Source organism: Silurus meridionalis, chromosome 6 (genome assembly GCF_014805685.1).
Source record: "Silurus meridionalis isolate SWU-2019-XX chromosome 6, ASM1480568v1, whole genome shotgun sequence".
Lineage (NCBI taxonomy): Eukaryota > Metazoa > Chordata > Actinopteri > Siluriformes > Siluridae > Silurus > Silurus meridionalis.
In genome coordinates this window covers 22,395,365-22,520,746 of record NC_060889.1, presented here as the reverse complement: position 1 = coordinate 22,520,746, position 125,382 = coordinate 22,395,365, and the positions used below count along the sequence as shown (strand labels likewise).

At 37.4% G+C, this 125,382-nt stretch overlaps 4 protein-coding genes and 1 long non-coding RNA gene across 7 annotated transcripts in view; 3 read left to right on the top strand and 2 right to left on the bottom strand.

The window, feature by feature from the left end:
* The first annotated feature begins 4,675 nt into the window (after positions 1 to 4,675).
* Positions 4,676 to 8,360, top strand: LOC124387032 (prostaglandin reductase 1-like). Of its 2 annotated transcripts, XM_046851131.1 has the most exons (8): positions 4,683 to 4,858; positions 4,945 to 4,990; positions 5,629 to 5,688; positions 5,808 to 5,990; positions 6,103 to 6,376; positions 7,087 to 7,192; positions 7,451 to 7,569; positions 8,196 to 8,360. In XM_046851131.1, exons 1-8 carry the CDS (start codon positions 4,753 to 4,755, stop codon positions 8,307 to 8,309), a joined length of 1,008 nt encoding a protein of 335 aa, XP_046707087.1. In that variant the 5' UTR covers positions 4,683 to 4,752; the 3' UTR covers positions 8,310 to 8,360. The 2 variants fall into 2 exon arrangements, with proteins under 2 accessions (XP_046707088.1, XP_046707087.1); XM_046851132.1 differs by lacking the exon at positions 7,087 to 7,192 and having other exon boundaries at positions 4,676 to 4,858.
* Positions 8,361 to 9,386: 1,026 nt separating this feature from the next.
* Positions 9,387 to 12,596, top strand: txn (thioredoxin). Its single transcript, XM_046851143.1, has 5 exons — positions 9,387 to 9,542; positions 10,051 to 10,155; positions 10,477 to 10,542; positions 12,173 to 12,238; positions 12,358 to 12,596. The coding sequence occupies exons 1-5, from the start codon at positions 9,402 to 9,404 to the stop codon at positions 12,418 to 12,420; spliced, it is 441 nt and encodes a 146-aa protein (XP_046707099.1). The 5' UTR covers positions 9,387 to 9,401; the 3' UTR covers positions 12,421 to 12,596.
* Positions 12,597 to 12,604: 8 nt separating this feature from the next.
* Positions 12,605 to 93,975, bottom strand: svep1 (sushi, von Willebrand factor type A, EGF and pentraxin domain containing 1). The gene is given in 50 exon segments (XM_046851094.1): positions 12,605 to 12,916; positions 14,358 to 14,451; positions 18,555 to 18,650; positions 19,388 to 19,483; positions 20,028 to 20,198; positions 25,336 to 25,524; positions 27,038 to 27,214; positions 27,302 to 27,431; positions 27,434 to 27,474; positions 27,887 to 27,950; positions 29,591 to 29,746; positions 29,889 to 30,117; positions 30,220 to 32,942; positions 33,088 to 33,760; positions 33,883 to 34,050; positions 34,146 to 34,337; positions 34,487 to 34,571; positions 35,632 to 35,751; positions 35,849 to 36,022; positions 36,248 to 36,418; positions 36,839 to 36,962; positions 38,335 to 38,459; positions 38,605 to 38,780; positions 38,987 to 39,188; positions 39,672 to 39,829; positions 40,680 to 40,881; positions 41,289 to 41,402; positions 41,691 to 41,804; positions 42,507 to 42,603; positions 42,987 to 43,075; positions 43,729 to 43,890; positions 44,099 to 44,260; positions 44,460 to 44,621; positions 45,330 to 45,563; positions 45,696 to 45,887; positions 46,258 to 46,363; positions 46,861 to 46,982; positions 47,122 to 47,313; positions 47,882 to 48,013; positions 51,771 to 51,878; positions 52,100 to 52,229; positions 53,460 to 53,578; positions 55,118 to 55,312; positions 57,128 to 57,307; positions 59,968 to 60,147; positions 60,580 to 60,738; positions 75,982 to 76,158; positions 77,753 to 77,776; positions 77,779 to 78,007; positions 92,854 to 93,975. Coding segments are annotated over 50 exon segments (10,623 nt in total). The 5' UTR covers positions 93,331 to 93,975; the 3' UTR covers positions 12,605 to 12,885.
* A 9,784-nt stretch (positions 93,976 to 103,759) lies between these two features.
* LOC124387052 lies at positions 103,760 to 106,728 on the bottom strand. Of its 2 annotated transcripts, XR_006926074.1 has the most exons (3): positions 105,704 to 106,728; positions 104,758 to 105,596; positions 103,760 to 104,141 (listed from the first exon to the last, which is right to left on the bottom strand). It is a non-coding gene; the product is annotated as an uncharacterized LOC124387052 (long non-coding RNA). The 2 variants fall into 2 exon arrangements; XR_006926073.1 differs by having other exon boundaries at positions 104,758 to 106,728.
* Positions 106,729 to 120,824: 14,096 nt separating this feature from the next.
* The window catches only part of slc7a8a (solute carrier family 7 member 8a), an 18,727-nt gene continuing 14,169 nt past the window's right edge, over positions 120,825 to 125,382 (top strand). Inside the window, exon 1 of the mRNA XM_046851112.1 lies at positions 120,825 to 121,654. Coding sequence (XP_046707068.1) covers positions 121,513 to 121,654 — 142 coding nt within the window. The 5' untranslated portion in view covers positions 120,825 to 121,512. The remainder of the gene's footprint in view (positions 121,655 to 125,382) is intronic.

The window sequence follows — 125,382 nt, the reverse complement described above, 5'->3', positions numbered from 1 at the left end:
TAATGAAAGCTGCTTTACTAAACACTTTCTCTTAATGTAAAACCTTTGTTTTGCATTACACACTGTACACTATGCACATTAACACTCCGGTTTGCACATAACTCTCTAAAAGCTTTCAGTCGCACAGGATTCGATAGTCTAGACACTAAACTTTTTTAATCTATTTTATTTTACCCTCTAACGTACCTTTTAAATTTTTAGTATTTTGCATGCCTTATTGCCTATGTTTGTGGAAACTGCTGGAAGCTGTACATTCCCATTGGGATGAATGAAGTATCTCTCTTTATCTCTCTCCCTGATACCTCTGAGAAAAATCATGTCCATGTGAATTAAAATTTACAGTTTCAGGTGTTTAAGATCCAGACTTTTAAGAGATGTGACCACATTAGTCACTGGGTATGAGTCAAACTCTGCTGAATCACTGTTACAATGGCTTTAAATGTTAATACTGTTGTGTAAGTGGAAAAAACGAATCTGTCGTACTGATAAATGAGCAATCGTAGATGTCAACAATGTTAACAATGTCAAAAACTGTCCACTTGGCACAATAGGGGTGTAACGGTACACAAAATTCATGGTACGTGCCTCGGCTTTTAAGCCGTGTTTTAAGTTTGGTTAAATTTTTGTACATTTTAAAGGGAAGAAATGCAAAACATGCAATTGCTTGTAATTTTTTTTTTATAAACAGTTTATTATTATTATTAATATTGATGATCAACATTTGAACAGTTTGCATTTTTAAAACAATTTTAAATGAAATGTCTGCTTAGTTAAATAATATATTTGTATAAAAATATAGAATAAATCAAATACTTTTTGAAAATGTATTTATATTGATTAAATTGAGGAATCAATTAAATAAGCACGAATTAGATTGATTAAATAAAATGAATCAAAGTGCGGTGCGGATAATAAACAAACTTGCGGTCCGCCACTTTATACGTTTTTAAGGAAACTCAGATTTTAACTGTTCTGCACGTAAAAATTATTGCAATACCGAACCGAAAGCCCTGTACCCAAAAATGTTGGTACGAAAACGTGTACCGTTAGACCCCTATAGTGCAATATATATAATTTAAGACGAGAAGGCCCCACATCAGGTGGTAATGATAGGGGAGTTATTATTACCGCTCACAATGGTTGACACCCACTATATGGTGCTATGATAAAATATTCTAAAATGGCTTAATGTTTTTCAACAGGTTTCTTGAAATATTGATTTAAATTATTGATGAATGCTTTTGTGTTGATTTCTGTGTTTTCATGCTTTTCTCTACATGACCTTGAGCATTTAGAGTACTGCCACCTCATGCTCAGTGTGTGATACATTTCTTTACATATTGAGCAGCATAAATTGATTAATGAATGAATGAAATGAACTTTTATGTGTCTAAAACTGTATATATTTTGGGGGTTTTTCTCATTAGTTTATTAAACATTTGCACATTATGTAAGGATTTAAGTGAGTATAAAAAGCTACAAAGCAAAAGTCTACAAAGTGATCAAATTGTTTGTGATCTTAGAAAATGCAAACAAGATAAATCATGTCAAATGTTTTTCCACATTTAATGACTCATTACACCAGTCTCAATCTGTCCTTAAAGCATTGTTGTGAATTAAAACATTTAAAATATTAGCCCTTTAATGATTTTTATATATTGTTGAGAGTTGAGGTGCTGGGTGGCATTTTAGCTTTCACATGGCTCACATGATTAGTTGGTATAGCTGTTAAAAAATGCATTGCTCATATAACATTTCGTAAGTTATTCATCTCAGTTTGGAAGATAAGAAAAAGACAACTGATATAGCAGGGGTCCTGTTAATAGCCCAAAGCTCATTATTTTTTACAACAGAATATCCAGTGAGGAAATATCAGAATTTTTGTACCACATTAGTGATTTAAATAGTTTTTTTTAATAATTCATAATCATTGAGTGACAAACTTTTTATCTAATAGTGCATGTTATCACTTGCAAGTTCTTCTGAAGTCTTTTCCATGTTCTTCAAGAAAACTGTAAACCATCATCTCAGTTCAAGTTTATTTCTGTAGCGCTTTTCACAATGGACATTGTCTCAAAGCAGCTTTACAGAACTTCAGAATTAAAGTGAATGATGTGTATTTATCCCTGATGAGCAGCCTGGTGCGACTGTGACAGGGAAAAAAAATCTCTAGATGAACGAAGAAGAAACCTTGAGAGAAACCAGACTCAAAAGGGGAACCCATCCTCATTTTGGGTCACATCAAGGGTGTGTCTCAATTACAAATTGCTTTGTACATTAGTCAGCCAGATTAGGCAATTGTTATTTTATCTGCTATTCAATGACATATTGTAAAACAATAGTTTGCCATGCTTATTATTTAACTGCTTTACTTCAGTAGGAATTGGCAGTACTGTCCACATGAGAGGTTACAAAAACATGCCATCAACTGCCTGTGCCGCATTAAAGCAAATGAGTCTGGTCTGCATAAATCTCCAGGGTGTTTAAATGGAATATCTTGTTGAATGCACTGGGAGTAGTGAGCCCGAATAAAAGGATTACATTAATGATCAATATCTGCTAATGCAGTGGTAAATGGGCATATTTATTTATGGCTAACTTCTCCCACTGTGTCTTTACTATGATGCTGTCCTCTACTGCATTATCATTATGCCATTTTTTTACTTTCACTGGAACAAGGGGTGTGGTGGATCTTCAAACTATCCTTGGAGCACTGGATGTGAAGAAGGAATACACCCTGGATAGGGCACTGGTCCATTGCATGATGTGCTACACACATACAGTACACATGGACAAACCTTTTGGACACCTGACTATAAGATTCATATGTGCTTTGTGAACATCCCATTTCTATTTGCTGTTATAGTAACCTTCACTCCTCTGGAAAAATGTTCCAGATTTTAGAACATGCTTGTAAAGATTTGTGCTGATTCATCCACAAGAATGTAAGTAAAGTCAGGATCTGATGTAGGGTGGGGAGGCCTGGGGTCCAGCCAGCATTCCAATTCATCCCAAAGGTGTTCAGTAGGGTTGAAGTCAGAGCTCTGCAACAGGCCATTTAAGACCTCTACTCCAATCCATGTAAACCATATCTTCATAGAGCTGACATTGTGCACAGGAGCAAGGTCATGCAGGTTTGGGTCTCCTGGTTCAAGTGAAGTGAAAATGTAATGTTACCATATACCACAGGCATCCTGTTGTGTGCCTTCAGTGTTGTTGTACAATTAACACAATGAAGCATCCATCAAGTATAATAATTTAACACAACTAAAATGCATGTTTTTAAACTTATACACAACACATTAGACCTACAATAATGTCTAAAAGTCTAAAATCCAAACAATATTCTCAGCATTAATTTGTGTGATCATAGAATCTTTCACATAAGTTTCCCCTGTTTACTCATTCCTCTGTTTGTTTTAATGTGTCTATTCAATATGACATTCCACAAATTTGCATAAAACTTGATGATTTATATCATATAGAGCATAAAAAAAAAATTATATATATACTATATATATATATATATATATATATATATATATATATATATATATATATATATATATTATAGCTCTTGAAAGTGTCATCAGAGCATGTAGTAATAGGCTGTAGTAAGCTGTAGTAAACCGGATCATCATATGTAGAAACCTAACACATTCCTAAATTTCCAAACTAAAAAATAACTTTGTCCTAAAAGCAAAAAATGCAAACAAGTTTACTCGAAATGTGGGGGTTGCAAAAATGATTAACAATGTAGCTTAATTACTTGTTGTGATTACACTGTAGCAAAGCAGGGACTCGCGAACCCCACTGAACGCCTGTGGGAATTAATTAGAAGAGCAGTTACACATCAGGCTTCACTAATGCTTTTGCTTCAATGAGCACTAATTTCCACAGTTAACTTTCAAAATCTATTAGAAAGTCATTCCACAGAAGTGGAGATAATCATGCCAGCAAATGGGGACTCTATCTGGAAAATGATGTTCAATAAGCAAATGGTTGTGATGGTCAGGTTTTCATTCATGACTGATTTTAAACAATAATAATGCTAGCTTCTCTACAAAGAGCTTAAATCTTCAGATGCTGTGAAACCATGACACTAAAGACTCAGCAGAAGCAGGATCAACAAAAACCTCTGACAATTACAAATAGACAAATAAACAAATGAATGTATGCATAGTTGAGGGAAAGTAGTCTGTTCTTTGTATGTTTTGAGGCTATTTTGTGTGCTTAGGTGTGATGGAGCATTAGAGTTTGTATATAAAGGTAAAAATTAGACGTTTGGAATTATAAAGAGTTGAAAATACAAATCATTTAAGGACATGTGAACTCTATCATCACTGGTTAAACCTGAATCACTGTGAACAATGATTTAAACGTTTACACCATTGTGTAAGTTTGGTGGGAAAGAAAAATCTGTTAGATTGAGAACTGAGCTGAAATCCTGACTTACAACAATACAATAGCATTTACTTATGCACTGACTTGCATGTTGCAGTCATGCAGCTCAACCCGAAACTGATCTTTTTAGTAAATCAATGGTATAAGTCGAGCCAACAGGCATGAGCATGCATTCTCTTTCTTCATTTAGACACTGTTTACCTATACAGCATACCTAACTTTATCCTACATCCAGTGATTGGACGTAGAAATCTGCTGATGGGTGGAGTGCTCTAAATGAAAGCAGGGTGTTCCAGTGTTTATACAGTTGAGCGTGTTAGAAGGAAAGTTTTTCACTGCGAAAGAAACATGGTGAAAGCTAAGGTCTGGACACTTCGGAAGCATTTTGTTGGTTTTCCAAAGGAAAGTGATTTTGAGCTTAAAGAGGAGACACTACCTGAGCTGCAAAATGGAGGTAACTGTGGTGCCTGTTTGCTGGCAGAGTGCATGGCATATACAGGACATATTGCTGACATATAATATGTGATTGAACTGTTACAGAGGTTCTCTTGGAGGCCGTCTTTCTCAGCCTTGATCCATATATGAGGTACATTAGTTGCATGATTTGTATTCACAGTGATGTGAAAGCTTTGCAGTGATAATGTAATAAAGGGATTGTGCTATTGCAAACGGTTTTATCTAGAAATTTATTTTTAATCCTGGCTAGAAAGAAAGCAGCAGAATGGATTGTAACACATTTCATGGTGATATTGCAAGCAAACAGCTTGACTGATAGAGAAAACATCACAATGTTTACACGCCATTTAAAAAAAAAATGTGTTTAAAAGTTACTAATTTATTAAACATGCTTAAGCATTTTGCCCTGTAATTCTGCACAGAGACATCATACCATTAGTGTATTTTATATGTACCTCACGTTACATGTGCCTTAAAACATTTTCATAGAGTCTTCATGGGGACCGTGTTCAGATCATACTTAGGTGTGAAGTATTTTAGTAAATTATTTCAGCTGAAATCATAAGGGAGGACAATAACAACTACAACATCACCTATTGCTTACCTCAGCCTGAAATTGATGTCCTGGATACAGCGAAATACAGTGTAATACTGCAATATGTCATTTTAACCCTTATTGCATGATTATGTTACAAGATGGACTTTTGGGTAATCAAATGATTTATTGTTTGGCCTGCGAAATGTTAGTATGTTTATCTGTTACTGCAGAGGTGTGAGTTCAACCTTAATGAAAGAAGGTGATGTTCAGATCGGAGCTCAAGTTGCAAAGTAAGACAAACAAACACACCACTGATCAGACAGTTCTGCTGTAATTTGTGGTTTTATAAAATAAAACAAATCTTACATCAATGCATGTTATTTTTTTTCTGTAATTCTCTATGTGCTAGGGTATTGCAAAGCAAAAACCCAGAATATCCTGTGGGCTGTTATGTGGTTGCCCCATGTGGATGGAGGACACACAGCGTGACCAATGGAAAAGCAATCTTTAGCCTTCACATGAGGCGAATTCCTCATGATTGGCCCAAAAATGTCCCACTTTCCTTAAATCTTGGGGCACTAGGGATGCCTGGGTAATCATGTTTTATCATTAAGAAAAAGCTGTTAATTCCAACCTTCTCTAAAGTAAACAAAACAGATACACAACATGAATGTTGCCTTATGCGCTAATTCTTTATGCGTCAGGTTGACTGCCCTGTATGGATTAGAGGATATTCTGCAGGTGAAGCCAGGTGAGATTGTGCTGGTGAGTGCAGCAGCTGGTGCCGTGGGAACCATGGTGGGTCAGATTTGTAAGATTAAAGGCTGTAAAGTGGTGGGTTCTGCTGGGAGTGAGGAAAAAGTGGCCTACCTGAAGGAGTTGGGCTTTGACTGTGTTTTCAACTATAAGACCGTTAAATCTCTGGATGAGGCACTGATGCAAGCTTCACCTGAAGGTTATGACTGCTACTTTGAGAATGTAAGTAAGATGCTCAGATGATTAATATAATTTAGTAAACAATTATTTACTCCCAATTTTACTAACATGCTAGTGACATTGTACACTAAGAAAATGAAGAAAAATACCAACAACAACAATAATAATAATAATAATAATAATAATAATAATAATAAAATGTTTTCATTAAAATTGTCAAGGCAATTGTACAGAAATCTTGATTGAAAAGTAGATGCTTGAAGGAGCCTTGAATGGAACCAGACTCAAAGGAAAACTTATCCTCTTCTTGATGTTGGATTGTGGGATTATAAATAATGAAAATCTGTATACTAGAATGTTAAACAGTACAAAGTGTGTTGAAGGATTGTTCTTTTTAAAATGTTTTTTTATGTTTAACAAATGTGCTTTGGGAGTACCACAGGTCAGTTTTTATGGTTAAAAAACAAACAAACAAACAAACAAACAAAAAAAACCCCAAAGTTGGCAGGGTTGCATTATCAGAAAAAAACCCCAGAATGGAAGTGCTTCATTACCATTTTGATTTGAGAAAGAGAAAGCAAATCTGCATTTATGCTGAACTGAACTGTAATTTTCTGCCCACTAGCCATTTGTTTGAGTCAGAATTTGTTTGATTTGGTAAACTATCTAAAATGGCCACCACACTAGATAAGCATTAAGGATAATAAAATAATTTATGTTTTTGGTCCAATAAGTGTGTCCTTCATGTGCAGGTTGGAGGTGCTTTCTTTAATGCAGCACTTAATCAAATGAGGCCTCGAGGACGCATAGCTGTGTGTGGTGCAATATCGCTTTACAATGCCACCACACCTCAGATGTGTAAGTGCTGGGTAATGTGATAGTCTCTTTGCCAACCAATATAACACATGCCGAGGCACGGATTAATGATTTGTAGGTTTTTACTTGAGGTTTTCCTCCTATTATTACAGCTCATATGGTGTATATAACCACAAGATGGTGCTATGGCTCAATATTGTCAAGTAAACTAAAGTTTCCACTGAACTGAAATTTGAGGTTTAAAGATATTGATGAACTCGTGCAGCCATGCTTTTTATGCTTTCTCCAAATGCACTCTAGGTCCATTTCCTCACATGGCCATGCTGGTCAAGAGCATTAGGATGGAAGGATTCCAAGTCACTCAGTGGCCAGAGAAAGACGAGGCATCTGTCAGAAGACTGCTTACATGGCTCAAGGAGGCAAGTTTCAAATAAGTGGGCCGAATTAATTGCAATGCATTATCTTAAAAGCTATGAGGTGAAAGCTGTAGTCATGTCAGGTTTAGCTGATCTAGATGAAATGCACTTGCCTTCTGTTCTAAGGTTTTGGGTTTTTTGCTGCTTCAGCATGTCTACTGTAAATTATCATTGGAGTAGCAGGGTAATAATCAGAAAAGTTTAAATTAGTGTGTTCATTTTGGGGCAGAAGTGGGGATGTCAAGACCTGTAGACCTCTGATTTATTGACAAACTGACTGAGTATTTTAGGGGCAGTGAAATGCTTACAAAAGATACCTTTGCCTTTTTTTTAAATTTATTAAAGAACATAATTTTACAAGTTCTTCTGTAGAAACCACTACTGTGTTACACTCACAAAACAAATTACTTACATTGGAGCACATGTGACCAGTCATTCATTTGACCAACAAAGCAGCTTGTTACTAAGAAACCACCTCAGTCCTGAACACTGCCCCGTGATGGAGAACATAATGTTATGCTTAGGCTTAAAATGTCAACTTTATTTCAACCTGAATTGATAATTGAATGTATCTATCCAGAAAACAAGACCACATCACAACAACAAATACATTTTTTTGTGTGTTGTAGGGGAAAATTAAGGCCAAGGAACATGTCACAGTGGGCTTTGAGAAGATGCCTGCTGCCTTCATCCAGATGCTGAAAGGGACAGAACTGGGAAAAGCTGTTGTGAAAGTGGAATGACTTCGCTTTTTGTAATGCCACATATGTAAAAAAAAAAATAAATAAATAGAATTCCACATTTCAAATATTTAGTGCATGCTTGCTCTAAAAAAATTTGGAACACAAATAAACAATACAAGTTTCATGAAATTTGATTTTCTGGTGTTTTACTTCCAAGGGATATGTATATTATGTATATATGCATGTGTATAATAGTAATGTACTGTATGTGTAAATGCGCATACAAATATTTACTACATAGTACAGCAGGTAGCTCTGTTTCCAGCTGGTTTCGTTCTGAGCTCAGGTTACTGTTTGTAGAGTTTCTATGTGGGAGTGCTGGTTGTTTTTCTGTGGTCCCATATAAAATCACACTAATAGGTTTGGAATTGGCTCATCCAAAATTTCCATACAAGTTCAATCTCAGGCATGTTTTATCTTGCATGCATTTATGGCATTCTAGACTTACTCACTACAGATAAACCTGTATGATATATTTCGTCAAGATGTAGTTTATTCTGAAGTTGAAGCTGAAGTTGGTTTCTAATATCATTATTATACTAAAAAAAAAATTACTCTTCTTGTACCATGTTTAGTTTTCAGCACAGTTACTACTGTATATACAATTTTATTTTTATTTTTATAGAAAATTATATGTAGAACTTTTTTGGTCTTTCATTTGATAGCTTTCCAGATAATAACATTAAAAAAGCTTATTATTTTAGATTGGAAAAAAAAAAAAAGGTTAAACATATACAAAGATTGAGTGGGAAAAAAAGCAGCCAATCAGGGAAGACCTCGTTATGCGTCACTACCTATCCCCATTCAGGAATTTCAGAGAACTGCCAAGTCATGGTGACTGGAAACACTGGACAGTCTCAACGTCACTTTTACTCGCCTGCTACCTCCATCACGTCTCACTATGCACTGTCATTCTCTCTGGCGTGTTTATAAACTGCCTATAGCTTATTCTATACTTTAAATCAGCCATTCATACTCCTAACAAACACAATGGGCTGCGTCCACATTTTCCCATATCAAGGAAAAGGAGGGACCACTTCACTTCTTCATTTCATTCCCGGAAAATAGTCCTTGAATGAAGTGGGCGGGGTTATGTCGCCATTGCAGCTCCTGATTGGTTCGCTGTGGACAGGAGGGCGGAGCAAAAGGCACGTTTATAACACGAATGACGCGACATTCTCCCGTAAGAGACCCAGAAAAACATTCACCATGGTTATTGTAATCGAAGATTTGGTAAGCTGTATTTATTTATTTATTTAGTATATTCAGTTATAATTGTTATATATTATATATATATAATTCAGCATCAGGCATGCTTTATTGGAATTCTAGTTTTATTTGTTTATTATGAATAGATTCTGCTGATAATACATGACATTTGACAACAGTATATATATATATATATATATATATATATATATATATATATATATATATATATATAGTATTAGGACACAACCTCAGTATCCTTGTATAACAGCACTACTATTCAGATAAATCTGTAGGCAGACTTTGGATCTATTCCACTGTTGCATAATTGAAATGACTGCATTACACATCGCAATTACCCGATAACTCTGAAAATGTTTATTAAAGAGGACCACTCTTAGTGCACTTACCACGTCATGTTGAACAAAATGATTTATGTGCTAAATATGTTGTTTGTGTCTGTCTATAGTGATGTCTCATTTTTGTACTTGCTTTACCCATTACTGACAAGCACGCTTTTGTTTCTCCTCAGGTTGCTTTCAAAGCAGCCCTGAAAAATGCAGGGGGTAAATTAGTTGTAGTGGACTTCACAGCCACATGGTGCGGCCCATGCCAAATGATTGGCCCCGTCTTTAAAGTAAGAACTTCTGTTTATCTGCAGTTGTCAGAGTGTATGCTCAGTGACTTTCTGAATCATTAGGAAAGTCAGTGTGTTTGTGTTTTTTTGTTGTGGCAACTGGAGGAAAGGTTGAGTGGGTCTTGAGAGAGAAAGAGCAAAAGAGAGAGAGAGACCTTTAATCTATAAACAAAAAGTAAACTACGATGTTCTGTAGTGTATACAATTTTTTCTAATCTTCTAGAGTGGTGTAATTTTAAGCTGAATCCATCCTTTCATTCCTAAAGCAACAGACAGACTTTAATGTATTTATCTTCTGCTGTGTCCTCTTTCATTCCACAGGCTCTGTCTGAAAACCCAGAGAATGCAAATGTGGTTTTTCTGAAGGTGGATGTGGACGATGCAAATGTAAGTTTCCAAATGTGTAAACCAAATTACATAGACGGTGCATGCACCAGACCAAACCCCTGTTGTCTTCAGAGAATGAATGTGTCAGAAATATTGTGAGAGTACAACCAACTGTTAGTCAGCATGGACACATTCTTTATGTCAAACTGCTTTGTAAATGTGTAATTTGTAGTACAAAACTTTTTCCTATCGCTTTCAATCTTTGATTTCTCTATCAATTTGTAAGTAGGTCTTTGTCTGTGATATAGAACGACAATGCTTATGGCTTGTACAATGTACATTGTAAGATATACTGTATATATTAGGAAAAAAACTTCGGTCCTTGCTGCTAGGAAAAATATACATATATATATATATATATATATATATATATATGAATAAGCAGGTTGAAGCAATCCATATTTCAGAGCCATATGGTTTACAGCTCAGGGGTTACTGTCTAGCAGTCATCTCTGATAATTGCAGCTCCTGGCTATTTGTCAATCTCAGCTTTAGTTTACTACTTTATAAATACATTTCTTCATCTTGGGCTTTCTTATGGCTGCAGCAGCCCAGACATTAATCACATGACCTCTCTTGCGTAAGCATTTGCATGTAGTATAGTTAAGCTTTTGTCTGCTTGTGTAAAGCTAGACACTAGCACATTTATCTTTCCTTCTTCCAGCCATTGTATACAGAGTGGGCATTATTTGATACAGTGATAGTGCTGAGAGGATATTCGAGTGTATATAATTGTATAATGTGTTTTGCCATTTCTGCAGTAAGAATGGTGTAATGGTGCATTCCAGTATATACTACACCTAGAAAAAACATGCGTGCATACGAACATTTTTTTGTGCTTGAAGAGTTTCTCATTCTTACCACTGTAAGTAAGTAAAAGGGATTTAGCTTCTAAATGTTTCTACATCACTGTAAGGGTTTCACAGTATTTTGTAAATCAGTAAGCTTTCCAGCGCAATAACATCCTCAAGGCTAAAGGCGTTTTTTCTCCTGCTCCTTAGTAACATAACAGAAGCTTCTAGTCCTGTTCATTTTATGAGAAAGAAAACGAGAAGCTAGTGAGGGAAAGCCTGTTTATCGGTATTACAGTGTAAATGAGAACAGGCACGAGTTTGTCATGGATATCCCACATGATTAAATGTAACTATAAATGGATAAACAGGGATGTGCTGTGTATATTATTCACAAATAAAAGAAGAATTCTTGGCCATTTTTGCAAAAAGGGGTGTGCAAAAGGAGAGTACATGAACACTCCAGGTAGTTCTGGTAAGTGAGAAGAATCAGCTCCAGAGTGGTAACACCATTGTATTAGCAGGCTTCGAAACTTCTAATGTTTACTTGTTACCAATAGGGTTGGTGGAAATAGAAACCCAAGTCCATAAATATGCCCTATTACTCATTTCGTTTCTCTCTATATAATATTCAGCCTTGCTTTGTAGTCCATTTGCTGAAAAAAAAGAATTTAGCAGCAGGGTTATGTGACATTTTTCAAACATGTTAAGCAACATTGAGTGTGACATATGTGCTATTTTGTCTTAAAGAATGCATTGGAAACTAAATGTCCAAATGAAACAAAAGGAGTGCAGTGTGTTATCGTAGTGAATAAACTGAGCTTTAATATCTCCTCTAGGATGTATCAAGCCACTGTGATATCAAATGCATGCCAACATTCCAATTCTACAAGAATGGGAAAAAGGTGAGTTATTATTTTGTTTGGACTTCTGTAATAATGAGTTCTGTATTTTAAATTAGTATACCATTATTCTGATGTATTACATATGATGGACTCACAGTGATATCATATCATATTTACAGATTGATGAGTTTTCTGGAGCCAACAAAGCCGAACTGGAGCAGAAGATCAAGGCACATAAATGAACATACTGTACATGAAGACACACATACATGCATAGGTTTTAACTTTCCCTTGTAGGAAGCACTTCTGCAATCTTATAATTCTGTATATTTTATACAAAATTATGGACATTTTTTATTGGTTGGCACAAGGGGCTAATTTCTTTTTCAATAAAATATAAAGAAATGATTAAGTAACACATCTGCGTCCTATGTAGTATTTTCTGCTTTAATAAAAACGTGAAAAGAATAGTTTATACACATATACACTGAACAATCACATTAAAGTTTTTACACACCGTACAGGTTCACGTATATAGCAGCAAAATTATGCTTAATACTGTTTTTATTTTCTATATGAAAAAATACAGCTTTATTTTACAAAACATGTTGTATTTGGAGTTTTGGCTGTTTACAGGTCAGAACTGATGACTTCTACTTCCAGCACAGTGTGCTGATGCTTCAGCTTTGTCTTTGTTGACTGGTATATTAAAAATTAAAATATCCTGGCTTTCTTTTCCTAAAAATAAAATAGAGAAAAAAAAATACAGTTTATAAAAGGTCAATTCAGTACATTTTAATAGAGATTACATATAATTTACATTTCTAAACCCCCTATTCAGATTCCAGGATCTGTACTGAAACTATTCTGGATTTAAATGGTAATGTAGATCAATCAATCGATTTTTCTCAATGAGATTTGGAGTCCTACTCCTGTAAAATTAATACATGAAATTTCTTGCTTGCAACTTCAGTTGAGCAGTTGTCATAAATGTCAGTAATTGGTCACAGAATCTACTACTGAAGCTGCAAGTATTGATGTTAAAAAGTCTGATTATTCTGCTGCAGTACTCTGCAGAGTCCAGATTCAGACAGCAGGTTGTCGGTTTATAAATGCTGGATTACCGTAATTTCTGGACTATAAATTCAGATAAGACGCACCCACTGAATTTGACAAAGATTTTTATTTTAAACATAAATAAGCCGCACCTGTCTATAATGTCTACATTGAAACTAATTAACTTTACACAGGCTTTACCGACAGTGTCTGTTACACGGTTGAAATATGTTGTGGCTCCTTTAAGAGCAGAGCGGCATTTTGGGAATAGCCTGCCGCCACATTTTTCTGCTATTACTGCATGTATGCAAGACCGAGGAATATGTCCTTATTATTTTCTGATGCTCATTTATAAGTTTCTTTGACTAACCCGTAACGCTGTTGCCAAGAAAAATAAAAAAAGCACGAGTTTTGGAAACCTGTCTGTGCTTATATGATTTCTGTTGCAACTGGAGTTAGCGAGCTCTCCCTTAACCCAGACTCAACGCGCTACAACGGCTTGTATCTAAACAGTAGCCGACCAAGAAATCATTGTTCACTGTCCTCCTTCCTTTCACACCTATTTCTCTCGAGAGTTTTTCTTTTGGCATCGTCGTGCGTTTAAAAAAAAAAACGTTCATTCTCCCGATGCCGTGCAGCTCAGAACACAGGTGAAGTGCGTTTTTTCGTTTCCGTTTGGAAATTTCATTGGTCTAATGCTATGGGGCTCAGTTTTTTGGCTTGAAAAAAGTAGCGGCTTATAGTCCGGAAAATATGGTAGTTCTAGTAAAACCACATCACTGTGTGTCCATTCCTGTTTATCTACATTCCAGTGGTAGAGTTTTCTAGCACACCCAAACTTGATATTTCAGCATATGATGAGAAAAGTCATTGAGTATTTAAGGAGCAGGTTTGGTAACTTTAGTTCTCATAACTATTAACCAGTAGCTTCATTTACTGAAGGAGTTGCTGTGACCTTCAATGTAATCTACTGTCAGTGATGAGTATGAAACTGCCAAATATATCGATATACACAAGTGCAACATTATAGGCATTGTATTAAAACAGTTGAATAGATATTTGTACAAAACAAACCAGTTCTTTACTAATTTGTGTTAATATGTAACTGTGTGTATACATTTACCTGGAGCAATCGGGGCCACCCCAGCCCTGACTGCAGCGGCACCTGTTGGGCCTGATACACCTGCCTCCGTTCTGACAGGGGGATGAACACACCGCTGAGGACACATCACAAACATGCTCGTTAACCAGGATGTGCTAACATTTAACACTAGTAAATACTGAAAGATTTTTGCTTAACACGTACATGATTCACATATTTTACAGAGAATGTAGTCAGTATATTTATTCGCTGCTTATTTAATAAAGGCAAGGTTTGTAGTTTTAAGCTTTTTCAGCTTGAAACAAAGAAACTTAAATAACTTTAGAACTATATCACAACGTATAATGGCATATGAAGAGACAGAGTTCCTGTAAACATGCATCAAATAACCCACTAATAATAATAATAAAATGAATGATAAGCAAAGTACTAGACTAAGATGTTTCGAGATCTAAGGAGCATCACATTATTTGTGAGGACCTGACATGTTCCCTATTTCCTCTCTGCTCCAATGTCCTTTGTCCTCACAGGGAGATATGCAAACACACCTGCCATTAGTCAACAAAAAGTGTGCGTGTGACAAAACACAAAACGATTTCTTTTGCCAGGAGTTAATAACTATTACTGTGTCCATAGAAACGTGTGTTTGCATGTATACAGTATGTGTGTATGTGCGAAAAAACATTGTTAATTTTATATGTGATCTCTGATGCAAAATATTTAACATGATAATATATTTTACATGATCACACATTTTACACTTTCTTTCTAGCACAATGGTGTATTGGTATATGTTGTAGCACCAGTGGCAGGCAATGCATTTCACATCTAGCACTAGTGTCCTACTGGAACCAAACCACCTCTAAATTCTCTGATTATGACACTATGGCTATAGAAACTATCAATATTATATAGAAACACAATATAACAGAACGCTGAATCACAGAAAGGTATCTCATACAGTGAGATTGAATGCCATTAATTAAGTAAGAAAACCAACAACACAATTCAACAAGTCTAATTTCACTGCAGCCACAGCTGCAGAATTCAACATTAACCTCATAAAATTACTTTTTTTTTTCTTTTCAGCTTTTTTCTTTTGCAAGTTTTACATTTTTTTACAAGTTTCTCTCTGCTCTCTGACCATCCAATCAGAAGACATGAAAATGCAGACGTTATTGGACATTGTATTTCCTCACGGCCACCTCTGTGTAGAAGAGTAATTTTGGTCCACAATAAACATGAACGAGAGGACAATAAACTTAGGAAATACCATGAGAATAACAGATTCGAGGACACTTTAGCCAACATTTATCTGTTGTAAACAGTCAACTGCAAAGTAACAAATTTTGGGCTCATCGTCATTATTCTGATAAATTCAAAACCTCCAGCACATTCAGGGTTTGGGTAAAGAGCACTTCAGTTAACTTCCAGATTTAAAAAGAAAGTCAGTAACTACAAATAAATATTAATTCTTAGAAATAAAAGGTTTTACCTCCTTTTAAATAACCACCATTCATTATTCTGTACAATTCAGTTATACATTTTTATAAAATATTATGATATATATAAAATAAAAAATATACTAATACATAAACTAATTATAGATCAGGCTGGAACAAATAATTGGAATAACCGGTCAACCAATGTAAATGCTAGTCAAACTTGGAAAAATTGATTTAATAATTTTTCTAATGTACATTTTTTTAAATGTAATATAGTCTCAGTTGGGTAAAAGCATTAAATGGTAACTGGCATACCTAAGGCACCTGCAGTTTAAATTATTTATTTTCCTAAATAATAATAAAAATAAATATTTATAACTATAAACCTTCAGTTAACTGACCACCACCCTGACACTGACATTAATTTATACAATTTTTAATGAAATCTTTTCTTAAATGATTGCTATTTATACAGTCAGCAATCTGGTGGACACGTGACAAAAGACCCTATTTTCATTTCTGAAATCTTTAGGAGACCACTTATAGTGAGAGAATACTGAATTTAGACAATTTGTCTCATGGTGCATTGAACACTCAGGTCTTTATAAATGCTTTTGTTGCCTTCTTTCAGCTATTTTCCAAATGATGTGTTCACAACACAATAACAGATCATTCTAGAAAAGCTCAAACACTCTCAGTAACCAGGCTATGAGTGTGTTTTATAGGGAACCACCAATGTCATTTCCCAAATTGAAACACCTGGCTCTAATTACATGTTGGACAAAAGAGGTTTAACCAACCAAAAATTCCTGCCAAAGGCTCTACAGAAAAATGATTGTGAATGAGTGGTGTATTCACTAATGACACAAACAGGTACACAAATATAAACATTAAGAGGAAATAATTTGTCACATCAGTGTAATTAAACCCAGGCTTGTGTGATATGCTAAAAAAATAAATACACAGATACACAATATTTTCACAAAATGTAAACTAAGATTTAGAATGGCTGACGCACTCCATGAAAAAAGAAACACCACATGGTTTTAATTATATTTTTAAATGTTTGATTTGGAATCGAGGGTTTGTTTAATCAGTGGGCATGTGTTTTTACAGTGCTTGGTGCCATAGTAACTGCTGGTAATCTGCTCCAGCAGATTGTGTTACCTCACATCTCACGCTCTCTTTCTAGCAGATCAGTCCTTTAAATTAACCCCTCAATTTACTGCTTTCATTTCTGCTGTGTACTCATGAGGTTGAACAGGTTGGTGCGTTGGCAACAGACCGGGAGTTCATATAAATAAATAAATATATATATATATATATATATATATATATATATATATATATATATATATATATATATATATATATATATATATGTATGAAGGATTAGGACATTAAATATTCAGTACTTTATTAAGAAATGTTCACATATCGAATGTCTAATCTTTAATTTATTTAACTCGAAGAAAGTTAACTGGAGAAGAAAGTAATTTAATTGCAGGTAAACAACAAAAAATAACCTTGGTTTACTCATTGAACAAAAGATATCAATAGAAATGCGTTTTTAAACCCCACAGAATCTCAATGGTATTAATATCTGGGCTTTGACTTTGCCATTCCAGGACTCTCATTTTCTTAGTTTTCTGCCAGTCCTTGGTTGATTATCTGGTATGTTTTGGGACATTGTCACATTGCAGTCCAGTTCCACTTCAGCTTTCTTTTTTTTTCTTTTTTTTTTTCCAAATGTTCCTCAAGCACCCTCTGATACACGCTAGAATTCATTGTGGATTCTACAATGGTGAGCAGGCCAGGTCCTGCTGCAGCAAAGCTTTCTCCAACCAGGACACCCAACTCCATGTTTCACAGTTTGTTTGAGGTTCTTTTCCTGGAATGCTGTATTTGGTTAATGCCAAACATGTCCTCTGCTCTGGTGTCCAAATAATTTCAATTTAGCCTCATTTGTTGAATAAACATTATTCCAAAATTCCTGGTCTTTGTCTACATTCTCTCTGGAAAAATTTAGTCTGGTCATCCTGTTGTTCTTAGAGAGCAAAGGTTTCGTCCTTGCACACCTCCCATGAAAGTAAGTGTATCTCTTTCTGATTGTAGAGGCATGCACTTTTAGATCAACAGTAGCAAGAGCCTGCTGTAGGTCCTGTGATGGTGACATTTTAGGGTATTTGGTGACTACTTTTTGCATCTTTCGGTCTGCTTTGAGGGAGAACTTGCTTAGACGGTCAGAAGTGGGCACATTGGTAGTTGTTTTGAATGTCCTCCACTTGTAGATGGACAGTGGAATGGCTGATTTCAAATTCTTTTGAGATCTTTTTAAATCCCTTACAAGACTCATAAACTGCTACAATCTTCTTTCTGAAGGCCTGAGACAGCTCTTTCAATCTCCCCATGGTGTTTTGTCCCACATCAACAGTCAGGAGGAAAAAATAAAGTAAATATCTAAGGTTTAAATAAGGCAAGCCTCCTTCAAAAACCTGATGTGATTCACCTGTGTGTGAGTTTTGCCATTTTAAGTGTGTCCTAATTTATTCATCAGAAATCTTGTTTTTTTTTTTTTTTTTTACAGAAGGTTTTAAAAAGTCTTTTCTTCTCTCATTATTATTAAAATGGATAAATGGATTAAGTGTCCTAATTTTTTCACGACTGTATATATATATATATATATATATATATATATATATATATATATATATATATATATATATATATATATATAAATAAATATAAATAAACACACGCACAAATCCCTTACCAGAGTGGCATCGTGTACCAGTCCATCCTCTTGGACACTCACACTGGTATGGAGCAACACAGCGTCCACCATTTAGACATGGCAGGATGCAGATTGCTGCAACATATGTGTACAAACACACACAAACAAATTTCAAATGCAATGTACATAGAGTTTAAAACTCCGTGCATGTTTAACTGTGCAATTATTCTGAAACCTAACAGTGCAATTCAGAAAGTGTGGAAATGGCAAATAAAGTGACTAAATATTTTGTGAAACATTTTCAGTAAAACAACATTTTGAAAACCACTCCAACGCATATCCATAAAATTAGTCAACTAGAATTAGTATTTAGTTTAAACAGGAAATGGAAACTTCCCTTATTAGGGAAGTGTGCGTTTATGCATATCTTAAATGTGATTATATCATTTGGGTGTTTTTGAAATGACTATGGGAAATAAAAAGAATACAATTTGAATAAATAAAATTTTTCAAATGGTATTCATTTTGAAAAATATGGAGAGCCGAAACCATGTAACAGAGTAACAGAGTAACCTGAGATAGAGGAAGTGTGAGAAGTGTGAGATAGAGGAAGAGTGAGCACTGTGTTTAATTGTGGTTAATTGTTGCAAAACTTTCTTATATGATGCAGAGATTGGACACAGTTTACATATAGAATTCTGTGAAAAATGCTGTTAAACTTGTTGGTCTTTTGTTGAATGGAAATAGCATTAGCTGCATTAGAAACGTTTTCAGAATAGGCTGCTTGTTTGTTTCCTGCAATCTGCTTAAATGCATTTAACTTTAACTAGCTCTCTTTTCAGCAACTAGTCAGCTTTGTGTGTTAAACGTACGTTCCTCACAGAGGCGACCCATCCATCCCTCTGGACAGGAGCATATATTAGGCCTCTGACACACACCTCCATTCTGACACTGTAGAAAACACAGAGCTGAAGAAAACACACACACACACACACACACACACACACACACACACACACACACACACACACACACACACAATTAAAATAGTTTCATTAAATAATTTGGTTATACTGCTACAGAGATACCTAAAAATCAGAGCACCTAAAAACATGAGAGAGGCAGAAGCGTTGTTTACTAGTGGCTCCAGAGCATTGTGTGAAAAAATGTTATTTTGTCACTATAATATCATGTTCAGATTGGATTAATTAGCTGCAGAGTCTCAGTGATGGAAGATTATGCTCACTGCACTGCCACACAGAAGATCACAAACAGTTAATTTTACCTGAAAATACTGGTGCATTAAACAAACAGGTTGGGTAAACATGCATGTTACATGAGTAAACTGCAGATAATTAGCAGAAAGGGTGAGGTAGCGTAATGCAGAAAAAGATGTGTAGTAAACCATTAGTTAAACCATCCATTATTTCCTGGAGGCATTGAGGAACACCTCCTAAAGGAGCTCAGGACACAAATGTATAAATGACTGACATGGGCAAGTCCTTGTGCTACCTCTACAGGAAGGGGGTGGAGTCCATGTGCCATTCTCCAAGCACACACTCCTGCCAGTGCCTTCCATGACGTAGCCAGCGAAGCATGAGTACACCACCACATCACCAAACTGGAACGCTGCCCCACGGACCACCCCATTAGCCATGCGGAGAGGAGGGCCGCAGGACACCCCTGTGTAGGGTCAAGATGGATTGGGCCAGCCAGTTAGAGAGGGTGGTTCCGAGAAAAGGATCAGAGTGGGTGACAGCTGGCCTTAGACTGCCAGGTTTGTAGAACTGTGTCAGACCACAGCACTGCAGGTTAACATTTATGCTCCAGCCTCAGTGAATTAGCTCACTCTAAAGATCTCTGTGAACTGCATTGCATGGTAATGAAACAAAGCAAACAATAAACCTCAGAAATGCGGTACACCCTGATGCCCTGCTGTTTTAAAATTGGGTCATTCTTTGTAAGCTCTGCTTTTATTTTTCTGAACAGATCTCACTCACTCACACACACACACACACACACACACACACACACACACACACACACACACACACACACACACAAAGACAATGGCCATTGCAATGTTCTGTTCAAATATCACATTGCTATAAGTGAAGCAGGGGAAGTGAAGAAAAAGCTATTGTAACACCGTAAGGCAGTGTTAGTTAAGGCAGAAAACTAACCATTGGTAGTTAACTTTCAACTTTCTTTTCTTTCTTCCTTTTTTTTCTTAGTAAACACAGGCAGAGCTGGTACAAATGGCAGACCATCTTTACAGCCAGCAACTAGGGTTGGATTTTATACTTGCTTTACATTTGTGTTTTGCCTTAAAAGCAACTTGTCTGTGATTAATAGCAGTGGGTCAGAAACTGTACTCTAGCAGTACTTGCCTGCTAGAAACCCCTCTGGTAAAGATAGTCTACCAGTTTGCCCATACTGGTTAGAATAAGATTCTGAAATTGTTGGTCGCATTGTTGGTTTCTGAAAAAATATTATGTGGACTGTGATGATTGATTTGAGAAACATATTTTCCATTTTTTCATACTGTATATATATATATATAAACAATGTAAATGTGTGCTGTACAACCTTACGTTTCATGCTATATAAATATAATTCAATAGTATTCAATAGTGTTTTTTAAATAAACCTATCTGCTACAACTCCCATTCCATTATTTTTTCATAAATAGACAACACAGAATATATTTGCTGCACTGGTTTAGTTACAGTTTTGATGTTTCATCTAATAATCTCCCAGTGCCACTTATACACAAGGCACACCGCTATGCACAATCACACAGCAAACCCCCTTATCTAAAAACATGTGTTATAGCTACTGTTCCAGGTCAAGCACACAGACTCATTTATCTGATACGATGGTCAATCTAGGTTAAGAACTTCTCGCAATATGGTGGTATTTTACATGTATTTCCTTGCAAGCCAGAAGCCACAACATACAAAGAATAACCCAAATTCTAATTGTAAGCATAACAATGCTTAAGAAGAAAGGCTGAGAAAAAGAAAGCATAAAAGAACTGATAGATTTCTGACTCGTGTGGTAGCAGATTGATTGTGATTTTTGTGATTATAACAGAATTAAAGAAAAGTGGCACAAGACCGTAGTGTTGGTTTGAGTGTGTCGCATACAGTAGTGTTTTTGTGAAGGTCAGTGCGGTGAAGTGTAGCTCTAAATAGTGGTGGAGTTAAATTGAACACAATAGCAGAAACTGTGATATGGTCAAGGAAGTGTGTAATTTCTTGCTAAGTAATTAGATAAAAGCTTTAATTTTGATAAAACAAAAAGACTTGATTTCTTCATTTTATCTGCTCTGCTTATGAATTTAGTGTGGTGTTTAATTTGTTTTTAAGTTTTTTTTTATTCCATAAATCAAGAACTTGGTACCATAATACTATACTTACATAATGTAGAATGTCATTGATATTGCTTTTATTGGTCAGATTAAATAAATATGTTCTTATTGGTTTATGGTGTTTTACAATATTCTTCTATTTGTTTCTAAAAAACATACACACACACCCACACACACACACACACACACACACACACACACACACACACTTAAATACAATACAGAGTTGAACTCAAAGCTCTAAGACTTTTTCTATGTACACAAAAGGCCTATTGCTCTCAAATATTGTTCACAAATCTATCTAAATCTGTGTTAGTGAGCACTTCTCCTTTGCTGAGGGAATCCATCCACCTCACAGGTGTGACATGACATAAGAAGCTGATTAGACGGCATGATTATTGCACAGGTCTTCTTTCGCCTGGCCACAATAAAAGGCCACTCTCAAATGTGCAGTTATAATAGGCCTTTTGTGTGCACAGAAAAAGTCTTAGATCTTTGAGTTCAGCTCATGTAAAATGGGAGCAAAAACAAAAGTGTTGCGGTTATAATTTTGTTCAGTATATTTAGCATTTTTGCTAATGAAATTATTTCAAAGTTCCTCCACAGATGCCTCCAATATGTATTACGTTTATTTACTTGCATTTTTGTATTATTCCTTTAAAACTAATTGTATAAACAAATATTCTTTGTAGCAAGTTTTGTAACAAAATTATGGAGATGAAACAGGCATGCAAAATATTCGACCACTTTCGCATCATTCATGCTATGCAAATCAAATCTCTTACATGACACATCACAGCATCTTTGAGAAAAGCACACTTGCAAGCTTTATTTACTAGATGAAAGAACAGAAAGTCTGTCTGAACATGTCATGCAAAGGACGGGAAAGATGAAGAGATTACATCTGAAGCAACAGCCACATTTCCCCTTGTTGAAGAAGAAAAACAAAAAAAACTGAACTCATACTATTAGCACATACTATTACATCACACTCCTACTTTTAATCTTAGATTCCAGTGTTTTACTACACCATGATTTATAAGAGATATCATTTAATTTATTTTGGATGAACATATAATATGCCTGTTACTAGATTTCATATCAAAACAAGGCTTAAAAACCTATACAATGCTTAATTAATACCAAGTTCATAAAATTAAAAAGAATAAATAACATTGTGAAATGTGGCCTCTACACAGCAATATGTAAAGCCGTGTTTGCTTTTCTAAATACTGCTCTCTTTACCTGCTCAGTTACAGTTATTGAACAGACTCTTTTAGACATTGTTTTTATAAACACCTTGAGATTTTCCTTGAGATGTAACATTGTTCCTTGAGATGTTATCTGTCTGACCGTTGTTAGATATAGTTCATGGGTAGGCTAAATGCTGTGTTGTAATGCTGTGATACAAATATCAATATAACTGCTGCTAGGAACCTGTAATCAGTAGAGATTGTGTAAGTATATCTAATAAATAAGAGTAAAGAAATTGATAAAAATGGAAGGTGAGATGGCACATTAGGATTTAGCAAGACAAAAACTTTGATTTGTAAGCCAAAATCTGTTTTACACACATATGTCAAAGGCATCACAACTGTGCCCTATACAAAGCTACACCAGGACATGCTGAATCAAATGCTGCTCCACATCAGCTCTATTGCTTATACACTAGCAAATAACTTTATAGCCCTTGTTATGTATTTTTCTCTTCTGTATTATTGTTCTATGCTGTGCATTTATTGTCCAATATTTGTCTTTTGCGTATTTACACTTTATGCTGAACTGCATAAAGTGCAGGAACCACATGAAGTTCTAAAGCTGTGTAACAGAATAACAATTAAAAGCCAGTTGGTTAAAAATAGACACTTGATATCCTTCACTGCTAATCCAGACAGGGCTTTTATTCAACCCCAATTCCTAAGAAGTGTAAAATGTAAATAAAAGCAGAATGCAATGATTTGCAAATGTCACAAATCCATATTCTATTCACAATAAAACTAACAAAAATACATCAAATGTTTAAACTGAAAATATATACCGTTTCAGGGGGGCAAAAAAAGGTCTGAATTTGATGGCTGCTCAACAGTTCTCGATGTCCTTTGTTGTATGTTTCATTTTACAATGAGTGAAATGTTTTCAAATAGTGCAAGGTCTAGACTGCAGGCAGGCAACTGGACTCTTCTACGAAGTTCTGCTATTGTCTTCCTCAAATATTCAAGGCCTTCAATTAAAAAGACAAATTTACTGAATGGAAGCATTTTGTGCACTAAAATCTGTATATACTGTTCAGCATTGATAAAGCCTTTCTAAATGTGATCTAAAAGTTGCCTATTTAACTGAACGCTGATAACAAGCCAGATGGTCCCTCTGCTCTTTAGTCCAGAGAAAATGATGTCCATGGTTTCCAAAAACAATTACAATTTTGATTTGCTGAAGGCAGAACAGTTTTACACTCTGCCTATACATTTTAAATGAGATTTGGCTGAAAGAGGACAGGCGGCATTTCTGGATCATGTTCACTCATTCCTCTTTTTTTGCATTATAGAGATTTAACCTGCAATTTTGGATGACATGGCAAAGGTGCTAATAAGCCCATGCAGTGATATCATTACAGAATCATGACTGTTTTAAATAGATTCTTTACAATTGTGGAACAATTTGTAGACCCAGTTTTCCACAGATTAGTGAACCTCTGGTCATCTTTTTCTTCTGAGAGACTCTGCCTTTCTATACACTATGTAGACCCTACATCTTATTTACCTGCTGTCAATTAACCTCATTAGTGGCATAATGTTTCTGCAACTGTTTTATTTTAATTACTTACTTTTTACAGACTATTGTGCCCTGTTGCAGCCATCAAGTTGATAATTACCATGGTTTTTCATTACAAATGGTACATTTCCTTAGTTTAAACTTTGATATGTTTTCTATGTTCTGTTGTGAATATAATATGGGTTTTATTCATTCCATTTTGTTTACATTTCACACAGTGTCCCAACTATTTTGCAATCAGGGTTGTACAGTACATGAACGTACTTAGTGGTGTTGGGTAAGTGGTGTCAAACAAGTTATGTGAATCATTTTGAAACTGATTAACTTCTGTTTAAAAAAAAAAAAAAAAGAATGGGAATTATTTGGGGAAATCCTCTATGAAATAATTGGAAATACATGAAAAAAAAAAAAGAATTGAAATGAAACTATCTTAAGGTTTGTTTGTGTCAGTCATGCTTTATTTACAATTTAAAAGTAAGTACAAAATGATAACAAAAGACAAACTATAGAGATTTCTATGTAAAGAGACACCAGCAATGCTGATACTCATTCATCTTAATAACCTTAGAGATCAGGAGAAGAGACTTGTGACTATTTTGGAATAAATCTTCCGGTTTGTAAATACAACAGTCAGTTCAGGGTAGTAATAGTGCTGAGAGATGATGATTTACTTACTCTCACAAATTGCCCTGATTGGAGTCCAGGTCTGGTCACTCCTGCAGGTTATGATGGCAGTGCTATGGCCAGGACGCCCTTTGACCTGCTGACCTTTAGGACAGTTAACTGGCACTGTCTGACCCACCATGAACAATGTGGTGTTGATCATGTTTCCTGTTAATCCAGGAGGTGGAGGGCATGACTGAGCTGGAGAGGAAGAAAATAAGTCACAGCTATATATAAGCAATGACAGGACAGAACATATACTGATAATCACACTGTCAAAACATTTAGTGAACTGATGTGTCATACCTCACACTGATATATAAACAAGAAGCAATTGTACATTTAACATGTTTTTATAATTGTATTAGTATTTAAAAAAAAGCAAATAAACAATGATAGGTCTGAATTACAGTGATTTTATCACATATATTTGTGTTCTTCGCCACAACATGAGGCCTAAAAGTCACTTTAGCCCACATCCTTCAGTGATTAATTGCTTTTCCATTAAAAATTGAAATAAAAGTACCGTATTTTTCGGACTATAAGCCTTTTTTCCCGAGTTTTGAACCCTGTGGCTTAAACATCGAAGTGGCTTATTTATGGATTTTTCCTGGGTTTTTCCCGGATTCACAAACTTCAAGCCAAAGAAACTGAGCGACATAACATTAGACCAATGAAATTTCCAAACGGAAACGAAAAAAATGCACCTCACCTGTGTTCTGAGCTGCACGGCATCGGGAGAAAAAACGCTTTTTTTTTAACGCACGACGATGCCAAAAGATAAACTCTCCAGAGAAATACAGTGGTACCTTGACCTACGAGTTTAATTCGTTCCGTGGACGAGCTCGTATCTCAATTTGCTCGCACATCAAATCAGTTTTCATATTAAAAATACTTAAAATGGCATTAATCCGTTCCAACCCTCAAAATTTACGTTCAAAATAAAAATATTTGTAAAATTTAGTGGGTGCTTATATAAGGGTGCGCTTTATAGTCCGGAAATTACGGTAACCTTTAAAACTTAAAATAAAATGTAATCGGATTAATGATAAATCATCGTCACAAGAAATGATTTAGTCATTCGGTACAGTCTGTTAACAGTAAGATGTGTCTGGCAAGAGACAGTTTTTCTTCTTTAAAACTAAATGCATTTAAAACAAAATAAAATTATTGTGCTGCGGTCATGAGCGTACATTTATCAAGGATTTAACAATGGCTCCAATTATGACCGATCAGATTTTAGGCTAATTTTTTTTATAGAAAAACATTTTTTTCCTGTTTTGTCATCAGTGAATACAAATGCAAATATACAAATAAAAATTCAGTCGATGCTGTATACTGTTATGAAAATTACAATCTTTTCTGCTTTGAAATATTCTTCCTTAATCGTCTAACATTTTAAAATCTGTTTACCCCCAAAATGAAAAAGGAGGAAATCTATTTAGTGCTTCATCCGTGACATTTTGATCTGATTGCAAAGTAAATTGATTTGGCTTATGTCCATATCACTGCAACACAAAACTATTTATCATCGTGTATTATGTGTACTGTGGTGTTTTTTTTTCTCTAAATTGCCCCTCCACTCTGTATCCACTTTGATAATGACCAGGCTCTTACTGGTGAATTCACTTAATGGTGAATTTATTATTATTTTTTTTTAACTATGCAGGTGATGAGATGTAGCGTGTGGAATGATTGTGACTGGAAGCCTTACGTGTACATATAGGAAACGGTGAACTCCAAGAACCATTTCCCATGCAGACAATAAGAGACTCTCCCTGTAGAGTGTAGCCCTTATTGCAGAAAAACTCTAGAGCTTTCCAGCTGACTAGACTCTGCTCTTGAACCTTCCCATTTAATAATCCTTCAGGCTTTTCACAACCTTTAGGGGCTGAGACAGAGATATTCAATAAGAACAATTTGTTTCAGTCATTTGCTTAACACAAAGCACAAGCATTTTAAGCCTTTTATTTGTTACCTTCACATGTTGGTGCAGGTGAACTCCATGTTCCATCAGCCTGACATGTGACATTCTGTGGGCCAATCAGGTTCATCCCAGTGTTACAAATGTAGGTCACATTACTCTGGTATGACTCACCGGTTGGCAAAAAGCCGCATTTTCCACAACTGGTGGAGGACCACATGAAGTTGCTAAAAAAAAAAAAAGTTATTTCTAAATGACTAAAGCAAAATACATTATTGTTATTTGTTACAGTGAAGTGTGGCCAGTCGTGGACGAACTACACAAACCATGTAGTTGAGTAAAAGTAGAGATACAGTGGGTAAAATATGATTTCAGTAAAAGTATAAGTGATCCTTTTAAACTATTACTTAAGTAAAAGTACAAAAGTATTTGCCCCTTAAATGTACTTAAGTATCCAAAGTACTATGATTTATTATGGCTATAATGTCAGTATATGATCAGTAAAAGGCACACCTGAAATACGTTTTTGGCTTAACTTTTCAATCATTATCTTAAGAAAAGTAAAAAGGTGAGAAAAATGTTTAATACATGTGGAGAGATATTGTATGTCTATTAAGAAGAAACACAACACAGGCTCACCAACACACTCAGGTGGACTGCCACTCCAAGTTCGGTCTCCTTGACAGATCTGAACATCATGACCCTAAGATGAATTAATGAAACACAAAGATATGTAAACAGGAGGAAGAACAGCTCTGCTTGTTTCGAATAATCAGCCTTGAGTGTAACACATGCATTTTTACAGTATCACAATTTGCTCTGTCGGGAAATCTGACATTCTGTAACTAAAAGAAGAGAATAAAAAAAACGTAAATAACAGTTTGGCCTATGCCGGTTTTCACACTGCACTATTGCTTCCACTATGATAATCCACAGTAAAGAGGACAGTTTTAACTAAAAGCAACAAGATCATGCCATCTCTAATGTAACCATAACAAAAATCATATAAGAAGACAAAATTGATAAGTGGCCTGAGAGCCATGACAGTCAGGTAAAATAGTGTTTTTGGATTATTTGCGGTACAATCGTGAGTAAGTAAATATATATTGTATACTTAGGTTCATCATTTAAATCCAACTATATATGTATGGTATAAGCAAGTTAAGGGCCACTAGAGTTTATATTGTACGTTAGGGACTTCTCTTATTTAGCCAGGCAGTGTGTAACGCTGAATTATTATTGTCCAGATCCTATCGGTTAGAAGGGAATGGACAGTGATAAAACCACCACAATTCATTTGAACTATTTTAGCCTCCACCGTGTGTCACCAAAAAGGATGTATATTTATGGAATTTATGGTATATTTATTGATGCTTTGATGTCTCTCTGACGTGATTTAGCGACACCCTGTGGATATGCAGAACATTACAGTTAAATGTTCCAATCGCAGCGCTCACATTATGATTATTAATAATATTATTACACAATAAATGCATGCAGACTACTTAGACCTGGAATCGTTAAAGCATATAACCATTTTATTTATTTGGTGTTTTGTTGGTCTGTCTGTCTATCTTCTACTTTTGTAAGTCGCTCGGGTTAAGGCCATCAATCAATCAATCAATCAATCTATCTATCTATCTATCTATCTATCTATCTATCTATCTATCTATCTATCTATCTATCTATCTATCTATCTATCAAATAATGTATTATTATTATTATTGTTATTAATAATAATTATAATAACAATAATAATAATAATAATAGTAATAATAATAATAATAATAATAATAATGTGAGCGCTGTGATTTGGGGCATTCAGTTGTAATTTTATGCATGTCCACATGATGTCGCTCACGTCACATAGACAGAGAAAACTAGACACAGTGGAGACAAAAAAATCCTTAATAATGCATTGTGGTGGTTTTCACCATCGTCCTTTACTTTCTAACATCTATATCTGATATAGATATTGGAGTATAGTAGAGTCTTTATGTAATGATATGTATTACTTTTGTTTAATCCCCTATCCAAACAAAATAAGTTGTTATGCATTGTTATTAGTTGTGGGTAATTACAGGCTGGTAATTAAAGTATATTCCAACTGAACAGTGTAAAAACACACCAAGGCCATTTTTTGGCGATATGGGGTAAGTTGGTCTACTTTTAGATCTGAACAAACCTTGGATGGGTCGGAGGTAATTAAGCTCCATCATATCAGCTGTATTAGTTTAAATAATTAAATTGATAAATCACTCATTTTCCAGTATCACACAATCACATGGTATCTAAAATGCTAGAGAATACAAATCAAGAATCTTAACAATAATTATTTCTTACATGTAATTCAAACCCTGGTAAACAGGTGTAGATGATCATGTCCCCATAATTGTAGTTCTCCCCTCTAATATTACCATGGAGAATGGGAAGAGGCTTTTCACAGGTAACAGGCACACATGAGTTGGAGGAGAATGGTGGAGACCATCTGCCAAAAAGCTAGATAAAATAAAAATTAATGAGCATCTATGATCTGGCATTGATTCTATAATGGAATTTCTAAAACTGTTCTACTGCTTTAAACATTTGTTTTAAGTTAAGCACAATTTAGTTAAAATTAAATGCAAATATCAAGGCATACCTCACATTCTGATACAGATCCACCCTCAAGATAAAATCCTGACATGCAGGATATTATAACAATGCCTCCTACGGGTGTGAGCTGACCACCTGTGACCACAACATGGGTTAAGTTGGTGGGAAGGCTGCATGGTATTGGATGACACCTAACACTATGTTTGGACCAAGTGCCATCACTCAGACAGTTCACTGTGTTTGTTTGAGTAACCAGCTTGTACCCCTCTTTACACCTTAAAGAAAGACAATCATTAGAAACACAATTTGTAAAGCACATAATATTAACCAAAAGATTATCATCATGTTTTACATGTGCAATGCTTCAGTTAAATTACCTGTATTGAGCTGTGTTGCCATAAGTAAAAACCGATTCCACAGTCTCTGCATTTGGAACAGGAGGGGGCTTTCCACAAGACACAGGATCACATTGTAGACTGGGCACTTCCCACCTACCCAACCTTCCAAAAAAGAGATATGGGTTGCCACGTAAACGGTATCCTTGTCTACACCCATAGATGATTCCATCAGGTACAGCTGTACCACCAAGCACAACCGCATTGGGTACTGCAGGAGGAGGTGAAGGATATCTGCCCTTGCTACAAATAGGTACCCCTGAACTCCATAATCCACCCATGTCACACACAGACTCACTGGGCCCAAGAATTGTATAACCTTCATCACACCGGAACCAAACACTGGACCCACAGGTGTGATCTCGGCCAAGAACGACACCAAACTTAAGTACTGGTGGGTTGCATATACAGGGCCGACATTCTGGCACTTTCCCAATCCAAGTGCCATCTGCTGCACAACGCAGAATTGGGCTGCCAACTGTTTCATAACCAGAAAAACAAACATATTCCACCACATCCTCAAAATTAAAACTTGAGCCATTCAGAAAGCCATGGCTAATGTCCTCGGGTGGATCACATGTGACTATATCACATCTTGGTGGAGGGTCATCCCACAGTCCATCACCTCTACAAACAAGTGTGGGGTTTCCGGCCAATGTATAACCCACATTACACTCATATTTCACTTTGCCATTATAACCATAATTTGTTCCTGTGACACGGCCATTCTGAATGATCGGAGGTTGACCACAGTTAACTGGGAAGCACTTCGGGGCATTTTCACTCCATGTACCATTAGCAAGGCAAACACTAGTATGTGTTCCATGCAGGATAAACCCACTGTGGCAGCTAAAGAGTAGGCGCTTGCCGAATGTATAATCGTCTCCTTTTATTAACACATCATGTGAGACCACAGGGCGTCCACAAGACACAGCCTTACACCATGGAGCTTTGCCATCCCATTTACCATCCATTTGGCAAGTCCTATTTTCTAAACCTTGTAAAACAAATCCAGCATGGCACTCATATTGTACCACTCCTGTAAAGTGAAAATAACTTCCTATCACTTCGCCATTAGCAATACCTCCTGGGTCACCACAGTTGACCGGGACACATTGGGGTGCTTCATTACTCCACTGATGTCCAGAGATACACTGCTGTACTGTTGGGCCATCCAGCTCATATCCTTCATCACAGCTGTACTCCACCAATCTTCCCAGTACAGTATCTGTTACTGTAGCTGATCCATGTTCAGGATTAGGGGGTGTATCACACTTAGCTGGTACACACTTGGGAGCTGTACCATTCCATGTGCCATCCTCTTGGCACAGCAAAGTAACTCCACCATTCATTTCATAGCCAGCATGGCAGCGATACTCTACTGTGGTTCCATGCAAGAAGCTAGTGTCTGCTGGTGAAGGCGTGTCTGCTGGCTTGTCACCAGTCAGCTCTGCAGATGGATCTTGAACTTTAAAATAATCACCAAAGTCAATGTGTGGAGGGAGGCCACAGTCTGCAGGAATGCAAGTGGGTACTGAACTTGACCAGCCATGTTCCTCACAGGTAAGGTGGCTCTGCCCTATGAGCAAGAAACCTGGGAAACAGCTGTAAAAGATGGTCATACCAAACTTATGATCTCTGCCTTCAACAAATCCATTGTCAATTGGTTTCGGGGGCAAGCAGTAGATCTGTTTGCAAGATGGAACCTCTTTGTCCCATTTACCATTTTCCAGACAGGTAAGAGTTTCTGGACCTTCTAGGCTATATCCTCGCTGACAGGTGTAAGTAACAGATCTGCTAAAACGAAGATGTGAGAACTTAGCAAATCCCTTTGGGATCTCTTTGGGTGGAGGACATTCAATTGGATGACAAGCAGGTACTCCTCCAATCCAAAGGCCACTTTGACCACATATCACAGTTGAGTTACCCACTAGGTCATATCCAGGCTTGCAGCTGTACAGAGCTGTGCTAAGATACATAAGTCCCTGAACATCCACTATACCATGTGATATTTCTTCAGGATGTGGGCACTCCACAGGAATGCATTCTGGATGTGGGGTGCTCCAGTGTCCATCGGCTTGACAGCTAACAGAAGCCTCTTTTCGAAGGGTAAAACCAGCCATGCAGGTATAGGCAACCACACTGCCAAAATAGGTAGATGCAGATGATGGATCACCAAAGGAAACTTCTGGTGGTGGGCCACAAGATACCTTTTTGCAAACTGGGAAAGAATCATTCCATTCTTGTGATGGGGTACATCTGAGAATTTTTGCTCCATGAAGAACATAACCTTCCTCACAGGAAAGCTCCACAGTTCCCGAGTTTGAATCCAAGCTTCGTAATACTAGATGGTTCTCCTCTAAAGGTGGCTCCACACACTGAACTGGAGAGCAGTAAGGAGTTTTGGTTTTGTCCCACTTTCCATATTTTAAACAGGTCCATACTGCATCTCCATTGAGTTCATAACCCTCATCACAGACATATTCCACTTTACTTCCCACTTCAAATATGGAGCCACGGTACTCCCCGTGCAAGATTTCAGGAGGTTGTGGGCAGATTAAAAGCTTACAAAAGGGAGGATCAGAGTTGGACCATTGTTTGTTGGGCATGCATTCACGGTCAGCGGTCCCTATGAGATGATAACCTGCATTGCAAGTATATGTCACTGTACTTTTGTACACATAGTTGTCTCTCTTTGTGGAGTCCTGGAAAGAATAAAAATTAAACCAATCAGCAACCATTTATGGAATGGCAATGAAACAGGTAATAAACACAAATTATAGACTACTATTAATATGTATTTTAATGTAAATAAAAGTGAATGAATAAGGATGCACTTCTATCAATTACCTGGATGTAGCCGTTTATCAGATTAGGAGGACTAGAGCAACTAATAGGTTGACAAGTTGGTAGAACTCCACCCCACTCTCCATTAGCCATACATGTCCTTCTTTTCTCCCCTTGGATGTAGTAGCCCTTATCACAGGTATATGCAATCACAGCTCCAAAACTGTAGTTGTTCCCAATGAAATTACCCCTCTCAATATTCTCTGGCTTTGAGCATCTAATGGGCACACAGCCAATATCCATTGGTGAAGGTGACCACTCTCCTCCCATTAAGCATTTTAGAGTCCCTGTGGTACTGAGCATAAAACCTTCCTCACATTTGTAGCTGATCTCTGTGTTACTGGCATATTTGGGTTTATAAATAGAGTCTAAAATAGCATGAGGTAGAACAGGTGGGCGCTGGCAGAAGGTGGCAATGCAGTATGGTATACTGTGTCCCTCAGGCGGTGCCCAAATGCCCTCTGCATTGCAGAACAATTTGGTGTTGTTGCCAGCAGTGTAGCCATCATCACAAAAGTAGATTGCCGTGTCACCAAATAGTTTGTGTCCGGTGTCTGGATGTGCATGGTCAACGGGTGGTGGTGGTCCACATGAGCGAGGTACACACTGGGAAAATTCACGGCTCCATTCACCACTTGGTAGGCATTCCTGAGTTTCGGAACCAAGTAGTGTGTATCTGTATGTGAATAAATAATAGTCATATTTTCTACAGAGGTGGTAAGATATTATATAAGATTAGGAACAAATATATATCATTCCTATATTTCTAATTATGTGTACAAATTGAATTGTAGTTACCCTTCTTTGCAGATAAAGTGCACCTGACTACCCAGAGTAAAGTTGTTTCCTTTAATAACTGCATCCTTTAAGAGAGGAGGTTCTCCACAGTTCACTTTGGCACAAACAGGAGCAGGGAATGTCCATTTTCCAGAAGCTTCACATTTCAGTTGCTCTTGGCCCTGTAATCTTTACAGCAAATAGACAAACCTATTATTGCCACAAAACTGCTTACTATTCCTTTCTTATTCTTAATAGTGTAAGGTGCAGTTTCCTAATATTACCTGTATCCTTTAATGCAGGTGTATGTCAAAGTTGACAAGTAAACATTTCCGTTAAAACTGATATCTGCATAGTCCACAGCAGGGGGATTGCTGCAGGTCACAGGTTCACAGCTAGGGGGAACTCTATTCCATGTCAGGTCTGATTGACACTGTATTTCTGTTGGCCCTTGAAGAATATAACCTTTCTCACAGCTGTGAAAAATAATTTAATAAACATTTAAATTAGCATTTATTTTGTTCTAAAGACAATTTTTGATTAGAGAAAATGGAGAACATAGTTTCCTGAGAATAACTAAAATGCTTCTCATAATGAACTCTTATTCTAGCACTAAAAGTGATACCTGAAAGTCACCTTGCTTCTGTATGTGAAGTTTGTTCCCTCCAAAATTCCATGATTTGGGATTGTAGGTGGGCTACATGATAGGGCTAAAAGAATAATAAAAAATAATCATATGAAAACAAAAAAATGAAAAAGGTCGTTCTTATATTGCTCATATCAGCTGTTTTGTCTATTTTCGTGTGCATAGACAAGGGCAGATGCAAAAACATATGGGTTATTTGCATTTTCCTTGTATGGGCCAGTCTCTCAGTGTGCTGATACTGCAAAGAAGTCTATCCGAACTGTTCCAGCAACATGTAAAACATAAAAAAGGAAAGAAATATAGGCAAAAATAGACACTCTAATTTATTTTGTTTTTTAGCTGTCTTTCTACGAACAGAGGAAACTGGAAAAAGAGAAAATGAGATTGTGTAGATAAAATTATTTGCTGGTTCATTAATTTCAAACTTACTTATATCATACCAGTATGATGGTGAATAATAATAATACAATATATAAAAAATACTAGAATTAGTACAGAAGATTTCAGTGTAGTGACTCTACACTATACCCAGCAGCAAAAAAATTATAATTCCAAGCATTGTAGTACCTTTTGAGAGTGTTGTGGATAGATAAATGGGTGATCTACTAAGAACATGAATGCAGATTTATGCAAATACACTTTACCTAATTAACATGAGACTAGGACAATATAAAACATTGTGTGAACATACATCTCACTGTATGTGAGAATAAATAATAACGGCCTTCTACTTACTGTTACATTTAAAAAAAAAAATTGGGTGCATAACTTTTATTTGGGGCTTCTAATTGTTTTGTATTCCTCCCATTAAATTATAAACATTTTATTGGACTTAAATATTCTTAGTTTCAAACACCAAGTACACTATTTTACTGTAGGGTTCTATCTGCCTCATAATAGATTACAATAAATAACATACTATTTATAAGTGCCTTTCTGATGCGACAATCCCATTAGCCATTTTGGAAAACAGGAATAAACCTTTTCATTATTTGCTTTGAAAACTAAAAAACATGACCAATGCTTTGGCTGAAAAAACTGTACATTTGACTTCTGAATAAACTATGCCTTTAACAAAATAGAAAATGTATTTGCATTAGGTTATATTAAGTCCTGCTGCTTACCTGTACAGCTCTTCCCATCCCCAGTAAAAGGATAAATGCAGGTACAGGTGTATGAGCCGTCTGTATTGTGGCAGCTGGCATTCTCATCACAGTCAGAACCCAAGGCACACTCATCCATATCTACAACAAAAATGTATGATATTCTGCATGTAATTGGGATTAAAACTGAAAGTGCTGATAAACATTTCCAGTGTCGGGTTGGTTTACTCTCTTTTACCCAGACATGCCGGCAGGTTTCCGGACCACATGCCGTTGTTGCTACACTGCATTTTGCTCTCGCCAAGGAGGTAGAAGCCAGGCTTGCACTGATACAGCACTGAACTCCCAGCATCGAAATCCTCCCCATGATACTGACCATGCACCAGAGCAGGAGGCTCATCACAGTTCACACCTGCACAGAAACATTAGACTGTATGTATGGGGTATGAATAAAGCTAAATAAATTATTTTGCCAAATTCACTCAATGATTCTGTGTGTTAGTCTGAAAAATGTCATATTGAATATGTGAATTGTATCTACAGAACTTAACAATAATAAATAAATCACTACACATTATTTTGTACTTTGTCTATTTTGCCTATTGTCAATAACTCAACTTTATGCTTACACACTCACGTTCACAGCGAGGCTGGGCATGGCTCCAAGCCCCTCTGTTTAGACACCTCTGCACTGGGTCCCCCACAAGGTAATATCCAGGATTGCAGGAAAATTTTACCTGAGAGCCAGGCCTCACTGCCAAACTGGAAGAGCGCAAGTTCGGTATAGTACCTTGCAGCAGGGGGCAATCTAACACAGAAAAACATGACTTTTTACTGTTAGTAGTAGTGCTGGTTACTACATTGCACAAAATGTTTTTATATAAACCATTTTTTGATGTGACAGCTCCACAAATACTGAAATTCCCTACAATATACGCAAATCTAAAAACTAGCGTAGCCATGTCTACAAGCATTTCTTTTCATGGCCTGCATTTGAAATATGCAACATCATAGAATTTTAACACAGTACCACTTGTCTACTACACAAATTTTCAGCTCCACCTAGTTTTTAAATAAATGCAACAAAACTGCTGATCAGTTTGTTCATTTTGATCGCTTAAACAGCCCCACACATTAAAATAAGTAATAAATTTTTATGAAATATTCACAATTATTTCATGAATTAATGCACATTCATAGTAAAATCACGTTAAACGGTGTTTCTCACCAGCACAGAACATGCTCTTAGGGCTGGTTTTGACTCGACCTGTGATACCATGTAGGAAGTCAGGCCAGGCAAACACATTCCCTCTCTGTAGGCCACTAGGGCATGCACTGGCCACAGACCTGATCTGAGGAAGACAAATATGTGAACTTTAAGCTTGGAGCACATTCGCCCAGTTAAACACTTTAAAATACAAATCCAGGATTTGTATTTTATGCCATGCACCTGAAACTAACTCAACTAATGCTGCTGCAACTTTGAGTAGTGACTAGTATGCCATGATCACCATGATTACTATTCACATTATTACATATATTATCATTTAATAACTATCAATTACTTTTTACATTTATTCACAACTATTCTATTAGAAGCAAACCTATTGAAGGCACACCTATATTGCCCTCATTAGCTGTTCTGAGGTCATTTGGGAACATGGAATGAAATTCTTTCTGTATAAAGACTTTGACAACTGGAGATGCTATGCAGAAGCTATAACCTGAAACTACCAACATCCAGACCTGTCTTCATAGCTAATCACTGTTTCCGAATATATTCATATGAACAGATGCTTTCTTTTGAGAATATAAAAAAAAATCAAGATATGGAATTTTTCAAGACACTAGCATTTTTCAGTCATTTAGGGCTACAAAGGAAAGTGAGAAGCTGATGAAAGAGGATGGTGCTCAGCCACAGCTGATTTAGAACCATTTTAGAAGAGAAGTAGAGCACTGATCTCATTCATTAATCACATGAGATCATACATTCCTATTTTGGGATCTCATCTAGGAACAAAGAGCAGAGAACAAAAACCCTTGTGAATTATTCAGTGCAATCACCAGTACCACTAGGTATTTTTATGACTTATTTGTGATTAAGTGAAGCCTTTATTTAAAGCTCCACTGAGACTAAAGAAATGTGTATTGAAGTCTCCTTATTTAATTCACTATATGATTTGGATTTGTATTGTATAGATTGGTATTGTATGTTTTTTTAACAAACCATTCCACATTTAATCCCCATTCTTTATTATAGTAATCTCCACTCTCCTGGGAAGATGTTCCACTAGGTTTTGGAGTGTGCTTGTGGAGATTTGTGATCATTCAGCCAAAAGGATTTTAGTAAAGTAAGCTACTGATGTAAAGTGAGAAGGCCTGGTTTATTGCAGTCAATGATCTAATTTATCCCAAAGGTGTTCAGAAGGCTTAGTGTCAGAGTTCTATAATAGGCCACTCAAGATCTTCCACTCCAAACCATGAAAACCATCTTCTTCATGGAGCTGGCTTTGAGTATAAGGGCATTGTCATGCTGGAACAAGTTTGGTTCTAGTTAAAGTGAATGGAAGTTTAAATGCAGTTTGGGGAAAAACTACATAGGGCTGAAAAAGTCAATGTGTCCCAATTCTACTGTCCAAATAGTCTAAGTTTTATATATATATTGCAGATAAAAGACAAATTGAGTCTAAAATGTAAGAAATAACAAATCTAGCAGAGATGTACCTGTTGTGGTGAGAGGACATAATCCCAGATATTAAGCTGGCTGAGAGAACCAACAAAAGACTCAACTGGGTTGAAGCCCTCGCCTCTCTGATCCTGATCCTGTCCCAGCACCAGAGCACCACCTCCTACACAGATTACAGAGCCCAAAAAGTTTCCTTATAATGTTACTATCATCCATTCTGAACTGTAAAGTTGTTGTATAAGTGTACAAATAAAACTTTTTTTTTCTCATTTACATGAGTGGTACTATACTGGGTGGAACTACTGTACCTGGTATGGTGCTACCCATGGACAGACCCTTTCCACCATCAGAAAGGCTTCCATCAATATAAATTCTCCAGTCACCGTCTGTACTCCTCCAGGTCACACCAATGTGATGCCACCGGCCATCGTTCACCGCCGGACAGTCAGTGATCCGTTCTTTCCCGTTCACATACACCACCCAGCTAAATGATACCAGGAGAGAGCTTACATACCTATCACTTATTTACATTTTACATATACATATCTCAGAACTCAGTGCTGAGTTATCTGTCAAATAATATTAATGTTATGTTTGTGATAATGATAAATACCAAGATAATAAAAATAAATACGTGTAGACATTCTTATTATTTTTAAAAAGCTTGACTAAGGGCCAAAGACTACTCACCCATTGTAATCTATGAGAAGAAAAGCATTGTCACTGCCCCCTTCCACGGCATATGAGACCGGGGTTCCGTAGTTGACCGTGTCTGTTGACCTCATCCAGAATGTGCAGGTGATCTGAGTGAGTGCTGGCATCATTCCATCCATCATCACATAACCATGAATACCAGACACCTCAAACTCCAAGTTGAAAGAGGAAGACATTTCTGAAATAAATACAATAATATTATAGTACAGCACACAACAGAGAAACAGTCAAACTTTGTGTGAAGAAGTTTGTATAAGTAATCAGACCCCTGAAGAACAATCACAAATCCCGACAGCAACATTCCACAATATATAGCAGTTTTTACAAAATAGTGATGCAAAATACTTGTTTATTAAGAGATTGCCCACAAAAATGTTTTGTACCACATATTATCTAATACATAATGCTAAATAATATAAATAATTAATGCATGAATTCTTTCCTGTAAATGGAAAATTCTTTGAGCAATCCACAAAACATGCACTATCCCATAATAATTATAATTACTCCCTGTTTCTACTAAATATACCTGGTATTTCCTTGCTTGCTGCTTCCTACAGTTATGGAAAAAAAACAAACGCTGATCTAGTCTTTAAGATGTCTTACGATCTTACAACCTTCCTATCTCTCTGCATCTGTTTCCCAGCCATGGTGTTTATACCTGTCTCACACCTGGTTCCGTTGAACCCAGGAGGGCATCGGCACATGTAGCTCCCCACTTCATCTTTGCAAGTGGCACCGTTCAAACACGGGTTAGACTCGCACTCGTCCTCATCAACCTGGCAGAGCTTCCCACTGAACCCGCTCACACAATCACACCTGAGGAAGGATAGATAGATGACATGGACATCATTAAGAAGTACAGATAAATGTTTTAAGGCTATGGCATTGAAGAGGAAATGTGTAAGCTGAATATATATATATATACACACACACACATACATACATACATACATACATACATACACACGCATGCACATGCACACATTATATATACATATACATGAATGTAAAATGTTGGGCAGAATGTACAGTAAGGCTATAAAGATATAAAGATACATAGGTGGGTAAATTAGATATAAAGGTGGGAGAAATTGTTTTCGTGCCTGATATAAACATAGTAGTACATTTAAGACTGAAATGAATGCAAATTCAAATCATTTTTGTTACTTTGTTCACACCTATATTTGTTACCTGGGCAGGTCTCTGCTGAATGACACAAGTTTCCATGCTCTCTGTTCCACAACAATTTCAGAAAAGATGCCGTTTCATCCATGCTAGTCCATTTTTAAAGGGCTTTAAAATGTCTTTAAATAGTGTAACATGCATCGTAGGTTTTTTATTTTGGTTTATTGTAAGTTTAATTAGTTTATTGTATTATTAGTTTATTGTCAGGTTTATTAATTTTCTTGCGCTGATTAATTGCAGGTCTCAACAATGTTGCCTGGAGAAGCACGCAAGCTGAAAATGTATGTTTATGTAGGGCCATTTATCAGCAGCAGATCAGTATATTTTCAGCTTTAATTTTGAACTACTACTGGTAAGCTATTATAAAAAAAATAGTCATTAAACACAGCAACTATATAAATAGTAAAACAACCAAAAATCTAAAGTCCGTTATATATTCTGATATATTACATATTGTCAGCATCTCAATGTGGTTACTTACTTGAAGTCATTGACAGCATCCACACATGTTCCTCCATTCAGACAAGGGCTGGTGTAGCACTCATCAATATTCACTTCACAACTCTCCCCAGTGAAACCATTACTACATAAGCAGGAATACCCCGCTTCCAGGTCCTTGCACACTCCTCCATTTTGGCAAGGCCTGGACTCACACTCGTCTATCTCCATTTCACAACGAAGTCCTACAAGTAGAACATTAGGCTGCTCATTATCATCTGAACGAGGTATTGAAAAGACTATGACAGAGATAAAGTGGCATGAATTTCCACCCTAAAAAGGTCTGTAATTCAGTGGTAGGACAAATATATCAGGATAACTTTAGGAAATCCTTTAGGAAAAGTCAGAAAAGATAAAAAAAAAACAATAAAGAAAATAACATCCAAGCTTGCTCTGTCAACTGAGCCAAAATAAGTAAAAAAAAAAATCTATTCAGCACATTGAGCAAGATTTGTATTTTTTAGAATACATTCCACTGAGTATGTTTTGGAGGTGTAGATGTTGTAAATAATTGCAGATCAGATATTTTAATCTTCTATGGCTTCCTGTCATCTCACTTTATTATGTTGAATTTTAGTTGTTTAGTTGTCACCTGTGAATCCATCTGCGCAGCTGCAGCTGAACCGATTCACCTCGTCCACACAAACCCCGTCATTCAAACACGGAGAAGAGCTGCACTCGTTTATGTCAACTTCACACAATGAACCTACACACACATACACACACACACAAACAAAAACACTCTTACTGGCCAGCTATGTGCTTAATCATGCCTAGGTCTCAACAAAGAGGTCAGTGGCTAAATGGAAAAGAGCTGTAAGCCAAAGCATGTGCCCTACCTAGCCAACAAATCCGCACTCACAAGTCACTATTCCTTTGAGACTTCTCAGACAGCTGTGCCAGCTCAGAGTTTCTAAGCAAATGTAATTGGCCAAGCAGCAACACTCTGTGGCTATTTGCTCCTGTAAATCTGTGTTGGCAGTGAGATTCTTACCCACAAAGCCAGACTTGCACTGGCACTGAAAGCCTCCCACTCCGTCTCTGCACAGGCCGCCGTTCTGACACGGAGCCGAGTCGCACTCGTTAATGTCACTCTCACATTTTGCTCCTGAGTAAGTAAAAAGGATACACACAGTAAACCAACCAACCAACAAACAAACGTCTACATGGTTTAAACTTTATAGTCAATTTACATTTCATAAAATCCAACTGATTAACATAGCAACCGTGAACTCAATACAATAATCATTCTTCTGCAAACACACTTTCAAGAAAATAGTGCATTTTATATACTATTGAACAAACAATTGTTGCAATTGTACCATCAAAATGTATGTCAGTGTTTTTTACATTATAATGATATTATATCCTTTCATAATCCATATGAGACCAGATAGATAAAAAATGAAAGGAAATCGAGCTGAGAATGTCAAAGCTACTCTGGCAGAATCAGTCAACTTTTGAAACACTCTCTGAAATTCAGCTTCTGTAACAGATCCTTCATTGCAGTCATTCATATGCATTTATGCACTTTATTTAACAGCTAATCCAAAAACAAAAACTCAAAAATAACAACAAACAACATGTTATTTATTGCCATAAACCTGATCATTAAGTACAATCTTTAAAAGGTAACAGTGATCAGCCATTGCAATCAGTCATTGCTCAACATGCTCTAGACTGTAATAAATGTACAAACACTCAATTGGTGACACACTGAAAGCTATAAATACATTCATTCTCAAGAAATGTATCTTCTATTTTAATAAGCATAGCAAAATATGTTTTTGTAGTATATGTTGTATATTACCTGTGAACCCTGTGAGACATGTGCACACATAACCCACTCCGACCTCCTCACAGGTGCCGTGGTTCTGACACGGGTTGAGGAAGCACTCATGGAACATCTGAAACATAAAGTAGAGCAGGTCAGATTGTTCATATTTCTATTTAGGTTGACTGAGTACAGAAGTCATTCTTCAGCAAAAAAAAGATGTTCATTAAGTAAAGATACTGTACGTTTTATAAAACTACGGCATTTACAAAATGACTTTTAACCTTTTTATAGTAACAGATACATTATACAGTATTTTGTGGATGTCAGTAAAACAAGATTGTTTCCAAGTTAACTGAAGAAAAACTGCAAAACAAACCAAGCTTATAACACTGTTGATTATTTTCCTATAACAGCACTGTACAAATGTTTTATTTCTTATATACAGCCTGTAGCAGATTGTGATGCTTTTAAAAACATAAAATAGCTATAAATCTGATGAACAGATTGACTTGCCTGACTGCTGGCCTGGTAGTCTCTTTTCGGAGGACTTTTTGTAGCGGTTGTTACACTTTCCTCCTTAGGCAAGAAACTGGAGCCAAAGGCTGTGATGCAGAGTTATACAGACAAAAAAAGAGAAAGAAGCAGATGAAAGGCAAAAGAAAATAGGACACAGCCAGCAATTGAAAGACATGTCTGCTATCAGAACTGGAATACATTATCCCGAGGCATTTATCAACTTCATCATCTTTTCCAGCCTGCAGCTAATTATCCTTTTCTGTAAGAAGAATCTTCCACATGAGCCTATCTGTGTTATCATGCAAGTAGACGTCCTTCCTTCCGGACAAAAATGCTGACATTAACAGTCAATTTATTTAATAATGAAAAAGCTTGTAAATGGATACTGTATAATATTTAAGTTGACTAAGGTAGACTGCGATTTAGAATATAATTTAGTATAGTATAGTATAGTATAGTATAGTATAGTATAGTATAGTATATAGACATACTGTATAGTATATGTCTGATCTGGAAATTAGCTCCGCCTACAGTTGCAAACCAAAAAGTCAGATCAGAATTTATGGAGAAGGAAGCCTTGACATTGCTTTTAATAAAGGATGAAGGTTGAAAATTGAGGTCATTCTAAGTAAATATCTTTTATTCAGATTGACATCACTGTGTGTCACTCAATAAGCTGCTCATAAACACATCATTATAACCGTATTTACTACGAATATAAATAATAAAGCTGGAATACTGGAGCACTGTTGAATGTTTCTGGCTCCTGAGATGGTTGTGGTGCCATAGAAAGGGCAGGAGAGGCAGTAAGATCGTCCCTCTTCAGGTTGGTAGTAGTCACGTGGACAGGGGTAACACGGGACCAGTCCGGTTCGAGAGAAATGACCTGCAGAGCATGGGACTAGAGAAGACATGGAGAAGGAAAGAGAGAAAATGAGAAGATAAGATCAGGAAAAAAGGAGAGATAGAATTAGGAGGTGAGGTGAAGACATTGAGTGATGAGGTGAGATTAAAGAACAGGAATGTGCCTTTTGCTGCTCTGTTCTATTACTGCAGATAAGGAATACTGCTGAGCTGGATAATGATTGTGCAGCAGAGATGAAGCTCACCTCCACATTCGCTCTGGTCCATGGCTCCTCTGTTGACGGTGGAGGTTTTCGGAGGGCAAGGTACACATGAGCGTGAGCCAAAACCAGGCTGATACTGGCCCAGTGGGCATGACTCACACGTCTCCAGTCCACTGAGTGATGAGCTGCCAGGCTTACACTGTGCTGGAGACAGATACACACACAAAAAACAAACCCATGCACAGATAATAACCATTAATATGGAACATTTCTTAAACACTGACACTGCAATACATAAACAAGCGCTTTAAATCAGAGGTTAAAATGAAGAAAGGGGTTCATAATTTTAATAATTAATTGAATTGCTTGCTGGCATAATTCTGTTTTTTTCTCAAGCGCATACCTTTGCACTCGGACAGGCTGCGCGAGTGAAGGTATGGGGTGGAGAATCCGTCTGGACACATTTTGCACTGTGTCTGGCCTTCCTCGTCCTGATACGATCCCCTCCTGCAGCTCTCACACTCAGCAGAGTCCACTGAGAAATAAGTCCCCACTGGACACTGCACTACAGGACACAGAGGACAGAGGCTTCAGTTCACTTTCTCACCAATACTGTTATTGGCTTTCAGTCTGCTTAGACCAGAGAGCAATCTCTAGCGATCTATCAATATATTTTACATTGTCGTATGCACAATTGTATCCTGTATTAATAATTTTTTAAGGGATATTTGCATAATATGTATGTAAGTTACATTTAATGTGCCCTATACAATAAGAGCATGTACTTTAAAATGCTAATTTAAATAAACTATTTATAAAAATCCTTTTAAAGCACTGTGACATTTTTATTTTGCATGTATTTTTTTTCTAAGAAATGACATTTTTATCCATTTATCATTATATGTATTTATTAGTTACATAAAAGCTATAAACAATCACTGATCATCCTCTCTCTCATCCTTCTGACCAATTAGATTCACAAAAACATCAGTGCTTTAAGCAGAAAAATAAGATTGTAAAAAAAAAAATCTTCTTCTGCACACCTTTGCCTAGATATACTATTAAAAACTAATCCAATACATTAAAGCATGTGTATGCATGTGTACAGTCTGCTGCTATAGGAGCTGTTATCATTTGTCATACGAAGATGGAGCACATGGTGTGATCAACACAAATTTGAACGTTTAGTTCATTTCAATTTTAACAATATCACTAAAAAGTCCGAATTGTTGTATGTGATGATTTATCGTGCAGTATGAGCTCAGTAACTCACCGCACATGCGGCCCTTCAGCACAGATCCTGGGCGACAGTACAGATAAGCCTTCTTACTGTCCAGAGATTTAGGGTCGGCAACAATCATCTCAGATGATACATGAAAGGTGCTCAGTGGCTGTTTACTCAGTGTCCTCTTCAACCTATTGGTCAATAACTCCAGCGTTCGCAACAGTCGCTTTTGATTGGCTGCTTCCATCGAGTCATTTCTCGAAAGTGGCAGTGGGATGCTTGCTGGGAGAAAGGAGAGATGGCAGAACAGCACAGTGACTTTGCATTAAAATGTTTAGACATTAATCATTGTTCTGCAAAAAATAAGTGTTTTGTTATTCTACAGATCAATTTGAAAAGATTTGTATATTTTACCTGAGATATTAAAGTATATCTGGATCTTTTGGTCACGTGTGGGACCAGTGATCTCACGATGCCGTTTACCCCTCAAAAGGGAAGTGTGGTGGAATGCACCATCCTGCTGGAGAGGAGCACGCTGATGATCTGGAGAAAAACCACTATCAAAGTAAGCATAGTCCTGACCGTTACTGCTCCATCCTCCTGGACCTGAGAAGAGAGAGTGTACATTAGAATACATTACATTTGTACTATTATTTAATTTAATGCTAGACAGTATAAGCATTTGTGATTACATCTTAACATTTATAAGGCAATATGAACAGAGCTCTGTCAGACATTTGATGCTTTTTCAAACTTGTGGCAATGTAGTGTTTTAGCATGTTAGATCTCAATGGATAAGTTTCATGGTATCACTAAAAGAACTGTGGTGTTAAACACCTGCTATGGCATCATAACATAATTTGCATTAGGATCCTGACAGCTACATCCTTCACTATTCTGCTATAAAGTAAATATTAAAAACCCCAACAGAATTTAGAATTACAAATTGGAGCATGTGCAGGCAGTGAATCCTCACCAATGGCAAATCCATTTGGATAATCATAGTTGTACTCCAGACATTGTCCCTGCGTCATCACTTCCAGTTTACAGTTGATCTCATCTCCACCGCAGATTTTGGGAACCTGTAAGATTGTGGATGTTTTAGAAAACAACAGATGAGGGAGGCCAGAGCAAACTATATAAACAACAATTTGTGGATGCCTGACCCTAAGATTCATATCTGCTTTTGTACATCCCATTTCACATTAAATCCCCAATTGCTGTAAAATAAGCTCCACTTTTCTGGGGTGCAGTCAGTGTTCCAATTCATTCCAAAGGTGTTCAGTACAGTTAAGACCAGAATTTTTATAGCAAGTCACTCAAGATCTTTCACTCCAATCAATGTAAACCATATGTTCATGATGCTGGCTTTGTGCAATCAAATAGTTGAAGTGAAGGGAAGATGTAAAGCTGCTGCATCCAAAGACGTCCTATATATTGTAACTTAGTGCCTCCAACTTTGTGGAAACAGATTTGAAAAGAACCACATATTGCTGGAAAAGTCAGGTGTCCACATACTTGTGTCCAAATAGTTTATCAGTGTTGTTCATGCTTTATGTTTATGTGTGAGAAATCTTACTAGATCTCCTAGAATATTAGTGAAATCTCCAGTGAAGGACTTCAGCAGTTCTGGGTCGTCACAGCGTGATGCTTTAAACAGCATCTCAAAGGGTTTGAAGCCATTATTGGCTATTCTGTTCTCTAAAAAAAGAAAACTTTGATCCAAGCAATCTTTAAAGTATGAAATGTGACATGAATGAAATATGAATTTTCACAGCCCAGTGGAGACAGCAACAAGAGGCAAAGAAATGAAGTGAGATATCAGAGAGAGGATACTCACGGGAGCAGTCTGGTCTGTCCGGAGTTCGTGATGGTTCCCATCGACCATTATTTGGGCAGAAATAGCTGTGCACTGCATTCTGGGTAAGACTGTAACCCTCTATGCAGACCAGAGTGCAATTCACCCCCTTCTCCTCTTTTGTGCAGGAGAAATTTGCATTGACCGGCACATACGGTTGCTCACATGTGGAACCTGTTGATAGATTTATAAGGAGCATAAGAAATCTTTATACAGCAAAGTAGTTTTACAATGTCAAAGAAAAAAAAAAGGAAATTATAACAAAAAAACTGAAAAACTCAACATGTAAGTCTGGAAAACTCATCAGATGATCCTGCAAGTGATGTCTGGCAAACAGCCAAAACAGATTAAAATGAAAAGAAAAAAAATGTTTAAAAAAAAAAAAAAAAGGGATTTCTATTTATAACATCTTTTTTTAAAATCTTTTTATATTTGATTGTTTATTTGCTTTTATTATATTAGGGTTAGACAAAGATTGTATTTTGTGAAGAGCCATTTTAACAAATGCAGTGATAAAAACAACCATTTTGTATCAATTTGTCTAAACTTTTATACAGAATGAACCTCATTCTGTCAATGGACAGGAACCATTCAAAATAGTGGCATGCCACTGGCATATTAGTGGTCCAGTATGTGTATATACAGTATGTATATATGTATATATATATATATATATATATATATATATATATATATATATATATATATATATATATATACTCTATGTCATTGCTACTTGTACCTTGCACTGTGATGATGAGCTCACAGGTGCGGTTGTTGCCAGATGGATCTGTGGCGGTGTAATACACTGCTGTCTCTCCAACAGGAAATGGATCAGCAGGAGAATGAGTGCTGGAAATGTTCAGTTGAGCACCTACAATTCGGAAGACACCACTTCAATAATGCATAACTATAAAGTAACTATAATATATATATATATATATATATATATATATATATATATATATATATATATATATATATATATATAGGAAAATAAGTATTTGAACACCCTGCTATTTTGCAAGTTCTCGCACTTAGAAATCATGGAGGGGTCTGAAATTGTCATCGTAGGTGCATGTCCACTGTGAGAGACATAATCTAAAAAAAAAATTCAGTAATCACAATATATGAATTTTAAACTATTTATTTGTATGATACAGCTGCAAATAAGTATTTGAACACCTGTCTATCAGCTAGAATTCTGACCCTCAAAGACCTGTTAGTCTAGTCTAGTCCCCTAGATGTCCGTACAGCAGAGTCCCTGATTATCTTTAAGAGACGACTGAAGACCTAACTCTTCCTGAAATACCTAAATTAGCACTTTCCAAGTTTGTAGAATTCGAGTTATATTTATATTGAGTTTGTAATCTTGCGTATCAGTGTAGATTTATTCATTACTAGAGATTTAAAGCACTTTTGTACGTCGCTCTGGATAAGGGCGTCTGCTAAATGCCGCAAATGTAAATGTAAATGTAGTCTGCCTTTGAAATGTCCACCTCCACTACATTTCTTATCCTAAATTAGATGCACATGTTTGAGGTCATTAGCTGCATAAAGACACCTGTCCACCCCATACAATCAGTAAGAATCCAACTACTAACATGGCCAAGACCAAAGAGCTGTCCAAAGACAATAGAGACAAAATTGTACACCTCCACAAGGCTGGAAAGGGCTACGGGGAAATTGCCAAGCAGCTTGGTGAAAAAAGGTCCACTGTTGGAGCAATCATTAGAAAATGGAAGAAGCTAAACATGACTGTCAATCTCCCTCGGACTGGGGCTCCATGCAAGATCTCACCTCGTGGGGTCTCAATGATCCTAAGGAAGGTGAGAAATCAGCCCAGAACTACACGGGAGGAGCTTGTCAATGACCTGAAAAGAGCTGGGACCACCGTTTCCAAGGTTACTGTTGGTAATACACTAAGACGTCATGTCCAGCACATGTCCAGGCACATCTTAAGTTTGCCAATGTCCATTTGGATGATCCAGAGGAGTCAATTACCATCAATTACCTCTGTAATTGCAAACAAAGGCTAGTGTACCACATATTAACATTGACTTTCTCAGGTGTTCAAATACTTATTTGCAGCTGTATTATACAAATAAATAGTTTAAAAATCATATATTGTGATTTCTGGATTTTTTTTTTAGATTATGTCTCTCACAGTGGACATGCACCTACGATGACAATTTCAGACCCCTCCATGATTTGTAAGTGGGAGAACTTGCAAAATAGCAGTGTTCAAATACTTATTTTCCTTACTGTGTATATATATATATATATATATATATATATATATATATATATATATATATATATATATATATATATATACACACACACACACAGAGAGAGAGAGAGAGAGAGAGAGAGAGAGAGAGAGAGAGAGAGAGAGAAATAGAGTTATATAGAGTTATTCACTTGGCATGGAACAATTTCATTATTTCTGCCATTTTCCAGATTTACTAGCCAGCCAACATTTTTGTCACAATGGCTCCATCTGTATAAACACAAGCTCCATTTTCCAGGATCAGCAACCAAAAAGCACTCTATGGCTAATCACTTGATCTGTCATGTGATCACTTATTACAGTCTCAAACCTCCAATCAGTTATACACACTTGGTCCTAATCAGAAGTTCAATATCTACATCACAGATCTCAGTTTATTGTTTCAGTTCAAAGTGTCATCAAAACCCTGAATTCACTCTATTTCTATTAAGTTTATTGAATTTTCCAATGTTGATTGTCTTAACCATTGTTGGATTATAACTTTGACCCTGTCTTTGCCCACTAGATTTTATCTGAACTATTGGCAATTATTGCTCAAATCATAACCACAGCAAATGTAACTGTACATGTTTAAAGTGAGTAAAAAATACCAGTCTGTTGTTTGGAAAATAACAATTTATAATTTGGTATTGTAATAAACCAGCATTCATTACTAAAATAATTTGTTGCTTTTTCTCATGTCTTCTTTTGATTCCTCCTCAATTCACCCTTTCTTTTCACCAAATGTTTGGAAGAAGAAAACATTTTGAACTCAATGAGAAAAGTATAAAATCTGTCCTCCTGTGGTGGACTGAATTTGACCAACTACTGAAACGTACTAAAATTAACTGGATTTTGATTGTACTGAAAATGATGACACTGGTGGTTCCATTAAATAAAATTAAATAAAAAGCTCTCTAGGGAACACTTCTATTTTATGTTTTTATTTTTATTTTATTATAGTTAAGTAACATTGTGTAAATAGTTTGGTGTATAGATTAGGGGAAAGGGATAGCTTATTGGTTAAGATGTTGGACTTCTGATCAGGAGGTTGTAAATTTAATTCACAGCACCATTAAGCAACACTGCTGGGCCCCTGAGCAAGGCCCTTAACCCTAAAATGCTCCGATTTATAAATGAGATAATTGTCACTCTGGATTTACAGCATTTGGATTTGTCAAATGTAGATAGATACTGTAGATACAGTAATATTGCATTGTGACTGGCATTGCTGTTGCTTCTATAAACAATTAAAGAACAGATCTGTGGAACACTAATATAAAAAAAAAAAGTTGTGTTTTAAACACAGTTAAAGATAAAACAGAGTAAACCTTCTGTAAACCTTCATCAGGTACCTCATACACCCAACCAGCCACTATGCTCCATGAGGATCAACAAACTCCTGTGTTAGAGGAGAATCACTGCTAGAGCTGTAGGTGATAATACATCTCCTAATTTAGTACAGCTACCAAGTTATTTCATAGTGATTCAAACAAAACACAAACACACGATCAGCCATGCATGTGCATGACTCTCTCTTACACCCACACCCACACACACCGTTTTCCACAGTGCAGTACACAGAGCCATTCCAAACTGTCTGACAAACGTCTGGGAGCAGCGTCTGCTGGATGGTGCCGCTCGCCGCCACTCTTTCCTAAATATAGCCAAGCATCAGGGTGTGGACTCGGAAAACCATAGCATGCTATCGTCAGTCTAACGTTGATGTGACGTCGACAGAGGGCCTCGGAGTAGCCACAGTGGTCCAGTTACACATAGATGTGTGTGTGTGTGTGTATGTGTGTGTGCTGGCATGATTAAGGTTTTTTTACCATGTTTCATTTAATTTAATTAAATTTCATTTCATTTCAACTTTGCAAATGCCTGCCTTAGTACAGAAAAATGCATTATGGCGACCCTCCTACGCTATTTTCCACACCGGTATCCAACAAACCAATACATCCTGACCCTGCCTTATCACTGCCTTGAAATCTCATCCAGTTCTCTATGTAGCAAAAACATTTCCCGAATGGAGTCCCTAAAATGCCTGTGAATCAGCTGAACCCATGAATGCAGTAAAACTCTAGTGATGGGTCTAGCACATGCTCGCTAGGGATTTCGGGAGCTGTCTAATGCACATGGCACATGGAAACCTGGTTTCCGGGTTCCAAGTAGAAATGAAGAATTTTGGTAGATTACAGCACTGCAATTGTAATCCTGGTCTTTCTATCAAAGCCTACATTTTTCCTGGACACTTTCTGTAGATATCTTGCCCTTATTCAGTAACCACATCTTGTTTTTTCTAAATTTCCATAGATCGTCTCACTTTCTTTCACACTCCATTTCTTTGGCTGTGTACCTGAATTGTCTGAAAACTGTGGCTCATCCCAGTAGACTGGCGTCTCCGTGTCTGTAGCCTGGACGGTGGGTGGAGACCGGCACCTGTCAATCAACGGAGGCTCCATATCTAAGGAAATAGAAACACTTTAAGGATTCCAAGCTGATTATGGCGACATCCTCGAAAAGCTGAGGACCAAAAAAGAGTTGAGTCAAGTGCATGCATTGGGGTTCCTTAAGAATCATGGAAAAATAGTGAATTTCACTGAGAAGTGAAAACAATACATTTTTCAAATTACTGGGCTCCGGTCAGTACAGTTCATTATAGATGAGTCGGAAAGCAGGACACACCAATAACAGTGACAGTGAAGGAGCAGTTGGCCTTGTTCCCAGCAGGATCGGTAGCTGTGTACGTGATGACTTCTGTGCCAATTGGGAAAGGCTGGGCAGGGCTTAGAATAGGCGTGACCTGAACAATAACCTGAGAAATGAGCCAAAGTACATCAATAAATTAATATATGATTTTATATCATAGCACTGCCTTAATTCTGAAAGTAATGATTATTTTTATTTATTCTTTGCAATAAACTTCAAGTGAAAGTAAGGAATTACAATCATAAACCATAAAAGGTTCAAAAGTATGATGTGTCTTTTGAAAGTGTAACCGTTTGCACATCGCTGTGGTATATAATAGAATTATAAAACACTACTGGACATGCTTTTTGTTTTTATCAGTAACTCTGTAATCCAGTTATACCAAATGATCTGACAGGCAATTGTCCTGATGGTGAAACTGAAGCTGGAATATCAGGATTTGAACTCTTGACCTTCTGAGACTTTGTATGTACAGTGTAGTTCTGAACTTCATAAATATAAATTGTTTTCATTTTTATTTTGTTTAAAGGTTGAGTGATCTGTTAACAATTTTTAATTATTTTGATTCTGTCATTTCTGATAAGATATTTATGCTAATGGATAGTGACATCCTTGTGAAGGATTTAAGATGTTTCGGTGTTGATAATGTCACTGAGCAACACTATAATGGGGCATTTGAGATGTTGGGTTCAAGGATGTCTGAGAGCTTGCCTATGAGCTCTAACTAAAAACTTTAAAGAAGCAAAGCCAGAAGGATTGGCAGTAATCATCTGTTAAGGCTAGTCATTCAGGATTCTTCAGACTTTGTAGACTCTACTTTGTAGAGCAAAAAATAACAATTACAGTATGGTTCAAACTGTCACGACTGGATTTACTAAACCCAAAAGTGGACAGTTTTACGTCATGTCTTGAGCTCAATTAGAGAGCACACGAACGAGCAGCTGGAGGAGACTGCACGGATTACCACTATTTTAATGAGGAAATCTGAGTCTGTGCCATGAACCAGGTCAGATGTAGGTCTCCAAAAATATCATTGTTCACAGCATTAACTTTCCATGATAATTCAAACTGTGTAAAAAGAAGGAACCTTTCAGCCAATACAAACCTTATCCATTTCATCCAATTACGATGAACGCTTGAAGCGCTTATTGCTATTTTGTCAGGGTTTGCAATGCGAGGAAGTGCATTGCAAACAATTGCAAAAAGTGCTGGTTTGACTACACTATTGACAAGCTTTAGATGAAGTACCAGGTTGTTGTTATTGTTATCTGTTTATCTGAGGAGAAACCTAAGCTCAAAAGACAAAATGAGAAAAGATAAATCAATTAAAACCTACCTCATTTCCGGAGTTATCTCTCAGTACTGGTGCACTCAGAGTCACATTAGAGGAGCCCTGATGCTTGTTGGTCTGTGTGACAATATTCTCAGGACACTGAATCCATGGAGGCTCTGCATCTATGAAAATCATAACAAAACAGAAACACAACAATACCAATAAGAAAAAACACAAGTTAGGAGTTAATGATTCAAGATTTATTATTTGTCACAGACATATGTGTATGCAGAATACAACTTGCCTTGAAATGTAAAGGACTTAAAATATAATGGATAAAAAATATTGCATCGGCTAAAAACTGAGGCAGTGATTACATGTAATATGTTGGTAAAGATCAAGATTAATGATCATGAATCCTTTCTTCTGAAAAATAGATCTACAGTGACTACAGAAAGAGGTTTACTGAAATACACATTCGATATAGAATTACACAAACATGCATTATAAAGTTTAATTTACAAAGTTCTGCAAAAAAAAAAAAACAATTTTGACACAATTCTTAGGACACTACATGGACAAAAGTATTGGGACACTTTTCCAGCCATATGCAGTTTTTTTTCCCCAAACTTTTACCACAACGTTGGAGGCACACAATTGTATAGAATGTTTTTGGATGTGGTAGCATTCAATTTCCCTTCACTTGAACCAAACCTGTTCCAGCATGACAATGCCCCTGTGAGAGCTCCATAAAAATGTAGTTTACATGGATTAAAGTGGAAGCTCTTGAGTGGCCTGCTATAGCGCTCTGTCATCAATCCTATTGAACACCTTTGGAATGAATTGGAAAGCTGACTGCACCCCAGGCCTCCTCACCTACATCAGTATATGACTTTACTAATACCCCTGTGGCTGAATGAGTACAAATATCCACAAGCACACTCCAAAATCTAGTGCAACATCTTTACAGAAGAGTGGAGCTTATTCTAACAGCAGGTGTTCATGAATTTGTCCATATCATGTAATAAATACTGATTTCCCAACAGCTGATTTTTTTAACTTAAATTCTAAGTAAGTTTTAAAGAAAGAGGTTTTTTGTTCTTTTCTTAGTGTAGGGAAACATTTTTGTCTTGGATAAACACACATGCTACACATGTGGTATGGTAAGTCTTCTTTAAGCAATATTTTGGGGTGCAACACACATCATAAGAGCATCTGTTTGGTTATCAGTCCCCAACTCACCCCACACACACACACACACACACACACACACACACACACACACACACACACACACACCTACACACACACACAAGGAGCAAGAGTGGTTCATATAAGCATTTTTCTTTCTTCCTCTTGTCCAGTTGAATAAATGTGCAGATGGAGAGGGCATCTTAGTGATAGAAAGCAGGAGACATCATTTCTTTTCACATTCTGCCTGGGCTCAGTCAGGACGTGCTAAAGCCTGCACGCTGGACCAGGCTGGAATCCTTTAGTTTTTGCACGCATGGTGTTTGAGGAGTTTCCACTAAGCCTGGTGGGCATTACACGGAAAGTTCAGCTGGGTGTCATTGCAGGAAAAACAGACAACCTGCTGAAGCAGACATCCCATCTGCACCCATGTGAAATTTTACAGACTACTACCGGTCTCTTTCTCTCTCCCCTTATACACACACTCACACACACCTACACACTCATACACACATATGTAGTCCTGGTACCTGCACAGGTGATTTTATGCATATTGTTACTCCAGTCTCCAGTTGGCAGGCAGCGCACCTCTGGATTTCCGAGAAGACGATAACCTTGGTGACAAGAAAATCTACACACGGCTCCACTCCGCATAGCTCTTTTACCACAGGCGGGAGGTGACAGACGGACTTGCTCCGGGGTTAAAATGGGGGAACAACGCACCTCTGAAAAAGGGACAACATTCAAAGGGAACAATGGAGCGTCGAGAAGAGGACAGGCACCATCAGAGTTACAAATCAGGGGTCAATTTTTTCTTTTGAAATGTAATCCTAACCTGTATGAGTTATGGAAGCCTTTCGAAAGTTAGTCAAATATAAGTAAATGCTCTTAGATACTATTGTGAAACCTTAATAATTAAAACGTAATATGGATAAAGAAAAATCAGCACAAAAAAATATTTATAATATATATATATATATATATATATATATATATATATATATATATATATATATATATATATATATAAAACATATTTAGGGTGTGAAAATGCTCTTAAAATGTGGAGACATAGTTTCCATAATGCTAGTTTGAAAGGAGCAGACAGAGAGACGGAGAGAGAGAGAGAGAGAGAGAGAGAGAGAGAGAGAGAGAGTTTCCCACATCACCATTACAGAAACATGGGGTTTCGGAATTCTTGGACACAGTGGGAAAAATGAAAAGCCACAACACACTCACACACACACACACACACACACCACCAGCAAGAAGCCCTCACCCTGAACAACATCTCTCTTTGGAGCCCGCTGTACAGGCTTGGCTATGGATTTAGCAGACATTAAGTGAGACTGGACACGATACCACTGAAACACAAACTGATCATCCATATTCTCTGGCCCCCCTCTTGTCCTTTGGTTACATTGAGCATGTGCCTCTATAAAATAGCAAATAGCACTGACCACAAATTTAGCCACTAGTGTGACATGTATGTCTACTTACTGCAGCAGCAGTGTGATGGAGTGAAGTGAGAGATGGAGAAATGGAAAGCGATAAACAGCAGCTAGTGAGGTTTGGCTGGCTGGCTCAGCAGATGTCTGGAGTTTAAACGGAGCGCAGTGAGTCATGGGAGGCAGAGCACAGGGAAGCCAAAGTGTTGCAGACAAGCTCTGGCCATAGAAGCTCTGAAAAGTTTGTCTTGTGGTTGAAGCTAATCTACAGCCCATGCTAAAGCACACATCTGAGGTGAGATTGCTGAGTGCGGAGAGAAACAGAGACAGCGTCAAGGCTAGGTGCCTAGTTTACTAACAGTGTTTTTCCATATTCAAAAGCTTTTTCGTTCGTGTTTTTAGTTTGTCTCCCACAAAATTCCGAGGTAACAGCAAAAACAATATAACTGTCAACACTGAGGATGGACATTATATCATTGTCTGACTGGTTAGTATGTTGCATTAAAGTAAAAACTATCCACCAAAGCATATTTTTCCCATATCTAACAAGGCCTAGTTCTAGTTTTCTTGGTATATACCAATGTTTTACATCCAAATCTTCATAATTATCTGATCATCAGACACTGGTTACTCATACCTCACCATGTCTCCCAGCATGCATTTAATTCTTGAAACCTACACTAGGCTAGCAACAGTGACCTGCTGGAAATGCCTGCATCATGATCTTCTGATTAAGCACTTAAGTTTGGTGTGGTAAAGCAGTTGCAGTTATTACTGAATGGTGCAGGAAAACAATTTATCTTGACAGAGGATAGCCACTGCAGTGCAGGTTTCCTCTCTCTACTGAATCACACCCCTTCCTCTTTCAATCCTTAAATGCAACAGCCTAACCTGTCTTCGGTAGCCCTGAGTTCACCCACATCACATTTTGTTTGATTTTAAAAAACACAAAACTAGCCTAAAAAAAAATCTAAAATATACAAGTCTGAGCTTTAAATTAGCATGGGTTTCTGTGCACACACCTACAAACACACACACACACACACACACACACACACACACACACACACAAACACACACTTGTTAGCTTACCAACACACCGAGGAGGAGAGCTGCTCCATTGTAAGTTTGGCAGGCAGGTAAGTTTGGCATTGCCCTCCAGTCTATAGCCTTTCTGACAGCGCACTGAACACTCGAGCTGAGAAAGGGAGTCACCGTTGGTGCAGTTCAGCTGCCCATGCTGTGGAGCAGACAGAGCTGGACAGGAACGCACTGCATAGAACACACACATCAATAACGTGTGAGGTATTAGTGTGCCAAAATTGAAATATATCATGATTCTCTTGCTCTTTTGAGATATTTTGTATTTAGAATGAGGGCAAGCGTATGTGAAGTATATGTAGATTAATGTGAAACATAAAACAAATAATAAATATATAAAGATCAGAAGATGTGAGTAGCAGGAATGAATCACGAGACAAAACAAAAACAGAATAGAGTGAAGACAGGAAGTGAGCAAGTGAGAGCAAAGTTTTTAAGAATCTGCGGCTGTGGTTTAGAGACCTGTAATTTCTGTTTATACTGAGAATAGTGGTCTAGCAGAAACCGAGTCTCTAAGAATCAAAGTAAAATTGTTTTACACAAACATGTGCAATGTTCTGAGATATACCATAAGGCCAAAAGTGACCCTGACCATGACCCTGACCCTCACACCCATATGTGATTGATGAACATTCCATTCTATGACGTCCCCTTCTCCAGAAGGCGTTCTGCTAGATTTTGGAGCAATGCTGTAGGGATTTGTACTCATTCAGCTACAAGAGTTTTATTGAGGTCAAGCACTGATGTAGGATAAGGAGACCTGGAGTGCAGACTGTGTTCCAATTCATCCCAAAAGTTCAGTTGGAGCTCTGTGGTTGCCCCTTAAGTTCTTCCATACTAACCTTCAGGTGTTAATGGTGCTCAGTTGTCATGTTGGAACAATTTTAGGCCTCTGAGATCCAGTGAACGGAAAATTGTTGTTGCTCATATGTAATTACATTCATTATAAATATTATGTGTGTGCTGCTCTGTTTTCAGCTTTAGTGTTGCCACCTTACGGCTTGGGGTTCCTAGTTCAATCCTGAGCTCATGGGACTGCCTGTGTCGATGTTTATTTAGTTCCCTCCTAGTTCGTTGGTTTTTCCAACCTCCAAAACAAATGCGTCTATGTGGACTGGCTAGTCTTTATTGTCCTTTTGGTGTGCTTTACTAAATATGTGTATAAAGCTTTGTGAAAAACTTGTGTTCCAAAGTGGTGGTATTCCTGCCTCAAGCCTGGTGTTCCCAGGACCTAGAGCCATCATAACCCTGACCAGGATGAAGTGGTTGCTAAAGATAAATAAATGAATTGCCTGCTTTCTTTCATATTTCTTTCTTTTCTTTCCTCAAATTGGATTAAATGCTGCATTAAAATGTTACATTATCTATCAATAACAAAGACGTTATGGTACTCAGAAGATGCCATTAATTAAAAACAATATATACTGTGTGTGTGTGTGTGTGTGTGTGTGTGTGTGTGTGTGTGTGTGTGTGTGTGTGTTGAGTTTATTTACTGACTTACTAATATTGAAGAGTATTCATGTATTCAATATTGATGTGTATTCATGTATGTATTCATGCTGAGTTGCATGCTCAAACATGCCTATACAACTCTGCAACTGGGGGAGCTTCAGACTTGATGCTCAGGACTGTTATTTTAACAGTCTCACAGCATTTCGTGATATAGTCATGAACTTTAATCTATTGTTTCATGTTCATGGACACAAATTTCACAAATTTCACTCCGTCTGGCTCTGTCTTTATAGAAACAAAGACAGAGGATCATGGGTAATGCTGACAGAAATGCCAAAGGTAATCTTTTTTCCCCGTTTTTATCAGAGAATAAGGCATAAATATATTGTTAAGGTTAGGGTTATTCTGTAATAAATGTGTGTGTCTCTAATTAATGCAGTCTGCTTAATTAACCAGGAGAATATATTTACTGTATTTTCACTGGAAGGAACCACTGACGATGGTTTATAATAGCATAATAGCTTACCGAATATAAAAACAATGATAAAAACTCCAACTTAAATGTTGAGTAATGGTGCATGAAGTTTAAAAAATCAATAACAAAAACAAAAACAACACAGTGTCTGTGGTATCCGGTGAAAGACAGAAAACTTTCGCAGAGGCACCAAAAATACTTTCTATTGAAATACATTATACAGAAAGTCGTCTTCAGTGACACGAAAAATGAGGGAAATTCGTGCCTGTGAACACAAATCAATAGATTACATTTCCTGACTATATCACAAAATCATATGAGACTGGGCTGGTTATTATTGTGTAACTGAGATTTAGTTTATTGTGTTTGCCACAGTTTCATAATTTATTTTCTATTTACCAATTAATGTTTGCCAGTATGTTATATATTCCCATATTTGTATTAATATCATGTTAAGTGTAGCACTCTTATTGTTAATATTTCATACATTCACCAGCTATCTATTAGGGGAGGTACAGATTAGCTCATGGTTCCATAAACTATTTGTAAGTGTGTAATTATGCAGAAACATAAGGAAGGGAAACTCGATCTGCCCTCTTCCACTTGCATGAGTTCAGAGATGCTCAAGATTTACTAGAGGGAGAGATACCATCCTTTCCACCACAGAACACTGACATTGTCCTCTCTTGGCTGTGGCATCATCAGGACTTTAAATCTCCCAATGAAAGCATTAATGTTCGTCTGTAACTATTTGACATGTATTAATATTGGAGACTAATTTATAGACAATATTTACTCAGTTAATCCGAAAGTAACAAGGGAATAATGGAACCCTATCTGGGTATAGTATTTAAATCCTATGCACTATGTGAATGTACTTTTAATATAGAGTTTTTAGCCTCACCTGTACAGATAGGTGGCTCTCCAGACCAGGTGCCATCTGCTTGGCACAATCTGATGTTGTTCCCTTGCAGCTCAAATCCTGGTAGACAACGCACACCGCACGCTGAGTTATACTGGTTATTACACATGTTCTGGATGAAGAAGCCATTTTCTGGAGGAGAGAGAACTGCACATACCACCACTACAGAGAGAAAAAGAGAAAGCCAGACAGGGGACTTTCAATGGAAAATTGTCATTTTGTGGATATTATGAATAAGTGCAGTTTTACTGGAACAGTTTTTCACAATAGTTTTTTTTTTTATAAGGCGTAGGTTCAGAAAATAGAGATTTAAACAAAATATGGACACTTTTTCATTTGGATTTCTCAGTACTTCATGAATGTGCTTTAGCAAGCTACAAAATAACAAGAAAACAACAAACAAACAACAATAAGTAAAATAATACAAGCATTTGTCATTTCACAGGTTTTGCCCAATTTGTATTTAATTTTTAAATGATTTCATCAGTTATTGGTTTATAAAATATCTGTGCAATACTTATATGTTATGAAGATGCTATGTTATCATCATCTTTAGCAGCAGCATCATCATTAACATCATCATGAGTTGTGTACCTTGGCAAGTGTGATTGTGCAGTAGGTATCCCTTATTACACACACAGTCAGACAGAGAAGTGCTGCCAGGCCTGGAGGTGTGCTGAGGGTCTGGACATGGCAAACATGTCCCCACACCCCCTGGAACTGCCTCAGGCTTGTATGTCCCTGGTGGGCATGCTGCAAAGAGATAAAGAAAGAGAGAGAGAGAGAGAGAGAGAGAGAGAGAGAGAGAGAGAGAGAGAAAGAGAAAGAGTGGTCAAAAAGCAATGCCTTTTGGTTGTTATGCCACAAAACTCAGTTTGTGTATTGCAGTGACACATTGATGCCAAATATGGGAGACTGCAGAATATTTTACACACTGTCAGGTCAAACACTAATGTCATGTAAGATGGCCAACAGATGTTTTACGAGAGAGCATAGAGAAAACAATGGGACTCTTTCATTAATTTAAATTAAGATGAAATAACCAATTCCTAAACTTACATAATGATGTCATGATCTCAAAATAAAAAATAATTATGCTAGATCAAGTGCTATGTTATAAGCTGATGAATAATTAGTGTGGAGGTCAAATATTTCAATTAAACCAATAGCAAAGTCATTCAGGCAGTATAATACTGCCAATATGCTAGACTAATTTATTATTAATACTGTCATGTTAGTGGTTTTTTTTTAGTCTCATTTATCATGTGCATTACATTTGACACCAAAGAGACAAAAATAATCTACTTCCTCAGTGTTAATTTTCAATTTCTAATCTTTTTAGGTGATGGTCTGCACACTATTAAAAAAACACCTCCGGCTCATGCCAACCTTAAAGGTGTGATCTGCACACAGGCCATTTTAATAATCTGAAAGCTGTGTCAAGAAAATGAACATGAGCATGTGCCTAAGGCTTCTGCGAATAATTGTATAAGATTAATATAACTTTTGCACCTAAATGCGCCAACTCTAAACATGGTTCTTTGAAACACCATATGGTCTTTGTGAATCTGTGAGAGCTGGAACAGATTTTCTTCAAATTCTGGTTTCCACAGCTAAATTAGTCTTCAGATTGCCTGAGGTTTTTGCAGATCAGTGCATTGACTGGATCTTTGTTTATTTACTGGAAAGTAGTGGATAAATGACCAAGAATTTGGTGCCTCTTTGTAAAACTGTTTACATGTGTTAATGCAAGCCACAATCAAATACATGTTTTGTAAGTACAAATGGAAATAACTAGACTTTGTTCAACTGGAGACAAAGAGCGGAAGCTTTGGTTGGTCCAGTTAGTGTAAAAATAAAAGAAAGCAACCACATGAACTTTGTGCGGCAATTCCAAATTTTACGTTCCCACACCAACTTTGTTTTTTTTATTTTAATACTCTTTCTACATGCACTTCCTGTCCAAAAGACAGACCTTTTCTGAATCTACATAGATCTCACACATCTAATTTGTTCTTTTTTTTTGCTTTAACACTGCATATAATGTATAAAGGAGAAAACTGTCTATTGTATAACATGTATAGAGTGTTAATGACCGGGTGGAATAAAAATGATAAACAATGGCAGTGAGCAGTGGATACACGCCAAGACCCAGAGAGTGATATAAATGGACACAAACACAGAGTCAAATGGACAGGGGAAGACAGAAAGAAGGACAGAGATGGTTGAATAGGGGTGTAATGGAGTAACAAGGCAAAAGAGGGCAGATGGGAAAAAAAGGGCTTGAGTGACAGAAAGACAGTCAGATATACCGCCAAAGGAAAAGACAGATAATGAAAAAAGTGTGTGCAGATGGAGACAGGGTGGGATGGGAAAGACAGAGATATAAACGAATGAAAAGCAGGAAGGAGGATGATAGATTACCGTATAAAAAATCCCGCCAGAAAAGTACAACTTAGGAAAAAAATGAAACATGAATATATGTCTCCTTAAAGCAAAATTTAACTGATGTGCAGTGGAAAAAAGTGTGAGAGTGAAAAAGTTTTGGGGCAAAGGTTGAATATACATACATGTAATACATCTACAGCAATTATAGTTGTAAGTTCCAGAAAACCCAGGAAGGAAAAACAGCATTTTTCATTTGGAAAGGATATCAATTGTGCTGAATATACAACAGCTCTGAATTTCTGTGTACGGTTAATAGCAGAAGACTGTTTGCAGTGCACAGTGACAGAATCACATCCGAAGACCATTTCTTATTGTTAAGTCCATGTTTCCTCCTCTTTCATGCTTAAATCGAGGCAGGAACTCCTGGCCAGACGAATCTGCAGTAATGACACAGGAACCAGGTCCCAGATGAATCTTTAAGAATAGTTCTGGTGCTAATTACAATCTGAATCACTGCACGGCAGCTGCGTGTGTCACATAATGCTGCGGTAATGAGCTTCAATCGTGGTTTTCCTCACAGAAACTCAGACCTGGTTTAGAGCAGAAGACTGACCAGTGACAGCACATTCCCCTTGGAAGGAAGAAAGAGAAAAGAACGAAAAAGTAAAGTGTGTTAATGGGCCCTTTATGTGTCAAACGCCTTATCAAGTGTGCACTTCCTCGGAAGTAATATCTGAACTCTCCTTGAAAGCTATGTGCATACTTCCCAGTAGGGTCTATACTTTATCTGGTCTATCTCCTCATGGGAATTCTATATTTGGCACATATTCATGGATCCACATTCATACCAGATCAGAATGATGTGCTTCTTGCCCTGTTTTTTTTTTTTTTCCCTATATAGTCAGGAATAATTCTCTCCACCTCTGCTCACAGACAGTCATACTGGCCAGACAGGACCCTGGACTTCTGCAAATGCAGCCGAAACCCACAGTGAGAGGAGTTGAAAGTGAAGGAAGCAAGCAAATTGGATCCAGAAACACAACTTCACACGTCCCCCCCTGTGAGAAGCATGCAGGCAGGCAGGCAGGCAGGCATGCAGGCAGGCAGGCAGGCGAGTCCTGCTGCTGACACCTGCATAATCACACACTGTGGTTTCTTATCCTAATGCCGTGTTCTTCGACTGCCCTCACATTTTCAGTGTTAATTGAAGAATGTTGCCAATTTAAAAAGCAGTGAGTAAGTCAGTTAAATACGACCATTATGGAACGCCACTTCTATCACATTTCCTGTACTTTGTGCTTCATAGTTTTGAAAAATGTACTATAAAGCTAATGACAGCTAGCAAAGTGAAATCAGAGTAATGACCATATACTAGAGGTCAGAAACTATCCAAGAACACTAAGGTAAAGGTTTGTTCAATAAGTTTAAAACTTAAAACCTTTAAAAAATATATGCCCCAAAAGATTGGTGTCAAAGCACAATCTCTTGCATTAGAGCTAGAGCGGCTGAATGCTAGTTTTAAAAGAGGAGCTTTCTGATTGTCCTGATTAGTTGGATTTTTGCGGCTAACTTTTGTGTTTGATTTAGATTTCAAAGTCTGGGAAGAGTTTCCTCTCTGGGAACACACTTTGTATGTGACAGCAAATTAATATAGGATGCACGTAACAGACACTAATGATATATCCTTTAAACCATTTATGGTAGCTGAGTGATATTGTGTGCTTTCAGACCTATATTAAAAAAAATAAATAAATAAATAAAACACACAAATCATAGATTATTATTATTATTTAAACAAGTATTTGAGAATTTATTGTATGTTATGTCCGCTGTTTATTTTCTCTGTTTGTTCTGCAGCTGTGCCTTCTGGCTCAAATTGCAACTCCCAATTTAGCAGCTCACATCTACAAAAATGCAGTTGGGTCAATTCAGTGTCAAGTGATTATTCACTGCAATCAAACCATGATAGAGCGTGTTTGAAACCAGACAGAGATCAACTTGCTTAGCCTGTGCCACTCGCTGTGTGTTTTCATCCACTCAATCAAACTAATCCAAATCACATCAAGGTTTATTTCAAAGAACTTAACTCTGCATATATAAAATAATCCTAATAGATTACTTAAAGATCTATTGAAATCTAACTGATAAACAAATCTTATTTTGCCAACATTTTTTCTGTAAAATTTTTGTAAAAGTCAGCCAACTGATATCCCACACTTTTGAAGTTCTACACAAATAAAGTGTATTGACCGTTTAATAGCGTTAACTACCAACAAGAAAACATTTTTCATCTTGTTGCGCCACTTGTAGATATTTTGCAATAGTAGACATTTATTTTCTAAAGCGTGATACCGACGTTGTTGAAAAGCATATTCTTGTGAATGTACAAAAACCCCATCTGGAGTACTAAGAATGAAATGTGACTAAAAACTAGACTGAGAGCATCAGACTGTGGATGAAGGCTAAATAGAGAGTTTAACCACAGCACTTGGCCTCTCTGAAATTCTCCACACTCCTCCACATCCTTACTTTTATGCTGGAAGAAGGAATAAACATCACGCTATGTCACATTTTCTGCGAAGGGGGTTAGCAGACGTACACTCAGTGCCGCTTCGCACGGCGGGCGCTGGCAATAAAAGGAAGCAGAACAAAAACAGCGACCACATAAACTTATCATGAAACTACCAGTCTAAATTGAACCTTAAGAAAAAAAAACCTTGTTATGACATGTGTAGTGTTCCAATCAGAGAGAGTTCTACTTGTTGAGGAAGACTAAACACTGCATGCTTTAAGATTAGTTTGTAAGATGGAAACTACATGGCCAATAACACCATTAATCCATCAAATAAAAATGATAATTGTTCTTTCCATTACATCGTCAATGGAGAAGTTAACGCAATAAACCCACGGCGCTGCTGTGTCTCAGCACATTCATAGAGCTCCAGTTAAAGTGCTTCATTGCATCCTCCATGTGCCTTTTGTATGATCTAAATTGTCTTCTGTCAAGTTCATTAAATTCTGACGCCCATACGCTACACCCTTAAATAAGGGTTTTAAGAGAGTATAGGAAAAAGCAAGACTTTTTTCACAGACAGACAAAAGCCAGCAGCTCTTGCTATGGAACAATCAGGACTATAGAGGCTGTAAAACAGTGAGCGTGTCTGGAGTGTGTTTAACACATGACCGGGGCATGGTTCGAGTGTGTGTTTATTTGAATAGAAAGCACTTCAGACACCCGTCAGTGTAAATGAACGAGTGTTAACAACCTGTAAATGTAAAACAGAAACCAAAGAATCGAAATGTTAATGATAGGACCAGAGCAGCTACACAACAAAAGGTATTGTTTTAAGGAATACACCGGAGGAGTCTCTCGATTCAGAATTTTGACATGTTTCTCTCTACTAATCAAATAGGTCTAAAATGGTCTATAAACAACTATTAAGAGTTCTCAGTAATCTATTAAAAACTATAACTGAGACACAGAAAGTCATTCCAAAGCTGTTCTTAAGAGTTTTATCTAATAAACTTTAGTTACTTAATAAACTTTACTTACTCAATCCTCATTTAGTTACACTGGAAACGCACAGCTACATATCCAGGCCTTTGAGACCTTCATTCAAATATTCATGCTCAGACACATCAGTTTATACAAAAAATAAATTTTGTAATTCCTCTCAACAGAGCTGATGGTATCATAAGTCTGTAACTGAGTGAGCCAGTGTTGATTTATTCAATGATAGAGACTCAAAGCACTTTTGTATATCTCTCTGGATAAGGACGTCGTCTAAAATACTGTAAATGTAAATATATACATACACCTTGTGTATATAAAACATCTCAAGTTTTCCATAGGAGAAGGGAGATAGCAGATTGTGTGCATGTGTGTGCATGCATGTGTGTGCATGCATGTGTGTGCATGCGTGTGTGTGCATGTGTGTGTGTGTGTGTGTGTGTGTTGTAAGCATATCTGTCTCTTTTAGTGATGGAGTGAAAGAAAGAATGGAGAAATAAAGAAAGAGTAATGGCAGCAGGTTTAAGGTTCAGCAGATGACCCCTATTTGCTTTGAATGATAGGAGTCTATGACACAGAGTGAGGGGGGAGTCGGAGGTTAAAAGGGGGAGTTGGGGGTTAGAGGCTCTCAAAACAGTCACTGATAGACAGAGAAAGAGTGTGGCCTCTTACTCCATCACCATTCACTGACACATTAAAGCACTTGAAAGGGACAGAGACAGAGAGAGAAGGATAGACAGTGTGGAAGAAAGAGAGACATGACATAATAATATTACCTACTAAATATGGCCAGTATTTAGCTTGTTTTGAAAAGTATTTATGTAAAAAGAAATATTGCTCTTGTTAATGTTGTTGCTTATTGTTAATATAGTGTGCACTATTGCTTTTTTCTTTTTTTAAATGTAAAGAATGTGTAAATAAATAGGTGTATTTTACTATTTAATCACTTACCACAGTTCATTTTGGCAAACATGATTCTGTCTCACAGATGATATACAGTGACACTGTAAATATATCTCAGGTGTTTTATTAAAATAATGTAGGTCAGCCTGTTTCAAGTTAGAGCAGATTTTCCAAATAAAAGTCTTAATATTTCTTAGTTCACAAATACACATTGACCTCTTGAATTTTACTCAAAAATCTTAATACTGAGTGTTCATAAATGTTTGGTTTGCAAAATGTACTGTATTTTAATAATACATGTAATATTATATACTGCCTGTTTTAGAATGTCTTTTGCATATGGCAAAGACAATGAGGAAGACAAAGCGAGTGAGAGAGAGAGAGAGAGAGAGAGAGAGAGAGAGAGAGAGAGAGAGAGTACAACAAACAGTAAAGTTATAAAATAGCAAAGCAAAGGCTATAAACCTAAAAGGCATATTTAGTGCAATAAATCCTGTAAAGTATTTGAGTGAAAGTGCAGTAAAGAACAAAAAGCAAAACAGTGTGTGTGTGTGTGTGTGTGTGTGTGTGTGTGTGTGTGTGTGTGTGTGTGTGTGTGTGTGTGTGTGTGTGCGGAACAGGAGAAAAGTGAGTGTGTGCTGCTACTGTGCTCTCGTGCCCTTGTCCACTGTGACCCCTGGGTCGTCCCCAGAAAAGAAATTAGAGCATGTATAACAAGAGCCTGTGGAAAAGCTGCCTTACACGGCACCCGTACAGTAAATCTCCTCTTTACGAGACAGAAAGAGTCGAGAGGCTGCTGTGGGGCTGTTAAAGAGAAAGAAAGATGTGAAAACATAATAATAATAAAAGTCATCATCAGCATAATACTTTTTTTTATTATTAATATTTCAAACCCAAGCTGACTTTAATTTAGGATGATAAGAAACAATTAAGTATAAAATTTAGAGTAGGGGTCCCCAAACTACGGCCCACAATTATATAAAATAATGGGGTGAAAGATGAAGTGATGAAGTAAGTGCTACAGAGAGAGAAAGTGTAAATGAGGTTCCAAAGAACTGTTTAACAAAATCTCATTTGTCTCTTTCGCCCCACCTGCTGATCCCCACACAAATGCCTCAGATTAACGATTATAGTGACATACATATACACACACTGAGCCACCGAATGTGTCAATTTATAGTGACACACACTCAAACACACACAAGCACTGTTCAAGCTATTTATGACTCAAAGTAACAGTTACTTTACAAGATTACACAGTTTTAAACTCTTGCTCCTCGATTCTGCAGCTATTAATTAACACACTTTACAACTCTGTGGCAAGCTGTGGAATTCACAGTGCATGTGTCGAAGTAAAACAGTCATGCAGAGGAGGCCTTGCCTGTGATCTAATCTGGGCTCAGCTTCCAAGGTCCACAATTATTACAATATAGTGCTAAAATAGATCCCAAACTAGGGATCGACATTAAACAACAATGTGTGCCAAACACCCTCAGGAGGCCCCATTACAGAACTCCATCTGGCTTTCCTCCTGTGCAAACAACAGCGAAAAGACTGTTAAATCTTCGGTTTGATCCGCTCCGATTAAAATATGAATCGAAGCTTTGAGCCTGGGCCTGCACAGGTCTCTGGAGAACCAGAGGCATCTGCTATGCATGAGCCAAACAGCACTGCAAACAAGTGAACGTGTTGTCTGGTCACAGAAACTCACGTACGAGGGCAGCTATACAGGACGATTAGCAAAGGAAAAACGTTTTAGTGTAAAGTGCTTAATGGTCATTCCTCTAAGTAGGATAAAGGTATGAATAATCCACAAGAAAAACACATTTAGTGCTGTTTGTGTAGCTGATTGCCTTCAGTGTTCATCAAGTACATGAGCAGGAAGTGCACATCAGTACAAACAGAGATTCTTGGAAAATGTATCATTTGTAGTGTGGAAAAAATGGATGCTGTCTAATATATCTGAAAGATGGTAATCACATGAGATTCCAAAGTCAAGATAGTTTTATAACTCTTTATGACTAACCTTTTTTTTTTTTTTTTTTACATAATATTAAATTTGAGGCATTTCTATTTAAACATACAAAACAGAGGATGTGTACAGTGTGATAAAATGCTGCCTAAAAGTCAGTTGCAAATGAATGTAACCAAAGAATGATATTTATATAAATTACTGTTTCTAACTTTATTTTGTCTCAGTGTTTGATTAATGGTTTTTTTTTTTTTTTTAATATTTGATTTATTACGATGGTGTTCATAATTTCATATTCATATTAGATATTCACATCACACTAAGTATAATTTTGCATTTTCTCTTGTGTTTTCTTGACATTGTTTACTGCTACTCTACAGCTATACTGTGTTGAACTGTAAGTAATGTTAGCACACAGCTAGCTAGGAAGTTAACAATTTATACACTAGCTATATTGTTGTCACAAATAGACACAAGTGGGATCTCAGTGTGGAAATCTTCATCGTTATCTTTATATTCTCAAAAACTTAAATACCAGAAGCCACTTTTGATAAGAACAAATGTGAGTAAATAAAGCAAAAAATACGATAACAGTCAGGTGCTGTGGCTAAGAGATCTACTACTTTTATCTAAAATGTTCATTTAAGGCTGTGTATGGTTCAGAGACATGAAGCTTTTTTGGTGAACTCACAAACTAAGCTCATATATAAAATACATATATAAACATATATTTTATTCTTGGAAACATTTGAATTTTATGCTAAAAAAATATTAATTAAACAAAAAAAAAATCCTTTACAAGTTATCATTTAAGAAACAGATTGTCAAGAGCAGGATGGCTTGCAGGTAAATTCATTCATTTTTATGATATGCTGAATATGTAGTGTTTGAGAAGATCAAGCTCTCAAATAAATGATATTCCAGATTGTTCTCCAGATCCGGAGGCCCAGGCTGGATCCTCTCAGGCTCATACATCAATGCCAAAAAAGACTGTACACATCCTCACTGGAATATATATGAGATCATGGCTACAACTGCACTGCAGTAGAGGTGACCAGCTTTTAATGTTTCACTGAATAACATAGATGAAAGAAAGAGACATTTGCAGAGCAGGTAGGATTTAAACTGAGAGACAGTGACACGGTAGTGGAAAGTGGGGGGAAAAGACGGGGGAATGATGAAAAAAATTGGGTTAAATGGGTTGAGGAAGGGGAAAAAAAAGTTGTGGGTTTCCCTGAAATTCTAGTATGGAAAGACCTTCACTGTGCTCTTTTATTTGACACACGAGAGATAAAGGAACTCCTTCATACTGGGAAAATGATATAACCGGTAATTACACATTGTGTAATGCCTCAGAGACGGGATCGACACTGGAGGTAACCCTCCTGTTGTATCGATTACTGGCAATAATCAGTGTGTAAGACAAAAAAGCTTTAGCAGTCTGGTTTATCAAAACACTTGAGAGGTCAAAATATCAGTGTTTGAACAGGCTGTCAGATTTGCACTAAGCATTGATGTATTAATATTTCAATTCAGTTTTATTTATATTCAACAATGGACATTGTCTCAAAGAATCTTTACATAGATAAAGAGGTTATACATTTGAATGTGTATGTTTATTTCCTTACAAATTTTTTCCTAATAAGCGAGCCAGTGGTGATGTGGCAAGGAAAAACTCCCTGAGATGTATGAGGAAGAAACTTTGAAAGGGTCAAACCAATTCTCATTTGGGTTCCACCAAATGTCCATTCATTACAGATCCATCATGGTTAAGGTGTACTGTTCAGTGATTGTTTAAAGGTAAGCATGACCTACAGCTCTGCATAAGAGAGCTCTGAATAAGAGATCTCAGAGAGCTCTTTAAGGACCTAAGAGATTTCAAACTATCCTAACCAACAAGGATGAATCTTTGATAAAAAATTAAAGGTTGGATCTATCTATTAAATCAGTGATGATCAGCACAGAATGTTCTACCCATAGAGATGTGTCTAATCTGGAGTGTCAACTGATTCTGTTTGTATTCCTATGGTTCTTTTGACAACATTCCTGAATTACTGTTGAATCTTCTGAATTGCTACAAAGCTTCCTGGGTTTCTGAAATATTCCTGTGGTAAAAAGGTTCCTGTGGTGCATATAGAGTGGATGTTTGAAGTTTCCCCTGTACAAGGAGAAAGTGAATAACGAAGGTAGGGAGACAGGAGAGAGGGAGAGAGTGCATGAAGGTTGGCAGTGATGCAGGAGACACAACATGTTTGCAACATTTCCGTTTCGGCTAAACATTCCCCAAATTCTTCCCGTTTTCTCCTCTGTGTCCTTCCTGTGCTCTGGTTGGATTTATGGATGTCTGGCGACGTTTGGGTGAGAGTAAATATTTACAGGCTATCCTTTAAGGAAATGAAGCAGCAGCCCCTCCCTGACCTTTGACCTTCAAGATAGTGAGGCATCGATCATACGACAGATGCCACATGTCACATCGGCTGTACTCATAGGAGGTGATGAACTGTGAGACAGTAGATAAAGCAGGAATGTTGATCAGGTTAAACTCATCTCTTACAGCTGATGAAGGAATTACTGGAATAAGCCAGTGAGATAACAGTGCTTAATTGCTTTGCTTTTCCTTTTTAAAACATGTCTTATTTTTTTGCACTTTTCTAATAATCTTATCATGAAAGCAGGAAGACGGAGAGTGAGAGAATGAGCCCAAGTGACTCTCGCTTTTTGCAAATTTAATAGAAAAAGCTAAAAAGTGGTAGCTGACACGATGTTCAAATTTATGTTGAGCCAGTCACAAAAGTAAAATAAAGAAAATGTTTGTGTTGCCATAGTCTTTATCTCACCTGAAACAGTTTTTCATATAGCACAATATATTTGGATCATCGACAAAATGTCAACAAGTGATTGTTAGTTTGTTCTTGCAAAAAGCTGTGGCATTTGTTTAGTGTGTTTATTTACTCTCAAAATGTTTAATTTATTTCCCACTTGGACCATGTAGTATTGTTTAAAGCTTTATTTTGTTTGTAGTGCCTTTCTGTTGGTTTTGGTCCTGTCTCAACCTCTGTTGTCTCATTTAATCTATTGGTATTTGCCTGTTTGCTATTAACATTTAATATGGTTTCCTATTCATATATTGCTCTTTCTGTGTTTGGCTGCAATCCCTGCCAGTTCTCCTCCAAGTAAAAAACATTCTACCACCAGACACACAGCACCTGACTTTTGTTTTTAAACAGGTAATAAAATTCAGAACAAACAGCATGAACTATAGTTACAGCATTGAACACATGAAAACTCAACAGGAGTTGATAAATATACTTGTACATTTTTGTACATTTGCACATAAAAAAAACTTATAGCCCAGACATACAATCTGCTTGTTCAGGGAGTCTGGCTTACTGAATCATCTATACCTAAGGGGGAGATCTACAAACATTTCAAACTAGCAGTTGAAATAATCAACGTGCACTTTTTCATTTCAGTTTTAGTTGAATCTACTTCCTGTATTGCACAATCTTACAAATTAGCTGCCAGATTATTAAAGTCTGAGAAGAGAGAAAAAAAAAAGACGACTGAAAAGCTGCTTTCATTATTTAAGCACATTTCAGGTCAGCAGTCTGTGTGGTATATCTTACAATGTTCTGAAGACCTTTCCTTGTTTGGAGGATCACCTGCAATAAAACAGTGATTGCGGCTCAACTGCTTTTTATTGGAACTATAACTTTTCACTCCCCCAGGGTGAACCCTACCCTCTGTAGCACTTTTCCTAATGACCAACACACACCACAGGAAGGTTAAAACTCAGATCAAACTTTCAGTCATGGGGGTTATTTTCCTTGCATCAGGTTTTACAGCCCACCAAAGACTGACCTAGCTCTATGCCTAGTTCCTTTATGGTGTTGTGAAAAGCTTAACCCATAACCAGCTATTTAAATCTTCAATTGTGACTACAGAAGACAAGACACTATACAAAGCCTGGGGAAGCTGCTAAATAAGCAAATCAGATACACAATTTATTTAAGCATGTCAGGCACTACAGGAAAGACCACAATAGCAATGGTTCACACCATCTCTGTGCACTCTCTCTTCTGCATTACCCCAATTAAACCATTAGACTGCCTATGGGGTGTGTCATTGCTTTGACGCCATCTAATCACACTTTAATACCAGGACTATTTGTGGTAGCTTTGATGCTAAAACTGGCACATGGGTGGTAAGAGAGCTAGCCAACAACACTTACCGCAAAGTTTAAAATAATACCGGCATAGTGCGGTTATCACCTAAATATTGTGTTTGTTTTCTCTGGTAGCAAAGAACATTCTCCAAAGCCACCACAAGCTCAGACACTGGATCATGTTTCTAATGTATTTGGGTGAGGTTAGAGTGGGGTAGTGGATCAGTCTACATTTATGAGGGTTGAAATAATAAACACTTTTGGTGTGTAGGAATGTACGATATATAATATATACACTTCCCATTACACTTGTTTTAAAAATACAGAAATAAAACATTATGAAAAGAAGATACCATTCTGGTAAGTTTTTACTCTAATAAAATAACACGTAAACAAAAAAACTATGAAACAAGTTAACATTTACGCTTGATTTCATGCGAAAAGTGTGCATTGATGTGTATCTGCTTAAGAGATAAGTCAACAGACTGTTAACACATCAGTGCATCTATTTTAGCTTCCAGAGCAGCATGAAACAGCAAAGAGAGAAAAAGAAAAGAACCAATGTAGAGTGAAAGAAAACATCTCACTGTGGACACATTAATTACAGACCACCATCATCAAGCCTTATTTCTTTCTGTATGCGTTAAAGCTGAGCTCTTGGCCTCTGCTTTCTTCCTGTGTGCATTTGCAGAATGTAGCCCTTTTATTTCACAACACTGTATTCATTTCCTGAATCGCTTTCAGTCGCACAGCATGAGCTCCTTTGCGTCTTTTCTGTTTCTGTCTGCTTGTTTTGTGATTGCCAAAACTGGAGTGAATCAGAAGGACTAAACTACATCAGAATCACTGACATATCTTTTGTCCATGAATATGCATTAAAGTATTTCCAATAGTCTATTCTCTTCATTTCATAGTTTTTCTGTCTGGTCCAAGTGTAAGTTTTGATTACATTTTCTATCCAATTAGATTTTAGCCACCACATCACGTGTTGCCAGGGTCAAAGGTATCTTTCTGCCTTGTTCCATCACTGTAAACACTGCATGCAACCTATTTTTTACAATCCATGTTGCTTGAAGCTGTTGCTTTAACCAGATTGTGACTTGCTTAGTCCAAAGCAACCTAGAAAGCATTCCAAAATGTCATTTTTTTACGTCAAAGAGCGCACTAGTCAGAGCTCGCAAACCGCATCTATAGCAAACTGCACAAGCTCAAATATACCTATGTGGATTTAATATATGTTTTTTCATTTCACAAGACTGATAAAGGAGAAATAGTTTTGGTTGCAGATACACTTCACGGCGGTGCAGCTGCGGCTGCAGTGAATGGAGACTTGTTACATTGTGTTAATTGTGCTTTAGTAATGGCATTTTCACTGCATGAGATACCTGTCCGAGATGCAGCTTTCTGTTATACTGTGTTTCTGTATAATATTGATTTTTATTTCCTATAGTATAATAATGGTGTTAAGAGGTGGATTAATTCAGGTAGGACACCACTTAAAGCCTAGGTGTGAAATGCACAGCCCACCAATGATATATACTATATTCATATATAATTGACATTTAAATATATACTATATTATAATTATACTGTTTGCTGGATGAATTATATTTTATACCTCCAAGTACACATCATATATCTTAAATATTTCTATTTATTTTGTCTAGCTACAATACAATACACAGTTTATAATACACAGTCCAGTTTAATTTAGCTACTTTTAAAAAAGGAAAGCAAATTCATACAAATTATCTTTGTACAATACTTTAGTTACTTCAATGAAATAAAACCAAACTGACAATAATTATACAAATTAAAAGAACGATATGTTAGTTTAGATTTGTATGAATGGAACTTTAAGAAAAACTTTAGTTAACTTGAGTCATAGAATTTGAATTGATCGCATAAATCAGAAAATAAATAATAAAAAAATACTTAAATTGGTTAAAAAAACTCAGCGTACTGTACACCTCTATAATATGTGATTTCACATTTAAACTCGTATTTGAAAGTAATTATCTTACACCTGCTGTAATTGAAGTGATTAAAATAAAGATCAGCTAATCTTTTAGAATGTTCTTGGCATCTCAGCATCTTCATCTGCTGAAGACATGGTCTGCAGAGAGTTTACAACACAGCATGTAATGGAATCTCAGTGTCAAATGGTATCAATCAGGAGAAAAGTACAAAAGAATTTCCAGAGCATTAGATGTTTCAATTACCATAAAACACCATGAAGGCAATCATCACTAAGTGGAAAAAAATTGGACAAGTGACATCACCAAGAAGAGGATGGCCATCCAAAATTGAGACAAAAGATACAATTAAAGGAGCAGGAATATCTGGATAGTACTGATTACTCTCTGCATGTGAAAACAATCTAAAATACTTTTCAAGTCTGTGTCATTGGGTAGGGTATCTAAAGAAAAAAACTAATCCAAGTCTGATTGAATCTTTAATGCAGGTGAAAAATCGTGAACAGGTCTGGTGAGACCAAGGTAACACCATTAGGGCACAGTTGTAGAAGACTCTATCTGTTTGATGTAAAAAGCAAGACAGCTCATCACCCAAAGAACATACACAGGGTGAAGCATGGTGATTGCAGCATTATGCAATGAGACAGATTGTCTATGACTGGAACTGGGGCAGAGGAAACCATGGATTGCTCTAAATACCAAGAAAAAGACAGCTGAAAATAATAATAGAAAAATGTCACCCTCCAGCAGAAGCACATGCAACAACAACCCAAAGCACAAATACAACTTAGCAAAGGAATTCATAGGAAGCAGATCAATGTTTTGGAATGGCCCAGACTTAAATCCTGTCCAAAACCTCTGCAATAAGTTAAACAGGTCTGTCAATTTGATAGATCTGAAGCATTTTTGCAAGTGGAATAAAATTGCAAAATCAAGTTGGAAAACTTTTGTATTACAGGCAAAGGGTTCTTTAACAAAGTATTAGAACACTTTCACATAAAAATCATTCCTCACACACCACCCTTGCAGTCTGGAAGCTTAATTGTATCTGTACATAAAATGTGCTTTGGTATAGACTCACCTGTGCATTCGAGCTGCAGGCCCTTGCCATAGTGCCCTTTCTCACACACACAGTCATACTGGCCAGTGTGTGTGCCACACTTACAGCTGGCCATCAGGTCACAGCAGTCCCTCCCTTCCACACACAGAGAGGAGCAATAGGACATGGCATCCTGGATGTAACCACCTGAGGGCAAGTCTTTAAACGATAGAGAAAGAGGGGGAGAGGAGAGAGGGAGAGAGGGAAGCCAACAGTTAACAAATGGAAAAAAAGGACAGTGTGAACAGATAGTTTTGGCTTTGAGAACACTCAGAATCCAGATTTTGTGTGTGTGTGTGTGTGTGTGTGTGTGTGTGTGTGTGTGTGTGTGTGTGTGTGTGTGTGTGTGTGTGTGTGTACAATAATGAAATCCAAAATGCTGGCAGAATGCTGTCTTATATGCAGAGCAAACAAAAGTGGATTGGTCTCCAGATGTTAACACGCACACACACACACACACACACACACAGACTAGAGTCCAGCTGTTGGCTGAAGTCAGAATATCACTCTGAACAGGAGACATATCTTCCCTCAGAAATACCACTTATTCACAGAGATCCTAAGTGGCTCTTTATGAGCGTTCCTGCATGGCTGGCTGCAGTTGGATGATGGATTAAATACATTTGTAGGTAGAACATGTTTACTTGGCTATTGGGCCTCATATATTAAACTGTGACGGTTCTCCACATACAGAAACACGAACATTGTGATTCATTCCAGCGGGTTTTGTATTATATTGAGGTTGCTATTAGAAACAAGAACTGGGATTATGAAGGGAGAGATGAAAACATTTGTTCCAAGAGCAAAGTCAGGAAGAGAGAGACACAGTGAAACCGATACGGGTAGCACCGGATTATAGGAATATAATTTTTTTCCTTGCACCTTATCCAAGCAAAGTTTTCATTAAATATTGTGGGATGGCACATTTACAGCTATGTTCACGTATGCAGTAAAATCTGTTTATTCATTCAGGATTAAATGTGACTCTTAGTGACATACTGTATATTTGTGGAAATGTGTATCCAGCTGGAAAAGGTTCTAAAAACCATCAGTTTATTACACAACTAGAGACAACAAGATAATACTAAGGTTTACAATGCTTTTCTTACATGAAAGACTCTTTGAGGTGTAGGTAAGGTCATGATATGAACTTTGGATGATGCAGTTGTTTCTTCATGCAAATTATTATGCAGTCTTTGTGCTACTATAATGAGGACGATATTGTAGGAACCTTATTGTAGAACACCCAGAGATAAGTAACGTTTGTCTGTGCTTTGGTCTCAAGCCACTTCTTTAACATTCCATAAGTCAGCTAGCCTGTCATGCTAACCTGGTAAATAGTGAACACACATTTTTAATAGACCATATAGTTTCAGTAATGTTGTTCATTTATTATTGTAATAAGCAGACATTTTGTATTATGTCATAAGTATTGTATGAATACATAATTTCCTTTTTTTGGGGGAAACAAATGAAAAGGTCTTTCCACAAATCTAGTGGATGCAGAGCTCATTGCTAGGGTTATTTTCAAGCAATAGTTTAAGAAATCTATCTGACCTATAAGTACTTAAACTGTTCAGTCTGAAATTATTATCAATCTTTGATATAAATAAACTCCTGTTTATTTATACCCTGTAAATTTTACTGTACTTTCCTTGGACAGTTTCCTTGGACAATAATTGGTATTAGTTATTCATTTATTCATTATTTTCAGATATTGTGAACTGCATCATTAGCTAATTTCAGATCTCACCTTCATGAAGTGCACGCCGTGCAGAGCTTCAAATTCGGCAAAATCGTGTACAAAGTAGCAGTGCTGATCTTTGGGATGTGAGGCCATGTCGTGAAGTTCACGGATATTTCCCTGCCAGATGCCCAGGGTGAAGATCTCTACTCCACTCCTGCGAAGCACTGCTGCCACTGGCCGAGGATCTCCACCGTTCGAGTAGCCATCTGTGATGAGGAAGATGACTTTTGTGGCGTTCTGACGTGAATTCCGCAGAATTTGCTGCGGAAAGATGAACAAGTTAATACCACTTTCTGAACTAAAAACTAAGCATAGCAAAAATGCTAAATAATTTAATTTGAACATTTTTATGCACCTTTATATGTGGCACTGGTCTCAATATGGGCTACTGTTTCACTTGTTTCCTGTGTACTTTGTCTGTTATTGTAGACTAATGAGTGTTACAGGCTAATGGGTTCAGATGTTTCCACTTTGTAAAACTAAACCAAGTCTGGAAATAAGTCATCAGTCTGTCGCCTCATAAAGTTCTAAATCTAAAGAAAAGATTGTAAATTTTTCTCAAATAAAAACCCAGTGACCATCACAAAATCACCAGAATATTACCAAACACACAGAAGTGTGAACAGAATTGAGAAAGCAGAAAGTGTATAAGAGACAGAGAAAGCCACTATAGTCTTTATTCTATAACTGGATTCACATCAAGGACAGTAAGACCACGACCTGACCATATCCACACACACGAACACGCACATACACACAGATGTACAATTTGACCGCAGTGATGTCAGTGCGGCCAGACCCTTTGGGAGTGGGCCCTTGAGCTATAAGAGGGTGTGATTGTGGCCATTTATGAGACAGTAGCTCAAAGACACAGTTGGCACCCAGTATATCTGGTTCTGGTTTACAGTTGGGAAGTGAGTCAATAGTTAGCAATGGGAATAGGCCACAATAAAAACAGTCAAATGTGATGAGACACCGATTTATAAAAAATTAATTGAAACTCATGTAACAGGTGACTCAAATGGTGATTTGCTATAAAGTCATTAGCATTATTATCGGAAACACTCATCATTCTTTTGAAGCATTCATCTGAATTCTCCTGGAAAATTTTAAACCAGGATCATTCAGTCTTGAACATTTGTATAATTCTTTTTTTATAATTGCTTATAGACTCTATAAAGGATTGTAATTATATCAACATTTTAGAGGTATAAATCTGAATTTGAAGAAAAGGCAAACCCAGATATTAACATAGAGGGAAATAAATGTATGTGGTGTAGGTGGGATGCTGGAAGAGATTTATCAGAATGGGAAAGTGGCTGATTAAATCCTTCTGGCGAGTGGTCAGTACAGACAGGGTAATTACATGCATGTGTTACTGCCAAGCTTTCGTTACAGATTTTCTGTAATGACAAAGAAATCCTGCTGAAAGGATGGTAAAGAGCACATTTTGCTCTGTCTGGGTTTTTTTTAAACCAAAGTTTTCCAAATTATGTCATATCCCAATCCCACCCAGTAGTGGGGTTCCCCCCATTTCATGATAATCAACCTAGTGGTTTGGAAAAGCACATGATTTCTCTCAGACACCCAAAGCCATTAACTGCTGCTTATGAAACATAATAGCAGAGCTAAACCTGAGAACTCTAACTGCTCTCTTCGGTATATACGAGCTGCATGACCTGGGCAAATACTGGGCACACACTGTGGTTTGCTTTTTTTTAAGATATGTATCGTTATATTTACAGTGTGTTTGCATGCATATCACCTTACAGTGTAACACTATATGTTGAAAATAGTGTAAATTGATTTTTGTAATTAATAAAAGAGTAAAATGTATTAAGATGTACATCACACACAGATTTTATCCAAAAATGTAAAACTAGCCAAGTAGTCCAACAATCTCTTTCTCTCTCTCTCTCTCTCTCACACACACACACACACACACACACACACACACACACACACACACACACGACTTTGTAATTATGGGGTGGCACAGCTGTGCTGTGAACCACTGTTCCTGAACTAGTCCTTCATTTGCCCACATAGTGGTCGAAGAAAAACACACAACACACACAAGCTTCCCCCCCCCAAAAAATGTATTTGTGACTGTGGTTTCCAAATAGTGGTCCTCGTACTGGGAACCGTTTTAAACTTTCATAATCTAATGCACCTGTTCCAACATAGTGCTTCATTTAAAAATCCTTCATCAGCTGAACCAGATGAAATACAAGAGTATTTCTCAGCCAGTCTTGGAGTTCCTTCATCGTGCAACCACCCTGAGCAGGTTTAAATATCATAAAATCCCTGACATACGTTCAGAATACAGTCCAATATTTAATAGCAGTGGATTTTACAGTGGTTAGGGGTTTTGTGATTATGGGACCTGAAACCTATTTTTTCCATACAAAGTCCATACAAAGTCAGACAAAGTCAAATTCAGAGCTGATATTTTTTGGTGATTTAGTATCATGATTAACATCTTGAAGTACTTTATTATGTTAGGGATTGTATAAACAAACTGGTAGATAGTCATCATGCGTGTTAGTAATCTGGGTTAGTCAGAAATAGGATTCTATGTAGCAGATTTTGAATTTTTTTGCATTCTTCACTGGCTAGAAAATGCATTTCATTTTTCAGCTTTCCTCAGGAGAATCTCAAAATGTTTCAATTTCATGTGCCTTTTTTCTCACAGCCATGTGTCTTTGATTCTGTTTTGTTTCTGTCTCTGTCCTGTCACTTGTTTGTTGCACTATTGTTTTCACCTTTTCTGTTTTGTCCTTAATTCTCTTGCTTATTAATACCTATTTCTGTCATGATGCTTTGCAAAATTTTATACTACATATGTTACTGAACTGTGATTACTTTTTGTGTTTTTATTCTCTCATCTTTTTGGCTCATACTAGTTTTGTGACCCTCAACAGTGACACTACTTATGATTTCTGGATTGTTCTAAACAAAGCACACATTGAGTTCACATGCTTGTCTTTTGCCAGTAACATTAAGGGTGGAAACTGGTCAAGCGCTTTTGATTATTTGGATTCCATGTTATGAGCTGTTTGTGATTGGTCCATTGTTTCTCAGATAGTTTGCTTCTCAGACTTTCTTCTTCTAAAAAAGATGTCTGGTTCTTCAGATGTTCAAACATAGGGGCTCATACTAAAAGGACATGTTTTTTTTAAGGGGCATGAGCCTTGCTGTTCAATTACAGCATCTACTGCATGAAAACTAGTTCTATTTTTCAAGCAGAAGACTGTATGAATGATTTTTGTTTGCTAAACTGTCTATAGACGAGTGAAATTCAACACCTGGCCAAAAGACATGTCATGATTCAACATGATGCATTTGCATGCCTGGTGTTAAAGAATGTTTGGACGGGTTATAATCACCACATAAACCTGGAGAAGCATCAGTAAATGCTTTTAGTGTCTCTCTCTCTCTCTCTCTCTCTCTCTCTCTCTCTCTCTCTCTTTTCTCGCTCTCTCTCGCTCACTCACACACACACACACACAAAAACAAAAACCCACACACGCACACACAAAACCAAAAAACCCACACACGCACACACAAAACCAAAAAACCCACAACTAATTCCTATCATCTGCACAATGGAGGACAAATCTTTCCCACTATTCTAACATCAACATGACAGGACCCCAGGACCAGGAATCATTAGAAACATGTCTGGGATTTGTTTGACTATTCTGACCACGATGTGCCTTTCATCTTGAAGCTTTCACACCTGCTAACATGGATATAATCCTTTATCCAATCATCTATTTCCTATCTGTGACCACAGAGCATGCTAACTGAAGCATCACCACATCACATTGTCCTGATTCATGAAAACATACAAGAATCGCACAAGTATTGTACTGGTTTACTCATTAAGACCTTACAAAGAATCTGTTGAACTGGTCTCAGTGTGAAATGCTGAGTGTCTTTAGTCCGATTTGTTCTGGATAATAACTGCATTAATGTCACCAAGGTAAGTAGATGAAAAAAGATGGAATGTAAAGAAAGTTTTTCATCTCTCATGTGAAAAAAAACTGTATTTTATTTATGTGACTTTGTTCCATGTGCTGTCTGGGATATCACATGTTCAAAAAATTCCAACTCGAATAAAGAAAGAAAGCCGGATGGAACAAACTCCAACAAACTCCATGCTTGGTCAAAATCTGAAGCAGTATTTTCCATTTTTTTGAACATGGTATCAGTTCTTGGCTCTGGTGCCATAAACTAACAACATCAACATGATCACTCAGGTCAAAAACATCCTCAGCTGGATAAAATGAACTGCATCCAATCTTGTACTATTGAGCAACATTAAGTCTTAAAGTAATCCTGAAATGGTCATGGGAACATTTGCAAATTAATATGTGGTGGAAATGTGGAACAAATGTGCTGCCAGCAGAAACTTTGACATTAAAACAAATACCTGTGTAATAAATACAGGTTTTTATGTCTCAGTGCTGCTACATTCCCAACACTGGTGCTGAATTAGTTTCTATAACAGCACCTCTTACAGTAATAATGGTTGTAATCAAAAATCAAAGGTTTACATTTATAGCATTTGGCACGTGCCCTTATGCAGAGCAACTTACAAAAGTGCTTTGAATTCTTTATCAGTAAATACATTCTGTTAAGTATGTAAATGTACACAGTCTAGAATCGTGCCTATTGTAACAACTCATTCATGTTTTTTACGCATTATGACAAACCTGCATTGTTTTGTCTAACTTAAATTCAGAAAAGGTTTATATAATTACAATGGTTATATCAATATAATTTATAGGAGTCATTGGCAATTGATTGTGATATATATACATGATTTACCCTGGAGTGAGCTCCACATAGATTTATTTATTTCACCATCATGTGTACAGGCTAACCTTTATTTTAGAAATGTATCAGGTCATCTCGACAAAATTAAAGAAATGAATACAATAGTTTAAAAGCCTATATAATATAAAATATGCTACCTTCACCATAACTAAAACCTTAAATAACAGATGCAAATCCACTACACCATGTAACTGCTTCTCTTAAATGAATATGGTTAGCCTAATCTTACCAAACTGTCAGAAACTCTCTTTTAACCCTGACATTTTAATGGACATGGGTTCTAATATAGGGATACAAACCAATTTTCCATGGACTCTCTCCATTGCTATTACCCGCTTGTGTGTGATGTTGGTGTGTACATCATTTAAGTAACTGACATGGTGGGACATTATGCCAAAAAACTATACAGGACATAGTTAGCTGATTAATTCCAAAACAACATTTATCTAACATTTCTTTACATACATTTTAGTCATGAGAAATAAGAGAGTGTGTGTAAGAGAGAGTGAGAGAGAGAGAGAGAGAGAGAGAGAGAGAGAGAGAGAGAGAGAGAGAGAGAGAGAGAGAGAGAGAGAGAGCAATATCTGCATTTGATCTGGTAAATGCAGTAAATTATACATGCACTATATTTAAATCAAGAAAGATTCCTAGCACAGATGGCAATCTTGCCTGTAATTGAAAAGAAACAAAAATGATAGGAAGGAGATGGATCTGAAACCAAACAAACCTCATCAGTACATCATCAAATGTTGGTCAGAAAAACATACAGTGCTGGGATTCTAAAAAGAGCCCATTTGATACATTTGATTTGATATATTTCAGAACATAACAGAGGGAAATAATTGGTGGAATTATAAGAAAGACCAGGAGACTGCTATTGTGCTCTTAGTGGCTTTGAATTAGTTTTCCACTGCCTTTTCAACCTGTTGGTCATGGACAATTTTACTAGTTGAGTTCTGGCATGTGAGAACACACAGCTCTATCCTTTTTGTCCTTTCGTTCTAATGGCCCTATCAATCTTAGCAAGCTTTCACATTTAATGTTTACCACTTTTTAATGAATTCTGTACTAAATGAACCGGTCTGAGACCACCTGGGGCTCTGAATTAACTGACGTGCTGGAAGTAAATCAATAATGCTGTATTTTTTGGCTCAGGTGTAATTTTTGTAGACATGAGCTACTTAACTGTGCTATAAGGTGTGAACTTGAGCACAGAACAGAGATGAAGCACTGCAGAAGCATGATGTGTATAGAAAACTGTAAGTATATTAACATCTGAACATCATGCCCATATGTGCTTTTTTAAATATATCTCAGTCCAAACTTAAACACTGGTCAGGATCTCGTGTCTGGTGGTCCGGAGCGCAGTCTGCGTTCCAATTCTTCATCTGTAATATTAATTCATCTGAAATGTGTTCAGTGGGATTAAGATCAGGGTTCTGTGACATCCACTTGAGTTCTTCCAACAGGTCTGGGATAGGCTCCTTAATTCCAGTGAAGGAAAATCTAGTTCAACACATTTCAATGCAATAGATTGCAATAGCGCCACAAATGAACAGACATACTAGCCATATAATATATGTGTGAAAGTGGACTTAAATACTTTTTATACCAGGTTACAAAATCCCAACCACTTACTCTGCCTCACAATTCTCCATGGGGCTTATGCTTCTCCAGAATCATCTCCAGAGTTCTTTCGCTTTAAAGCAAACACATTTTTCATCTTAAGTGTCAGCTAGAGGACACTACTACTCCCACTACTCTGCTTCCTCCAATCTGCGCCTCCACGTCTTAAACCATTTGCCCTGAGGTTAAGTTGAACCTCCCACCTGTGGCTTAACTCTGATCTCTCTAGTTCATTTCAGATCATTTATATCTGTTTTTGAGTTGGTGAGAAGATTCTGTTCAGAGGCCTTCAAATACCAGCATGGTTTATGCCTTACCATCTGGATCTGATTGATAGCACCTGGCACAAGGGTAAAACTATGGCATTGATCTTGGCAAAGAGGTTTCAGGAAACAAGGGTAAAGCAGACTGCAAGGCATGTCGGGAAGGAAAAATGTGGTTATTAGATATCTTTTTATTGCATGGCTTAAAAGTTTACTGGGTTAACAAAACTACAAAATCTATCTTTTACACATAAAACAGTAGTTAGTAGGTAAATTAGGTACTCAACAAGACAAAGCTCAACAAAGAAAAGTTTAGATTATTGGTGAGTTATGGAATCAGTGTTAGACCAACATACAGTACATAAGTAACTAGTATTTAACAAATGATAATGGGTTCACAAATAAGAACATTTAAGAGACTCACTTTAGGCAAAAGTGGTTTACTTTTTTTTTTTGTTGTTGTTGCTATATCCCAACTTGTACCACATAAGGATAGAGCTATCTAGGTTCCTGGTGACCAGTATGGGAACACGAATTTTAAGGTGCAACATTTTGTTGTAAGTCCATTAGTTTTTATTTAATATTATTCAGATTCATTTTTTAATTCATTTTCAGTAAACCACTTAATGGTGGCCAGAGAATATATAAATATTCTGGGAATATATCCAGTTGCTCACAATGCACTACCACAATAAAGTGAGCTCCGGCCCCTTGTTGGTAACACTTGTTGGTAACCCTGCCCACTCTGCAACTGTAACTTGTACTGCTATGGACAGAACTCAGAAGCAGATTTCAGTTTTTCCAGCTTAATTTGAACTGCAGTGATTGCCGTTGGTGCTGGACGCCGTTATGGTGTCATTGGCTTTTGTAGGAAATAAACAAGGCTGTTGTTTACACTTTTCCAAGCTCAAAACCTTCATCTTTCAACCCCACAATCAATGTGTTGTAGTTATCGCACACAAACGGAAATGTCTGTCTTTGTGTTTGTGTGTGTTTGTTCAATATATTTTCTCATACCCTGGTTCTAAACACTTTTCTGAGGCTACTTTATTTCCAGAGGACCATTTTAAGTGCCTGCTGCATTTTTTTCCTCTAGGAAAAATAACCTGTTTTAAATGAGCTCAGGATACGAAGATGGAAAGCAATCTTGCTGATGCAAATGTATGAAGTTTTGAGTGCAGCCAAGAATGAAAGCCCCAGACTGCAATACAGGAACCGAGAACCTGGCAGTGCATTGCATTGTGTTTAACATTGTGTATTTAACATATTTTTCTTTTTTGTCTGTTGGTTCGATTTATAGTGCTGGCTATAAATCATATCATAACCTTACATTAATGTACTCATTCTTGTTTTGTTACACATATTATACAGTGTTTAGAAAGCACCATAGCATGGCTGAGAGAGATCCTACTTTAAATAGCTTACATCCCAGTGCTCTTTAAAGTTTAGCATTTAAAGTTCACACTTTGAATGAGATACAGAAGGTGCTACTGACACCATTGTGTGTATCTGTGTGAGTGGGTGGCAGATAAGAAAGTGTACGGTCATACCAAAAAGGATTAACACTTTACAGCAGGGATCACATTATTGGCCTGTCACAGTTCGTGCAGATAAGAGTTCAAGTCATAGTACGTATAGTATATGTCTAAAATTAAGATGAAATCCTTGGTGCAAAAACTGAGTGCAAAACTATGAAAAGGGTCTATTCGAATATTAAATTATATACTGTAGCTATCTTATACGGAAAATATTTATGTAGTCTAATATGCAAAAACAAACCTTCTAAAGGATGGGTTGAATTCTAATGTGCAGGTTTATTAATTTTGTCTCGAAGAGTACCTAAATTTTGCCACGTAAGTGCATTTATGTGGGGCCAGTAAAAAAAAACAACAACAACGGTTTGACAGATGCGTGTAAAAGTGTCCCAAAGTGGGATATTCCTAAGATAGAAATCCGAATTTACAGCCATCCTGACCTTTCTAAATTAATGATTTGAAAAATGAATAAATGAATAAATCGTTGGTTTCATTTGTCTGGATGCAGTGGCCCATAACAAAAGCCAGACTCCCAATACCAGACACTTTCACACAGGGACCCCAATGGCATCAAGTCCTTTAATACAAGGGTTTCCCTGAAAGATGCAAGAGGTATTATGTACTACTGAGCTAACATATGTTTTAGCTTTTTGTTCGCTCTAAATTATTGTTTTTGTTTACTAAATATATAGTTCTCCAAAATTAGAAATCACCAAATTAAAACTACAAACCAAAATGCTTTATTTAAGCATCAAGGCTTCCGTGTAGCTTTAGATTGTCATTTTTATGTCCAAATGTATACCACATCTTATTTACTTCATTACAAATACTTCCAAGGTATGTGTGTATGACTGTTTTTTCCCCACCTCCATCTTCTCTCACAAAATATTTAATTACTCCTATAGCTGTTATTTTGTTTTCATAAATTCTGCTGAATAAAGCTGAAGAGGGATGAATGAACATGTGTCTGCATGAACCATGTAAGCAACCCAAATGCATTCAATAAATTCCTGTTATTATCCCGTTATAGTGTTACAGCCACGTCAGCTAAGTGTATACAATTATTTTAACCTTCACTGTCATATAATCACTGAGGCTGATTTACTGTCTGCTGAAATTTCATATCAAAATGTTCAAATGCAAAAAAAAAATAGGATCCTCGAACCCTCTACTTATGTCATTCTACCTGCTCTCTCCATATTTTCTTTTCTGCCCTTCACACAAACATTTGTAAATACTTAAAGCAATTATGCTAATATTGTGTCACATATTCTTTGTACCCTGTGCAGTTTTTTGTACCCCAGCCCTTTTAACAGCTCTTTAAGCTCAGCTTTCATCAACCTCACCACCACCCTCCACATTCTCTCACTCACTGTATTGAAACCTTATTTGCCTTGTTGAAGTTTCCATAACACGCCTCATGATGTTGGCAAAAACTAGGAGCAGAATTGTTAAAATAGCGATGACAGTACCAATTAAAAAGTAAGAAAGAATTAGTGTATGGGACACACTCACGGCCCGGTGTTTGACATCTCAGAAATGATTTTTGATTGAGGTCGGGTCTGCTGAGTTCATTTACTCAGAGATTTTCATTTAGTTTGAAAAGTTCAATGACAAAGTTTGATAAGAGTTGTGAGATTGTTAAAACAGGCCCGGTTCCTTGCACAGAAAGACAAGAACATGCTGTTTCTTCACCTTTTGATCCTATTATTTAAAGCTGTCTCGCTTTTTTGTAATAGATGAAGGGGAAACAGAGACAAAGGGGAGAAGACAAGAAACAGCTACTATGGAAATAATGAGCTGACTCTTAGAAAATTCTGTGTTCATTTTCCATGGTTTCAATTTTTATTTGAATGAACATCTAAAATCTCAAAGACTCGAAGGATCTTTTAAAAAGCCTTTTTCTAGAAAACCGTTTGAGCTATTATAACTAAACAAATATTGAAAAACTGAATTGGACACGTTTGAAGATTCCACAGGGAAATCATCTCCACATGTCTGAATGCTTTTTTTCTTTATTCATTTTTAAGATTGATTCTAATCTTTTTAGTCTTCTTCAGCTGCATGAAGAACATTTTGGCACCAAAATCCTTAACTGTGATTCCTCAGCTTTCAGTGATAAGTTTTTTTTTAAACTGTACATTTGTTCCTATAGACTTCACCCACATCCTGTGCTCATTCTCTACGAATGCACATAGTACACAATTTTAAAACTATTGTACAGCTTGCATTTAATATTCTACAACTGTACACTGTAAAAGATTTATAATTACCACTATCTGGTGATTCTACATCAGAATTTCCCTAAAGTTGCTTTTTGTCATGGTGCATATCCTAAAACTGAACTGATCTATTGATACTTTGATATGAGGTCATAATTGATTATTTCTGTATAAACCTTCTGACAAATGACAAGCCTTCATTTTTAAAAACAGCATATCAGAAACCCATAACTGTTTAATCCAATCATTTCTTCAATCCCGAGCTTAATAAAAGTGTAAAAACATCAGTGCTATGGCTAAATTGTAGTACGAATGCACATAATGATATCACGAGACTCACTATGATTATTGTGACAGTTTCCTCAACCTAGATCCTCAAGTTTTTATCTTGTTTTTATTGATGATAAAAGAAAAAAAATGCTATTGATGATATGAGCCAGGTGCAAACCAGACCCAAAGTGCTCTTCGATGCATTACACACAATGCTTCCTACTGCAAGTCATTTGTTACTACAAAACCACAGCCAGTTCTGTTCAACATAAACCCGTCAGACGTCTCATTCATCCTCATCCTGCACATGATATACTGTAATCTACTGGGGGTCAACAGAGCCCCCTGGGTCTTATCTCTCTCTGTCTGCAGGCATTTCTCAGACTTTCAGTGCGCTTTAAAGAAATTCCTGGCTGCCTTATCTGTCTGTTGGGGAGAGTATTGATCTCGTTCATCAATCCCTATTAGCCGCGCAAACACGTGTGCAGGAAGCAGCAAGGTTTTGCTGTTGAAACCCAATCCTCTCTTATCATCCCAGCAGGGATAGAAGGAATACCAGAGCTGTTTGCTGTTTCTCATTTGTCTTCCTTTCTCTGACCTTTCGTCTCTCCTTTTCATCTTTTTTGTTGTGTAATTAACACTTTTGTCTCGAGCCAATCTGCTGTGGCTTAATGATGTAACAAAATGTTTTTCCTTTTAATCTTGTAAACATTTCAACTAAACCAATTGTATTTTTCCATTCATTTACACCTACATTTGCAGATCAGAGCAGAAACAGTCAGCACATTTATATTGTGTGTGTGCATGTGTGTGTATGTGTAAATATAACTAGAATTTAAAAAAATTGATCTACCAGTTGCTCATTAGTTTTTATGCTGCTTTGTTTATTAAACAGAGACATGCTCCAGGTCAGAACCGGGTTGAGTAAAAACGCTTGCAAACTTGCTAACAGCCACGGCAACCATGCAAGCTGATTTACTCACACGGTTTACCGAGGTTTGCATAAATAAATAAATAAATAAATAAATAAATAAATAAATAAATAAAAGAACAGCACATGTCTTGTTTTGTGTATTTGCCTGATTGAGTATGCAATTTAGGCCAAATGTTCAGGAACAGCGATTTTATTGATAATTTGTATAATAATATATTTATTCATTTTAACTAACTTATGCGGATGTGACAAAGTTCAGTAGCAGTCTGACTGCGGCTAACAACACATACATAAACCTCGTTTACATATTGCTTTTTCCGCTTAATTTGCAAGTGACATCATTCCTGCAATTATTCTTTCCAGCACACCCACTTTTTTCACGTGCAATTTAACCACCATCCACATGCAAATTAGTGCTGATTATTTTTGATCTCAGTAAATCAGGGCCTCAGTGGGAAACATACTGACAGATGGTTTTGCACAGCTAGCAAGTGAAATTAGAACTAGCGGCTCTGTTTACATCCAGCGACAATCTTTCTCCCACAGTCCGGGGTTCAAAACCAACGCTGAAAGGGGTCAATGGCACTCAAAACACTCAAAACACCTCTCTCTGGAATTTCTGCTGGGAAATGTGGTTTTTAAGAGGGAAGAAAGTATTATTATGCAAGAATCCCTTTCACGCCTCCTCAGCAAAACTTGTATTGCTCACATGGAAGAAAAAGATTTGACAAGGCTGTCCAGTGCATACAATTTGAGAAGTCCCAGCTGCTCTCATTTGTATGTGCATGCTTGTGAGAATGGGATTTCCTGCTATAAATATTACTAGTAAATTCCTAAACTCATCTTCACTCCTGCTACAATTACTGTCTATACACACAAACCTGTCAAAATCTCTGACTTGGGAGAAAGACTCAATTTTTAACACTAAAGTCTTAATTTATCCAAACGAAACCTATTATGCATCCTTCCTGGCCTTAATCAGAAAAGCGTCCAGGTGAAAAATCTGCAGAGCATAGGAAAGAATTCACACACACACACACACACACACACACACACACACACACACACACACACACACACACACACACACACACACACACACTTATGCATACAGACACAGACAGAGGGGGAAGCATGAAGTTGTTTTGGCACTGGTTTTCTCTAGGGCAAAGACAAGAGACTCTGGCAGTAAATGATAATCCGTAGAAATCATACAAAGAGCAAATCATCAGAGAGGAAAGAACCTGGCTACTTTAAAGAAAGAAAGTTTCACATTTTTACAGATTAGGAAATAATGCAAAAGGCCATAAAACGCTGACCATGTGGAATTTTGTAATCGCTGGGACTTCCATTCCATCATCCAGTCTACAGACTTTAACCTTTATCCCAGCATCACACAACCATGGAGCTACATTGAACTTAGCTGAGTGCTTATACAAGCCACAGGATATCAGATATGAAAAGGTTTAGAAAGATTACATGTCTTTGAATACATCTATGAAGTTTAATGGCTTTTTGGATACTCAATAAAGAAACACAATTTTATAGGGATATGGATTAAAGGGAATGAAGTCTCCTTTAGTTATACCATTTTTAGTAGAAGGGATCCTCCCACTTTCAGCATGCAGGAATCTCTTAACTGGAAAAAAAACCCTCAACAATTCACTGTTTGATTAATTATTTAAATGTATAATAATGTTCTGCCTATTAATGCCCAGTTTTCCTGAGATAGACTCCAGATACACTGTTAACCTGTCCAGGATAAAGTGCTTACTGAAAGTATGTGAGAGTCAGGGTAGGTTTAAACTCATTCAGTTCAAATAATAATTCAAGTAAACAATTAACTACGAGAGCATACTTTTAAATATGTAAATGTTGGGAATGTAAATTATGATTTTTGCCTATACAATAATTGCACAGACCAATGGATTCCACTATGAAAAGTGCTAACATGTACAGTAATACCTTAGGTATTATAGTGCGTGGTTGGGTGGTATAGTGAATATATGCATGTGTATTTCCTAAAAATATAAAAAGAAGGAAAGAATTGGAAAAAGAGAGGGAGAGCAAGTCATATATGTGTCAGTGAAAAGGAAAAGGTGTAATTTATTAGCAATAGGAAACTGCCCGTTATCTCTGTTTCTTGTCTGATTCGAAGAATTAACTTAAATGAATCACAGCTTTATGCCTACAAAGCACAAAAGGATATGACTGTAGTTATTTCCGCAATAGGCCTTACAGCTGGGGAAAGTGGGCCTGAATAAGATTCAGAGGAATCTTTCATCACAGAGATGAGTTCACTATTATAATTAAAAGATGAGTTCTTTCTCTGAAGGCAGATTATTAACTGTCTTACTAACAACTGTATGGATTAAAGGTCCAGTTTGACCAGATCGTGTGAGCATCTATAGCCAGAGCATCTATGAATACAACAATAATAAAAATTGCAATCATAAAAAACAGTAGTTCCTGGTATTGCTATGCAATGCTGGTTGCTGCTTTTTTTATTTCCAGGCTTAAATTTCCTTATTCTGGCCCAGAATTTAGCTCCCCACACCCTTTTTGTAATTGTATTTCCATTTTCAGGCAGCAGACAGGGCTCTAGACATTACAAACTTAATTATTTCAATATGACTTTGCATAATTTATTATTTGACTTGGGCATTTTACCTATGAATGTGTTTTTAGTATTTAAAATGCTAAGTCTTTTCAAAACATTTAGTTTAGTTTTGCATCTCACAGTATAGCTGGAGGTGGATCAGTGCATACAAAATGTCAACATGTCTCCTGTAGCCTCGCTTCACTCTGGCCTCACGCAGCCTCTCTAAGTTCAGTTTATATACAGTACTCTGCTATCACTCTATTCATGAACCTAGTGAAAGTTAAGGGAGTGAAGTTTAGGATGAGAGGAGGAGTAGCGCCATATCAGCATTACACAACGTTGCACTTTCACCCTGTGCATTAGAGGAATGAATCACTTTCACACTCCATATCCTCTCCATCGCTGTTTAATGGCTTATGTGAGAGCTCATTTTTCTTATGTGGAATATGTTGAGGCCATTTAGGGACAGTGGATCAAATCATTACTGAGCATATGGATGTGAGAATGTGAAAAAATTGCGATAAAACTGGTTTATTCATTATTCCATCTGTGAAATGAATTACCTATAATAATTCATTTAAACCCACACTGTCATTTCTGTATTTTTCCTTATGCACAGATACTTCACTTTTTCATCTTTTGCTAAGTTCTTTTTTAACCATTTGACCATGTATGTCAGTCAGACAGTAAAATGATCGATGGAATGCTTGTTCAGGCTGAGTTCACAGGAAAAAAAGCACACATTTCTTTCTTTATCTTTTTCTCATGCACACACCTACAGCCCCCCTTTGAACAAGTCTACACACTTACCGCTGCACGCTGAAATGCTCCCCTGGTATACGTGCCTCCTCCTCGATAGGTGATGGCAGGAATCTCCTTATTGAAAAGTGAGCACTTGTGCTGGTCAGGTTTGGTTGCAGAAATGTAGTCCACCCTGTTCAGCACATGGTTCTTTGAGCTGAAGGTGATGAGGGCGACACGCGTGGCCTCGGGTGCCACCGGGAAATCCGAGAGCATCTTTCGCACAAAGTGCAGCTCGCTCCGGAAGTTGGTCGCTCCCACACTAGAGGACTCATCTACAAGGAAGACAAGTTCAAGGTGGCTGCCACGCTCACGCAGCAGACGCACATTATGCCTGAAGGTCTGGCCCAGACGCTCCACTTTGCTCTCCGAGCTCTCTGAGATGTTGCGGTGACTCTGAGATGGAATGCTGGATCCACTTGTCCTCAGCAGGCTCCAGATCACCAAGGGGAACCACACAGTGACTGAAAACTGCAAAGCAGCCATGACATCCACGCTGCAGGAAGGTGAAAGTGTCCGTAGTGCCTTCCAGGAAAGGAGAATTAAATCTTTCAGTCTGATTCACACCTCCTCTCTCCCTGTGGGCCCTTGTTTCCTCTTTTTCTCGCAATAATTTAGTTGAGTGGTCAGTGTGCGGCAGGGCAAATCCTCTCCTCTCACCGCGCCAGTCTCAGGCATCTGGGGAGTTTCTGCATCTCAGCAAGCCTTCAAGCAATTCCCTCCCTTTCAGAATCATTTTAAATGAGAGGGAAAAAGAGAGAGTGGGGTGAAAAAAGTTCCATGAGAGACGTAAGAGTCAGACAGTCAGAGAGAGTGTGCGTGTCCGTCCTGGGGTGAAGGAGAGAGGGAATGAGAAGAGCAGAGTGAGAGTAACAGTGAGGAGAGAGGGAGAAAGCAATCTCAGCAAGAAAGGAAAAAAAGGGGCAGTCACAATAAGTCTTTTTTTTTCCCTTTTTCTTTTTTGGTCTTCTTCTTTTCTCCTTCTCTGCTCACTCCCTTCTCCTGGTTGTTTAGCAGAGCCCGAGTGATATTTTGTGTCACTGGATTGCACTCGTTTTGCCTGTCAGTCTGTCAGCATTCCCAAAGAAAACATCAGCACCCAGTCTGCTGATCAACTCCATATGTCTGGCACTCGCCACCTCTCCCTCACATACACACACACACACACACACACACACACACACACACACACACACACACACACACGCACACAAGCAAAATGCAACACAGCACACACGCACACTACACTCTGTGCCTCCCAGCAGATACCAAAAGAGCCATCGCTAATGAGAAACACTGTGAAAGAGAGAGACAAGGAGACCGACAGACAGACAAGGAGAGAAACAGACAGGCAGACTGAGAAGTTGCCGGAGAAGTATAAGGCTAGTAAAAGTACACTCGAGAGAATAAAAATGGATTAGTTAAACCCTTAAACAAACAGATTGCACTTAAAAGTCAAATCCAAAAATTAAGATCCAAACCTGGCTCAAATGCATTAAACCACTAAATGACTGGTTTAGTGCTCAAAAAATAAAGCCCTCTATTTAAAAAAAAATAAAAGTCTTTACTTAAATAACACCAGCAATCATCCAAAGAATTTTTAGCCCTGTGTTTTAAATTCCATGACTCCATTCAACCTGGTAATAGCACACCTTAGGAATATATTTGAATAGATTTGCTGTTAACAAAGCTCAGATTCTGAAAAGGCTATTCAGCTAAATCTTAACTCGTAACTTCAAAGCACAGATAGCATAGTGGAACGGATCCTATAGGGAACTTTGCCTACATTGTTCTGTGGAATTGTTTTGAAAGATCACCATTCCATGTAGACCTTATCACTTCCTCCTTCTTCCCCTGGTGCCTTATGAGGAGAAAATTCTGCAGAAGGATGAGATCCCCAAGATCTCCCCACAACCCCCATATCAGCCACACATCCACACATATCAAGTGTTTCATTTGTGATTTTATCTGTAACCAAAACAAAGTTCTGTATACGTCACAGGGTGTTAGGGGTGCAGACACATGGTTTAGCTGTAGATCCAGTTTCCATCTCAAAACTTTAAAAATATGTTTGGACTTGGTGAATAGAAAATCCCATAAAGAAAGTGACAGGAGGGAAACCGAGTGCATATTATTTACACCAGCTACCGACTTTCATCTGAAAGTTTAACTCAGGCAGCATGCATACTGTCAAAACCCTGCCTGGAGAAAATGGTCTGGAGATGGACTGTGAAGAGAACAGAGAAGAGGAGTTTAGATAGCACAGATAGACACAGGTGAGCAATAAAGAGATGCAGGAGGCCATGGCTGGGTCAGAGGGTTTCCCACAGAGATTGAAATCAGCCAGAACTATTTGAATATGAATTGCATGTATCTAAATCACAATAACAAAATATCACACTTAATCAAATTGAACATGCTAGGGGTAAGATTTATTTTAAAACTACTGGTTATGCTTTTGAGATAGAACAAAAAAGAGCCCTAAATACAAATACAGATTTGATGTGAACTCCACCAAAGGCAAAATATAAGGCATACCCAGGAAAAGAAGACACAGAAGACAGGGTGTAGAATGTTGTCTAAATAATTACACTGGACATGCATCAAACACTACATGTTTGGTGCATGTCCAGTGTAATTATTTAGACAACATTCTATGTGGTTACACCTTTCAGTGTATGCTGTTGATGAAAATCTCAAAAGAACAGTAGTTACTGAATTACTCAAACCAGCCCTTCTGGCACCAGCAATCATGCCATGGTTAAGTTCAGTTATATCACATTTTCCCCATACTGATTTTTTTAACATTACATTACATTACATTTAGCTCTTCTCCTGTAATCTATATAATTTCATATATTATGCTGCTCCTGTTTGCTTGGCTGATCAAATAAATGCATTAATGAACAGGCGTTTGGTTTTTCCTATTAAACAGATTTGCCTGTTCCAAAACAAAACCCTATGTCTGGATGAAGTTCTCATTAATTGAAGACCACTTTGTACAGCTTAGGATGGTTCAATTCAAGCAGCCTAAAGGTCCATGAAAAGGATCCTTAAGAACTACGAATGGATTTAGACTGATAATTAATAATAATTAAGTAATATAACAGTCTGCTACAATGGTTTAGAACTACAGTTGGCATGAATAATTCTGCATTTAAGCACCCATGAATGAACAGTTCACTGAACAGCTCACCTCAACATTAATAAAACTATAATGATTGGATATTTGGTGCTACCAAGATGAGAATGGGTTCTCTTTTGAGTTTGGTTCCTCTCAAGGTTTCTTCCTCATTCCATCTTATTAAGCTTTTCTTTGCCAGTGGCTTGCTCATTAGGAATAGACTTATAGGCACTGAATTTATAGTCACTGACATATAAGTTCATATTTTATAACATTTATCCCTGAAAAGCTGCTTTGGCACAGTGTCTATTATTAAAAGTGCAAAACAAATAAAACGGATGAGACGATGAGTATATACAAAGGAATTTAGCAATTTTAGTGAAACTTAAAACTCTAAATGTACTTATGATTTACTTCATTTCACTCCATTTCTCTTTTGCTTTTCTTCATGATTGCCAGTGAAGACACACATTCTGAGCTACGCAGCTCTGACACATTTATCATCAAATCCAGTATCCTTAACTTTTGGCCAAACTTACATAAAATCCATATTCTGAAATGAGAAATATGACTTTTTATTTTTCTTTTTAAAACCCCCACACTCACACACCCATGTGCATGGAGATGTCAAAACAGCTCCCTGCTCCACAACCTTATTTTATGTTTTTAAAAAAAAAAAAAAAAGCAACACTGTTTTTTCAAACATATGAGGATTGAAACAGCTGCCAGATAAACAGTGTGGAGCAGTGTATATTAACTAGTGTTTGGGTCTGGTATATATCAAAACATGTCAGATAGTCTAACTTTCCTGTAATATTGAGTAAAATGATATGATTTAAATTTTCTGACATTAAAACATTGTTTAATAAAGTATGTTGCTTAAAATTTTGAAATGTTTCTTTTTACATAGAAATGTTTAATGTCATTGTTTTGGAAGGCACCTTTGTTTTACAGAATTTTCTTTGCCTATGTCATAGAAAGTCTTCGCCACAGTACTTGGATTTGGAGCATTAGTTTTCTTTTCCATTGTTCAATATATTCACTTAAAATTATAGTTTTAGATTGTATATAATAATACAGTTCAACATATTATTATGAAGGGACATTGCCTTAAAAAAGCTGTAAATATTAACGATTAATGCTGTAAACACCTACCCGACAGCGCTGTGTAATGGTGAATGTATGCATATTACATATAAAATCTTTTTTATATGTAGGGAAGCATTTTACAGCTTCTCTAATATACCTTGTCAATAATGTAAAACTGATCATTAGCACCTGGTTGGTATATTTACTGTTCTCTTCGACTGGAGGCCACTCTGTGCAGCTTGGGACGGTTTCTCATCAACACCTTGGGTGGTTCCATGAAATTCCGGAGTAAGAACAGGTGCTTTGAGGATGGACTGGACTGTAGTTAATGTCAACAGTCTGCTACACTGACTCAGGAATACAGTTCGCTTCTGATCATCATCACTGTACCCCGCAACATCGTATATCTGCTTCAAATGGACATTCGGTGCAACCCAGATGAGGATGGGTTCCCTCTTGAGTCTGGTTCCTCTCAAGGTTTCTTCCTTATGCCATCTCGGGGAGTTTTTCCTTGCCACAGTTGCTCATCAGGGACAAACTTACTTACAAAGAACATATTTACTTTTAATCACCACATTATCTGTGTAAAGCTGCTTTGAGACAAATGTTCATTGTTAAAAGCGCTATACAAATAAAAATGAATTGAATTGAATTATATTTGCTTAATAATACACCTGACTCTGGTCCTAACTGACACTGTCTCAATGTGTACAAATTGTGTAAAAGCAAGAATTGAAAGTCAAAGTGTGATTTGTTGATTCAGCAATAAATTAAAATGAATGTTATTGCAGAAAAGCATATTTGCCTTGTAATGTCTGACCAATAAAATGTTCCACAAAACAGTTTCACGTGCTTCCGCTTTTATATGCTGTAGAACAGCGCAACCTGCAGGCCAAATGTATCCTCACACTTTTAATCAGCAGATACAAAACATTGTTTATGCCAAACAGATTCATATTCATCCAAATTGTTTTCATTTTAAAATAAAAACGCAACTACTGTTTAAAAGATGACCATTTAAATATACTTTTTATACTGAAGGATATTATTAGAAGGCCATGCTTTATATAATAATATAAAGTCACTGTTAAGATGTTAAACTGTTAAGGATGATGTATTTTTTTATATTAATGTGAAATCGTATTAATAGAAAAAACACTGTTAACACTGTCTTTCTAAGATTTATTCTATATATTAAGAATATTCCAGGGAATAGTCAATAAAAAACGTTAATACATAAAGTCTTCACATGTTTACAAATTCAGTAATTTTTCTAACAAATTTGTAAAACCTTCTGTTTATTTTTAATTCCTGTCTCAGACCACAATGTAAACAGATGAGTGCACATGTGAAGCTTTTGTGTTATTGTATTTGACCAGTGGACGGCAGTAAGATTAATAAAATAAAGTACAATCGTCCTGGAGATTTTTTTCCTCCCTTTTAAATACTTAAAAACTTGTGTACCATAGTAATCAAGTTATACACTGCTCATTGTACTAATACACTATAAGTGGGGTCTCTAAAGTCAAAAAGTCAAGTCAAGAAGCTTTTATTGCCCTTTCAACCATATTTATCTGACGCAATACACCATTTCTCCAGAACCCTGGTGCTACATAAAACAACATAAAACAATATATGGATAAAAGATCTTCCGCAAGCCAACAAGAGAGGCGTTGCATAGAGATGGGATTCCCCGTGTTCGGGGGGGGGCCAAAAGACAAGGAGCTGTTCGCTCCTTCTAAAAGGGTTTGTCCTGTCGACGTAACCCCGCAGGGCACGCACAGGGCATAAAGCATTAAGCCTCTGGTCCTCCGCAGAGGAAAAAGAAGGAGGGTGACAAGCGAAGTGCTCGGTCACACCACCAGTGAAAACTGGGAAGCATTTAGGCATGAAGGCAGGGTTAGGCCTTAGCAAAACCTTATCTACATTGAACAAGAATTTGGTGCATGAGGAATGAACCGAGAGTGCATGCAAATCACTGACACGTTTGGCGGAAGCCAATGCCAGAAGCAGAGCCGCCTTTAAGAACAGGAGTTTAAGGGCGATATCCCCTAGGGGCTCGAAAGGCCGTTGGGCCAGCAGCTCCAGCACCATGGAGAGGTCCCATTCTGGGACTACACTTCTGGTGACCGGTAAGGAGTGGCAAGCACCCCTTAATAAATCTACGGACAAGGGGGTGTTGCCCCACCGTGGTGCCACCAAACCCAGCATGACACACAGAGAAGGCCGCCAAATAGACCTTAATCGTAGAAAAGGCTCTGCCACGATCGATAAGGTCCTGCAAGAAACCCAAAATATCCACGACTGAGCACAGATATGAAACGAGCTGGTGCCTCTTGCACCACTCCTCGAACACATGCTACTTGCAATCATAGAGAGAACATGTGGAAGAGGCCCTGGCATTCTGAATAGTGGCAATAACATGAAAGGAAGCCCCAAAGTGTTTAAATTCGCCCTCTCATGGGCCAGGCCCAGAGAGCCATCCTGTCTGGGTGAGGACGGTAGAGCTCCCGTTCGCTTGGGCCAGGAGGTCTGTGCGCAATGGGAGGAGTCATGGCTCTGCATACAGAAGAGGGATCATCTCTGCTAGCCATGGTGCCTTGGGCCACCTGGGTGCTATGGGGATCAGAGATAAACCCTGTACTTCCGCCCTGGCCAGGGTTGGAGTTATCAGGCAGAGTAGAGAGGGGCATACCTGTCCCATAGCGAGAAAATAGGACAGTGGGCGTTTTCGCGCAAGGCAAAGAGATCGAGGTAGAAGCTCTCCCATAGCAGCCCCACTATCTGAGGGTGGAGCCGCCACTCTCCGTAGAGCGGGTTCCCCCTCGAAAAAAGGTCTGCACCCCGTTTAGAATGTCCGGGATGTGAGTCGCCCGTAACGACAGAAAATGCCGTCTGCTCCATACCAACAGCCTGTGAGCTAGAGCATGAAGCTTGGACGAGCGCATCCCTCCTTGATGGTTGATATGTGCTGCAGCTGTCATATTGTTGCAGCACACTAGAACATGATGCCGCTGCAAGCGGGGCAGGAAATTATTTAGAGCCTTTGACACAGCCTTCGACACAGCAAGGAGCTCCAAATAGTTTATATAGGCTGAGTCGTTCTGTGCTCCTGTGTGGCTCCCCACCCTGTTGAAGAGGCATTTGTTATCACCACTTTTCACAGCATGAAACTCTGCGCCTCTCCTGTTCTCAGTGATACAAGCCCTTCCCTCTGTACACATACAGAAACTCCTCGGACTCAGTGCGAGTCCAAACGGAAGGACCGTGAATTCGTAACATATGCCTTGGTAGGTAAAACAAAGGAACCTTATGTGCAGAGGATAAATGCTTATATGGAAAAAAAAAAGAATCGCTCAGATCAATTGAGCAGAACCAATCGTTCTGCTTTATCGAACGTACAAGAGAGCCTTGCTATAGCATTCTGAAATTGTATTTCCTTGAATGTTTGTTCAACATTCTAAGATCCAGAATAGGATGGAAAGAACCGTCCTTTCTTGGGACCAGGACATAGCAAGAGTAAAAGTCCTGATTGCTTAGTTGCAGGGCTACAACACAAACCGCCCCCTTCTCGAGGAGGGATGAAATTTTGTTTTTCAGAATGTGAGTGGAAATGCGGGGTGCCCTGGCAAACTGAAGTCTGTAACCCCTCCTGATTGTGTGAATCACCCATTTGGGGGCTGAAACAGACAGCCAGCCTGTCACGTGACCCCAAGTCAATCCTGCTGGATCGCTCAGTAATGGTGCAATGGCGCCATCTAGTGGTCAAACTAGGGGCGACATGCAGGGGTCTGGAGAGAAATTCTCTCTTAGAAGCAAATTCATTTGATTCATCAGCTTTTTTTTTCTCATATCCTTCCCCTCTGGAACAGGGAAACGCACCATGGACGACATGGGAAACAGTAAATCCTGTGCGAAACAGATCAGCACTTGCTAGCGAGGGAGGGCTGACCCTACTGAAAGAGAGTCTCCGTCTTTTGGACGAGTAAACCTGGAGGGCAGAACAGGTGTCCGGGGGCTGGCTGCCCATGAACGTGGACCAAAAACCCCCTGTGGCTGAGCATCAGGCCGGCCGTTTACGTTTAGGACCAGAAGGAGCGGGGTTAGGGGGCTTCTTAACCGCGGCGAAGGAGATCTTACCCCAGGGACGAGCAGGGGTGGGGCCACTCTGCTGAGCCGGTGGTTTCCAACGGGGGTTTGTTAGTTCTGCCAGCATAGTGGGAATAGCGTCACACAGCAGGAGCATTAAGCAGCTGCACAGAGGGTGCCGACTTCCTAGGAAGACACAGTTTAAAAGCCTCATCCTCCTTCTTTTAATCATCGCAGCACTGCTGCATTAGCACAATGGCAGGGCGAAAAAGAGCCTGTCCAGGCTCAACCAGCGCTCCTGTGATGTGACGCTTCTTACTATTGAGGAGACCGGATAGATTAAGTCACAGTGTGCATTCTCCAACCACTGATAAAGCCATAGAGTTCGCTTGGACAGCTTGACAGACATTGCGGAGAACAAGATTATTAACTGTAACGATCTCCTTCCAGAGATCAGGTGATGGTGACCCTTTCTCCAGTTGTTGTCCGAAATCAAGCAGGAGTTCAGCCTGATATGCAGACAACAGCGAGGAGACATTGAGGGCTCTTATTAAAAGAGCCGAGGCTTTATACAAAGCATGATGAATAGACGCGGAAAAGCGATCCATCTTACCGAGTAGGACAGGCTTGGGTGAGGCGAGTAGCCCATCCTGAGATGGGGGAATTCACCCATGCCGAGACTCATCTCATCATATGCTAACAGTGCAAAACAAGACAGAGCAAACAGACAACACAAGACATTGTAGGACAAATACACAAAACACAATATAGCACCACCAGCAAACCTACTGTATATTATACAGTACAATGTGCAAAAGAGAATTGTATGCAGGTGTGTACTTGTCAATAAACACAATGTAAACCCAAGAGATTGTACAAAACAGCAATAGCAGCAGTCAAATGCATGTGCAAAAACAGCATGTAAACAGTTATGTAGTTATAATAAAAGAATAATATAATAGGTTCAGATTTGTAGCATCTCAGTAACACGCAGTTGACTGAGTGTGCGTGTGAGTTTCAGATCCAGTTCAATTCTGTGTGTTAAGGAGCCTGATGGCTTGAGGGGGAAAAAAACTGTTGCACTGTCTGGATGTGAGGCTCGAATGCTTCTGAACCGCTTCCCTAATGTTAGGAGAGTGAAGAGTGTGTGTGAGGGGTGTGTGATGTTGTCCACAATGCTGTTGGCTTTGCGGATGTAGCGTGAGGTGTAAATGTCCATTATGGAGGAGAGAGACTCTGATCTTCTCATCTGTCCTCACTATCATCTGTAGGGTCTTGCAATCTGAAATTGTGCAATTCCCAAACCAGTCAGTGATGCAGCTGATCAGGATGCTCTCAATGGTCCCTCTGTAGAACTTGGTTAGGATGGGGGAGGAAGATGTGCTTTCGTCAGCCTTTTCAGAAAGTAGAGACACTGCTGGCCTTTCTTGGTGATGGAGCTGTTGTTGGGTGACCAGGTGAAGATGAACACCAAGGCATTTGGTGCTCTTGATGATCTCCACAGGGGATCCATCAATGATCAGTGTAGAATGGCCGCTCTGTGCTTTTCGAAATTCAACAAACATCTCTTTGTTTTTGTCAACGTTCAGAGACATTTTGTTGGCTCCACACCAGGCTGTTTTCTGTTGCACCTCCTCTCTGTAAGCAGACTCGTCGTTCTTGCTGATGAGACCCACCACAGTTGTGTCATGAACGAACTTGATAATGTGGTTTAAGCTGTGCATTGCTACACAGTTGTGATTCAGCAGAATGAACAGCAGTGGGATGAGCACACAGCCCTGAGGACTCCCAGTCAGGAAGTCCAGGCTTCAGTTGCAGAGGGAGGTGTTCAGGCCCAGTAGACTGAGTTTAGGAGACTACTGGAGCTGAAAGATGCTAAGGGGTGATTGTGTTGAATGCTGAACTGCAGGAATTTTCAGGCTTTGTAAAATTCAATAGTAGAAAGTTTGATGGCACTGATAACTATCCTAATATTTGAACAGAATTATGTCCATAAAATAAATCTTTAGTGGTCAGTTAAATTTATTTCACTGGTGAAGGCATCCCTGTCTACAAAAGTTTGCAAATTGCTGATTTATTTCAGAGCTTTCCCCAACACCAGATCTTCTCTTTAGCTGACCAGCTGCCTTTTTAATATCTTTGGCTCGAATGGAAGCAGGTTACAGAATCAGAAAGTCAATCACTGTGTTCAATAAAGTATATTTTCTCGTTATGAATGCGCTACAGCTCTTTAAAGCTTTTCTTAGCCTTCTTTAAAATAGATAAATCAATCAAATATATCTGAAACATCTTGGCAGAGCTTTGAATTTTAACTGGTATAATAAAGCAGGGATCTCACAAGGAGCTAATGGATTGCAAGTGAATGATTAAGATCCTGTCAGTTCTAGTGTGCAGTTTAACACCCCAGATATTTTTCATTTGTCAGACACAGTCCTTCATTTCTAGCATTTAAAATGCTATGGTCAAGTTGATGGGAGTGTTATTTCTAAAGCATCACTTACTTTAAAACATTAATTTAGATGGCTGTACTTTCTTTTTTGGAAGAATTAAAAAAATATTCTCCTTTTCCATTTAAAAAAAAAAAACATTTTCAGAGGTGCATCACCAACAATCTAGTTATCAGATTTTTTATTTTTTTTTTGCAATTGAATGGTCCTTTTCATCATGTGTTATGAAATAATACTATACATTCATGTCCAGAGGATGTTTATCCAGTTTAGTGATAATTGTTTTACTATTGAATTACAATCAGCTCATACTCATTCACTCTGCAAGTATTCCTATTGCAGGGACATTCATCAATGTTCATCAATGTTCCAGAAAAAAAAAACAAAAAAAAACATTAAAGTAAGACCATCTGTCCTTAATCGTTATTGCTGTTGTCAGGTCTTCATTTATTTGGATTCCACCACTGCTCCAGGGGATGAAGTAGCAAAAAGGTTGTTGTTGGAACACAAGTTTACACAGTCAGCACTTTTCTGACTCGCACGTAACTCTGGAAAGTCAGTAGATACATTAGTTCATATTAGATCCTGATATCCTTGTTAAGTTTATACAGATTACCCATAATTGTCTATGCTTCTCATTATCAAACTAGCCTGGAAGTTTAATAACTGAATTTTTAAAATCATACAACCAAGGACACATCATGATCTTAACTTTCCCTAAACAGTCCTGAATTAAAACTTATGTCACATACGCAACCATTCAAGGTATGACATGCAGTAAAATGACTGGTCCAGTGGAATAAAAAAAGATAAATAAAAAGAAGAAAAGTTTGGATATTAAAAAATAAATAAAATATGATTTTTTTTAAATGAAGTATACAATATAATAAAATATTTTCAAAAATAAATGTTTATATGACCATAGACAAATGTTTGTTTTGATTTTGAAACCATAGGAAAAAAATGTTGTTGCTATCAACAGTATAAAAAAAATTTCAAAAGTGAACATCGGTTCAAGTGCGACACAAATCATTTGTAATCAAGCACACCCATATACTTCATAACTACTTAAAAATACTTTGACAAAGTAATATCAGTGTTCTCTGAAAAAAAAAATTTTTTCTCTTGCTTAAGAACTGGCTGTAGTATTAATAAAACTCTTACCAAAAAAAGAAACTATGGGGCAGTGGATCTGAAGCCTTTCCCAGGAACACAGAAGGAACAGCACTCCATGCAGGGGTGGAAAATTCTCCAGTAAATCCAATGCATTATTATAGTTTATACTATTCTTCTTTTTCCAGCTTCTCCCATTAGGGGTCACCACAGAGGTTCATCCATCTCCATACCCCCTGTCCTCCACATCTGCCTCTTTCAAACCAACTACCTGCATGTCTTGCATTTTCATTTGTGGCATTTAGCAGACACCCTTACCCAGAGCGACCCTCAAGAGTGCTTTGAGTCTCTAGCAATTAATACATTTACACTTGTACGCTAGATTACAAACTTAAAGCAAATATGGAAAGTGTTTGTTTAGGTGTTTCCGGAAGAGGTAGGTCTTCAATTATCACTTGAAGCCAGGGACCCCTCTGTTCAGACATCTAGGGGTTCATTCTAATTCTAAGATCATTTTACTACCTTGGTGCCATAACAGAGAAAAGCCTTGAAGTATACTTACCTCTTATCCTGAGAGAAGGTGGTACCAGTAGAGCAGTGCTGGAGGATCTCAGACAACATGGTGCAGTGCAATGTGTGATGAGGTCTCTGAGGTAAGATGGTGCTGGTCTATTTTTAGCCTTGAATGCAAGCATCAGTGTATTGAATCTGATACATACAGCTACTGGATGCCAGTGGAGAAAGCACAGCAGTGATGTGGGAGGATTGGGCAGATTTGAATTTTGGATCATTTGCAGTAGATGAATAGAATTCAGAGGTAGAAATGCTGGCAGAGAGTTGTAGTAGTCCAGTCTCAAAATAAAGAGAGACTGTACAAGCATCTGGGCAGCCTGTGTGGATAGAATCGAATCCTTCAGATGTTGTAGAGAAGAAATCGACAACAATGAGCCACATAAGCAACATTTGAGGAGAAGGACAGTTGAATGTTCATAGTTACCCCGAGGTTGTGAGCAGTGGCTAAAGGGGAAATCAGAGACTCATTGTCAGGTTTGAGACTCTCTGGTCACTAGAGCGAGTGGCATACATTCTAGCAGTCTGCCACGGGGAGGCATTGGAACCCAACTGCAGACACACTCAAGATGTGCAATGGCATGATTTATTTTAATGAAAATAATAAGTCCAGCAGGGAGAGTGGGTTGTCAATACAAAATAATAAAACAAGACTAATTCAAATTTAAGTAATGTCAAAACAGAACAAAGAGTCTCGGGAAGACAGGAGATACCAGGAGACTTGAAGACCGGAGAAGTCAGGAGACTCAAGAAAACAGAAGACTAGGGAAGAGGGAAGAAGCCAGGAAACTCAGGAACACAGAAGACTTGGGAAGACCGGAGAAGCCAGGAGGCTAGGAAAAACCGAAGACTTGGGAAGATAGAAGAAGCCAGGATACTAAGGAAAACAGGAAACCAGGGAAAACCGAAGAAAACAGGAGACTTAAAGAAATCAAACAACCATAAATAGAAAGACAGTCACCAAACAGAACAACAAACAAACCTACACAGATCCAGATTCAAATAAAAATATCAAGACAGCCAAATACCAAGACCAATATAAAGCCGACTATACCACGACAAAAATAATAAACCAACAAGGACCAAGGCAAAAGGGGTAATTTAAATACACAACACTAACAAGGAGCAGGTGGGAGACATTAAACCGTTAGGGGTTAGGGAGTAGAAGATAAGGGACTGGGGGGGGGGATAAGGGACCAGTGGCGGCATCTGGTGGCCAAAGCAAAAACAAACAACCCAAAAATTTCCAGACCCTGACAGTCATGAAGAGTTGTTCGGAGCTCTTGACCTGGAGATGAATCACCTGGGATGACCAGCAGTTCGGTTTTGCTAGGATTAAGTTTTAATTGATGAGCACTCATCCATACCATACAAAATAGCAGGTCTAACCACAGTCCTATAACCTTTCCCTTTTACTCTTGCAGATACCCTTCTATCACAAATCACTCCTGCCACTCTTGTCCACTCACTCCACTCTGTCTGCACTGTTTTCTTTACTTCTCTTACACACGCTCAATTACTTTACTTTACTACCACCTCTTCTCCCTGCAACCTCTCATTCACACACAGACACGGAGACTCCTGCCTGACCTCGTCCATCAACCTGTCCATCATCACTGCAAACAGGAAATGGCTCAGAGCCGATCCTAGATGCAATTCAACCTACACTTTGAACCAGTTTGTCGTTCTCACTGCACACTTCACTGCTGTCACACTGTCCTCATACATGTTCTGCACTACCCTCACATACTTCTCTGACACACCTGACTTCCTCATACAATACCACAACTCCTCTCTCGACACCCTGTTTGTGTCTCTAAATCCACCAACACACAATTCATCTCCTTGTGACCTTCTCTATACTTCTCTATCAACATTCTCAAAGCTAATATTGTATCCGCAGTGCTATTCCTGGGCATGAAACCAAACTGTTGCTCACAGATGGTCACCTCTTCTCTCAGCCTGACTTCCACTACTCTTTCCCATAACTTCATTGTGTGACTGATCAACTTTATACCCCTGTAGTTACTGCAGGTCTGCACATCTCCCTTATGCTTAAAAAATGGTACCAACACACTCCTCCATTCCTCAGGCATCCTCTCACCTCCCAAATTTTGTTAAACAATCTGGTTAAAAACTCCACTGCCATCTCTCCTAAACATCTCCATGCTTCTGAATGCCTTCGGCATGCTCCTGGTCCTACCGACTTTCCACTCCTCATTCTCTTAATCGCTGCTCTCACTTCCTCCCTATTAATTCTATCCACTTCCTGCTTTACCATCGCTACATCATCAACCTTCTCTCTCTCTCATTTTTCTCATTCATTAGCAGCTAACCTTATGCTTTCCTGCACCTCCTCATTCCACCACCACATCTCTTAGTCATCCTTTCTATTTCCAGATGTCACACCAAGTACCTTTCTAGCTGTTTCCCTTATCACTTCTGCAGTAGTTGCCTAATTATCCAGCACCTCTTCACCACCACCGAACCCCTGTCTGACCTCTTCCCTGAACCTCACACTACACTCTTCCTCCTTCAGTTTCCACCATCTAATTCTTCTTTCAGTCCTCACTTTCCTCCTCTTCTTCTTCACCTCCAAAACCATCCTACAGACTACCATCCAATGCTGTCTAGCTACACTGCCCCCTGCCAACACCTTACAGTCTCCAATCTCCTTCAGGTTGCATCTCCTACATAGAACATAGTCCACCTGTGTGCACCTTTTTATATCCCTTATATGTCACCCTATGCTCATCCTTCTTCTTAAAATAAGTGTTCACCACTGCCATTTCCATTCTTTTAGCAAAATCTACCACCATCTGCCCTTCCACATTCCTCTCCTTAAATCCTTACCTACCCATTACCTCCTCATCACCTCGGTTCCCTTCCCTTGCCATTAAAGCCCATTAAAGTCAGTATTCATGTCTTATTAATTAAACTGCATGAATTCTAGCTGTTGTTAATAATCTTTGTTTAAATGGTTTAAAATAATGAATCAAATCATTAGGAATAACTTCATATCTCATCATTTGTTCAGTAAATACTTCAGAGAAAGTTTATGATTTGATAAGTGATCCACAGTACACTAATACGTCAGGCAACTTAACGTAATTATACAACCATCTATAATTTGTGCTTAAGTAAATTGCTTAATGTGACCTTTTATATGGTCATAAAATGGATTTTCAGTGGGTTATGAAGAGCTGAGTTTACAGCATGATGAATATCAGGGTCGCCTTTGTTCTTTTACTACACCGTGTTTCATAAAAAATGTATTATGCACATAACCGGTCTTTTTCTGATGCGGCTTAGATCACTGGTGTCCTCTGTGCAGTACATGACTAACATTCTCTGAGTCATAGATTTACACAGGTACAGATAATATATTAACAAACCTTGTTTTTCATTGGGTTTATTAAAAAAAATCATCTTGCTAACCATCAAATTAATTATTAATCCATTAATTCAACCAAAACAAACAATAAGCATAATTTGTCACTGAGGTGTTCTATTGTCTAAGTTTTTATTTAAACAGTGAAAAAATGAGACCTTGTAAAAAAAAAATGGTTATTTGCATTTGACTGGCTCCATCTACTGGGTGTCTCAAATACACACAACTCATCTGAACACAAGACCTTACAGGTCTATTGGGTAACATTTATAACATTTATAACACTGACACAATCGTATCATTGCAGATATATGTAGATGTGAACAGTTGCCATGATGGGATATGTCAAGTTGTATAGCATGATACTAATACTGGTTTTACTCTGTAAAAGCTGTCATCATCATTGATTTTATAACATAATTCATTCATTCATTCATTCATTCATTTATTCATTCTTCAGGAACTGCTTTATCCCAGTCAGGTTAATTTGAAATCCAGAGCTTAGTCCAGAGGGTGTATGTTCTATTGTGAACACACACATTCATGCTATTTCACAATGTAGCCAATCCACCATACAGCAAAGCTTACACAGACAGTCAGCTGAGCTCAGGACTGACCTGTGGGTATGTAAAATAACCGTATCCACCCATAGTATGTCAGCTTAATGAGATACAATATATGACTGAAGGTATATGGGTAACTAACCATCACAGCCACAAATTACAAGTCACAAATGTAGAAACACACAATTGTATAGGACTTTGTATGCTGTAAAACTAAGGTCCAAAACTTGCCCAGCATGGCAATACATTTGTGTACAACGCAAGCTCCATAAAGACAAGAAGTATAGTGTAAAATAACTGAAGTATATGTTAGACACACTCAGAAATATCTCTTAAAATACATAAATTGAATGCTCAAGATTCATATGGATACATTTGTGCAAGGAGCTCCAGATCCATATGGATGCATAAAAAGGTTACAATGTCTGTCATGAAGTGATATTTTACTAAATGCCCCAGAACTGACTGAGAAAGCAAAAATAGCAAGCAAGGAATTAACACTTATTTTTGTTCTGCTATAGAATTGTTACAGCAATGCTTCTATGACTAATTACCAGTATTTGAAATACATGCCTTGGCATGTGTTTTGCTTACTAATATCACTAATATTTGCATAATATTATTTAATGACAACTGACGTAATATTGTTTTCAACATTGTAACATGTCACTCACATCACAGAATGAAAACGGCTTTAGCAACTCATCTGCCATTTTTGATGATAGGTGTACCTTTGCTATCACATAGATGAAGGTTTAATGAAAAGCTCTTTTACTGTACTGAGATCTGTGCATATTTATTGTGTGATCAATAATCATACACCAATATGATTGTCGTTTATATGTGATGTGATTCAGTGTGTTTGCATAATGTGTGTATCTTCTGTTGATAGGTGGTGGTAGCTTAGTGGTTAAGGTGCTAGACAAAGCATCGGACTGTGGATATGAAGGTTGTAAATTCAAATACAATCACATCATTTGCCACTTCTGGGCCCCTGAGCAAGGCCCTTATCCCCATAGCTGTGGAGTTGTATGAAAGATATACATGTAAGTTGCTCTGGATACGGGCACCAGCAATTGCTGTAAATGTAATATTGACTTGTTACGGTTATTTTGGAGCAGTGAGATTTGTCTATGAATATTTCATTAGCTCTGCAGCTAGGTAAAAGCCCACGCCCACATAGTGATGCTGCAAAATGCCACTGACCAAAGACAGAATGCATCAGCAAACAGATAAATAATTTTCAGTGTTGCTGGGATAGACTCCAGATTCTTCTTGGCCATGATCAAAGCCATTACTGAAAGCTAATAAGTGAGAAATGTTGGCGTGATTATATCCATATACCCCCCCCACGCACACACACACACACATGCACACACACACACACACACGCACGCACGCACGCACGCACGCACGCACACACACACACACACACACACACTTGCACATTTATAGTGCAGTGTAGAGACAAAATAATGTCAGACTTCTACTCAAGTCTAAACAATTTATCAGTTTGGCACATGTATTATGGCACATGCAGACAGACAGACAGACAGATAGAAGAGTCAAGGGGGAGTGGTGGTAACGTGCCTGAGGAAAGGGAAGAAGCAGAAGGAACTGGATTGAGCCAGTCATGAACAGAGCCTGCAGTGAAGGTGAAAACAGAGACAGTTAGTATGTACACCATGTTCAAAAGCATATGAGTGCAGAATAGCGCATGACCTACTGCGTCAAACAGCTGGATTAGGAGATTCATGCTGACTACAGCTGCAGATATAAAGTACAGTTCACTATTCATACACACACACACACACACACACACACAAAAAAAACAGGAAACCTCTCAGAACTAGTTCACATGCAACACACTAACCCTACTAATGCAGAAATATGAACCGCTCCAAAAACAGCAACAACAAAATCTGTAGTGGAGCAAAACACTGGAATATCAAAGAATTAATAAGGTGACAGGGACATACACACAAAAAACCTGTGTGAGTAGACAGATGGATTCTAAAAGTACAGAAATGATAATACAATCATAAAATGTATTATTTGAGCACATGTAAGGTGTCTTTTTAACAGAATATCCATTTCACAATGATGAAGGTAAATATGTGTACTGTAAATATCACACAGCATCAATCAGCTCTCTGGTGTCTCTTAATGTTTAGTGTGAAAATTTATATATTCAGGGAGAAATAAAATATAGAGTGCAACATTATTATGCAGAATATTGAGCAGCATCAAAATGATAACATTTAATATCAAAATCTTTTGGTCTTGGTAAAGATTATTCATGTTAATGAACATAAAAACTACCAAATTAAGCAAATATTAGGCTTAAATACAAGTACACATTACAAGGCATTTTGACACAGGTGCAAAAACAATCATATGTAGCATAAATAAACAATGGTTTGCTGAAAAATGAGATATGTTTTCAGAATATTTTTTATGGTCTTTTTATATAAATATTCTGTAATGCCTACAGCAGCATTTCCTTGATTTCTGTCAGGAATGTATTTTTAATGTTTTGTTATAACAGTAATACATATTTGCAATTTGGGTCAAAAACCAAAATAATGCTTTATTCTTATACTTTATTGTACATAATAATAAAGTATAAATTTTACTTTAAGGATTACTGGCATATTCATAAAAAATTGGCTTTAAAATAATGCTTTTAATTTATAAAATAATGCTTTTTTTAATGCCCAAATAATGCTTTATTTTTATACTTTATTATACATAATAATAAAGTATAAATTTTACTTCAAGAATTACTGGCATATTCTTGCCTTAAATATCATAATTTAACTTTAAATTCTTTCTTGTTTTTTAAATGTTTTTCTTTCTTCTTCTTCAGGATATACTATGCCAGAAAAAAAGTTTTGTTTAAATAAAATGAAAACAGTGAATATTGTATAGTGGTATATATGAGTAATTCTTTTTATCTGATCACTATCTAGTCAAGTTTTGTTGTTAACCCATGTGTAGATTGAATACATTGCTGACAGAAATATTACATGTGTGGGGGGTTTTACAGATTAGAAAAGTTAGCATTTTTTTTTTGTGTGCACGTCGATTTAAAGCATTTGCAAGAGAAAAGGATTTTAAATATGTGGTGTTCGGGTTTTGCTGTCTTCTTGTTATAATCAGTGATAAGCTGACAGTTATCATGTTTAATGGTTTTCATGTTTGGCTGCTCCTGAATGCCATTCTGCTGTCTCAGCTTGGCTTTTACACAATGTAAATAGCTAAATATTCGGTTCAAGTTATTTAAATATGCAAATGAACTCCTAATGCCGACCACATGAAAAATATCTCGTTGACGTATTAAAGACTTTATTAGGTTTTATTGTCTGTAGAAAGAATGTTCTGGAACTGAGTTAATTTCAGGGTATTTTTCAGCTGCACCAAAGCTTTTAACCTTCCAATATACAGACATGTCACTATTTCTAAAGAGGAGTACAACACAGACCATGGGATCTGGAGATGCTATAAGCGATGTACAAGGAGCAAAGCAGTAGAACAGCAGTAGAAATTTCATCCCGGTAAAGCAGAACTGTGAAGTGTGAGGGCATATAATTATGTTGATTGTGTTTTAATGCTGGTTTGTAGCACAAAAACTAATTATGTAAATGTTTGGCAAAAATGTGTCACAATGTGTTTTGAGACAGATGGTCAAATTAAAACAGATACAAATTATATATATATATATATATATATATATATATATATATATATATATATATATATATATATATATATATATAATTGTAAGTTTTCCTCAGAAGCCACATTGGTAATTGATACAGGTTTGTGGTCAATCGGTTGTACTGTTTTTATTTTATGTTTTATTTCTAAATTATTATTGTTCCATGAACTGTTTAATTTATTTTTTTCTTGTGTATATGGAAGGATTGTAGCAAGCTTTACCCAATAACTAGCATCATAGTGGCTAGCTAGCACAAAAAAAGGGAAAACACCAGATGTTAGGGATTTTTTTATATGGTTCCTGAACTGTTCACCAAAAGAAACCCAAAGTTTTGGAAAGATTGCTGATAATAAAAAGTAATTGTTGGCAGAATGCTGTGGCATAAGAGGAATACAATTTAAAATGTCTACAGTTCATTGTATAATTTGCAATATGATGTTACTGTCCATATGATTAAACCACGACCCAAAACCATTAAAATACAATAATACCATCAGCACAATGAAAACAAACAAAGGGCAAATCATTCATTTCCAGCTGGTGGTAATGTTAAACACATTGGGTGTGTGATGAAGCATTCGCACCCATTCACCGGGCCATCGATGTGACCTGTAGTGATCAATCTAAAAAAAAAATTGTGAACCAGCCATCTGCGGTCACATTAAAGGAAAGCAGCACAGCTGGACTGCACAATGATGACTAGAAAACAATGTGAAAAGCTATTCTTGGATTAAAACAACAACTATGAGACACAGCGTTCTGGTCTAAAATTGTACAAATCTAGGGAAAAAAAAGCTTTGTAAACACTGACACAGAAGGAGGTGTAGACAAACAAGTCAATGGGCTTTCACACAATCATTGTAGTCTGTGTGACAGGGCATCAAAGGCTTAGTCAATACAAATGCTTACAAATAAACGCACTCACATTCACGTTAATCAGAGATGATCGTCCATTAACATACTAGTAAGTGCGGTGATTAATGGCATAGCAAATGTCTGGTGGACCTCATGCATGCAAGCACACACACACACACACACACACACACACACACACACACACACACACACACACAAACACACACACCCTAAAGAGAAAGCCAATCAGAGGTAACCTTAATCTTATTAAACTCACACACATACACATAAACCAAAAGCCAAACTAAATCACCCTTCAACTCATAAACATAATCACACACACAAGCTAAAGAGAAACATGAGTGCGACAGATGGATCCAGATCTAGAAGGTTGCAGCAGATATTGCTTACTAATAATACAACGTTTGCACCATGCAGCACGTAAATACACACTAACAAATATAGAAAGAGGGAACTACATGTATCGTCAACACCGCCTCTGGCCAGACGTATATGGCAGGATTAAGCTTAATTCATAGTCACCCAGGAGAGAAGTCTTCCTGGAAACATTGTTCCTAGAGCACGTGTCTCTGGACATGGTAAACATACTTCTCAAATTACACTCTCTCCAAAACACCCCCCCACCACCACCACCCTTTTCTCTGCCTCTCATTTTGGCCCTGGTTTCTCTTTGCTCATCTTGCAATTTGTCCTCTTTTCTTTTTGTAAATATACACATTCCTTTTTTCCAATGCTGAGGCCACACATTATTCTCCATAACAAAGCCATTTCTCTTACAAACAGACAAGCACCCCAAGCTGTCACATCTAATTTCTTATTTTTTCCCTGTTTCCCCAATCCCTTATTCGTCTCCATCCATCTGTCTCCACTTAGCAGTTCTGGGTAGGTTGCGCAACTCACGGAGCAGTCTGTCCTCTCATTCTGCTCTAAATGAGCTACCCAAGTGGTCATAGACAACAACAGCATTTGGGAATTAAAGTTCCATGTCCTGTCTTCATGACAAAGGGCTTTGTTCTTGCCTTCTCATTCTCTTCCTGTCTCACTGTCTCATACACAGACATGAACCAGAAAACGTACATTGATTTTGAAATTATTTCTTTAAAAATGTTTTCCATCAAATTATTATTATTATGTATTATTATTATAATAATTTTTCGGATTCTTTTTTTTTTTTTATTATGTCGTATCAGAATCAGAACACTTTATTGATCTTATCGGGAAACTGTTGGGTTGCAGTTTCTCACAGTAAAATAAAAATAAAGATTGAAGTAAAATAAAATATAAGAAATTTAAATAAAATATAAATATTCAAATATTGTTATTAGGTTTTTAAACTTATTGAAATATACTGTATGAAATGTGTATCAGATGTAAAACAGATGGCAGAAATCTCAGACTACAATGATAGTTATACAAATTATTGTAACAATTATTATTGCAATGAAATTGCACATTTCTGCATGTATGTTACTGCAGTTGTTGTAAATCTTTATTCCAGCTAGGCTGGACTGCATAGTGTGTGTGTAAAATAAGCTCATTCCTAGCAGTGGCACTTGATTCAAGGAAAATGACTTTGCAGCTATAGAACACTCATCAAAACATGCAAAGCAAGAAAAGCTGCACTTAGTAGCATGTCAACAAGGGTCCCAACAGTTTTGACTTGAACATAGATAATGCAGATAAATAACTCCATCATCTATGTTTGCATCTCAGTTCATTTTTTCCTCAATTATCAAAATGGGGGAAAACATGAACCCAGTGACTGCTGAACTCCTGGGATTTTCCTGTATAACTGTCTCAAGAGTTTGCGCAGAATGTTACGGAAAACAACAAAGACATCTTATGAATAGCGGGTATGCGAATGGAAATGCCTTTTTGATGAGAGAGGTCAGAATAGAATGGCCAGACTGACTCAAGCTGACAAGACTACAATAACTCATATAAACACTTTTTACCACCATGGTGAGCAGAAAAGCATCTCAGAGCACACAAACAACAAACATTGAGGCTACAACAGCTAAAAAACACATGTTCTAAAACATCAATATACAGAGGCTATAGTTAGCATTCTGAATGGGAGGCTGAAAATCCAGGTGACATTTTTGTCAAGTTTTACTGCCCAGTGTTCCTGGTATATGTATGTATGACCTTGACCAGGATGAAGTGGTTACTGATAGAGTGTGTCTCAGCTGAGTAGCACTTTCAGTCATGTACTAGTGTGTGTGACTGTGTAAAATATTAGTTAACTGCTTGTATACATCATATGGTTAGCAGCACACAGCTGTTCTAACACAGCCTACTTTAACTGAGCTTTAATGCTGCTACACTGCATCTCTTTTCAATCATAGTATGGTGTTCAATCAAAGGTGATGCTGAGAAGAATAAGAAGATTAAGACTATGTGTTTGGAACTGCCTAGTAAATACATTTATTTGATGACTTGATTTCCTGTGCTATTTGTTCATTTCTCTTTTATGAGTGAGGAAATCATGGCTCCTTATCATATCAGTTAATGTCCTCTCCCTCCACCTCACATTGTCTCTATCTCTATACTAAATGGCCTTTGATCAGCACAGTTAAACTTGGCAATATGTGCTACACTGTTCCTTTTATCAAACCTATAACAAGAACCAATTTCCAGTTTACACCAAATTTTTCATTTAGTTGCTTAAAAATGTGCTTGACAGTTATGGGTAGGCTGTGCAATTAGCTTAGAAATCAGTCATTTTGTTTTGCTCTAAATTAATTACACAGGGATATGGACACCATCATGTATAAGGGCAACAGCTTTAGGAATTCAAAGTTTTTTATTATGTCTTGCTTTTAAGACAAAGGTCTTTAACTTTTCCTCTCTTTCTTTTTTCTACTTACTTAAAGTTACTATGTCATCAGTGTTTGTACATGTTTGGTGCTGCAGTTAGTTTTCATTCAATTGTGCTGGACTGCAGAGTGTGTGAAAAAAAAGCTCCTTATAGCAATAGTGGTCGATTTAAGGAAAATGACTGCAGCTGTAGAACACCTCTGCATCAAATCCTGCAAAGCCAAGATAATTGATTAAAACTTCAGTTGATGACTCAGCTGCTTCATTCTTTTATTTTTTGCCCCAAGTTCTTTTCAATAGACAACATGCAGTACCCCTCACTTGGCTTGTCTCAATTTCCAAATGTGCCATAAAACGTCTCTGCACTCAATATTTTTTTTTATTTTCTACTTCTTAAATTGATAATTTGACTTTTGTTATATTGTGTTACACATTTTGTACAGCATCTTTGGGTTTATAAAGGAATTAGTTAAACAGTTAAATAAGCTACTTTAGGTGAGTTTATTGGCTCCTTTTTTTCTAGCCACTGAGCAGCAAATGTGTTTAAAAGCATTGGTTATTTATTAACCCCATATCTCTTTTGACAATGTCTGTACCTTTCAATGCCCTGTTATTACCAAGAAAGCACAGTGTAAACCAGAGAGAGAGAGAGAGAGAGAGAGAGAGAGAGAGAGAGAGAGAGAGAGAGAGAGAGAGGGAGAGAGAGAATATAGATCTCAGGGTTATAATCGATCTCAGTAACTCACTTATCTACACCTCTAAGATTTGCTGATCTGTGACCTTATGTTGGAGTTTAAACCCAAGGCAGGGCAGCACGTCTTACTCCAACACTCATGACATCACAATTTGCCCTACAAAACTCCTACAGTTTGTCGGCTTTGTGCCTATCGGCCTTTCTCATGTTTCCTTTGTGTTAATGTCTCACTTTTGTAATGCATATGAAGCAATTTCAGAACAAGCAGAAGAATGGCACAGGATTGTGCAGTACTTTCTGTTCTTTAACATGCCTGATTCATGCACTCGATGAGCTGGTTTACTTGTGTAAGAGTAAAGCAATTGTTCCACACATCATTTAAAACAAATAGATTTTTTGATTAATTCATTTCCAGATTTCTCTGTTATTCTCTCTGATCCTACTTTCTAAACTATTTCCCAGAAGCATTTTAAGAGCAATTAGCAATATATGTATTATCTCCTTTTTGAGGACACAAATTGAGAAAATTAATTTAGCACAAAAGCGGTCATCAAGTCTTGCAGCTCTTTGCTTGCAAGACTTGACTTGCAGCATCTTTATGCCAAATCTCCTTACACACCAGTGTAATTTTGATTACAATTTAGAGATTTGATTTACTCTTTTTGAATGTTTTGTTACATTTATAAAAATGGATTAGGATAACACACTAATGTGCACACACCTTGAAGATTTAGGACGATTCATCAAACATCAAGCATGTAAGCACTCATGTTACAGAAGTGGTATCGTTTCGTACATACCATTCTCAGTCCCAGACTAAACATTGATGCAGGATAATATGATGAAACGTTCGAATTAAAGGATGATTTTGAGCCAGGCATGGCTAACTGCTGAAGCTGGCACTTATCTGGTTTGTCTTTCATCTAATGACCTTATAGGAGCAAGTCATGCATGCATGTTGTGTGTGGTTTTAAACCTTGTAATAGAAGTAAATATAAATACAATCAGCGGCAAATTTCAAAGAAACACTTCTATACATGAGAATTTGTGCCAATTAGGCAATAATGTGGCAGCTTCAGTTCATGTTCACATTAAACATCACAACTGGGAAATAAAACATAAGCTCAATCACTTTTGGTGTTGCGTAGGTGTTGGTGCCAAGGAGAGTGGGACAAATTGGAAAAGTGATAGTTTATTGGTTAAAGCATTGGACTTTGGATCAGAAGGTCAGGAGTTTAATTACATTACTGCAATAATGTCGCTTGACTGTTCACTTTACTGTTCACTTTTACTACACATTGGCAATCATAACTGACACATTTGTACATAGAATCCAGTGGTCCATATGTAAACTGAACACTTGTAAATAACATCTGTACATTTATTTAACATTTTTATTCTGTATATATTGAATAATTTCACTATCTGTTTTACAATTCTCCTACATTAGGTCTATACTTCCTCTGCACTGGAAGCTCCTGGCGTCAAGTCAAATTCCTTGTGTGTGTAAGCATACTTGGTAATAAAGCTATTTCTGATTTCTGACTTTATATGAGTGCAATAGTTACCCTGTATAATTGCAAATGTCTTCATTTAGCACAGGCCCTCTGATGGTACAAGCAAAAATTTTCCAATGTTCCTGGTATTTACTTTATTTCTATGGCCTCGATGAAGTGCCTAGTAAGGAGGAATGAATAAATCACAAGTGCATCCCATTTGACTAGTACACTCTGTGAAATATTTGTCTACTGCTTGTATAAATCATAATGTTAGCAGCACACAGTTGATCTAACACAGACCTCTCTAACCTAATGCTCTAATGCTGCTTCATTGCATCTTTAGTCAAAAGTATGGTGAAAATAAACAATCAAACACGAATATGTCCTGTTTGTCAGTGAAGGTGATGATTACTTGGGCTATTTTGTTATCAGTGAGGAAATCTTGTGTCATTATCATATCAGTCAATGTCCTTTCCCTCCCTCTCTTGCATTGTCTTTATCTCTGTACAAAATGGCCTTTGATCAACGCAGTTACACTTAGTGTGATATGCTATGTTGTTCCTGTTATCCACACTGCATCAGCATTGTTCAAGGAATCAAAAATGACATTTAAACTATTTAAACCATTTACCCCATGTCTATTCAGTTGCAGAAATGTTTGTCATTAGGAGTTCCTTTAGCTTTGCACAGGAGCTGTGAGGTTGATATAGTAAACAAAGAAGCAAGCCTAGTTTAGCCATGTGCAAACTGAATTATCACACACCCAGCTTAAAATATATTGGCCAAACATCTGGCTAAGTAATCTCATTCACACATGAACCGATTCATCAACCACCCAGATTTAAACTAATTTTATCATCTCAAATAACAAACCTGGTCTGATTGTGATGATTATATTTGATGGCAACCCAATCATTTTTGTAAAGGATTCAGGTTTCATAATATCTTTTCACAGAAATGTTATTTTCATAGTGTATTACAGAAATGTTGGGATAAACATTATATATACAAATGTTTGTATATCTGAGTATTAATATTCCCATTCCAAAAATATTTTGCATTGATAATTAGTTGTCCCCCTTTTGCTACAATAACAGCCTCCACTCTTCATGTGCAACAGCAACCAGATTCATTCCAAAGATGTTCAATAGAGTTGAGGCTGGGACTCAGGACTGCTGAAGCGTCCTAGTCCATCTTTCCATCCTTAGGTTCTGACTTTGCTAAAATAAGCATGTTTATGCAGGAACAGGGCTGCTTTAGTTCAGATTAAGGGACATGTTAATGCAACAGCACACATCTCCACAGAGACACAAAAGTGAGTTTTTTTGCATAAACAGTTTACTGACCAGCTACTGTGAGTCACAGCCACACTACCTTAGAACAAAGCAAAACCCCTGAACAGAAAGGACCCACTCTACCACTTCCAACCTGAAACTTCTGCTTTCTATCCAACCCCCTCACCCAGCAAATCCTCCACAGAACTGCAATTCTTTCTATGCAGACGAACTATAAGCTTTATTTTTTTTCTTAGCTACAAGTGTCTTATCTGTAAGGCACTAAGAACAACAAGGTCAAACTACATCACAGAAGACCATTGCTTTAAAAGCACTCAAAACGCTGTTATACCTGATAGCACAAAATCAGTGCATAACTGAATCAATGTTTATCATTCTCCTAGGGAATAATAAAACATTGAGCCATTTGCATTGCATGCACACACATGCACTTGAGCCACAGCAAGGTTATGCAAATTTCAAAATATCTATGAAGGTCATTGTAAGACACATTATTGTTTAATGAGGAGCTTAAAAAAATTAGTCAGTGAGTGCAGAAAAAAATTTAATAGTGTGTCTATTTGTTGCTGTGTGTGTGTGTGTGTGTGTGTGTGTGTGTATATATGTGTATCGGATAGGGGGAGGGGGAGGGGGGTAGTATTAGACTAATAGAGGTGGGGCCACTTTAGAGTGTGTTTAGGTTTCAGGTTGGCTAGTTGTTATAACGTCACTGCTTTAAGCGTTTTAAAGGCCGACTAAGATCTTCTCGCACTCACACACCATCCTCGTCATCCTCACCATCTTCAGTGTTGTTGCATAAGGGCGCTGTGGGAGAATTTCCTCTCCCCTGAAAGATGCGCTTTGGATACCGCATCTGAAAACAAGGAAGCGTCCTAGCACCTGGTCTCATTGAGGACTAGAAGCAGTGCAAGTCTACATGGAACGGTGAAAGAATCTGTAAAAAAAAATATATAGATATAGATATGTATTTTGGTGTAATTTTGGTGGAGTCTCGGAACAAGGCGGAAACCTGAATGACACTGACATCTGCGGGAAATGAAAACATCACCATCGAGGCGCTCCACCGAACTGATATGTTCATTCCTATTGGGATATGGTCTTAGATTCTTATAAATCTCTGCGGTCACATTGACTAGTTTGATCAAACTGAAAGCTGGACTTTCACATCACCCGTGTTTGCGGTATTGTGCATTATATTTCGTGGAAGACGCAGGGGATGCTGATGAGCTCTCTCCTTCAGCAGTGAAACCCTGGTCCATTTGTTTCAATACACTTGAACAGAGAGAAATTTGTCGTCCCTTATCCTTAGACAATACAGCGCTCGAAACCAGCAGACTTTCACCAGCATAACCCTTAGTGCCATAGACAGAAGTGGACATGACGGACGGACCGAGACACCGAGGCAGCGCGGCTGCTCAAAGCGGAGAGGAGGCGACACAAGCCGGGAAAGCAGAAGGACAATCCTCCGTGGCTCTGAAGAAGGAGATCGGGCTTGTGAGCGCCTGCGGGATTATTATCGGTTAGTAATAAAGTATTGCTTTCTGTAGCCCTGAAATAGAGATGCAATTCAGTGCACAAGCATATAGTCATTTTAGACAAAAAAACAAAAAACAAAAAAACAGGGTTATGACCCAAATTACTGATCATTTGTTTATGTAAATTGGTTTATTTTCCCTTTGGCACACACTTCCATCTAAATATGAGTTGTGTCTCACGAATTGCTCAAGGTGCTTACTTTAGATTTTCTGGACATCCTGGGATCAATTGATTCCCAGTAAGAATTGATCTTACTTAAAACTAGTCCATTTCTAAGCCAGCCAAAAAAAACATGTATTAGTCATTCGACTCAATTAATTAATGAGAGTCCACACAGATATCGGTTGTAGTATGTAAGTCTAAGGTTCATTTTTAAGACAGAAGGTTAAAGGTCCATCATGGTGTATACCTGAACACTACGGACTAGCCCATTCAGGCTAACACTAAAAGAGACAGAACACGAAAGCACAGCGTGTGGAAACAAACCACTTGTTTATTCCTGCAGACATGCGAGCTGCTTTGCATGTGACAATGTCTCAGGTTCATTTGTTCGGGACAAGAGCACTGTTCTCGTGTTAGAGTGAGTACGGTGTGTTTTTCTCAGTGTGCCAGGTGAGAGTACAGAGGAGGAGCTGTGACCTTGAATAAGAGCATGACCACTAGGTTTCTATGGAAACAGAGGAGTCTGGGCCTGTTTCGTGACTCTCTAGAGAGAGAGAGAGAGAGAGAGAGAGAGATGCACAATGTTGATTGCACGAGTAGTGTTTGTGGAAGCGGACCTTGCAATGCTCTTTTTTTCTATTGTTAGGCGTACGTTAAGATCTCGGGAGAAAAAATAGCCAGCTTTGTCTTTTTTTGTAGCTTCTTGCTTTTGCAGAATAGCAAGAGACAAACAGGAAGTGAACCTGACTTGTATTCTAACAAACTCACAAACATTCTTGAGAGTCCAGAGGTTGCTTTTCAGTTTTTTTTAGCTTTAACAGCAACATTAGCTTTATTTGTTTGACCTTTTAAAAATAATTTATTGTAAACAAGAGGGCATAGTTTCAGAAATATTAGACTAGTTAAAGTTGGGTTAAATGGAAACTCCAAATGAAATAATTAAGAGATTAGAGAGAGAGAGTGAAATTCTGAATTGATTCATCTTGTTTATCATCATTCACTGGCGTATTTCCATTCAAGTGGTTTCCACCAGTGACTGTTAACTTTTTTTGTTTGTACCTGCAGCACTGCTTTTGCTCTGTAGTCTGTCCAGCTCATATGTACCTCCTGCTCAGGTTTATTTAAATACATTTGATAAAACATTACGCTTATCATCTTCTAGATCTCCAACTTGCTGTACCAAGTTACATATAGCTGCTTTGCATTGTAAGTCCAAAATTTGCTCATTCCACTATTTTCAAGTTTCTGTTTAATAAAGTGTTAAGCCATGACAGAATAGAAGCTCTTGGTCTTAACACCTACATCTGGGTGTTTCACTAAACACATCTTCTCAACAAAAGCTTTAAGTGTTTCACATAATCTCAACAAAAGTTTCAAACACACATCATCTCAACAAAAGCTTCAGGCCCTATGGCCTTGATATAATCACTTGTCCACATGCTAATCACGTGAATATTAAAGCTGACTGTCACAGTGGGTGTCCCGTGTGTCTACCAGCCGGCCTTTGTTCTGTGCTTGCTTCACTGAATTTCTCAGAAAGCATCAAATCCAATGAATCCATCTATTTAATCCATATAATAATCCTTCGGTCCAACAGGGTTATATATCATAGGATCAAGGTTTATAAACAGGACAAGTGAAGATTGTTCGTAGATCAAGGATGAGATGGTGATTTTCCAATCCAAGTGTTTTTGCTTGGCTAAATGCTATGGGAAGGTGTGAGGCGATTAATTAACTAATGGCAATCAAGCTGACTGAAATTTTGGTAGTCTTTTAATGTTCCACATTCTTCTTCTCTGTTGTATTTAAAGCTGATTAGACTCAAACATAGGTTAGGGGGGCTGATGGATTTATGGCCGGCCTAGTTGGAGTGCATCCAAATACCAAGTGTCTGTCCAGTAGCTGCCTGCTGGGTATGTGGGACTGGGGTTGTGGAGGTTACAGTCTGTCTAATGTTTCGTGCCAGAATAGTAGTTTAATCATGTTTTCATTGAATGTGTGAGCGTGCTGAGTAAAATTCATAAAGCATGTTGTAGGGTGAAGATTATTGATTTGATTGTTCCTGTAAAATAAGGAAAGGCTAAGAGAGCCGTAGCTGCCCTCAGAGTTCTGCACTGTCAAACGTGTGGCTTTCAAGTGGAAGTAAAACTGCATGCACGAGCATGAGAAACTGAAGCAGCATGATTCTCTTCTTCATTTTGCTAAAGTAATTTTTTACCATCTATTGTGGGTGATAAGCTTCACATCTATTATTAGTGCATAATGTTAACACGATTACAATAGTTGCAAACAGGATATTTAATGTTTGTGTATAAACCTCCCTCCATAGAATGTTCAAAGAGCTGTATATGTGAGTCACAGCAGGCTCAGGATTATAGGAGGTCCTAGACAAGAATTTATTTTGGAGACCACTCACTCTACTATTTATTTTTAAATCACTAAACTCTAATTTTATCTTATTGTTAAGAGTGGTACAAAAACACAATCACAATGTAGTGTACACGATAATTTGTTTTAATAAGTTCATATAGTAAGTGGTTTTTCTAGTTTTGTGTTTTTCTCCTTTTGCACTTGGCTTTTATTTGCCTTGAGCTTTTCTACATGTTCTCACATTGCGCTTATTGTAATGAACTTTAATGAAGCACAATGTCTACATAACATACAGTACATGGTTACTTTGCGAGTGTTTTTTATTGTATTGAAGAGAACAGGCTGTCATTTTCTCCCACTCAGATTCATACGTTTACAGTTGTGTTGAATAAATGGGTGGTGCAAATAAAACTAAGCTTTAGTTTTTACTCCATGTCTCTTCATAGTATGTTCAGTCTTGCTATGTTGACGTCACTGGCTGTGCTGTTGGGGCTCAGTTACAGACATGGACAAGGTCAATCTTTTTAAATTTTACTTGTATGTAAATAAAGTGGCACAGTTTGATCCGTTGGAAAAATGATGGTAGCTTATTTACTTAATGCATTGTGAGAATATAAATACTCATTTACACTTTCTGTTAATGTAGAGCAATGATGTGGAGACCCTGGACAATACAGAGGCCATAGTTAACTTCCTGTTCCACATGAATCACTGTCTTGTAATAGTCCTGTACCACACAGATAAACATACTCTGATGAGCACACTAAAATAATCCTCTCATTGTGCAATCTTTCTAAATGGGTATGCTTTAGAGCTGGTGATTAAACAGACTGACGGATAAACCGCCCGGTGCTGCAGATTACTCTCCCTCCTGCTTGTCCTCTTTCACTCTCAGTGGTTCCTGTTAGCAGGACATAGAAATACACCCAGATCAATAGAGCAACAGCGGAGAATCAATACAGGGGGTTGGAGAAGATTAGTAGCAGCTTGCCTGTTTTGGTGATTTATAAACAGCAATACATTGATAACATCATCAGGATGGTGCACTAAAATGTGGTGTTTTAAAGCACCTGTAGTTTATTTTGTTGCTAGAGTTTTAATAACAAAGATAAATTCTCAATGCTGATTGGTTACACTTCATTCTGAAAATGTACGATCCTTGATATAGAATATAGATTG

Bases quoted from the DNA above. Each gene is read 5' to 3' on its own strand.
- LOC124387032 (XM_046851131.1), top strand. From the start codon at position 4,753: ATGGTGAAAGCTAAGGTCTGGACACTTCGGAAGCATTTTGTTGGTTTT. The intron at 5,689-5,807 runs GTAAGACAAACA...TCTATGTGCTAG, and splicing joins ATCGGAGCTCAAGTTGCAAA to GGTATTGCAAAGCAAAAACC. The intron at 7,193-7,450 runs GTAAGTGCTGGG...AATGCACTCTAG, and splicing joins TGCCACCACACCTCAGATGT to GTCCATTTCCTCACATGGCC.
- txn (XM_046851143.1), top strand. From the start codon at position 9,402: ATGTCGCCATTGCAGCTCCTGATTGGTTCGCTGTGGACAGGAGGGCGG. The intron at 10,543-12,172 runs GTAAGTTTCCAA...TATCTCCTCTAG, and splicing joins TGGATGTGGACGATGCAAAT to GATGTATCAAGCCACTGTGA. The intron at 12,239-12,357 runs GTGAGTTATTAT...TCATATTTACAG, and splicing joins TCTACAAGAATGGGAAAAAG to ATTGATGAGTTTTCTGGAGC.